At 47.5% G+C, this 141,585-nt stretch overlaps 2 protein-coding genes and 1 long non-coding RNA gene across 4 annotated transcripts; 2 read left to right on the forward strand and 1 right to left on the reverse strand.

The window, feature by feature from the left end:
* Positions 1-3,379: 3,379 nt before the first annotated feature.
* Positions 3,380-17,107, forward strand: LOC131561972 (uncharacterized). Its single transcript, XR_009275117.1, has 5 exons — positions 3,380-3,763; positions 6,350-6,422; positions 7,133-7,219; positions 11,338-11,398; positions 16,723-17,107. It is a non-coding gene; the product is annotated as an uncharacterized LOC131561972 (long non-coding RNA).
* Positions 17,108-19,421: 2,314 nt separating this feature from the next.
* CHD2 (chromodomain helicase DNA binding protein 2) lies at positions 19,422-74,231 on the forward strand. Of its 2 annotated transcripts, XM_058811575.1 has the most exons (39): positions 19,422-19,890; positions 20,222-20,355; positions 33,281-33,488; positions 36,183-36,269; positions 41,735-41,796; positions 43,094-43,216; positions 43,521-43,667; positions 44,496-44,629; positions 45,244-45,469; positions 46,182-46,282; positions 46,956-47,000; positions 47,159-47,334; positions 48,012-48,136; positions 49,167-49,383; positions 49,987-50,076; positions 50,950-51,140; positions 52,139-52,327; positions 52,821-52,983; positions 53,355-53,507; positions 53,984-54,055; positions 55,129-55,278; positions 55,865-56,013; positions 56,522-56,618; positions 57,351-57,443; positions 57,917-58,090; positions 58,961-59,136; positions 60,584-60,625; positions 61,581-61,720; positions 62,430-62,568; positions 62,703-62,853; positions 64,087-64,209; positions 64,447-64,575; positions 65,316-65,456; positions 66,559-66,693; positions 67,563-67,741; positions 68,294-68,393; positions 68,862-69,078; positions 69,815-70,064; positions 70,846-74,231. In XM_058811575.1, exons 2-39 carry the CDS (start codon positions 20,294-20,296, stop codon positions 71,177-71,179), a joined length of 5,490 nt encoding a protein of 1,829 aa, XP_058667558.1. In that variant the 5' UTR covers positions 19,422-19,890; positions 20,222-20,293; the 3' UTR covers positions 71,180-74,231. The 2 variants fall into 2 exon arrangements, with proteins under 2 accessions (XP_058667558.1, XP_058667557.1); XM_058811574.1 differs by having other exon boundaries at positions 19,422-20,355.
* Positions 74,232-76,450: 2,219 nt separating this feature from the next.
* On the reverse strand, positions 76,451-101,639 carry RGMA (repulsive guidance molecule BMP co-receptor a). Its single transcript, XM_058811576.1, has 4 exons — positions 101,557-101,639; positions 94,385-94,500; positions 81,782-82,293; positions 76,451-79,571 (listed from the first exon to the last, which is right to left on the reverse strand). The coding sequence occupies exons 1-4, from the start codon at positions 101,568-101,570 to the stop codon at positions 78,876-78,878; spliced, it is 1,338 nt and encodes a 445-aa protein (XP_058667559.1). The 5' UTR covers positions 101,571-101,639; the 3' UTR covers positions 76,451-78,875.
* Positions 101,640-141,585: the final 39,946 nt, after the last annotated feature.

Raw genomic sequence — 141,585 nt, forward strand, 5'->3', positions numbered from 1 at the left:
ATAGTCAATTACTGAGGAAGGAAACAGAATGGGGGAGGAAAAAAAAAGCAGATTGACCAACATATTACAGGTTATACACAAAATCTGAAAATAGAGCCCCTGCCTGATACAGGACAAAGTGATAACTTCAGTAAACACCCAGTTCACAGGAAGTTAAATGCCTCCCACAAACAGCTCGCTGTGCTCAAAGGGCATTCCATATCCTGTTTGCATATTCTCTGTGCAAGTAATCTAAACTATTCTGTTTGGCCTAGGGCCTAGGAAATTGGCATTGATTTCTTCTGAAAAATGAGAGGTTTGGTTGAAGAAAAGTTTGGTGACTTTTCTTCAGTTCAGACTCCTGTTTTCTACTTCAAAAGGCAGATACAACACTTAACCATTTTGTCCAATATTTGCCTTTCCAACCATTTTGTCCAATATTTGTCTTTCCATTATATTTGTGTCTCCAAAGATCTGTGGGCCATGCTGTATAACAAAGAATAAACTGCTTCACCAACCTTTTGGTGTCCTCTTGTACAGAGGGCAGGTTGGGACAGGGACACTGCCCTGTGGGATCACAGTGTGCCTTTCTATGTTGTCCCTAAGGGATAATAACATGGGGCTGGGGGAAGGAAGGAAGGTTGTAGAAGAAAATAAAGTACCAGAAAGTCAGGTTCTGTGCCTCCATCTGGAATTCCAGCCACAGACACAATCTCAGAAAATAGTTCCCAAATTAGTAATGGAAACATTGACTTGTGTCATTATTTTAGACATGTGGTTCATAAAATATGGCTGAAGTGTTTGGTCTAATGATACACAAAGGAAGAAAATGTGTTATCTGAAAAAGAAGGAATGAACTTCATAGAGGAAATGGCAGTGTAGAATTTCCTCTATGCTGAATTTAGGAGGGAAAAAATGGGGTAACTGCAGAGGCAGTAGGAATGAGAATTTTGTTCCACTGTTTCATTAGGAAGAAGAATGCAAACAGTCTGTTCCTGGTAAGGAACAGCAACACCATGGCTCTGCAGAGTGACTGCGCTTGTGTTCACCTCCATGCAACTGCTCAGGGCAAGGAATGGAGGAGCTCATGGATACATGGAAGGATTTTCAGAGCTGCTTCAGGTCTTGGTGCCCAGGAAGCAAAAGAGCAGTGCTGCACATATTTAATGAAGATATTAGACTTTGAGTAATTTTTTGGTTACACATAGCAGCAATAGAGTCACAGACTTCCAGAAACATTTATCTATAAATTTGCATAGGGTTGTTATGTTGGGTTTTTTTAAGAGGAACAGTCTATTAGACTAGACAGTCTGGTACAGCTAGAGAAAATCAGATAACAGTCTGAGCACACAGGTTAGATCTTGTTCAGGCACAATCTCAACTCTCCTGGCTGGAATCATACTACTCTTACAAGGCACTATTATGTCTAGAATCTCTGATCTCTTTTCTCCCTTTCATCTGGTTATTGCAAGCGGTCTTGCATATATTCTGCTAGAAACATTCTTGTGTTTTGGGAAGAAACTAGAGAAAGGCTGGAAATTTTACATGGAATTTCTAATCTTGGTCTTTGCTGTGAAGTTTTACCATGCAGGACTGGCTGAAAATGCTGACATAAGGAGAAGTGCTGTCGCTACACCCTGCGTTCACCTGGATCCTGCCTCATCCTTCCCTCTTTTTTCACTTCTGGTGGTTTTCCAAGGAGGAAAACCTCTGAGTTCTGTTTGTGCAGGCACCTTTAGATACAGTTATAGCTGAGCAGTTCCACTGAGAGCAAGGGGATTGGCCTTTGCAGGAATCTAAATGGGAAACAAGTATGGATAGCAGAACAGGCTTTCTGCTATCCAGTCACCGTAGACTAGAACTTCAATTAAAAAAAGGCATTCAAAAAAACTTTTAAAAAATTGGCATTTTGCCCCTTTTCAGTGAGAAGCTGCATCAGCTCTTTTGCACCACCACTGATTCCTTGACTGGAGGTTCCCATGCTGTGGCACCTTTATGTGGGACATCACCATCCCTTCTCTAAAGATGGTAACACCACTGTCTACAAGTAGTAGATATCCCCAGCTGTCTTATACACGAGGTCATCTTTGCTCTGTATTTTGAAAGGAAATACAACTCTTGGCTCAAAATCATAGGGATTCATTCTTTTCAGCTGGTCACTTCCTCGTGGTTTTTCCAGGACTCAGCTCAGGAGAGAGCTGCCAATGTCCAACTGTGTGATCTCTAGTGCCAGACTGGATCCTGAGGCCTTCCATAATAATTTGAAGTATTGTTAATTTAATCCTGTCATAATTACCCAGGTTCATTCATATGAAAAAGGAAGACGTAGACAATTTCTTTCTGCTTTTAATGGAGCCATCTGGATAAATGAAAGAAGGTGAAAGGTGTGCATGTTATTCAAAGTGACTGCTGAAGTGAAACTTTCTATCAGTAAAACTGATATAAATATCAGTTCTGTCATGTTTGCTGTGTGTGCTTCTTGCAGAGGGCACCATAACTGGGGCTGGTACAGGATTCATGACAGTGACCAGGAATGTGAGGGATGCCTTTCCATCTTGTTGATATCTGAAATGGTTTCCATGGCTCTAGTCAAAACAGGAGAGAGTGTCCTGGTGAGGCTGGCACACTATGAGTTTCTATGGTGTTGGCTGAGAAAGGCAGGATACTTAGTTTTATTTGCGCGTCTGTTTCTGAGCAGCATTAATGGGGATTGATGTGGCAGACGGGCAGGTGACTGGGTTGTGCTCGCTCTGTGCCCCAGCCGGGCTCTGGAGCTGAGGGTGCACGACATCGGGGTGTATCCCATCAGAACAGAGGGGTTCGAGGCCCCCCTTCTCCGTGGGGACCCTGCCGGGTGAGCTGTCCCTGGCTCATGTCAAGGGCAGATAACAGAGGTGGTGTTTGTGGAATGGCGGCAAACGGGGCCGTGAGATGCGGGGCGCCAGCAGCCAGCTCAGGGGGCTGAGCCCCGCTGTGTGTCAGTGCAGGCCGGCAGCGGCAGCATGAGCAGTGTCTGCAGTGGGGTCTGGCAGCGCTCGGGCCCGGCGGGGTCAGGGCTGTGCTGGCCAGTTCAGGTGGGACGGCCCGGCCAGGTGGGGCTGGGAGGGGGCGGCGGCCGCTCCTGCTCCCGCTCCCGCCTCCCCCTGAGGGGCGGCTGCTGCGGCCGGCGCGCGAGGAGGCGGCGGGAGCCAATGGGGGGCGGCCGAGGCGGGGAGCGCGGGCCAATGGGAGGCCGCGGCGCCGGAGCGCGCGGGGCCCGGGCGGGGGGAGGCCAATGGGGAGCGGCGCGCGGCGCGCGCGCAACCGAGGGCGGGGAGGGGCGGGGCGCGCGCGCGGTGCCGCCCCTTCCCCGCCGCAGTGAGGAGCGACCGGGCGGCCATGTTGTGCGGGGGGAGGGGAGCAACGAGTTGAGAGGAGACGGCGGAGGCTCCCTCACACACACGGCACAAGATGGCCGGGGAGCAGCCGCAGCTCCCGCCCGTCTCCCGGCGCTGTCCCCGCCGCTCGAGCCGGAGACGCCCGGCGGGCGCCCTCGGTGCCGCTCCCGGGCGCCAAATCGGGCCCGGCGCTCTGTGGGTTCCGGGGCTTCGGAGGGCGGCGAGCCGGGCTGCCGAGCGGGGCTGCCGACGGTCGGGCAGCAATGGCGCCGGGCTGCCGAGCGCTGCCCGCGCCGCTCCCTCGCCGGGCGGGCGCGGGGCTGCCCTTGGCCGCGAGCAGGGAGAGCCGGGAGCAGCGCCCCGTCCTCGGGGCCCCGGGTGTCTGTCAGCGGGCTGCTCTTCGCCGGGTAAGTGCCGGAGTCTCCGGGCTCCTCATTGTCCTTTGTCCTTGGGAGGAAAAACAAAATGTCCTTGGAGCCGGGAGGGGGAGGGGGCGCTGGCTCCCCCTGCCCCCTCCTTCCCCCCCCGCCGCTTGCTGAGGGGACCTGCGGGTACCCTCGGGGACCCCCGTCCGTGCCCGACACCCGGCTGGGCTGAGGGGCAGCGGCGGGACACGGGGAGCCCCGGTGACCCTCGGCGGCTGCGGGCGCTGCCTTCGCTCTCCTGCAGCGCCCGGGAGGCTCCGCACGCCCTGTCCCCGATGCAGCCCCGGGGGCAGCCCCGGCGGGTTTTGGCTCCCCTGTGCAGCACCGAGCACAGCGGGGGCTGCAGACCGGTTCCCCCCAGCGCAGCGTGCGAGGGGGGTATCTGCAAACCAGCCGGGAACTCCAATGCAGCAGTGCGGGGAGGGGGGAGAGGTGAAGGCTGTACGACAGCATCACTGAAATGTTTAGCCCCGTGTCTGTGTAAAGAGCGTTTCTTGCCCGTCGCTGGTCGGATGGGGATATGTTTTCGTAGTTTCTAAGAACAAAGACGCCATGTCCTTTTCTCTTAAAAATAAAACTTGGAGTGGTTTTTCTGTGGGGTGTTGGCTTTTAACTCTTTGTAAACCAGTAAGAGAAATGGGCTGCAGATGAGACCGATCGGTACTTTATGAAACAATAGAGAGAAATTGATTTCACTGGAGAAACAACAATTCAGGTGCAGAAGTTTAAAAGAAAACTCCTAGTAATTACGTGCAAATTTGATTTTGCAATTAAAACGGCAGTGTAGAAACTTAAAAGCTTGAGAAAAACAAAGCTCGATCATGCCAAGTCTACCGTTTCAAGTTGGCAAAATACTACAGTTGTGATTTAGGCGACACTACTAAAAGAAAAGAGTTACTTAAATACGAATTACACGATAAGGAAACGGATGAGTTTGTGTCTGACATGGAAAGCTTTTAAAAAGCATTTAATGGGTATCACGTTTGTTTTTATTATTCAGTTTGTAGGGTTTTCAGAGATCTCACAGTTACTTCTCTTTACAAAACATTTTAATCGTCCTTTCGGTGTTCTGATAATTTAGAAGTTATACAAGACCTATTGCAAGACTTTCTAAAAATGCAAGTTTAAATGTAATGGCTGACGTTTGTTTTGGGTTGGCTTGCGTTCAGCAATTACCAATTTAAGGGTAAAATTGTAATTTTAAATGTATAAAAAGTCCCTGTAGAAGAGCAAAAGGTAAATACTAAAAACTTTCGTTTTAATTGGAGGTTGTGTATAGCCATATTTGTTGGCTTTAATGGTGTATGCTTGTGCAAGGTTATAAAACTCTCGTGCAGATTTTAAATACTGCAGTTGGAGGTAAATCTACATTTTTCGGTACTTCCTCTGCAAATAAGAATCTGTCATTGCAACAATTGAATTTAGCCCTTTTTTTGGAAATAGAGATAGAAGTTTTAGCAACCACTGGACTTGTGTCACCTTTATGCCAAGTGTTCGGTGGCTTTATTTTCGATTTGGATCATGGTGGTTTTATAACCCCAGCAACAGTTCTGCAGTGTAGAACAGGTTCTGGCATACACACTTTGCCCTAAAGAAAGTTCTAGCTTTAGGTGGGTGTCTGCTGGATTTGTCTTAAGTATATTACAGGATAATTTTTAAACAGTTTTGACTGGTTTATTTTAATAAAATAAAAATAAATTAGCAGGTAATTGCCCAGAAAATAAATTACTTGCAATTCATAATGTGTTTTATTTAATACTTCTGCGGCGGGTTTTTTATGTTTAAGGTGTAGGTGTTTGAATTTATACATCTTTTAATCCAGCATAAAAATGGTTTTTAGAATTGTATATTTACAGAATGATTCTCCACTTCTAGAGTATGAAGTAATGCTGGTGATAGATATAATTGCTGCAAAATAAAATGTTATGGCTTTTCACAAAAGGCAAGAAAAGTTGGCTAGAGGTTGTGCAAATATGGTGTTCCTTGTGTTAAAAGAACGTAGTTTGAGATCTGATTAAAGGTTAAAGAAGCTGAAGGCTTTAAAACCGTATTCTAAAGGGCAAAAAAGATGTTTTTCTGGGGAGGTGAAATAACTTAGGACTTAAAATTCAGAGAAGCTGATGACAGAAGCCATTTTAAAATAACCTTGCTATCAGCAAAGGTTTTATTTAATTTTGTGTAGTGTACTGCTAAAGATTTTAATGTGGAAAAGAAAGTAAAAGGGCTGAGGGATATTGTGTGATAAATTACTCAGTAAAAAAAAATCTTAAATTGGAATTTTAGCTTTAAGTCTTTCAAAATTAAAGTAATGGGAGACAGAAGAGCTGACTGCAGTTCTTCATGAAAAACACAGATCATGCATGTTGTGTGTCAGTCACTCATCTCCAGTGGGTTTTTCTTCATCCAGGAATGTACAGCCCCTCATACTTTTATTTTTCACAGTTCAGTTCAAAAGGCATAAGTTTTTCTCAACTTAATAATTATCTAAGGATTGGTAGATTTCAGACATACGACTAACGCTGCTTTTCTAAAGCAAATACTGAAAATTTCCATACTTTTGTTTTTCAGGTAGGATTTCGTGAACAGAACCGTATTTCCTGATAAGCTTCCAGAGGATTCGTTCATGCCTTATTTTCCTTAGGTAAGAATGCTTATACCTTGGGTTAGTATATTCATTTCCTTGTTTTATTTTTTTTGAAAGTGGAAATTGCCTTTTTGCTGCTGTGCAGATGTGAAGAAGAAAGAAATCTCATTTTTATATGGAGGGGACACATTTTATAAATTGTCTTGACTTCTAAAAAGCTTTTCTTTGCAGTTACAGGTAGATTGTCTTCATATAATGTCACTCTTACGTGCTGCTTGGGTATCAATTTCAGTTTACTAAGGCTATTTAATAAGTGGACTGTTTATTTTTATAATATATAGGTGCTGTATACATTTATTGTATTTGGTGGAAAAGGACAATATTTGCATATAAACTGAAGTTTTGTGTGTCCTGTTTCACCAGTGAAAACCTGCATTAAACTTGGGAATTATTTCGGTTTTTTACTTAATGAGTTTGTAGCATTAATATTTGGGGGAAATTGTGGAATTTGTATTTGAAGGTAGTAACCCAAGACTTCAGGAGTTCATAGAAAAGGAGATTTTGGGGGCCTGTTTTGTGTTTTTGGGGACTGATATTTAACAACGATAGGATATGGGTTTTGTACTGTTGGTAAAACTTTGGTTTATTCAAAGACATTTCCTTTACGTGTTTTCAGAAAGTTTGTCAGTCAAAAATGTTAAGACTTAAAGAACTTGTGTGTACCTTGTTTTCAGACAAACCTGGTTTTGTTGTTTTTTATCTTTAAGGGTTATTACTGGATATGGTTCTTCCAAAGATTCAGATGACTGGTTGGGCAAAAGACCTTGAGCAAAAATCTGTACTGTGCATGCCAGGTATGTTACACTGTTGTGGGGTTTTGTTTATTTCATGTTTTTTGTTTTTTAATCATCCTGGAAACAGTTTTTTTGAAAATAAACATTAAGCATTTAAGTTTAAGTGTTTTACCTTGTTGAATTTATTTTCTTTTGAGCTTGGTGGATTTGGAAATCGTTAGTATGTACGTACTACAGCAATGTTAATGTCTCCTGCATCATTGAAGATTTTATGTTCACTCACAAGTACAACTTTTTAACAATCTGCTATGACCATGTTGACATGTGGTGAAGCCAGAGGATTGTCATCTCCTAAGGATATTGTCTAATCAAACTTCAGGAATGCTTTTCCTTAGTTCAAGGTATTGGTTCATTAGCAAGGGTCGCTCATAAGCTTTTCCTTTTCGAGAAATTGCTTACACAATAAACTTTAAAATTCTGGTTTTGGTGTAAATTTTATTCTAAAAGCCTAAAGTGGTACCCAGTTGTTACGAGCTGTCTTGCTCTCCTTGCAGTGTAAACAAAGCATCTTTTCAATGTTTATTTTTTGTTTTTACACTTCAGATTCTGCATTTAGGATCAGAGTAACCTTTGAGTTAGGCTTTTACCACTCTGTAATTAAAAGTGGGGGATCCTGTTTGCCTGTCTTAACTGGTTCCTTTTCACAGCTTCCCGTGCTCGTGTACTTCTGTGCATACTCAGGACCTCAAAGCGTAAGGCGTCTTCACGAGGACACATGTATCAGGATTCCCAAAAATACTTTTCATGATTTGCTTTTACAAGTTACATAATGCATCATGATAACCAAATAATACAGTTGTGAGTCCCCACCTGAGTGCAGCTGTGGTTTTTTTTTTTTTTTTTTTTTTTTTTGCTTGGCTGAAGCCTTCAGTCTGTTCACAGAAAAGAGATTGTACACAGTTTTCCATAAGCTTTACAAAAACGTCTCTTCAGGTTGTAATAAACCTTTATCTGCAGTGAGTCACTGCTGATGTTCAAGGTAGAGTTCAAATTATATTTATAGATACTGGACATGTGCCACCATCATGGATGTCCTGCAGCAAACACAGCTAACGAGCAAGGTGATATGTCAGAATGTTCCTGCAACTTCATCGTGTGACTGTGTGATGGCAAGTGTGAGAACTAGAAGTTTGTGTTAGAAATTATCTCATACCTTAAGAACAACCGGGCATATCTAAAATCCCACGTAAGTTTTCAGTTTAGAGGGTCAAAAATCACAGATACTGCACAGTCTAGTACGATAAAGGCAAGCCCAGCCTGGGTCACACAGGAGTCTGATAATGCTGATGGGATTGAACCCGTCACACTTGACTTGTATTCCTGGTGTTAAATTCTGAAATGTCTGAATCTGCAATTTCTAACTGATCTGCTCTTAACGAAAAAAGAGTAGCAAAGTAAAAATTAGAAAACCACAGTGCTCAAGAGCAGATCTTGCCTGACCTGGGTGTTTTATGATAACGATGGAATTCAGCACTTTGATCTTAACAGTCTTGCATCTTTCCAGTATTGTCCTAATGCTGAATAGACATTACAATAAAAACAGCTTTAACTTCTGTGAGCTCTTCAGAGCTGCCTTTTCTTGCAAGAACAACTTGTTTTCAGCTCACAGTGGCTTCCCCTCTAGGAAAAGTAGACCTCAGTGTGTTAGATGCACACTAGTGGGACTTGAGAGAAGTTCCAGGTTCATGGCTATGCTACAGCGTGCTCGTGAGGATTGGCGGGGCTCAAGGAAAATCTCTCAGCTTGAGCCCAAACCTCCTTGGTAGAGGAAGCTGTGCCTCTGTGGGGACACAAACCCCTGTTAAATATTCTCATAGAACAGATTCTGGTAGCAGTGACAGCATACATGGAAGAACATTGGTGGGGTGATACACGTCGTCTTTGCCAAAATACTTCGTGAATTAAATAATACAAGAGAAAGTAGAAAATGTGATACTAGCTCATAGCTTTTGGGTGTCTGACCTCACCTCTTGCTGAAAAAGGAGATGCACTGTGTGATGGTTAGTGCCAGTCTTAGGGGAAAGGAGCCATGCACCTATGATGCCGGGCATGTTTTGTGTGATAGGCTGTACTGTACTTGGAGTGTCTGTAATTTAATACAAAAATAAACCACAGCTGTTAGATAACCTAGAAAAAGTAAATTCACATTTATTTTTAAATAGGGGATGGATTTTTTGAATCATCCAGACTACAACAATTATAGTAGGTAGTCTGATTAAAAAAATTTGACATTAGGTACATGAAATAGAGCGGTTAACATGAAAAGTTGTTTTCTTTCAGCCATGACTTGTATTTCCAAGCTCTGGTTTCTGGCTTGTGACATAAACCTGTCGCTTTGCTGATTTATTCTGTAGTTTAAGAGTGAATGTGTTTCGGATGTAAAAATTAAAGACTCAGAATACAGGGGCTATATTCTACAGTCGTGAAAAAATAACTAATGTGAATGAAATTTAACATATTATCAACATCCTCATGCTGTTTTTACAAAACTCATTGTTTGGTTTATCCACTCACTTCCAAGAAGAGAAATGTCACTACTACTCATGATACCACTCTGACACACCAAAGATTCCTTTTGCACAAGTGTGCTGAGGTCAGAAGAGCAAAACTCCGGTGGAGTCTTCATAACACTGCCATTAGAGGAAGGTGCTTTGTGGTGACAGCCATGTTAAATATTACCCTTGTTAAAATTTCTGTCAAACTACCATAGCTGTGTGCCTGCTCTAGAACTAAAGAAAACAAAAGCCGACTGTGAAGCAGTGATGGATGTGTGGCTGTGCCAAGAATTATTAAAAATGGCTGAGAGCTGTAAACTGAGAGTCCTCCAGTCATTAATTTTACCTGCCTTGATATAGATTGTAGTTTCTAAGTGGCCTTTTTGGAGTGAAATGATTCAAAGGGCCCAAGTAACACTTGTTTTCCTGGTTCATTTTCCATGCCTTGGATGACTGTTGGGTGCCTCACGGCTGATCAGGGTCCAGCAGCCATGTTGTGTTCCTTCTGAAATGGTGGATGGGCACTTCCCAGAAGTTCTGTGCTTCCATTTAGTAGGAGCTGCTTGTGCACATTCAAATACATACATTTAAAAATACCATTAATACATTTTAAACCTCTAAATTTCACATGCATTAGGATGTTCTACATCTTTTTGCCAGCCTACTGCTCTTTTTTTCGTCATTTCCCTTTTTAAAAAGAGAACTTTTTCCATAATAAGAGTTTCAAGTAAATTACATCAACAAAGAAATTGCTATCTTCCTCATCCCATATTTCTTTCTCTACCTCTGAGTAGCTGTCAAGTGGAAGAGAAGAATTTAGAGGATTGCACAGTACGCTGTCACTGGATAGGTTCATTAATTTTTATGCATTTGAGGCTGTATTTCAATATAAGTAGATTCTGAAAGATGACAAGGGAAGTGGTTTGCTTGTATGTGTCAGGAGGATAAACTTGAATGCCTTGCTTCATGTAGTTGAAATTCACCCTGAAAAGGGGGTTCATGAGTTGTTTAAGAGTTTTAGGTCTTTCTACCTTTGCTTAAAGTAACTTTGATTAGGAATTTATTGATGCAGATTGCCAGTAGGCATTTTCAGGGTCAAATTCCCACATTTGAACCTTGCCCATGCATGAGTAACTTTGAGATAGTGTAGATAGTTTGTTCTACATAAATGTTACATAATTGCCCTCCATCCAGCTGATACCTCCTCTCAATAAAAAGAGCATTTTATTTTTTATTGTGAAGGGCCAGTTAGTTTGCTTAAGCATACTTCTACATGATGCCTGGTTGATCTTTTTGAAAAACTTAAAGAATATATTTTTTGTTGTTTTTTTCTCAATGAATTTGTGGATTGGGTCTGAATTTCTTGGGTTGTTTCCAGGTTCTTTAATAACAGGTTCCTTAGTGATACTTTAATTTTTTTATAAAAATAGCTCCAGTAGCACATGCTGTGAGCTAGGAATGGTTGGGTTTTTTTCTGGTTGTGGGGGCTTTTTTTGTTTGTTTTTTTATGAGGGTTTTTGTAATAAAAGCTAATGCTTGGTCTTATAGACCTCAAGGTCTAGATCTCTTTTAGTTTTTAATTTATATTAATTCAAGTGTTTTAATATCCCATTTTCCCTACAGATGTGTTGAGGAACTGATTTACTCACTGTAAGCAAAATAGCTGCTCTTGGTTGAAGCACTGGTAAGTTGTTATTCCTAATAACATTTACTTTTTAGCTTTAATAAAGGCCCAGCAAGCACACGTGGCTGTAATGTTAAAGTGGCTGAAGGCTTTGGCTGAATACATTCTGAAGGTCATTAGTGTGTGGCCATGTGTGCATGTGTGTTTCAGAAAAGCTGAAAAGGAGCCTGGGTCATTCCTGCTGGCCCTGGGGAAGTGAGCAGTGCTTGGATAGTGCTCTCTCCCTGGCTGCCTGCAGAACAGCTTTCAGAGCTGATTGTAGTTCTGGGGGCTTCCATGATTTGACTCCAGATTGCACTGAGAACTTTAATATCATAGTTGTGCTTGTTCAGAAGGGTTTTTGGTATGCAGATGTCTGTCTCTAGAGAGGTACTACACACAATTTGGATAACAAATGGTGTGGAAAGTATAGCAGGAAGAACTTGCTGTACAAGCATCTTGTGTTGTCCTTATGCTTCTGTCAGGATCAGTGGGAGCCTTTGAGCAGGCAGTGACTGTCTCCTGTTCTACGATTGTTCTGTTTCTGTTCTTCATTCATAAAACTTTGGCTTTGCACAAAATGATAAATGCCAGTACAGTTTCCTGTATTTTTTTTAAATTAAACTTCTAGCTGATAGACTTGAAATCGTTCCTCATATAGTCAAAACATAAAGTTGGCAGGCTTGAGTAGGTAAATTAATTCAGTTCTATACTGGATGAATATAGGGACAGAATTTTTTTCCATTTCCTTAAAGGGATTTGGTATTGACCTTTTGTTGTCTCTGGCACATTTGTGACTTTTTCTTAAGAGTTGCTTGTGGAAAGACCTGAGTAGTTTTGTCTTTCTCACTGCTTCAAATTCAGAGTCCTTGATTCTGCATATTTAATTAGGGCATCCATTGCATTTTGTGTACATGGGTTAACTTTTTTTTATGTGAAGCTCTATTCCTGTAGCACTGTGCTTTGGAATATATGCTTTTCTTTAAGAGACAATTTAGTTTAGTCTGACATGCTACCTGATTGAGCAAGGCCTTCCTTAGGCTTCAGATAGCTTGGGAAAATATTCCAAGATGCAGATCCACTATTTTAGTGGCTGGATGGCAGTGAATTTTAGCTGTGCCATGGCTGTGTTTGTTAGCAGAGCCCTCCAGCAGCCCCTGCCTTTGCACTGCCTCAGGTGCTGGGAGAGAAGCTGGCTTTGTGCTCCAAAGTCCTGTGCTTCTCTTCACTCCGTGGTGCGGAGCCTAACATGGAGCCCTTCTGAAAAGGAAAAGCAATTTGTGGGAGATGCTGCAAGCCTTGCCAAGCTGTCAGTCTGGCCTCCTGCTGCTTCTGGGCCCATTTTATTTTGGACCAATTTTATCATTTGGGTTTTCGGTCCTGAAGCAAAAGAAGTAGAAAAAGATGTAGCGAAAGAAATCATGGACTTTAAAGAATTAAGTTTTAATGTGTGTACACAAACTCATTTTTGATAAGTATTTAATTTCTTCTACTACTATTGTCTGTATGTTTTATTACTTTGTTCTTTCAGAAATCTTAAGCTGTTTTTCCCACTGCAGGTGTGTGTTGAGCAGTATATTTCTTGATATGTTTCTTCTCCAGCTGTTCCTCAAAACTCTTCCTATGCTATCCAGTGATGCCTTCCTAGCCCCAGTCACCTGCTAGAATCTCTAAACATGTGACTCATGTTCCATTTTAATATTAATCTTTGTGTGATTGCTACATCTTCCTGTGTGCATTTTTGTTTTTTCATTGGGTTGTAAATTAGCTATTGTCAGATCTGGCTCTTTGAGTAGAACTTGGCTTTTCAGTTACACACTGAGTAATTATTCCATCCTTTTCTGGTTTACAATCCTTACCTAAAAGGAAGAGGTGAATGTGAAACCCTTAAATGACTTTATTGAAATAGTTGTATACAAATAAGTTGTTTCAAAAAGCAGTTGTTGAAAGTATTGCAGTGTGAAAGGTCTGATGTTGCATTCTCTGGTTAACATGGTGTTTAGTTGAAGCACTGATTTTTATTTTTAGCTCTCTTTTTTAAGAGAAGAGAGGAAATACTTGAAAACAGCAGGGGCTTTATTAAAGCTGGCATACTTTGGTTCATGCAATAAAATTTATTATTTAAAAACAATACCCACAAAAGAGTGCATTTGTGAATAAAGCCACATGTTATCTGGAATTAACCTTGAAATCTGACAAACCTGGCAAATAGCCTTTCTTACCTAAAAATACCCAAACCTACATGAGTGGTGCTTTTACTGCTCTGCTTAAGGAACATCTGATGGTGGTAAAAGCAGATTTAGGGCTGTCCAGAGCACTTAGTCCTTGCTAAAGATGGTACAGAATAAAATAATGGACTTAGCTGCCAATAGAGAACACTCCTTCAGTGTAAAAGTTACCAGGGGTGTTGTTGAGAGTAAAACCTTGCTTTAATGAACTTTGAAGCGCAGAACTTGAGGTTTGGTTTGCTCAGAACCTCCTTTTGTCCATTCAGCTCCCTCTGTTGGAGTGAATTCCCTTTCCCAAGTAGGTCACCTGGGTTAAGAGTCTAAACCTCAGGTTTCATTCTGGAATAGTTTATAAATGTATCGGTGTCTTAATGCGTGGCAATTGTACCTGCTGGGCTTCAGGCTCACCCTTTAAGGAATGCAGGGTCACAGGGGACCTGAAATGGCTGAAGCCATGGGTTTGGCCATAAGCAATGTCTATTGTTGCTGTGATCTTTTAATACAGCAACAAATTATTGCAAAAAAAACTGAAGAGAAAAACTTTGTAAACTCAGATGTTTCGTAATTGTTGCCTTGAACCTTTAGGCAGGTTTGGAATGGATGGCATGGAGTGCCAACATGTTACCAGTGGTTTGAAGGAAACTTTGTCAGGATTACAGGACTACCCAGGTCCCTGATTTATCATCACCAAAATAACAGTGCTTGGAAACCAAACCAGTAACTAGTAGATAACAGAACCTTGAGAAATGGGCAGATGCCTAATTAATTTTACAGAAGGAATGGTAGACTCATGTCATCTAGAGAAAAATGGGTTTTTCAGTATCTACCTCAAGTGTAGGGTCACTGCATATGTCTTCATGGAGGAGTGTGTTTTTGTAACATTATTGACATTTCTTAGTAAAATATGCTTTAATTTATAAGTAAACAAACACTGAAATCTTTTCAAGCAAATGTAAATTTCACAAGTGTAGAGGCTGCTGTTAATATTTTGGCCATTCCTGTGGCATCTTTTTGATGTAGAATAGCTTGGAGAACAAGAATGTGTTCTTAATTATAATACCTCATCGGTTCTGTTTACTGCTAATTATTTTACAAGGTTTAGAGAAGCATTTAAGATGAAGGTCATGGGGTTACTTGTGAAGTTCTTGGTCCAAGCCAACGTAGGTGAACCGAGCAGGGAAATTTGCCCTGAGATTGCTTTTGGCAGGTCCTGTGAGTGTCTGAGGCACAGGGCTGACCCAACTGGAAAGAGCCTTTTAAAGGGTGACTAATACATAACTAAATTACCTTTTTTAGAGGTGGGGAAAGTTGATTCAGTAATTGCATTTCTATATTTTAAGCTTATTAAAAATAACTTAAAATAATTTGAATGATCTTATTTTTGGGGTTTCTACTGTATGTATGTTAGTACTTCAGAGTGTTTGATTGTGTCAACAATGGATGACTTTGTGGGGTTTTTTTTCATGTTTTGATAGTTCGGTCAAGGCATTACCGTGAAAAAACATTCAAAATTTTAATTAATCTTCAAATGCCTAAATAGATTTGAAATTAATTTGGTGAGAACTGGGAAAAAACCCCAAACCAAACCTAAAACAACCCCAAAACCAGCTTAGTGTGAGGGAAAAACACCTTTACTTAACACATTGTCTTAACTGAGGATGAGTTGAATGTTTGAAACAGAGCATTTCTTTACACTTGGAAGTTCTGTTTCTGAAAGCATGAGTGTCCTGGGCTTGAATACTCCTGCAGCTATGCATGTTTTACAATGCAAAGTGAAATTACCAGATGCCATATTGCACTTCTATGTGCAAGACTTTCCCTTTATATTTGAAACAAGGAAGTCTATAGAGGAGCATAAAACAGGACACATGGGCCCTTGTGAAAGTCAGACTGGGGCTTCTTGCACCGCTTCCAGTGCCTTTCCTTTGCTGTAACTGGTTGTTTTGAGGCGAGACTGGGCAAGCTGGGATGCTGAGGCAGAGACCACTAGATGGCCCCACTGGTTTCTGCTGGGCTGTGGGTAATTTCTGCATCCCTTGGCAGAATCTGCCCAGGATTAGCAGGGAGCAGAGTGATGGTGAAGTTGGTTTTCAGACTAAAATGAGGTTAAACCTATACGTATCCAAAACCAGAAATTGATGTTGGAGTGCAGATACTCAAAATCATGAAGGCATCCTAAAACCCTTTTTGCATGTCAGCCTACAGTCAGTATTGGTTTCAAAATGATGTTTTTAACACTTAGTAACTTCTGTACCTGTTTTGCATGTGAGGAGGAGTAAGGTTTTACTTGAAGCAAATTGAGCTTATATTTCTTGGAAGAAGATAGGAAGATGGGAACGTTGGGTTTGTATTTATCCATGTGGATGCTGTTTGTTCAGTTTGGTTTGTCACTCACCTGTGGGCTTGGTTGCAGTTCCATGATGAGTGCAGTTGGAATATGGCTCTGGAGCCTTGCTGAAGGTAGCTAGGGTGACTTGTGACCATTTTTGTCTGATTTCTGGTGTGTCCTTTCCCACCAGTAACTAAACCAGCCATTCCATTTGCCTGTGTGTGTGCTGTTGCACTGTACATCTTTCATGAGCTGGAAAACTGGGTTAAGATGGTGGAATGTCTTGTGTCCAGTCACCATCTGTCTATAAGAAACCAGATTTCATTGGTTTTGATGGATCTTTGTCTTTGAAGAAAGGAGCTTGAATAGTACTTAGTTAAAAATTTTGGTTTGTTACAAGAACCTTGTGTTCTGCTAAGCAGTGTCAGTTCCAGGGGATGGGCCAGTGCCATGAAAATGGTTGCAAGAGCAAATTTCTTTGATTTCCCACCACGGATTTCTCTAGTGGTTTAAAAATGTCAAATGGAATTCATGGATCCTGAAAGGGTTCTTGGACTTGTAATATTTTCTCCCACTTTTTTATAGTTTTGGTTAAATTTTCTTTTTTTTAATTCTTGAATTGATTATTTTATATTGTTTCTGATGAAAATAGATATTGTGGACTGTGTAACACGGAATGAAGCATCAGTTACATGTTTAAATTATCTTCAAGGTACAGTAGTTGAATGTCTTAGTTTAAAGCAATGATGTGTATTCCAACAGCATTTTTCTTCTAATTTTTCATAAAGAATCCATTGAGATGAAGAGTGTCAAAAGGAGTCTGCGAATGAGACACCAAGATGGCAGTTCCACTGGGGAATGAGAGGTTGAGGAAATGGACTAATGCATGAGTGCTGGGATGTCTGTCCAAGAAAAGGATGTTAAAACGTGGACTCTCATGTTATTAAACCAGAGAAGATCTGGGTTGTGATCATCCTATCAAAATGGACTTTGCATTTGAATTAATCAGTGATATCCAATGATGGATCTGTTTGAGAACTGGGTGGCAAAATTTTCCTTTTGGGTTGTTTTTGCATGACAGGCAAATTAATTTGGTAAAAGATCTGTTGCTATTGCTTTTGAGAAAATGTAATTTATAAAGTGACTTTAAATAAAAGGTTTTGGTTTATTTCACACTTTGTGTTTGTCCTTTCTGGCTGAATATTTTTTATTGAGTTGATACTGAAGTGGGTTACATTTTTGGTTGCTATTAAACTGAGAAATACTTTAGCTAAGTACTGGAGGCAAGGTAAAATTTTGTGCTATACTTGGTATCAAATGTGGTTTTCATTTGCAAATTATGTTCACTTTGCCATGACTTCCAATGAATTTTTATTCGCTGGCTTGTTCATTCAGGTGCTTAATATGAGGGGTTTTCAGTACTTGGCCTATTGTCAGGGCACTGCTGCTGAACTTTGTGAAGTTATTTTAAGATGGAATTGATACCAATTGAAGGCTGAGAAAATACGACAATAAAAGAGTACTTGAATGTTTTGTGTAACTTTTTTAGGTATGTTCTTGGGTTGTGTGTGGGTACAGAAACTTTTCAACAGATTTCCTGGACTACAGACTTCCTGAGCAGTCTCTTTGGTCTTAAAATTGTTCTGTGCAAGTGTCCAATGTGCTTCACTGCTCTTGCATGTAGCCTTAGTGTCACAATACTCTGCCATGTTGGTGAGAGAAAATGAGTTATTTTTGATATGGCTACAGATGACATATTTACCTTTGCAAATTAATTCTAAAATGGTTCTAATATTCAAAGTCACTATTTCTTTACAGGTGTCTGGGTGGATCTAATAATTTAACTATAGGCATTTATTTTCTGTATGTTTCACCTGAAACTCAAAGTTGTCTTTGTTTTGTGCTGGAGGGTCAAGATGGTAAACCTGGTGCTGAGAGAACCTTGAAATTGTATTTGAAAAGCCAAACAAAATCCTGTTCATTGTCTGTGTTTAACCATTTGCCTTGCTCAGACTTTTTTGGAAATACCCATTTTTGCCATGATGAGTTGCTCATACCTGTTCCATCCGGCCATTTTGGTGGTGCATGCTTGCCCCAGTTTGGTTTTGCCATGTGTTTTTATGGTGGAGTTGGATTCTGGACCACCATGAAGGGTTCTCATTCAAATGAGTGGATTTCTTTAGTCTTACCAGAAAATGTTTGGAATGGTCTTGCATTGTGGTTTTTAATTCTTGCAGTTTAGATGCAAGGAGTCTTTTGTGAATAATTGGTAAAGTGGAATTTTTTAAAATGGCTTGTGGCATTGGGGAGTTCCTAATGAAGCCCCTTGTGGAAAGAGGATGGATGGTTGTAGGAGATAAATGGCAGATCCCTGGAGGAATTAAAGGGGATGTGTTGGTTCTGCTGGTCGAAGCCAATGGTTTTGGGCTGTTGGGATGCTGAGCCATGGGTGTCCCCATAGAACCCCAAACTAGCCCATTGCCCCTTTGTCCTCCAGTGGTCCCCCAGTGGCTGGTGGCTCTTGTCTTGTTGTGATGCTTATGAATATGCAAGATGTTCTTGTGCTTTGAGGGGTTGGTTTTGGTCGTGGAAGACAACTGGTAGTCATAATCAGGTGGTCAGGGGATACTTGGATCACCTCCATTCCCATGGTGATACATCCTCTCAATTCCAGGATGTCGTGTTGGAGATGTCCATTGATTGATTTGCAGTTGTGCAGCTTGGCTATTGTGCAGCTTTAAAATTAATTTGTTGTGTTAAAATCTGTTAATGAGCATGAATGGGTTAAGAAAGTGCATTGGAAACGAGCAGTTTGGTGGTGTTGGACTGCCTTGGGTGCAGTGCCTTGGTGTAGTTGGTGGCAGTGCTGTGGCTGCTGCATTTGAGTTGTTGGGGGAACCACTAGGGAGGCGCTGTGGAGCTGCAGGGCAATCTCAGCTCTGTGGGCTTGGCTTGGGAGCTGCTGATACTGCTCTCCCCCCCTGCCAGTGCAGCACTGGGGGGCAGAGGGAAGAGCTCTTGTCTGGGGGTTCTGCCTCCAGACTGGGGTGAAGCTGCCCCTTGGGTGGGGTGACCCCCAGGGTTGGGCTGCTGCTGCCTGCATGGCTGTGAGCTCCACTTCCATGCCTTCAAAATGGCTTGTAACAGCACCACTTCCTGTCCAGGGAGGAAGTAATTTTAGCCCAGGCACTGAAATATTTAACAAATCTTTAAAACAAAAGGCACAAATTCCATTTCTTTCTGGCTTCCAAAGGGTGCCTGAGCCACATGGGGTTAAGGTGCCCCTTGAGCTGGGGTAGTTGGAAGGAGCCAGGGCTGTGGGGTAGCAGGCACCCTTTAGGTGGAGGCTCTCTCTTTTTTTGGTAGAAATGAAGGGGTGGGTCTATGGTACATCACCTGAGTTGTGGGGTAAATGTAGAGAGTGTCAATCAAAGGCAGAGCTCAGAGCTGGGAAGGAGCTCTAGATGGCGGCTGTGCCTTAGAGAGAGCGCGCTCAGCTCCGTGCCTTCCCCAACACTTTACGCAACTTTCCCTAACTTTCAGGCAGCCTCAGGGGGCCCCCACAGCCCCTTGCCTCTCCTAGGCACTAATCGGGGGCCGAGCGGACCTTTTTCGGGCAGAAAAGCAGCTTTTGAGGGCTCCCTTTTCGTGCCTTGCTGGAAAGAAGAAGCCGTGGAGAGAGCCCAGGTCGTTGTTTTTCCAGCTTAGAAGCCATGGCGTACCTCCATTTTTGTGCGCTCTCCTAATGAGCTTTTTCCCCCGGACATTTTTGTACTAATTACCGCTTCTTTTGCTTTATCGGCAGCATATTTTTGGGATTAGAATATATATTTTTTTTTTCATTTTCTGAAATTTGTATTTTATCGGTATAATTACAAATATTTTGGATCCGATGTTTTTCCACTACCCGAAACTAATATCGACTTGGTCCTGGCGGCGGTGCATGGATCAGGTAGGTGAGCAATTAATAATAATAATTTTTAGATTTCTGCCGTTTTTAATACTTTGATTTTCGACCGATTTGTGCTGTATTGGGATGACGCAATAAGATACAGAGATTATTTGCATCCAGTGTTACTTTGGGAAAGTTTGCAGGATGCTCCTCTCCTGTGTTTATTCTCGGATTTTTCTTGTGAAAATGATTATTTGTTTTAAATCTCCGGTTTGCCGTGTTGATCAGTGCTGTGTATTGTTATAACAATATCATTGCAGCGTCAGGACTTTGTTCCTGATAATGAAAGCCAGTGAAACGAACTGGGACCTTACCTTTCTTTCAACTTTTGACAGTAAATACCTGGGCACAGGACTTCAAAGCAAACAGACACCCCTGACCCCCTTTTAATATTTAAGAATAAAAAGATGATGAGAAATAAGGACAAAAGCCAAGGAGAGGAGGGTTCAGTCCACAGCAATGCATCGAGGTATGACCTATCAACTTTCTTTTTTTTTTTTTTTTTGTAAAACCTGTGAATACCCTGTTTACTTTGACAGCCTTGGGTTACTGTCAGTGCTTAATAGAAAACATTTTAGTGATTTTGCTTCCTTTTTAAGGAATGACCTTGAGATTGTTAGCATGCCACACCCTAATTTTTTTTGGTAGCAATTTCTGAAACTTGTGTTGTGACTTAAGGGCCCATGTCCTAGGCAAAAGGTACTGTACCTTTATTCAGGGCAGCCCTTGCCCCTGTATGATGTTTTTCCAGCTTTTGAATTTCAGTTTTTGGGTTTTTTGTGCTGTGAAAAATGACCTTGTCGGTTTAGCCATTGCTGCATTGCACCATTTTACATACAAGGCAAATTTTTCTTTGAAGAATCTCAGAAGTCTAAACTTTAACTGAGGGCCATACAGAAGCCTGGTGTAGTAGTAAATTATAGTAAATAGGCACAAGAAAAAGTTACATGAATGAAAAAAAGCTTATTTTAAAATATAAACTGGAAAGTGCCTGTTTGTCGGATACCTCTTACTTCAAATTTTATTTGGGCTTGTAGAACTTTGATTCTGTGGAGGTATTTTAGAATATTTTTATACAATTTAACCAGACTTTGTCCTGCTGGTGATGGCATTTTGTTTCATAAAATATACACTGGGATTGTTAACAAGAGGCACCAAATGATTTGCTTGTTTTGTTTAACGTATTTTTGCTCAGAGTATTTTTATTTACTTTTGTCAAGTAATGAGATTCTTTACAGATTTTTAGAAACTTAACCTTGATGTGGGAAAAGTATGAAATACTGAAAATGTTTGTTTGCTGGGAATGCAGAAGTACAATTACCAAATCGCTCATTTTATATTTAAAAGGTCGGCTCTTCCAAAAATTGGAAATTAAACTACATGCATTTTTGGTTTTGGTTTGTAAATATCACTGAGTTTTGCATTTTGTTAATTTCAGTTGAATCTTGGTCTGTTTCTTTTTCTCTGGTGTTGTCTTCCTGCATTTTTAACCGACATTAATAAAAAAGAACTCTGAACTGTCTGGTGTATCACATGTGCTCTATGTGATGTTCAGGTGTTTGAATAGTATTCTTGATGTCCAGTATTTAACCTTCCTTAAGCACATGAACTTGAAATAGTGTGGCTATATATATTATTAAATTATTGTAACCTTCTAATATAAACTTGGATGGTATTCTGGGTGTATTAAAAATGCAGTCAAATTTTAAATTCTAAAATAAATGTGGGTAAGATTGTTTAATTTGAAATTTTTAATAACTAAATTAGCCTCAGGGATTGTTGAAGCACTTAAACAGAGCTTTTCTAACAATGCAGTTGAAAAACACATCAGATTTTCATACTGAGCTTTCTTTACTGTAAATGCTGCACACAAAATATTATGTAAAAAGTCACCATGTATAAAAATTATTTTGCAGATTATGTATTTTTTTATGCTTTTTTGAAGTGGATATTATCAACAAGAGCAGCAATTGACATAATTTGTTGAGGAAATTGGAAGTATTTTACCAATGTTGGAAAGGAATAGGAGCTAAAATCTGAGCCATGTAGCAGGAGTCCCACAGGGGGTTTTGTCCTTAGGGGTATGAGATTTGCATAGTGTCTCGTGTGCTTTTGGGGTTTTCATTGAAAAGTTATTTATCATAATTGATGATTTACATTTAACACCTGTTGTGTCAGGTTCCCCTTCTCCCCCTTCACATCTTTTTTTTCCTCTGAATAAACCTGCTGTGTGTGACACCAGCACACCTGAAGTGTGGGAACAATTGAGCACAGGATATTTGCAAGTGAACCCTGTTGAGCTTATTTGTGAGGTGTGAGTCAGCTCAATGTCATAAAATGGGCTTTACTTCCTGAGGTTGACCTGAAGTAGGGGAAATGATTTCTAGGAAGTAAAGCCACCACTTTGCTGTGTGGTAACCCCAAAATGCACCGGTGTCTGCGCTTCTCATGCTGCTGAGACCAGCTTGGGATCCATGGAAGTACCTGGACATGGAAGCTGCACAGTCCTGGTGGGAACCCTGGGTGGTGGAGGAGGTGGATGTGGCCGGTGCCATTCACCTGGGCTGGAGAAGGGTGTTAGAGTGGAAGAAAATACAATTCTTGCACACCACTGTAGTGCCCTAACTGAGGAATTGACTCCTCCTTTTCCAGTTCTAAGGGAATACAAAGGCCTGTGTGGAATAAACAGAAATGTCTGAGAATTGTCCCAAAGCAGATGATTTATTCTTGGAGAGAGTGATGGTGTTAACTCTTTACAGTTTGTAAGCTGAGGCTTGTACTCCTGCCTCTCCAGGTGCCCAGCAACACCTGTTCTTTGTGCTTGGACAGTAAGTCCAACTTGGAGCTGAGGGATTTTATGCAACTTTGCCCAAGGTAAAAGTTGCTCTGGGTCTGCTGCAGTTCCTGCTGACCCCCACCTGTATGCCTGAGATTTGCATCAGTAATTGAACACAATCTGCTGTATTTTCTAGCATCTTCCTGTGCTGCATGTGTGAAAGGCAGGCAGTGTGAAGGTACCTCATCCATGGTCGGCCCCCATGGGAAGTGCCGAGGCCAGGGGCAGGCTGGGGCCCCCCTGAAGCCCAGAGTGAGTTTTGCAGGGATAGCAAGTAACAGGCATGGGATAGATACGTAGTTTTCCTTTCCCTTGGCCTGTATCTGTTGCAGTTGCTCTCCCACCTCAGAAATACCCCGCGTGGGAATGGTTTGAGCTGCAGACCCTGCAAGGCTGGGCCAGCCCTTGTGTCTGTATCCAGCTCTGGGCTTCTCTAGCATTAAAACATCTTTTTTGGGCGGAAAAATTGCTTGTAGTGGATTAGCTCCTGGGCCATTTTCTGTGCAGGGCTGGAGCTCCGAGGTCTGAAATGGCTGTTTTTGCTCAGCAGCCACCTCCCAGCGCAGGGCTTTGCGCAGCACAACACCCTCGCCTGACGTGGCAGCCATTTTATGGAGATGTCGGTGCACACGAACCGGCGTTTGGCCGAGGGGGGGGGAGAGGAGGGAAACGATCGCGTTAGGCACAAACTGCCCCCGGTGTGTGGCGCGGGGAGCAGGGGGCAGCCCGTTGTGGCCGGGGCAGCGGCGGGCCCGGGGCGGGCGGCTGAGGCGGGCGGCGTTGGCCGGCGCTGTCACAAAATGGCTGTTCTTTGTGCCGCACCGCTCGGGCGCCGCGGGAAGCGGCCGCGGGGTTCAAAGGCCGCCCTGCGCCGGCCGCGCCGCCATTGGCTGCGTGCGCCGCGCGGGCCCCCGGGAGCGGAGCGGGCCGGGAGCGGCGGCTGCCGCGGCCTCCCCCCGCTTCCGCTGCTCTGCCGGGCGTGGGCTCGCTCTGCTTCATTTTAACGGGCTTTCATTTTAATACTGCCGGCTATTTTCAGCAGGCACTTGAAAAGAAGCAGGGCTATTTTTTGCTGCGGATTTTTTCTTTTTTTTTTTTCTTTTTTTTTTAAACTTCAGAAGGAATTGTAGAATGCCATAGTATTCCCGGAACATCTGTCGTCTTTTTTTTTTTTTTTTTTTTTTTTTTTTTTTTTTTTTTGTCTTTTTTTTCCCTTTTATTTTTTAAAGAGATGTACAGCTTTCAATATCCTTAAATCACCAAAATTCACTGTTTGCTTTCAGTGTGTATTTTGCCACTGATTTTCTCTCAGCTGAGTAGAAACATTGAACGCATTTGTTAAAATGCCTCAAACTGTGGGTTTCAAGGTTTTATCCGGGTGACGAGTTATTTTTTAGCTGTTGTGGCCATTTGCATGTGCCGAGACTTTCAGTTTCATTTGCACCGCCGCATTCTTCAACAAGGATTTTTTTTCCTCTCTCCCTTTTTAAGCTTTAACCCTTTGTGAAACTGTCCAGAGCCTTTTTTGAAAGGGAAAAATGCTTGATCAGTGCGGGACACAAAAGGAATAATGTGCAAGGAATTCATATGAATCATGATGTAATCTGCAGCACAAAGGAGATTGTTCTTGTTTTGCTTTGTTACTTCTGTTTCACATTACCCTCGTGAAGGAAGTGTCTAATCTAATTACGCATGCACAATCCTGAGGCTTTCAACTCCTCTGTTCCCTGTTTTGTGATTGCTGCCAGAGATGGATACAGTATATACAGTGCTATAAAAAGAGCTCACCAACTGCAAGAGGCTACATTTAGCTGTAGTTCATTGTCTTCTGGATTGTTCTTTTTTTTTTTTTTTTTTTAGTTAAACATCTTAAATTGCAGAGATTCTCTAAAATGCATGACTTTTGCTGAATAAAAATTGGAAAATGGGAATGAAGAGCTCACCTGGGTAATTGTGTGACCCAGTTTGTGTGGCACAGCCTGTGCTGGGGCTGGGGCGTTGCCATGGCCGGGTGCACGTGTGTGCAGGCATGTTCCCAACTCCAGCCAAGGCAGGGTGGTTCAGATGGCACACTGGAGCCTGTTCCCCTTTCTGTCAGGGTTGATATTTCACCTGCCGCACTCTGAGGGCAGAAGTTGCCCTTATCTGCACCTTCCCCACTTCCTGCAGCGCTGGTGCCAGCTGTGGCTCGGTGGTGGCGTTTCCCAGAACGCGGATCCTGGCTGTGCCTCGGGAGCAGCGCTGGGGCTGCCATAACCACATTTCTGTGTTCAAACAAACACTGCCACTGGCAGCCTTGACAGGGCTTGGAAGGAGGGCCAGGAAGGCCCCGATGTTTCATTTCAATCTCCCTAACTCGGTATAGGGATAATCCAATTCCTGTCTTGGGGTGTTCCACCCCACAGAGAGTTGCTCATAGCACTGGCAGGTTACTGAGCTGCCAGACTTGTCTCTGAGGAGTTTTTATACTGGGACATCTCTTAATTGAGATTTATCAGTGCTGGTGTTGAGGAGCAGGTGAAGTACCTGAGACAGCAAGCAGGAGTCTTAGGGCCTGAACTGAAGCTTCCCATGCCACGGACTGGGTGCTTTTGAACTCGAGACAGCCCAAGTAAACCTGCTTTGGGTGGGTTTGGCAGCTTACATTGTTATTGCATTTCCTGATACATAACCTGGAGGTGTGTGTATCCACTTCATCTTGTTTCAGGTTGCACACGACGGTCCCAGCAGGAATTGCAATGTTAAATTAGGCTGCTAAGTTCTGGAGATGGAAAAGGCTTCTAAATCTCTCCTTGCCCCTAGCTGAAATCCAGCTCAGGAAGGAGCTGATAATGGCTGGAGAAAGCTTGTGTTCTGCTTTATCTCTCCTCTCCTTCAAGGAAAATAAATACAAACAGCACAGCACTGGGGGAGGGGAAGGCCTGGATTACCATAATTAGACAGAAGCAGCCTTCCAGCAAAGGATGTGCTGTTCTACTGACATGGTGTCTTACATCAATCTTTCTGGTGTGCTTTTATTAATAGACATGTGCTAAAATGCCACGTGAAGATGCTCTTTCAGTAGGTGCTGGTGTGTATGTAAAGCCCCTTTCACATCCTGTAGAGGAGAATTGAAATAAAAGAAAAAAAGCCCAGAGAAAAAGTTTACCCCTCGTGACTTGCAGAGAAGCTTTTGTAAGTCTGTCACACTGTTAATGCCTCATTTTCTTAGAGCAGGGAGTATCTTTTGGATATAATGAGACAAATGTTGCTGATTCTTTCCAAATGTGCAGCAGCTCATTTTACATTACAGCTTGTGTAGCACTGCTGCTAAATTACAATTTTCAGTCTTCATCTTCCTTTATATTTACCTGTGGGCTGAGATAACCTACTCTGTACTAGATGTGCTTTTCTTACCTTGACTGATAAGGGTTAAAAATTAAAAAGTTTTTAACAGTGATCTCAGATTCCTTTCTGGTATTGTGCTGGAAGTGCTGGCATGGCGTTTGATCTTGGCAGGGTTCAGTGCAGTGTGTGTGCCAAGCTCCGCAGACGGGATGGGACACTTAACACTTCATTGCTCACCAACCTTTACCCCAGCTATGAACAAGGGTGTTGCAATGTCAAGAATCCACTGACTCCAGAACACTCGACTCCTTAGGAAAAAGCTGTGTTGCAACTATTTATGTTTCTTGCAAGTGTTATTGTTAGGTATAGATGACTTAATAGAATTGTTAATACGTTAATTATAGGAGTCGTTTGCATCTCTCTCATGGGGAGGAATCTCTGTACTTCACTGCAGAGTTGTCACCAGTAGAGATTTGAACGCAATGTGCTGCCTGTAAAACTTTAGGCTTACATCTCTTGTTTAAAAACAGCTTTTAAGAGTCACTAGGAATAACCCCCTCAGGCCAGGTCAGGCTCCCTTATTCTGAATTGCAGGTCACCTGGAACCATAAAGGAATTTCTGCACCGTCATGGTCCTAAATTTCCATATACACTCCATGTCTTTGATCTGAGAGGTTGTAAAGAAGTTTACAAATGTTAAGAGAGAAAAAGTACCCACTTTTTCAGTGTGCACACTCCTGCCCTCTCACGCATCCACATGTCCTTTGCCAATGGGCTGCACCAGTGTGCAGAGTCCCCCTTTGCTGCCGCTGGGCTCAGCCTGGCTGTCCCTGGCGGCCATGGCGCAGCGGGGCTGGAACGGGAAGGGCGGAGGGCACAGGGACAGCCCTGCCCGCTGTCTGAGGAAGGGCTGCACCCCCGGCTCCTGCTCCTCTCCTTGGCTGGGCGTGAGGAGGAGCTGGGAGCTGCCAGCAGCAGCCGGGCTCCGCCCGCTGCTGTGGGATGTGGAGCCCGGAAACGCTTCGGAAATGCTTGGCTGCCTCCCGGCGAGGGAGAGATGGGCCCTTTCAAACCCTGGAAACTGCAATTGTTCTCTCCTTTCTGGGCAGGGAAAGGGAAGGATGCTGCCTTGGAGATTATCAATGGTGCTCCTTAATCAACCAGACAGGTTTTGACTCCTTTTGTCCCTCTGCTGTTTTTTTTTTTTTTTTCTTTCTTTTTTTTCTCTGTCCCCACTAGACATCCCAAGCATTTTTAGCCTCTGGCTTAAAGATCAGAGGGCGAGAGAGCCAGCTCTCCCCGTCATGAATGAATTGCTCTTTTTGCTTGCTTATGCAAACACAACATAGTGTCTTCCTAGTGGAGGAAAAAACCCCACCAGCTTTTGGAAAGTCTGTATCATTCAGGATAGCCCAATGTGCTTTGCTGAGCTGTTGCAGAGCAATGAGGGATATATTTAGCTCTGCCTTTGGCATTTGGGAGTCCTGTGCTGAGGTAAGTAGCAGTGGCCAGAATAGGCTGGAAGTTTGCAGACACAGGTGGATTCTCCATGAGAGCTTCTCACGTGCCTGTTTAAGGGGAGAAAAAAAAGTTGCTGATCATAAAAGGAGGTTAAGGAAATATTTTTATGCTGCTTTGAAGAACTTGTTGGTAATCTGGAAGGGCCAGCCCTATCACCATGGGAGTTTGTTGTGCCCATTTAAGGCTGGCCCAGATTTATACAAACCGTATTTTGAGTATTCAGAGTTTGAGACTCACTCCTAAACAGTATGAGGAGCCTGGTTGTGTTTAGAATATTCTAGTTTAAGTTCTTGCTCGAAGATCAATGGTTAAAAATACCATTCATAGGTATGGAGAGTAGAGGAGCAGGACTATTTTTCTTCCTTCCCTTCCCCCCATTTCTACTTTTCCCTGCAGGTAATAAACTGGGAAAAGCTCTTTCACCAAATGACCCATCTCAAGGCTTCTCACTCAGAAAATCTTTGCCTTGAGAGACAAGCAAGCACCAATCACTTTTTAGCAGACTTTCAGAATAAAATCAAGGGAACTGAAAAAGCTAGGAATGCATTTATTTATATTCAGTGTCACAATCTGTCCTTTGCTTGGCTCTCCTGCACACTCCATGTGCAGTGTCTGTATGGCTTTGTCTGTGATTACTGTGGTATTTGCTCAGTCCTCTGTGCTACCCGTATTATCTTCTCTTTATCTAGTGATCTGTAACTAGAACCCATCTTGTGTTCTTCTCCCTGGCTTGTTTAGCCTAAAGGTTAAATTTAGTTTAGTGCCTTTTTACAGTTACCCTGTGACTTGAGTGCACATATCAACATTGATGGTGCTTGTTTGTATTTGCAATATATGTAGCCATTTCATATATGTTTATATAGAAACATAGAATGGTTTGGGTTGGAAGGGAACTCAAAGATCATCTCATTCCAACCTCCCTGCCATAGGCAGGGACACCTTCCCCTAGACCAGGCTGCTCAACAGCCCCATCCAACCTGCCTCAAATGCTTCCAGGGAATGGGGCATTCACAGCCTGTCTGGGCAACCTACTCCAGTGCCTCAGCAAGCTTACAGCAAGGAATTTTTCCCTAATATTTAATCTAAACCTACTTCCTTTCAGCTTGAAGCCATTCCCATCTGTCCTGTCACTACATGTTCTTTTAAATAGTTTCTTTTCATAATAGGGAACATCACATTTATAGATCAGATATTAAAAGGAAATGTTTAACAGCAGCCAGTCCTCATCTCAGTCGATATGTTTGCCCTTTCTGTGGTTTGTCACCATGCTTCTGTGTCCCATAGTTTGTACAGGTCACTTTAGGAAGACAGATCTGTTTAAATAATTTTAAGTTGGTGGCTTGCACAGGCCTTGCTGCTCTATGCTTTGGAGTAAATCTCAGGTTGGTTCTGCTGGTGGATGGGAGTGGCAGCTGGCAGCCTGAGCTGAAGAGCTGTGGGGGCTCAGGAGCCCCTCTTGGGTAGAGTTGGCTCTGCCAGACATCCTTGGGCTGACCCAGCAGCTCCTCCAACCCTGGGCTGCTCACCCTCTTCTCAGGATCGATGAGATTGGAAAAGACCTCTGAGATCACTGAGTCCAAGCTATTGTTACATTGTCCATCTGCAACTCACCTGCACTGCCAAGTGCAGTTTATTTCCACTGTTCCTGTTACTGTAAAGGCCTGGTCCTGCCTGGGCTTAAGCTGGCAGTGAGCTGCTGTTTCTCTGGGCTGTCCAGGTGTGGTATCAGGAAGCCCAGCAGGTCCAGCCAGTGCTGGGAACACGGTGAGCAGGGAGGGGCTGTGTCCCAGCCACGTGCTGGGGCGTTCTGGTGCCAGTGAGCTGCTGGTGTGCACCTGGGTGTCACTTACCCACAGCACTCTGACGCTGTGGCCAGCAATGCACAGGAGTTAAATATAACGGTTCCTGCTGTCATCCAGCCCCTGATGTTATCCAGCCATGGGATAATCTGCCAAGGTCCTTCTCCAGCCTTCACAGGGTGGTTTTGCTGCTGCCGAATCCCTGCAGAGATTGCGAAGCTCAGTGGAATGTTGCTGTTGGGATTCAAACTTGTTTAGATTCAAAACATTCACAACAGTTCTTAAAGCTGGGAGGAGCTTTGCTTGTGGGAGGGTGTTGGGTTATTAATCCTCCTTTATTCCCCTGTCTGAATTCAAGTTCTGTCCCTCAAAAGCCACATTTTAAACTCTGGGGCAGAATGGTCCCAGTTAGAGCCATTCCCCAGTCAGTTCTTGGTTTCACAAATGCATACTGGGGACATTTTTTCAGCTGTCTCACACCTTCTGGAAGCAGATCTACTGTTAGTTCTTGCTGAGAACTTATAAAATGATTTGCTGTTTGCAAAGATGATCCCCTATAAAAGGAAGTCATATGTGAAATATTAAATGCAAAATCTGGAGGGTTCAAGCGTGTGGTAATTGCCTTTTAAACTCAGATACCTCACTGTAAAGGGTCTTATCGCTGCCTTTCAGCTACTTATTTCTTGGAAGGATCATGTTCTTCTTGGTAAGGAATGATTTAGTTTTGCTCCCCTTCAAGTCAGGAGCAAGCTCTTAATTAAAGCAGACTTACAGCCTGAAGTATTTCTTAGAAACCAGAGGAATGTATTTGGCTGAGTCTTTGCAGATCTCAGCTTTTTTTTCAGAGTTTCTTCAAAGAAATTACCAATGGTCCATCTGTTGCTTTCTTTTCATGTTCATGGGTGTTTTTGGAGGAGGGTGGTCTGGCTGAATTGTGATTTTTGTGATAAATAATTACAGCTTATTTCTTACTTTTAGTTCAATTGGAAGTAGGTCTTGTTTGGATGCTAACTCAGGGATATTAAACCAGGACAAATTCCAGAAATAACTTCTGAAAAGAGGACTTGGGTCTCTAGGTATATACAGTGTTAGACCAGATTTGACATCTCATGTTGCTAATATATTATATTCTGTTGGCAGGTAGAAATGCTTCCTGATTGTCCCAGTGACAGTTAGAAAGGATTCTTTTATGAAAACAGGCCTTTCAGTTATTTTTTATCTGATCAACATAGAAAAGAAGATAAACACATATTTCGCCTCAATAACAGGTTGTTCCTTAATAAAAAAAATAAATTATTTGCAACAGCCTTCAAAAGGACATAAACACTTCTCATCTGTGTTTCTTTCCTTAGTAGGGGAAGCAGGTGTGCAGGCAAATATCTGCACATACAGATGTGTATGCCATCAGAAAAGTCTCCCTCTTTTCAGATGGCACAGTTCACAGTCTGAAAAAAAGAATTAGTGTTCAGACAATGTTGTGGATAAAGCACATGAATTATGGCTCTTGATGTGCAGAGAGCCTGTCTCCCTCTGTCCTTGAAATAAAGCTTAAGGCTTTGAGGAACAAAGAGCTCCAGAGCAGGAGGAGGACAGCAATTACTGTTCTGCCTCTAAACAAACACTGTCAGAGCTGTCTGGCCTCAGTCTTGCCTGGGCTGTTAAAATTTCTATTCCAGCTGTTGCTCAGAAATCTGACTGAAGGAAAAACTGTCTTCCTCTTCCATGCGTCCCAGTGGGACACGAGACACTAAAATGCCTCGAGCAGAGCCTGATGCTGCCACTTATGTTGTGACAGCAGAGTTTGGATGCCTCCAGATCCCATTCTTTCGTAGAGGCCCGGTGGGATGGTGTCCTTCTGAGCCCTGCCCATGGACACCATCTGTCCCCAGAGCTGCTGGAGTGCCATTGCCAGGAGCAGTGTGGCATCACCATGGGTTATGGCTGTGGCAGCACCATCGATTGTGGATGTGGTCCCACAGGATATAGCCATGGCCCCATTGCAGGTCATGTGTGTAGCACCACCACTGATCATGGCTGTGGCAATGGAGGGCTATGGTGGACAAGCAGGGGAACTGTTGTAGAGCCCACACAACAAGGGGTGTAGTGGCACACTGTGCCTTTGCTTCTCGTGGATAACCTCCATCCATGGACAGGGGCTGGGTAGCCTGGGATGGCCATGGTTTAACTTGAATTTCCAGCCCTGCTTGTAGGACACAATGTGATAACCCAGCTCCCTCAAACCCAGGCTGGGACGGTGAAACAGCAGCCACGGGTGATGGCTGCCCCCGCTCCTTGTGGAAGGGGCTCTGTTTGTGCCCCCTCAGGCTCGGAGGGCTCCCCACGGTTCCCCTTCTCCGGGGCAGTGCCAGGGACCCATCCCAGGGATCCATCCCCGGGATCGGGCTCAGCCCCGCGGTCGCAAGATGGCGGCGGAGGGGCGGTCACGAAATGGCGGCGGCGGCGGCGCCTGAGGGCGCGCGGGTGCTGCCCCCTGCCCGCCTCCCGGCCCACAGCCGCCATCCCGGGATTTGCCCGGCCGGGAGCGGGACGGGCCGCGCTCCCTCCGGGCATCCCCACGTGGTAACCCCTGCGGAGCCGGATGGAAATGTACATGTGCACATGCGTGCTTTGGGTTGGCTTTTGTTTATGTTTTTTTTGTTTGTTTTTTTTTTTTTTTTTTTTTTTTTTTGTAATTTTTCTTTCTATTGTTTCTCCCTTGAATCATGAAATCTGAGCAAAGCCTTTCATGTGCTTTATCACTTTTGTACAAAAGCAGAAAAAAAATAAAAAATCTGTTTAATTCCTCTGCAAACTTTTCCTGACTCTTCTTTCATTAGTGTTATACTTAAGTGAATATTTTAGTATCACAAACACATCCGGTTGCCAGTGGAAAGCTGACTGGGAAAGGGGTGCTCCTTGTTCCAAAAGTTTGTGGCATCATCATTGTGTTTTTATTTGTGGCAGTGGGGTTTGAATGCTGCGTTGCAGCCCACATATGGTAAGGTGTCCTGAGATTTCAGTTTGGTTTTTTGGATCTTAAAATAAAAGATATATATGTTGGGGGTGATTGGGCAAAAGTATTTTAATATTTTGGCCACCTAAAATAGTTTGGCCTCTCATTGTTTTGTTGAGGAGCTTTTATTTAAGGGGATACTTTGGGTGTTAGCCCATTTTTATATAAAGATACAAAAAAAAAGAAAAAAAAAGCAGGGGAACTACACCTACTTAGTGTTCTGCTCTCCCATTATTGGCTTGAGAAATGCAGCCTGCACAGCACTGGTGTAATCCTTTAAAGAGAAGCTGCTCCAGCCACAAGCCCGTATAAGCTTCTTTCTTCTCCCCTGTTGCTGAATTAATCATTTTTGCAAAGAACATAACATTTAGCATCATTCATGGTGTTATGGGCATAGTGTTTTTGATACTGGTCTCTTCCAGAAAGTGGATATCAGTTTTATTTGGAACCACTGGCCACACAGGGATGCAGTGGAGAGCCGTGCTGGAACAACTGCTCATCTTTAATATTAGAGAGTGGTCTGTGGATGCTGCAGCCCCTGCTGTGCCTTTCTCTGCCTCGCTCCAAGACACCCAGACCCTCCCAGGAGAACCTGTGCTGCTGGTACTGCTGATGCTTCTCCTCACCTACCTCCACTGCTTTTGTTCTGGTGATGAGCAGGAGATCCTGGACAGGGATTTTTGGGGCTGCACTCTCACCCGTGTTCACTGCCAGTCTGGGAAGGAATTGCCTCTGCTGCAGAATGCCAGTGAGGGGTGTACACACAGGGTCCACACTTGCATTCAGGCTTTTCCAAACCTGTTGTTGTGGCTCAGGATGTGTCTCAAGTTTGCTCCCTGCGTATTTCACAGCTGTGTCAGTGCAGTTAAAATGTAACCTCTTCTTTCTCTACCATTAGTCACTCGGCATCCGAAGAAGCCTCTGGCTCTGACTCTGCAAGCCAGTCTGAAAGTGAGCAGGGCAGCGAGTCAAACAGCAGCTCCGAGTCCTCTGAGAGTCAGTCTGAATCCGAAAGTGAATCAACGGGTTCCAAATCCCAGCAGACCCCTCCTGAAACCAAAGAAAAACCAGCCTCTAAGAAGGAAAGGATAGCAGATGTTAAAAAGGTATTGCCCCTGCTGCTCTGCACGGACACGTTACTCACGTTATGGAAGGTCAGGCAGCAGGACCTCAGTGAAGCTGTGCCCAGATTCCTGGCCACTTTGCACATGGACCAAACAGCCTGTGACCTCCAATGTCCCCAGGGGCTGTTTGGGCTGTGTGCTGGAGCCCTGCTGCTGTCACCCTGGAGAGCAGGAGCTGCTGTGTTTGTGGAACAACCCCTGGGGCACCTGGTGCCAATGAGGGGCAGGTGCCTGTCATCGGTACATGATCCTGTCATTTCATCCTCTCCCTCTGTCTTTCCACTCCTCTATTCTGTCTCTCAGAAGCAGTAAAGCCTTCCCCATGTGATAAATACGCAGAAAGAAGGTTTGAAGTTTGTCTAGGGTTTGAAGTTTGAACCACTTTGGGTTTTTACATCACTCTTCCTCTCAAAAAAGCATAGGAAAAAAAAAAAAAGAACTTCCATTCTTTATTAAGTCCGGAACAGAACAGTGCTTCTTTGTTGTGGGTTTTTTCCCCCTGTACCTTCCCAGCTCCTCCCTAGCAATACGCCTCAGATAGTCAGGTTTTCCCTCCACTTGCTGTTCAGCAGGAAAGGGGATTGTGGATGTTACTGCTCATGGTATCCCTCTGCACACCCCAGGGCAGAAGCTGCACCTCAGGTACCTGCTTTACCTGAGGCATGGAGGCACCTGACTAACGCAGGGCAGTGTGAGGTGAGAAAGAGGAGCCCAAATACCATTTGGAGACAGTGAACTGAGTTCACTTGGAAGGAGAAAATTCTGGTTAGGTCAGCTTTGTTTGTTTGTTTTTTTGTGGTGTGTAACCATCCTGTTGTTCTTAGCCGTGGGTTGCACTGGACACAGCTTGCTCCTGAGAGTGAGTTTTATGGAGAAAGGTGCTGTGTGTGTAAAGCATAAGGAGGAAGGGCAGTGCTTCCAGCCTGTGCTCCCCACGGACCTGCCAGGAAGAAATAAGGGATTTTGTTACCACCTTCTCCCTCCCCAAAGCTCCAGGCTGCTGGCTCAGGTAGTGGTTAAATCCTCCAGTGTTTAGACTGACAAGGGAGGATGAGTTTATAAGGCAGTTGTGGTAACACCATATTAAAATCTGTGGTCTGTTGTTGATAAGTGGGCACCAAAGGAAGTCTTCTCTCCCTCTGAAGGATTCTAAGAGTATGTCCTTAACAATAAATGTTAACATTATCCTGTGAGGAAGTGCATCCATACCCAGGGTGATAATTAGCACGGGTGAAACATGAAAAGGTCAGGACACCCTTTAATAAGAAAGCCTCTCCCTTCCTTAATTTCTCTGTTAATGGGTGTCTTCCTTAGCTAGGTCTAACCTAGGCATGTTGATACATCTTCCCCTTGAATAACCAATGCAATTAATTATTATTGTTTATTTGGTATTTGCCTAGATACACCCATAAAGGCGAGGTTAATCTGTGCTATTAAGATTTGTCATGGAAGTTGCTCCCACATTCAAAACCCATGCCATTTAATAGATGAAAAAACAAGTTCTTCAAATGGTTTGGGGAGGGAGCATTAAATTTAAATTTGAGAGTTTATTCTTTCATGAGAATGTACCTCAGTGCTTGCATGCCCAACAGATACACATTGTCACAGTCTGTCCCTTATCCCATTACTCCTTTAACAGAGGCAGAAAAATTGCTGGGCTGCAGCCTTGTATCCATCATACTCTCAATCCCATCACTGCTGCACCTGGCAGTGTAGTTTGATTTCCTTTTCCTGCCAGTGGCATGCAGAGCTATTTGAGGATTGGAGAGAGAGAGAATCAGAAGGAAATTAATCAATGTAGAGAACTACGAGCTCTGCTGAGGGAGAGAGGAGTTGCTGGTGTAGGAATTTGAGGGGCATGGTGGTGGTTTGTGTCTGCCCTGTAACTCTTGTGTCCTGTGTCACCAGCACAGCTCTGCATTCATCCCCCTCAGGGCATCCTTTTTTTGTGTCTCCTTCTCCTGCCCATCCACAAGAACAATTGCATGCTCTTCTACTCAGTGTATTGAACTGGTGAGGGCCTCTTTTTACAGCAGAGAGCACAACCATTGCCAGCAGTCACCTCTGCACATCCATGTGTCCTGCACTGCCAAACCACATTCCCATCAGTGCATTCAGGAAAGGAACCAGCAGCCACTGTCTTGCCTTGCCAAATGACAGGGTATCTTGCTCCATTTGCCATCCAGGCTGGGCCACAGAATTCACCTTTGAAGCTGCAGCTGGCCATGTCTCCAGGCAGCTGGTGGGGCTTTCCACCAGGAAAGGAATTGTGCTGGAAGCTGTTAGTGACGGAGTTGCCCTGCTGAGTTGTTAGGTCTGTTCAGTCCACATCCAAGGTGTTGCCTCCATTCCTTTGGCACCAGTGCTGCAGAGAGCTGGTTACCTCAACACTCTGTCCTTCAGCCTGAGGGAGCTGGAGAGTGATTTGTGCCTCAGTGGAAAGATGGACCACTGTAAAGATAACACTGAGATAACACATGCCGCTTTAGAAAGGTGTCAAATATCCCAAAATAATAATACTAATCTTTCCAGCCAGTTTTTAAACTGTCCATCTGCTGGTTGCTAATTCCCTAATGGTTTTTTGGTTGATTTTTTTTAAGCCACCATCAAACTTCTCTAAAATGTCAAAAATAATTGGGGTGAAGCAGGCCTTCTGATGGTCTGTTTATTTTGCAGATGTGGGAAGAATATCCTGATGTTTATGGGGTTAGGAGGTCAAACCGAAGCAGACAAGAACCGTCACGATTTAATATAAAAGATGAGGTAAGGAAAAAAAAAAGGATGAGAGATTACTGAACATATAAAACCAACCAAACCCAAAGAGGAAAGGGAGGTCTCAACTGCATTGCCTTGTAAACACTGAGTCCCAGTTTGGTGCATGGATGTTGGATCTCACAGATCCTGCAGCTGGATCCTTGGCCTGAGACCTCTGGAATGAGCTGGACACTGCCTGGGCTGACATCTGCATGCACTGATCTGATTGCTGCAATGGGGCATAATGCAAGTCTGCTCTGCTGTAGGAATATCCTGGAGAGGAGTCTGTGTAATTAAAAAACCAGAATGAGACCAAAATGCAACACAAATCCAACCAGGAATAAAAGAGAGTTCCCAGAAACACCTCATAGCAACAAAACAGTCATTATTGCCCGTCCTGGAATGGATCCCACTAATAAATGCATTTGTGTGTGTGCAGCTTTATGACCCATCACTTTTCTTTGGTTGAACACTGGGGAGTCTTTTATGCTTCAGTTGAAGGTGACAGTGGTCAGAGCTTGGTCAAACCTTCTAATTGTTCCTGTTTCAGAACACTGTTGGGTTTTTTCTGAAGATGCAGAAATCAGGTTCTGCTTCATTTACATCTGACAGGTTTTCTACATGCAGCATTTCACCTGCAGGTCTGCAGGAAGGTCAGGTAGCTATAGCATAGGGGAAGGAGAACCAGAGAGAGGCATCTGTGGGGAGCTTGGGGCTGGGAATCTGGAGATAAGCAGCAGACTTTGAGCAGAGCAGGGGCCCAGTGGTGCTGTCTGACTCAGGCTGTGCTTTGCCACCAAGATGTGTTCGGATGCTCTAGGGGTGACACGTAGGTCTCCAGCTCCTTGCTCTGGTGTGTTATTGCTGAGCCTTGGTGGCACCCCAGTGCCAGCAGCTGCCCCCCAGACTCCTGTGCTGGCTGTCCCACAGAGCAGAGCTCAGGAGGGGGCTCGGGGTGCTCCATTGACGTAGCTTTTGTTTTCCTTTTCACGTTGGCAGAGGCTGGGCCCCTCTGTGCGATGCCCCAGCATGCACTGTGCCAGCAACCTCACACCCACCCCAGAGCTCCACTCACCCCCTCTTAGGGGCCCAGGTAAGTCCCTTCTTTTTTTGTTTTACAATATTAAGTGGTTTTGCAAATGTTGTTTTCTTTTTCAATACCTTTATCTCCTACTACTTAAGGTAAAATTAAAAAAAAAAAAAAACAGATCTGAGATGCAAAAACTTTGCTATACCACAAAATATTGTAAAAAACAAAAAATTTCCCAAAGGTCCTTCAAATGACCCTCATCACTGCAACTTCTGTGAAACAGTCAAAATAAAAAAAAATTGGAGCATGCCCTCTCCCCTCTCTCCCCAAAGAAACACTGACTGGTCCCCACAGGGCAGCTCCCATCTGCAGCAGAGTCTGTTGGAGGGTGTGAGCTGTCAGGAGCACAGTGCTGGGGCCTCACAGAGGGCAGGAGGAGATGGAAAGCCTTGCTTTTGGAAGACACCAAGAGAGAGGAGATAGCACAGCTCAAGCCTGTGTGGTGCTGAGAACTCCTTGTTGCTGCTGGAGGGGGCAGAAACCCAAGGCACATCTGAAGATGCTTTTTGCCTTCACAGGGTTAATCCTGTCTCCAGTGACCTGCAACTCTCTCTTGCTGCTTGGGACTTCCAGCACAGTGTGTGGGGGCTTGTAATTGCCTTCTTCTCTAATGCTTCTCAAAGAGCATGGTGCAGGCAGGGTGTGTGGCTCAGAGACCAGAGCAAGGGTGGATGAACAATCTCCTGTGCTGCCCCGTGATTCACCTGCACAGAGGTGGAGGTGATTCAGGTTTTGGGGCCCTGCTCAATCACTGTGTCCTCTGAGAGCAGCACTCTGGGTAGGGTCATTTGTGTTTTAGACATGGTTACCTTCTGAGGATTTCTGGGCTCGTTGTGTCGGTGTCTGAGGTGTGATCAGGGAGGGTGATAACTCATGGTCAATATCCAGGCATGGGCTGAGCCATTGGGGAAGCGAAAGTTCAGCTTTGCATAGGAGCACAGATCTGCTCAGAAGCCCAGAGCTGTCTCCAGGAACAAGAGAAGGTGTGAGGTTTTTAGTAAAAACACTACTTCCCCAGGCATTTTCTTTGCAGTTCATAAATCAGCTTCAGGTTGCAGCCAGGGGATGTGAGGTGTGCAGAACCAGGTGCCTTTCAGAGTATTTAAATTGAAATGGGGGAGATTTCGGTTAGATATATTTAGGAAATTCTGCCCTGTGAGGGTGGTGAGACCCTGACACTGGGTGCCCACTTCCACATTGCTGAAAGTGTCCAAGGCCAGGTTGGATGGGGCTCTGAGCAACCTGATCAAGTGGAAGGTGTCCCTGCCCATGGTGGGGGGTTGGAACTGAATGACCTTTAAGATCCCTTCCAACTCAAATCCTTTTATCATTCCATGATTCTATGATTATGGGCTGGTTGAGAAATCAATGTGCCCCAACCAGACACAGTCTTTTTACTATAAAAAGAATAGTTTCAGATTGAAATTGGTGACAAATGTCAGCGTATTTTTTTCTGTCAGAGAGAGGCCAGAAGTCACGCACCAGTGTGTTCTAAAAATACAGCTGGTTTTCTTATTGGAAAAAAATCTGCTCATTTGCATTTTGGTCAATGCTTTGCCTCATGTATTTGCTGAAAATTCAAACACTACTGGTCTCACTGGGAAAGAAGCTCAGCAGGCATAAAACTAACCTGGTTAGCTGAGATTCTCCAGCTTTTCTTCTTCCAGTTTGGCCTCTGTTAAGCCTGCAATGAGCAAATTCTCACTTTTACTTTAGTATAAAATACTTCTGGCTCTGTTTAAGCAAGTCATTATCTTTCCTAGTATGAGCTCCAGAGGCTCACCTGGACCTCCTCTCCAATGGCCTGGAATTTCCATTTCTCCCAGCCTGGGCTAGTGGCAAGGACACTCCTGGATAATTTATAGGAGCAGAACTTTGAATTGCTCTGTGTTGCTCTGCTTGGTGCTACATGCAAACAGCATTATGTTTGTTCAGTGTTGCTCCATGGCAAAATACAGTGCAATTAATCTGGTAAAAGTGTGTGCACTTTATGTGCTGGGAAAGAATTGATGGGAGGAGTCAGTGAGGCATGGAGAGGGAAGGCTGATCCCTTCAGCTGGAGATGAGGAAATTGTAAGAGGCCAGCTCCTAGTCCAGCAGGAATAAGTTGGGCACATTTTGATAAGGGGGAGCCATTTTTGTCTTTCCCCTTGGCCACAGCAGCAGCACCCAGCAGGGCAGCACTGGCACTTGGGCTCTGGAGCGAGCAGTGTGACCCCAGCATCTCATGCTGGGCTGACAAAAGCCCGACTGGGACTGGGGATGGACTTTGCCAGTCTAGCTTGTGTCATTCAGGGAGGTGACATTACAAAAATTCAAGTTGCAATGTGATTTCCCAACCAGTGTGTTCTGGTGGTGGTGGTGAGCAGACAGAACCTCAGTGGCATGCTCTGCACCTGGCATAGCCTGGCTCTCTGGCTGTCCTCTGTGCTTTTAAACAAGGAATTTACTCCATTCTGGGATGGGGAGGATGTGGGAACACAAGGCAGGCACATGACTCAAGCTGGGGACTGGCTGTGTCAGAGGAGATAGGACTGGGCTTGACACATCCAAAACAGACAATACTGTCTTTGAAATATGTAAGAGAAGGTGGCTGAGCTGCAGTCACAAGTTAGATTTTTCAAGGTGGAAGAGGGGAGGAAAAGTCATTTAGAGGTAATCATCAGCTTTGTAGAGACAAGTGACAGAGCAGCGGGAGAGTACAGACATTAGACACGAGGAACTTGGAAAATGGCATTTTGGCACAGAGGTGGAGTTAATTTCAAAGAGCTAAAGGTTGTATTTGGTTTTCTCCCAGTGTGATCTCTGACGCAGAGCAGAAGAGAAATCCACCTCTCTTTACCTCTGGCTTGCCAAAAGACAGCAAAAGTAAACGAGCACTGAGGGGCAGCTGTTAAAATCATGCCCAGTGGCCCAGTGATTTGAGTGGAAAAGCTTCAGAAAGTGGTTAAGAGATTAAAAGGGAAAGGGAAAACTGAGGGCTTTTAAATTTTGTGTGTCAAAACTGAAACCTGTGGAATGCTTGGGTTGTGTTGCAAGGGTGGGTAGGGCTCTCCATGGTGTTTGCCAGGCACTTGCTTCATGGCTGGTAAATGAGACAGGGATTTCATGCAGGGCTGTGAAACAGGTGGATGAACACGTGTTTGTAGTAAGATATTGTGCAAAAGCTGTTATTGTGCCGCATGCAACTCTGACACCACATCCAGGAAAGCTCATGGTCAGACATGGCATCCAGTATTTTAGTGAATACACTGATGCAAGTGAGGCAGAAGTTTCTGTGGGTGGAAGGAAAGCTGGAAAATGGGAATGAAGGGTGCATGTTACAGCTCACACTATTCCTCAATGTGTGCACAGCTGTGTGAGCTCTGTCCAGGAGGGCAGTGGGGATGTCAGGGGATGCAAACGATGCAAACTGTGCTACCCATAGTGATGGACAGACAGTGCCTGAGGCCAAAGCTGAATACTGTGGCAAAAAGCAGCCACAAGTGGAAGATTTCCAGTAAGTGTGTGGAGCAAGTAATCTTGGAGGCTACTTCTGTCATTTTAATACTTCTTTCGAAATCTCATGTGGGTTTCTTCAGTTTTGTCCCTGCCTATTTGTGTTTTCTGGGGGAGGCTAAGGAGAAGTCACGTTATCTGTGTGGTGATCTGTTTCATGGTTGACTAGTTTTTATGAAAATGGGGTTGTGTGCAACCAGCATAAAGAGATTATTTTAGCTATCCTGGTCTGTGGGAATTCGTGACGCCCACTTTTAGAATAGTACAGCAAGCAGTTAGAATAGCTCTAGATATATTTAGCTAAAGAGAATTCACTGGTGGAGACTGTAGAACTGGGAGGAAGGAGAGCAGCAGGACACAGCGCTGACCCAGTGAGGCCCTTGGTGACTTGCTGTGGGAGAAAAAACCCAACAGCAAGACAAGGATAATTCTGATGAGATTATTGCCTTTTTACAACATTTTTATTTCAGTCCTTGTAGGAAGTTTGTGCAATGAAGGCAGAGATCTCAATGCAATTGTTGGGGTAAATTCACCCGTGGGTTTGCAATCCCTGGGGTGTTGCACACACTGCCGGTCTGCCTGATGCCATGGTGTCTGCTGGGCACTGGGGGCTGGTGCTGAGGGGTGGATGGCTCCTGAGCTCAGGCACTTCAAGATAGGTGATGTTGTGGAGCTCTCCAGGCTTCCTGCAGGGTTTTCTTCTTCACACTGAGAGCAGAGCAGCAGGGCTGAGCAGCTGAGGTGGCTGTGCTGGGAGGCAGCTGCTCTGCACCAGTGTCCTTCAGGCTGCAGGGAAAGGACCCACCAGCACGTGTTTCACTTGCATCCTTCAGGAGCCAGCCCACACTGAAGGCTACAACTTGATTTTCTTTCTTTTCAATTAAAGGCAAGTAGCGAGTCTGAAAATGAGAGCCCAAAAAGAAGACGCCAGAAGCAGTTGAAAAGAAAGTAAGTTTCTAGGGAAAGGGTTTTGAGTGGTGATGCTTTGGTTTGTTTCTCAGAACAGTAGTGCATTGGATTGTGTGATGGGAGTTGTCAACATGGTAAGCTTGTAAAATAAATATTTTAATAATACTTTGGATTATTAAAATATGAATCTATAGGTGGATGCAATTTCCAACCCTTGTTTGTACGTTCCTACTGTGCCTGTGATGGAATCTGAATGAGTCAGGTTTACTTTCTGTTGTCAGTCTTTCACTTTTCCATCAGATTACTGATTCTCCTTCAGAGACACTTAAAACAGTTTAATGCCTTCTCCTCCCACCTTTTTGATTAACTGAGAATAAAATACCAAATTATTATCTTCTTTTATCTTTTATAACCCCCTGTTAAAACAAAAGAACTTCCATAAAGAATGCTTTGGATGTCTAAGCACCATAACTTGAGTTCACTTACAGTCATATTCTGTTACCATCTAATAGGTACCTTCTAGTTTTTCCATACACTAAAGTGGAGTAGGGAACTATGAGCTGTCTGATGGAGAAAATTTAAACAGAGCCACATCATCCTGCTTGCTTTCTCCTGCATCTTGTCTTTTAACTCTTCATTTAGTTGTTCCCATCAGTGCAGGAAGGAAGGTGATAAAGCACAGGGAGGACTGTGGTAGTATGGACCTGTCCTGGGCAAGGGCAGTGATCCTTGTGGAGCCTCCATGTATTCTTGGAGAGAGGAGAGGCTCCTCCAAAAGGCGTTTTGGAGCTGCAGCTTTGTTCCTAGTTGTCCCCAGAGAATGAGTTTCCTTCCACCGATGCACAGTGTGACTTGGCTTCACACTTGGAAACTTGAATTGGCAGGAGAATTTCCATGGCAGGAGTCTTGTTCCATTTTCTGGGCTCCAAGGAGCTCATGTAACTCTGCATGTTGTGGCTCATGCTCTGTGACAGTGAGCTCTTCAGATCCTTCCAGCCCATCTCAAAAAATGCAGAAGTAGAGGAAAAAATAATCATCAATCAAAGCCCTTGCCCACCCAGGTTTGAGCAGTACAGCTCTGCCACCAGCACGTGTGGTATGAGCTGCTCTCACTCAAGGCAATCCTGCCACTATGTGAGCAAAGCTCCAGGTGACTGAGACCCCCTCCTAAAAGCACAGAATCACAACACAACATGCCCCCTGCATTGCCCTGAACAGCCAAGGATAGAATTTTGAAGGAGGATAGAATCCTGTAATAATGGACCTGATGGTTTGTTCAGCCAAGTATTTGTGTAGAAATATTGTTGCCCTACATGACCTACATTTCTGACCACAGAATTAAATGGAAAAGAGAGGTGTCTGCTGGAGAAGAGGATGAAGATGGAGGGGACCAAGGCACCAGTGGAGAGAGTGAGCCTGAGCCGAAGAAAATTAAAGCAAGAAGACCTGTCCAGAGGAGGTAAGGAATGGTTGGTTCAGTCTCTTTCTGCCTGTGCTGTGTGGAGAGGAAATCCCTATTTGTCACTAATGAATTTTCCCTGCAATATTACCTGTGTTTGTGACCTAATAAATCTATGGCCTTGTTATTCCCTCATCTCTCCATCTCATGCTCCAGTGAGCACTGGAGTGGTTTTCATGATAGTTAGAGCAGATTAAATCCCTTAGGAGTCTAATATTTGAGATCTGTGCTTCCTTAAAGACTTATTAAAGTGGATATTTACATAAACCATGCTGTATTATGGCTTTATCAACTCTTATTTTAGAACAGTGGCCAAAACTGGTGTTAAAAAGCCCCACAAAATCCAGCGTGGGAAGAGGAAGAAACCAGACTCATCTGAAGATGACGACGATGATGAAGACGATGAGACCCCCAAGAGACAAACTCGGCGAAGAGCAGCCAAAAATGTCAGGTGTGAACAAGTGTGGGGCTGGTTTGGGATGAGAGCTGGCTGGGGAAGGGGGCTCTGACTCCTGTGGGGTCCTGCAGGGACCTGTGGCTGAGGTGTGGCTCTTTGGGCAGGTTCCTGCTGGGCACATCCAGGGTTTGTCTCATTTTGCCATCTGTGAAGGAAGGAATGTTTACCAGTCCCTCCTAAGAGAAACATGAGGATGGTTTGCATAATATTTCTAAAGCACTCTCAGATGAGATTGATAATTGCAAATAATAGATGAAAATGAGCAAAAAGGAGCAGCTGTGCTGGACTGGACCAGTTGTCTGAGAGTGGCTGGGGACAGTGTGTTGAGCCAGGGTGGAATAAAGCTTTATCCATTCCCCAGTGTAGCTTCTCACCTTTCAGGCAGTCCCAATAAGGGACTTGCAAAGAGCCATCCAAATGATGTTTGGTGGTGGTTAAACATGCACCAAAGATGAGAAGTGCAGTCCCATGCAGCCTTTTGATGCTCTGCAACCTCCATAGAATAATCTTTCCCTCAGTAGTGGAGACCTTCTCTGTTATGGCCTTGCTTCTGCTGCAGGGATTGTTCCACCTTATGAATCGCCTGATGTTGGCCATGATCAGAAAAGCCATATGGGCAAGATAGAGGATTAGTCTGGTAAAGTGCAGCTATCTGAGTGTCTTGGGGAAAAATATCGAGTGGATGACCTAAGACATGTGCTGAACATGCACTGAACCACAGCATAAATGCTGGAGAAGCTGCTCCAGTCTGAGCCATTCTGTGTGTTGGTGGGCTTGGAAGAGTCAAAGGGTTTATATCAGTTTGGTTTTGATCTTACTCAGCTACAAAGAGGATGATGATTTTGAGACGGATTCTGATGACCTGATAGAGATGACTGGGGAAGGAGCTGATGAACAGCAAGACAACAGTGAAACTATTGAGAAAGTCTTGGACATCAGGCTTGGAAAAAAGGGAGGTGCGTGGCTCTGGAAGAAGCCTTTATTTCTCTTGAACCGGTGCAGTGCTTTTGCAACTTTAAAGTGGGGTCAAGTGCTTCAGTGCTTTTTGTCTTTTCCTCTATGTCTCTTAGTTACATCTTGTAATATGTTATAGCTTCTGTAACATATAATATTTAAAATCCTAAAATCTCTATAGTTTATGTGGTCAGCGGCTTTCATTTAGCCTGCACATATTTTAAAGATGCAGCCATTGTTCTGCAATTCCTGCTTTTCTCTGCTTTGAAATATAAAACAGATCTAAGAGAGTCAGTTTTCATAGTCCCATTGGCTGAGCCATAATGAAAATAAAGCCAATGTTTTCTTCTCAAAGCCTTACAAAAATGTTTTTTGTAAAACTGAATGGTTGTGAACACTTTCAAGAGGCCTTTGAATTATACTTAAAGAAAAGCTGTTTATGACAGATTTAAAAATACTCTGTTGCACGGAGAACTTCTGTGTGCCTGCCTTACAGGTTTGCAGAATCTTTTGGGTGTTCTTTGTGCACCCACAAAAGATGTATTAGACGGGTAATGCAGCTGATGCCCAGTGGTGGGTCAGGAGGGTGCCAAATGCAGGCTGGTGTCTCTTGCAGCCATCGGAGCTTCCACCACCGTGTACGTGACCGAGGCCAACGGGAACCCCAGCGCCGACTTCGACCCCGAGAAGGACGAGGGGGAGGTTCAGTACCTCATCAAGTGGAAGGGCTGGTCATACATCCACAGCACGTGGGAGAGCGAGGAGTCCCTGCAGCAGCAGAAAGTGAAGGGCCTCAAAAAGCTGGAGAACTTCAAGAAAAAAGAGGAGGAGATCAAGCAATGGTAGGCTTAGCTTCAAGCAGTGATTCTGCCTTGGGCGCTTTGTGTTTAGCCTGAGGTTTGAGGAGTCATGACTGAAAATGTTTGATTTCTTCTTAGAAAGTGTGTTTCATGTGCACTCTGGTCTCTTTTCGCCTGCTGAGGAACATCCCCCCACACAGAAATGATATTTGTGGTGTGGATGGCTGGAAAATGGAGAGGACAAGGCATGAAATCCACACTATTGCCACTTCCTAGCCTTAAGAATTGGGGAGGCTGATAACAAATAATTGGTGCACAGACTCACCTGGCCCAGGAGGTGCCATGAGGGCTTACAGCCTTATTAACCCTTGTTAATTATGGGCTTCTCTGTGTGCAAGAATTTGCATCAGTTTATATCCAGCTTCCCCAGGAGCTATAAAGGGAGCTACAGTGCTTTCCAAAGTGCTAAAGCTGGAGTAGCAGCTTCCATCTCCATTTGGTTCCTGTTTTGAGATTGATTTCTTGCATCAGAATAAGGCAGCATTTAACAGGGAGACAATCTGAATAAGGCAGCAATAATTTACAATTTTAGGAAATTTAAGAAACATGTCATATTACAGTAATTTGCCCTTGTGACTTGTCTGAATGACAGAATCATATAGGAAAGTAGATTTTCTATATGCAACATCTATGAGCACTATGACAGAAACATTATAGTGGTTTTTTGTTTTGTTTTGAATTATTTTGCATCTAGGCTGGGCAAGGTATCACCTGAAGATGTAGAATATTTCAACTGCCAACAAGAGCTGGCTTCAGAGCTAAACAAACAGTATCAAATAGTGGAGAGGGTAATAGGTAAGTGGAGCCAAGACTTTGGTAAAGGGTTGAAGTAGGAATGGGAACTTTATTCCACATGAGAGCAGAATGAGTGTGCAGCTCTCTCTTCTTCCCTGTCCTCCAGTATATCTGAAGAAAACCCCATGGTGTTTACTGTAATTCATTGTGTGAAATTTAGGAATCTGGACAGTAGAAATGCAGGTTTACACATTTGTATTTGTGCTTGCAAACAAGCAATACAAATCAGGGACTTTCCTTGCCTGGAGTATGGGATGACACAGGTTTCCAACAGGTTGCTGAAATTGTTGCTGCTGAATTTCTTTGTCTCCAGCCCTTTGGATGCAGGATGTTTGTTTCCAAAGCAGCAGCATGGGCCTGGCTTTTGTGAAGTCCCTTTTCTGTGGTGTGGTTGAGGATGTGGTTAGGCTGCAAGGCAGCTCAGGGGCGAGATTTTCATGATTAATTAATAAAAATAAAACCAGAACTTACTGAGCACTTTAGTAATATCACAGCAATGTCAGTCAGAGGTGCCAACGCCCAGTTGCTTTGGGAATTGGCTTGGAGAGCTGTGTAAGCTATTTCCAGTACAATTCCTGTAAAACCGTGGGTGTGAGGCAGTGGTGGCCTGCCCTGCTCCCTCTGCTGGCTGCCAGCATTCCAACCCTCCCTTCCCTTCTCTCTCCAAACACAGCTGTGAAGACCAGCAAGTCTGCCACGGGACATTCCGATTTCCCAGGTAAAGGCACATTTTTTTTGGTCTCTCTACACTTTTGCTGTGAGCCAAGACCTGTTTTGTGGCTGTCTGGGCAGTTCAGCCTGTGAACCATGCTTGTGGTTCAGCTGCTCAGCTACAGGTGCTGATGTTTGGGCTTTTTGTTTTTGCATATTTTTCAGCAAACAGTCGCAAAACATCCTCGAATGACCCCGAATACCTGTGCAAGTGGATGGGGCTGCCCTATGCTGAGTGCAGCTGGGAGGATGAGGCTCTGATCAGCAAGAAATTCCAGCACTGCATCGACAGCTTCAACAGCAGGAACAACTCCAAGACCATTCCCACCCGTGACTGCAAGGTTTGCTGGCTTCTCTCCTTTGCTGGGGGAACATGCAAGCAGTGGGAACGTGAAGTTTTGTCAGGATAAATGTCAGGGAACATTTTTCCCATCCTCCCACCTGCCTTTGAAGGGTTGTTTGCTGTTCTTGTATTGCGCTTCAAGCAGAGATGTGAAGCCCTTTGAGTTTCATTTACTCTGTGCACAGTGAGAACGTTATGTCCCCCTGGGGAGTGGGAGGCTTAATTAATCCTTGCAAAGTGCTTCCTCCTCAGAAGGAGCTGCAGCAGTTTTAATATCAGTTGGATGAAAAAACAGCACACCTGGGAAATGAGGAAGCCTGCAAGATGCTGATACAGTGAAGGAGAGGGACAGAAATAATGGGAGAAAAACCAAAAGAGGACAAAGAAGGAAGTGGAGCTTGTTCTGACTCCTGGGTATTTTGTGCCGCTTATTACACTCCTGGGGGACTCAGAGCCCTGATCATAAACCAGAGGGCAGCAGGCAAATCACCAGAAATACAGACACAAGCACTAGCTAGGAAAATGTGGATGGAGGTGAAGTTCTCTTCACTCGAACCAGTGAATAGATACACACTCTTTGCTGAATTCATCAATTTCATTGCTGAATTTTCAGCCTTTCAGCCACTGAGAGTTCTGTCCTTCTCTTCAGTGGACTTCAGGCAGGTTTTCTTCCAGGTGCTGAAGCAGAGGCCGAGGTTTGTTGCCTTGAAGAAGCAGCCCTCGTACATCGGCGGGGAGAACCTGGAGCTGCGCGATTACCAGCTGGAGGGCCTCAACTGGCTGGCTCACTCCTGGTGCAAGTATGTGCACAGCCTGGCATGTTCATTCTGTGCCTTTTTGTCCCTGAAGGATTTAGCACACCTCCCTTTCAAGTGAGGTTTTTACCCACCTTCCTTCTGCAGCTTGGAGAATTTCAAATGTTGTCATACCCAGCTGCATTGCAGACACTGCAAGCAGGAACTACCTAAAGCATGAACTTAAGAAACCTTGTGTGAAAACAAAAAGCATTTTCCCTGTCTGGGCCTGTTCACATGATGGATTTGGCTGAGCCTGGTACATATAAGCTCTAGATTTCCATTGACTTAATGGGAAAAAGTGGTTTCTGGCTCAGTGTGCTTATACACTCATTGAAATCTTTGAGAGATGTCCTTCTAAAATTAGGCCACTGATTCCCCTCTGCCTGTTTTCCTCCAGTTTGGAGTAATCATAGTTAATTTTTGCACATTATTGTGCCATGTTCAGTCTGGCTGTCCCTGAGATCCACTTAGAAGTGTTCAAATTACTGTTTTTGCACTGCCCCTCTCTGTCCTTGTTGTGGATTGTTGTTCATGTGGAGCACAGTAAATTAGTAGTTATAGCTGTGCTGTGAGACCCAGCTAGGGGAGAGAGAAATGATTGCATCTGACTCCATCTTATCAGAAGGCTAATTAATTACTTTATTATACTATATTATTCTATACTTTATTACATTACATCTAAACTGAATCTGCCAAGCACTCAGCTCTGCACACACTGCTCTGAATCTCATGACTGTCAGCCCACAGTCCTGACACACACACATACACACTTGGCCCTGATAGGGCAAGGAAACAAAATACCATCATTCTAGGTAAACAATCTCCATATTGCATTCTACTTTTGCACAAACACAGGCACAGCAAATGATAAGAATTATTTTTCCTTTCTCTGAGGTTCAGAGAGCATGAATCCCAGAAATATTCTTGGGAAGAATTGTGCCTTGCTTTTCTCTGTGAAGAGAAACGTGGGGCTACAAGCAGTGGCAGAAACATGCACTCAGACAGCATTTCTGTTTGTTCTCCTCTTCCTCAGGAACAACAGCGTGATCCTGGCTGATGAAATGGGACTGGGCAAGACCATTCAGACAATATCATTCCTGTCATACCTGTTCCATCAGCACCAGCTCTATGGCCCTTTCCTGGTGGTGGTGCCCCTGTCCACCCTCACCTCCTGGCAGAGGGAGTTTGAAGTGTGGGCACCCGAGATAAACGTGGTGGTTTACATTGGAGACCTCATGAGCAGGAACATGGTGTGTAATCAGAGAGCAAAGGGTGAGGGCTCAGGGAGAAGCACTGGGTGCACAGCAGCAGCTCGTGTGTGGTGTGTGTGACACACAGTCAGCTGGAGAGGCTGGTGGATAGTGCTGGCAGCGTGCAGGCAGCTGGAGCTGGTGTGGCTGAGTGTGTGGGTGTAGCTCCCTGCTACAGGGGATTTTGTGCTTTATTTTGCCTCTTGGAGTGAGTGCAGGAGCACTGGCTTCTCTCAGAGCCAGCACTGATCTGGAGTGAAACATGCAGTGAGAAGTTCAGCAGTGTAAAATGCTTGTCTTCAATATTTGGGATTATGCAGACAATGGAGCACACAGGTGTGGGGACTCCAGTGGTGTCTGCAGTATGGTGATGTGTTCATTAATGTCACAACAGCAAGTTAACCTCATTTTGTTACCTGTGCAAGCTGAACCATGTGTGCACTAAAACAAATTTTTCCTTAGGCACTTGAGCTCATGAAATGGCACCTTAGAACGCCAGGGGTTTGGACTTGGTTGGAGTCTCTGGCTTAGTTACACTAAAATAACAACTGTTACTCTTTCCTTCTGATAAGGTGTTCAAGTTAAATTTGTTTCCCCTCACAGATACGTGAATATGAGTGGATCCATTCTCAGTCTAAAAGATTGAAATTCAATGCGCTTATCACAACCTACGAGATCCTCCTGAAGGATAAGGTGAGTCATTACTCCAAGAATGTTTTTATTTAGACTTACTCTCATTTTCAAAGGAGAAAGCCAGTTCTCAGCTAGTGGGTTTCACCTCTTCCCTCTGTGGTGCTGGATAACTACAGCCACTATTTGCTTTTCCTTCCCCATTTTCATTTCCTTCTACATTTGCAAGCGAATGTGGGAATGTGGGACACATTTTTCAGTGTCTTCACTCTTGTACTGCACAGTTGTGCTATTTTTTTTTACATGTAAGACATCTGGCAGGATCCAGCAGTACCTGGGTTTTTACCTGGTTTAATTTAGGCTTGTTAAGAGGACAAAACATTAGACTGAACTGCTGGACACAGTGTTAACAGTATTTACATTTTTACATCTACAAGAAATCTGTCTGTTTAGGAAATACGCATCAGCCCTGTCAGTGTATCACTGAGTCCTACAAAAAACTGAAAGCTTAAAAAAAAAAGAAAAATAATTTAAATCAGAATCCTTGGATTATTTGAACTTTTTAGGTTTGTTCATCTGCTCTCCTGTTCTTGCTCCAGTGGGACCAGTGCTACCCAGGGCCCCGAGGGCATGGAGAAAGGGGGGAATAAGGAGCTGGGGAAGGACTGTGCTTCCCCAGGATAGGTGTACTTGCTGCAGAGCTATTGAGATACAGCAGGAGTGTTGTACAGCATGGCTGATTTTCACCTTTTCCTTTCTTGGAAGACACCCTGGTCCCCAAATTTTGTTAGTAAGAAGATCCTGTGAGGGTGCAGCCACAGGGACACACACAGTGCAGGGTTTCCTGCCTTGGAGAGAGACACATGTGCAAGGTGGTGGGGCCTGTCTGACCCAGCATATCCTCAGCATCTGTGTTTTTTCCTTCTTTTCCTCCAGACTGTCTTGGGAAGCATTAACTGGGCCTTTCTGGGCGTGGACGAAGCCCATCGGCTGAAAAACGACGACTCCTTGCTGTACAAAACCTTGATTGATTTCAAGTCCAACCACAGGCTGCTGATCACTGGCACCCCCCTTCAGAACTCACTCAAGGAGCTCTGGTCCCTGCTGCACTTCATCATGCCAGAGAAGTGAGTCTCCTTCCAGGCCATCCAAGAAGTGTCTCTGTTCCATTCTTGTCTGTTAAGTAGGCTCAAGGGAGTGCAGGATGGCAGAAATCCCTGAATTAAACTCAGTGGTGTGACAGCAATGATAGGAGAACAGACATTAGAGGGGAAAATCAAAGGTTAAATAACTAACATGAGGAGTATTTCTGGCAGCAAACTGAATGGGGAAACCTGATACACGCCTTTCAAATCTGTCTGCTGTCTTCCAGCCTTCTCTAAAAAGCTAAAGTTGTTTGAAGCAATTGTTTCAGCCATTTCTGAGCTTTCCAGTACACTGTGGTTCAGGCACCTCTGCCAACCATTTCATGGCAGCTCTGGGGGTGCTGTCTGGCTGATTGTGTGTCCACAGTGTAACAAATGTTTTGTTTCCTTTAAAATAAAGTGAGCTATGGGCATCTCTAAGGCTAAGGCAGGCATGCCTCAAAGCTCACTGAAATTATGTTTGACTGCAAGGAGAGCTGTGCCGCAAAATCTTGTTTTTTGGATGAAATAAAGAGTGAAGGAGAGGCTTGAGGTCTCCCAAGTGGAGGAGAGCAGATCTCCACGTTTCAAAGGAGCTGTCAGAGGAAGCAACAATCCCAAAAGAGCCTTCAGAGCAGGGTAAATCAGTGCAGTTGTCAAAGCTGTGCCTGGGGGAGGCACCGTGGAAAATTCAGAAACTGCTGCCAGGTAAATGCCAGCAGAGTGAAATAGTGGGAAACTTGGGATTTTGGGTCCTGGGAATCAGTGTGGAGCTCAAATATAAGATGTTAGGAAGGTGTCTAAGCCCAGACATCTTCTAGCTTTGCCAGCAATCTGCTCAGTTAACCAGAGCAGAGTGAATCTGTTATCTTCCACTGTGTTTCCATTAAAGTGCTGCTCTCCTGTCTGTGGTGCAGCAGGAGTGCATCCAACAGCTGCTGTTTGGTGCCATAGGACAAGAGGCATTCTGACACCTCCCTTCTCCTGCTTTCTGTTGCCAGGTTTGAGTTCTGGGAGGATTTTGAGGAGGATCACGGGAAAGGAAGGGAGAATGGCTACCAGAGCCTTCACAAAGTCCTGGAGCCGTTCCTGCTGCGCAGGGTGAAGAAGGATGTGGAGAAATCCCTGCCAGCCAAAGTGGAGCAGATCCTGCGGGTGGAAATGTCTGCTCTGCAGAAGCAGTACTACAAGTGAGTCACTGAATGGGTTACTGGCAGTGCCAGTGGAAATGGGCACATCTCTCTGAGGGCATTGGACGAGTGTTCCAGTGTTCTGTGCATCCTGTGGCCTTCAGAGTGCAGTGAGACACCATCACCTGTAGTACTGGGAGCTCCCCAGCAGGAATATGAGGTAGAGGAGCTGATATCTTTCCTTCTGGAGGATGGTTTTGTAGAGTGATCCAGTTCAACTGGCCAGTTTTGCAAGACAAAATGTTATGTCTTTCCTGGGGGAGTGACAATATGCACAAAGTTGGGATTCAAAAAATATTAAACAGTGATAATATCAATAGGAAAGTCAGGTCAGGGTTTTTAGAGAGGAAAGAGGATCCTGTAAGAGAAATGAGAAGAAATGGAGACAGGCAAGTAGACTGGTGCCTGAATGAGCTGTTCCTGAAGGTTTTGTTCCTCCAAGGCTCTGCTCTGCAATGAGTAATGATGACGACTTTAATTTTCCTGCCTGCAGGTGGATTTTGACAAGAAACTACAAAGCTCTTTCAAAGGGAACAAGGGGAAGCACATCTGGTTTCCTGAATATTGTGATGGAATTGAAAAAGTGCTGCAACCATTGCTACCTTATCAAACCTCCTGAGGAAAATGAGAGAGAGAATGGCATTGAGACCCTGCAGGTGAGTGGTGTCCTTGGTCACCACCTTTTTCCTTAAATTTCATTATTTTGTCCTCCCAACAAAATTACATCTGGTGAAGCTTTATCTTCTGTGGCTTCTTCTTCAAAAATAGTTCTCTCAGCTAAGCCATTTGAACCCCCAGCCCTCCACTGCTACTGCAGGCAACATTTTATGGCCTTCTAGAGCAGGAGCTGTGGGCAGTGTACAATTTGTCTGGTGTGATTCATTGTGAGTGTGGGCTCTGCTGTGTAAATCCAGATGATTAGATTAGAGATGTACAAGAGATGAATGACCCCAAAAGGAGCAGGTCTGTGCAGGTCTCTGTGTGATGTACCTACGGGTAAGATTGGAAATGATGGTTATTTCTTCAGTCTTTGATCAGGAGCAGTGGAAAGCTGATTCTCTTGGACAAGCTGCTGACCAGGCTGCGCGAGAGAGGCAACAGAGTGCTGATCTTCTCCCAGATGGTGAGGATGCTGGACATCTTGGCAGAGTACCTGACTATCAAACACTACCCTTTTCAGGTGAGAAACATCAGCATGGAAAACAGTGGGGTCCCCTTGAAAATGTGGGAAAAAGTGGAGGGAGCTTGAGCAGTGGGATTCACTGAGTTCCCCCGAGGCTGGTGGCTGGGATTACAGGTGGCACTTACTGGAAGGAGCTGGGATGTCCCTTCCTTTCAGCGTGGCCCCATCTCTGCAGAACTCCTATGACAGGCCCTGTTTGGGCTGTGTCATGTGATAAACCCCGAGGACAGTGAGCACAGGGAGCCTGGCTGGCAGCCTGTAACGGGAGCTGCGGTGTCACCCGCCCTGTGCCTGCTCCCCGAGCATCCCCCAGCCCTTGTGACACAGCACAGATATTTTTAATTGGTGGCTATTTTTAACAATTAAACACTGCAGGCAGCACAGGGGGCTGCAGGGCTGGCAGCACTCGGCTGCAGCAGTGCCTCAGGGCTCCTTTACCTTCTCTCTTTTCTCACTGTTGTTGGTTTTTGCAGCGCTTGGACGGCTCGATCAAGGGGGAGATCCGAAAGCAGGCGCTGGATCACTTCAACGCCGACGGCTCCGAGGTACCTCAGGCTGGGCAGAGGGTTTGTGGCTGAGCCACAGCTTGGCACTGACTCCAGGGGCTTAGCTCAGAACAGTTCTTTCCACAGGAGCCCAGGTGCTTTTAAAGACACGGATATGGCAGGCTTTTCATATTTCATATTACTTGAAATATCTCACATCCAAGGAGCAGGGCAGCAAGTCACATTTCCAGAAAGTTCTGAAGAGGCTGGGAACAGCCAAAATTTAGTCATTCTCTCCCAATTGGTCTGGAGAATGAGATGGTTGCTGAGTGATTCCAGTCTGAAGCTGTTTTGAATATGAAATGACAGAGGCAAAAGAAGGATTTTAAGTGTTGGCAAGCAATGGATTCCAGTGCTGGAGGTGAAAGTCTCCAGTGTAATAGGAGAGGGCATCTGAAACCTCTCATCTGGGCTTGCTGACTCACAGTGACTGGTGCAGGACACTTGTTTTTGTGTCAGTCAGCCCAGCTGTGAGAAATACCTTTCCTCACTCCAGGAGCCTGGGCTGGAGCAGGATTCTTGGCTCACACAGGGATTCTGAGGAATTGTGGTCGTAGGAAAGTTAACAAAAGGAAGTGTGAGGGGCAAAGAGAAAGAAAGGCCACAGAACCTGCCCTTTTCCCTGTCCTGAGGACATCTATGGGGGCTCAGGCATCTTGGCACTAAGATGGAACAGTCTGTTCATTGCTGATCTCACTCCTAACAGGATTCAGGCAGCAAAAAGCAGGTGTTTGCCTGCTGCCTTTGTAGGAGCCTGGTGAGCAACAGGGTGTGACCTTCAGAAGTAACAATAAGGTGCTCCTGCCTTGAGCTGCTTGTGTTGCTCTCCCAAATTGATTCATCCCTTCAGCTGGGCCAGCACTGCCTCACCCTGGGTCTGGGCTTAAAGACTGGTGCTGCTCAGCCTGCATGAACAGGAAAGGGAAGGAAATATGAGAAGGAAATCCTTTTTCTGCTTTAAGAAGCATGAGTGCAACAGAGCCTTCCCTTTTACAGCTTTTGAGTCACCACTGCTATTTTATGCCCACAGTTACAAGCTGGTTAACTCATGTTTTTTATTTATTCCTTCTCAGGACTTCTGTTTCTTGTTGTCTACAAGAGCTGGAGGGCTGGGAATTAATTTGGCCTCTGCTGATACTGTTGTTATCTTTGACTCGGACTGGAACCCCCAGAATGATCTTCAGGCTCAGGCCCGAGCCCATCGGATCGGACAGAAGAAGCAGGTCAGGAGAGCTGCTGGGTTATTTCACTCTGGCTTCAGTGTGTGCACCTAAACACCCTCTCACCTCACCAAAGCTTCTGAAAACATGGGCTTGTTGTCCCAGTCCTTGCTCCAGGGAATCTCATTTAGAAAGTAGGAGACAAAAAGCAGCCCGGATTTGCCAGGTGCCAAGTCTTTCTCTTGGTTTTGAGCATACCCAGAACCCAACCCATGGCATTGCACTTCTCAGCCTAGTCCTAGTGGACTCTGTTCTTTCTTGCCCTGAAAAACTTAAAAAGTAGAACATCCACCTTTTCTAGGGGTTATTGGATATGTGAAAAGCTAGTTTGGTGCTAGTTTGAATTTAGAGTGATTGTTTCAGAAGATTTTTGCTCTGTGCTTAGGCACACTACAGGATCTGTGTTAACCATCCTGATTTTAACTGGATTTCCTGAGATACAGAGTGAATGTATTTTTTTTTCTTCTGAAAAAGCACATCTGTACATGAAGAGACAATGTCAGCAGCCCAGTGAAAGCAGCTGAGGGATGCATTGCTGTATCAGCAGAGCCTGTTCAGGAAATAGCTGTGGTCTCTTTTTGCCTCTCAGGTGAACATTTACCGCCTGGTCACCAAGGGGACAGTGGAGGAGGAGATCATTGAGAGAGCCAAGAAGAAAATGGTGCTGGATCATTTGGTTATCCAGCGTATGGACACCACTGGCAGGACTGTTCTGGACAACAACTCTGGGAGATCCAAGTACGTGGCTGTGTCAGGAGGCAGAAATGTCTGGAGCACGTGGCATAACCAGCCTCCCCTGCTGGCATTTCCCAGGATTTATTTGATAGGGTTCAGGGCAGAAGGCTAATAAATCATGGCAGCTTCCACTGATTTGGCTTCTGCAGCCATTTATTTGGATACATAGGATAAAGATAATCAGAAATTCAAGATAGTTTTAGGGCACCACTTGTTTTTGCTTCTTTCTCTCACCCAGAGATCATCCTGGTCTGAGGGAACCTGGCTGTGGAACGGCTGCATTTTGGCAGTGACCTCAGATTCTCTTCATTTTCCCCAGTAGATGGAGGTGGTTCCCATTGCAGACTTTGTCTGTGCTGGAGCAGGAAAGAGAATAATAACAAAGCTTTTTATAGCGCTGGGTAGAAAACTTACTCCTTGCTTCAATTGGGAAAAACTTTGGTATGGTTTTGTGCTGTAGGAGTTCTGACTGAACAGCTCAAAACACCTTTTCCTTCTTTTCCTCTTGCAGCTCAAATCCCTTCAACAAAGAGGAGCTGACAGCTATTTTGAAGTTTGGAGCTGAAGATCTTTTCAAGGAGCTTGAAGGGGAAGAGTCAGAGCCTCAGGTAGTTTGAAATTGAAATCACATAGCAGTTTGTAGTGCTCTCCAGGTCTGCAAGAAGGACTGTGTGTGGTTGCTCCTGCTTTGTTCTTGCCCTGTGCATGAGAGGAGGTTGGTGAATAGGACATGTGGGAGTCTGGAGAAGCTGGAAGCAGAGTCTGGGATTGTGGGATCAGGGTTTGAGGAGAGCCTTGTTGTTGGGAATTAAATGGTAATGGTCACCCAGGGAGTCCCTTGCCTTCTGAGGATTATTAGCTAGTGACAGCACAGCCTGCTGAAGGCTCCTCTCCCTGCCTCTTCTGAGCACTTGCTCAGCACCTTTTTTGGTGGTTCTGAGCGAGGCAGGAGTCAGCACAGTGCAGTGAACAGGTCGCTCTCTCCTGCCTCAGTGCAACATCGCTTGACAGTTTAGCATTGAGTGTTTTGACCAATTCTCTTAATGGTCCAAGCAGCAGAGCTTCTCCCCAGGGAGACGGTCTACAGTTCATACATCTCACTGCCTGGAAATTTTCCCCACTGTTCAGCCCTGATGGTCCTTTCCTTCTGTTCTGTCACCTTATTTGTACTTTGCTGTCCCACTTGAGACAGTTCATCCCTGCCCTCTGGGATGACACCCTGCAGACATTTGCACTTTATTTAGCTCATATCAGCACACCAGCCTGTTCTCAAAGCCTCTTACATCCTGCTGTGCCTGGCACCCTCTGCTTTATCCCTCCTTCTTCTCCCTGACTGGCAGGAGATGGACATCGACGAGATTCTGCGTCTGGCTGAAACCCGGGAGAATGAGGTGTCCACCAGTGCCACCGACGAGCTGCTCTCACAGTTCAAGGTATGGACACCCCCAGGCTCTGTGCTGGGTTTGGGAATGTGGCTCCCCACACCCTGAGGCCAGTAACAGGCAGGAACACCTCGCACAGATCCCAGAATCACAGAACGGTTTGGGTTGGAAGGGAACTTAGAGATCATCCAGTTCCAACCCCCCCCGAGGTAGGTATTAATTTAATTTCAGGAAAGTGGTTTTGAAGGCTGTGAATAAAATGCAGAATTTACCAAATTTGGAAACAAACCCAATAATTTACAAATACTCAGCAGTACTCCTTAAACTGCACGTACTTCCTCAAAAGCTGTTAGTCCAAAGAAGGGCAAGGAGCCAGGAATGCAGTGGCATAGGGATCAATTATGGAGTAGTTATGGAAGTGTTGGCAGAATTCCTGTGGAGAAGGAGTTGAGGCTTAGCAGACAGCTCTGGGGTGTTCCTGCCAGGGGAGGGAATTGCTAAAACTTCTCCTTTGCTGGTAAAAGGTTGCCAACTTTGCAACCATGGAGGAGGAAGAGACAGAGCTGGATGAGCGGTCCCAGAAGGACTGGGATGATATCATTCCAGAAGAGCAGAGGAAAAAGGTGGAGGAGGAAGAAAGGCAGAAAGAATTGGAGGAAATCTACATGCTGCCTCGAATCCGGAGCTCAACGAAAAAGGTACAACCCATCATGAGGCTGAAGGAGAGAGCTGCCAAAGAGAATGCTCAGGGGAGGCCTCCCTGCCATCTGAGCATCTTTCTTTCTCCAAAGTTGGTTGGGATAAAGCACAGAGGTAGCACAGTGACCTCTTGTTGGCACTGTGCATTGCACCAATGGTTTGGGATGCAGCCTGAGGGCCCAGACTGGACTTGGTGTGACTCATCTCACCTTAGCAGACAAAATCAAAAGAATCTGCAGTGACCACAAAGCAAAGCACCCAATTGTATTGGATTTTGCTGCAGATTTTGCCATTTTTTGGCTGTCTCTTTTCCTTGGGCTCTCTAGCTCCCTGGGTGGCTCTTGCCTAAATCTGGATCCTGAGGAGCAAAAGAGATGGTGTCTTCCCAAGTTCTTCTTTATGTAATGGGATCTATCCCAATCCAAAAGAAAGCTGACTGTGCAAGGATGCTCTGCTGGGATGTGAGACTTGAAGGGGTTAGAACTGTTCTGTGGGCTGAGCTGGAGAAAAACATTGATGTGAAAAACACAGAGAAGGATAATTCATGTTGGATGAATCCAGATTAATTTCTGAGGTGTCCTGGCTTTCAAAATAGTCTAAGGGATCGTGGCATAAACTCATGGAAATCAATATTTTAACATCTCTTAGTAGATCAAAATTCAATTGTGAAACTGGTGGCTGTAAAAGGAGGATGACCACCACTGTGCAGCCTCTCTGGGCTGGCCACAGGGGCTCCTGCATCTTCAGGAACGGATGCTCACGTGGTTTACAGTCCATTAAATAGTGCCAGTGCACTGGGGACAGAAAAGGTTGCTAGCTGATGAGATGAGCAGTTGATAACTGTCCTGCTGTTTCTCTGGTACCTGCAGGCTCAGACAAATGACAGTGAATCTGATGCAGAGACCAAGAGGAGGCTTCAGAGATCATCTGGGTCAGAAAGCGAGACCGACGACACCGACGACGAGAAGAGACCCAAGCGCCGGGGACGCCCTCGGAGTGTCAGGAAAGACACTGTGGAAGGATTTACTGATGCTGAAATCAGGAGGTCAGTGCTGGGCACAAGGGACGGTTCAGAAAACAAATATAGAAACCCCATGCAGGTGGGGAAAATCCCAGATTAATCCAGGATGTGTTCACCTGTAAGCACGTCAGTGGTCGGGCAGAGCTGGTTCACTGGCACAGCTTCTGCACCTTTATATAGCTCAGTTTGATCCCAGCTGATGGCCTTTGCATTCAGGTCAGTGCAGAATGGACTGGATTGTCTTTGGCCAGGCTACAGTGAAGCTGGTGCCTTCCTAAAATTAATCCATGCTGTAAGTGCCCCTTGTGGGCCAAGTGGATGGAGCTCATGCTGTATAACATGTGAAGAGGTCTTAGGTGCCATGAACTGCAGAGCTGGAGAAGCCAAGGTCTCTGGCCTTCCTGACATTTTTCTGGCAGTCATCCTGCTGATTTAAGCTCTCAGTGAAAGGCAGGCTCTGGCAAAATGACCTCATGAGAAGCACTGGTCCTGTTGATCTGAATGTGTCAGTGTCTGATGTCAGCTGGAGACTGCATTTCAGAACATTGTTTTCTTCTCCTATCTTCTGATTCTTGAGTCTTTCCCAGAGATCTTTGTCTTAACAGCTCTACCCAGATGTTCGGCCAAAGATGGAAGAGAGGGAGTTATGAGTTTTCCTTAACTCTCTATCTCTGAGCTGGTATATTTTTAAGCAGGAGATAACAGAATTTTTGGGCTGTGATAGCTGCCTCATAACTATCTTGAAACCATGGAGCAGGAAGACATGTTACAATATGCAATATAACAGCCATTTAGGTTATTGTGATGTAGCAGAAAGGGGCTGAAAGAATACAAAATGAAAATAAGAAGGCAGAAAATTAATTCATTTAAAAAATAACCTGTAGTTGTAGCCATTGTGTCTATTCCAGCTCAAGGCAATGTTTGATTGCAGCAACTCTTGCTCTAAAGATGTGTTAGCCACAGCAGGGATTTTCACAATAAAAATAAGACATGAAAATAAATAGCAAACCTCATCTGCAAACCTCTGTGATGGATGGAGCCACATTTGGCTCTTCTGTGATGAGTTGCTGCATTTACAGCCCAAGCTTTAAAATTACTAATGACATTGATTTAATGCCTCTTTTCTTCCTGGAAAAATGAAGTTAATAATTACCAACATGGTGTGAGCCAATGCTTTCTTCTATTTTTTTTTTTTTTTTTGCCCTACAGTAACCACTCTCCTTTTCTTTTTTACCCCTCATCTGTCAAACTCTCAACATTCATAACAATGTTGTGTTCTTCTCCAGCCAAGGTCACAAAACTCTCTGTGGGGGCTAATGGATGAGGCTTCCCAGTGCTGAGCTGCTCAGTGGGGAATGCAAGGGTGATAATGTGACAGGCTGTAATTAATATATTCAAGCACATTTGTGATATAGGACCTACTTTTTATGGCAGCTAGTTTAGTTTGTTATTTTTTTTTTTTTCTCCTTAGGTTTATCAAGGCTTACAAGAAGTTTGGATTGCCTCTTGAAAGGTGAGTCCCGACCTGGCCCTGCTCCAGAGGTGACCATGGAGGCACATTGTGCTCCTGGGCACTGCAGGCACTCATTGCTCTGGGTGTGTGACACAGCCTGCACAGACAGCACAAGCCTTGCTGCCCTGCCACAGACCCCAGGCACTGCTGGGCACTCCCTGGTGCCTCTGTTGATGGGCACTGATGAATGCTGGCTGAAAACCAGCTGGAGCAGTGGTGGTGCCAGGCTGTGACACAGCAGGGTCCTGCTGGCACAGTCCTGCCCTTGGGGCATTCCCACTCTGCCCAGAGAGGAGAGGGAGCAGCTGTCAGGACAACAAATGCTGCCCAAAACACTTGCCAAGCTCCTCTGTGCACGTTAGCCTCAGGATTGAATTTGGAGTGTCTTTCCATGCTCTGTCCCTCCTGAAGGGAAACAAAGAGAGGCACCATCCTCAAACATGGATCTGCAGGGCCCTGGCTTTAGAAAGGTCTCAGGGCTGAGGCAGAGTTCCCTGAATGTATTATAGGAGAAATTCAGTGCATTTTTAGCTGGTTCTGCTCTCCTGGTATGAAACACAAGGCTTGCATGTGAGTCTTGATGTTACTGACTTCAGGCAGGCAAAAGGGACAGCAGATGGCAGCTTTGGACCATCAAATTGAGTTAATGTGGAACTGGGAAAGCCTGAGGGAATACTGGACAGTCATAGAGGGTCCCTGTTGTCCCCAAGAGAGACAGTTCTCACCTTTGCTTTGGTACTAAAAAATCCACATGATTGGATCAGTTTTACTACATCTGCACTGCAGCTGTTAGACCCAAAAAAAAGACAAAACCTGGATTGTTTCCTGCACAAACCCAACTCGTGCATGTTTTATACATTCACATGTGTACAGCACTGAGCTGTGAAACAATGGAATAGGAAATGATTGAGAGAGGAACTGCTGTATCTCACACAAAGCTGTCCCTGTTCCCCAGGCTGGAGTGCATTGCCCGGGATGCTGAGCTGGTGGACAAGTCTGTGGCTGACCTGAAGCGTTTGGGGGAGCTCATCCACAACAGCTGTGTGTCAGCAATGCAGGAATATGAGGAGCAGCTGAAGGAAAATCCAGCAGAAGGTAGGCAAGGGTGTTGTTAGGGTGGTTTTGGGAGTGTTCCATGGAGCTTGTGCGGAAACCATTCCAGTGCTGGACAGGGAGGCCACATTGTGACTTGGAAGCAAAGAACAAGAACACACTTAAACCACCCCAGCTCTGCCAGGCAGCTCTCACCCTCAGAGAGGAGCCCCTGAGCTTTCTGCTCAGACTGGACAGTGCCTCTTGGGTCTGTTGGCTTCTGCTGGACATGAGTTTTTGTGGGGAGAGGCTGAAGTGACCAACTCATGGAATGCTGGGCCACAAAGCAAGGCAGATCTTATTTTTAACTGGAAATCAAACTGGTGCTGTGTACTCCACAGTAAAGCTGGGTGCACAGCAATTCCCAGAGCTGGAATCACCACCCACTCTCTGTCTGGCTGCTCTTTGCTGTTTGTTTGGACATACAGAGTCAGGGATGGATTTCCTGCTGGGTCTCTGCCTGCTGCAGCTGACCAAGACTGCAGAATCAACAGCTCCAGTGTACTTAGAAGTATTTTTAAGAAAATGGTACTGGGAGGTGTTTAAATTGCAGATCTAAGCGAGTTAGTGGAAGAAAACTTATATTTTGGGCCTTATGTTTAAATAAGAGGTTGCAGGCAAGGTCTTGATCACTGTCTGTGGAGCCATTTTACAGAGACACTTCCTTCTGTAAGAGTTCCCTTAATTAATGCTGTGTTTTATTGCTGAGCAGGGAAAGGACCTGGAAAGAGACGAGGTCCTACCATCAAGATTTCTGGTGTCCAAGTCAATGTGAAATCCATCATCCAGCACGAGGAGGAGTTTGAAATGCTGCACAAATCCATTCCCTCGGACCCAGAGGAAAGGAAGAAGTGAGTTTGGCTAAGTAGGCAACGCAGAAAGAGGCTGAGGGAGTTTGGGTTTTGTAGTGGGAAGAGAACAGCCTGGATGTGTGGATTTGCTTTGTCCTCCACAGCACTAAAAGCAGTGTTTGCAATGCCTTTAGGTACCGCCTGACGTGCCGTGTCAAAGCTGCTCATTTTGATGTAGACTGGGGAGTGGAGGAGGATTCTCGCTTGTTGGTGGGAATTTACGAGCATGGCTATGGAAACTGGGAGCTGATTAAAACAGACCCAGAGCTGAAGCTGTCTGATAAGGTAGGTGGCTTTGCTTGCTGCTTCCACTGGGTCCATTGCTCATAGCAAACACACCTCATGTACTCCAAAACCAGATGTTTATGTTTGTAACTACTCCAAAAACCATGATCAATGATAATGAGGAAGACAGTGGCCTTCATGGAATGTTGCATGTTGGATGGAAGGCAGAGTTGTGTTGTTTGGTGGGCAGTACCAGGTGAACCACACTCAATTGATGCAGTGCTGACATGTGTGCTTCCATGCACAGGATGGAAGAGGCTGTGACTTGATGTTTCCTTGAGCATCTCACAAGAAGCTGAGTGTGAATTTCTGAGTGGAAATAATTTCTCACAGATTTGACACTGCTTATGTTAAGGCTGGTCTGTGTTAGCTTCGAGGGTATGGTTACACGACTGGGACTGGGAATGGCAGCACAGCCAGCTGGAAAGCCTCCATCTAGTTCCTCTGTTCCTCAGTCATCCCCACAAGAACAGTTTACAGGCACCATGTTGAAATGATCTGGGTTAAAAATAATCCACCATCCGTTGTGTCAGTGTGGTGCAAAGAGTGTGGAAACTGCAGCACAGGGCTGAGGAGCACTGGGAGTCTGCACACCAGCTTTGCTGCCAGCCTGCAGCATTCCCCTGACATCCCTGCTGGTGCTTTTAGCTGAGATCAGGCTCTGCCTGAGAGCCCTCCATGTGTGGAGCTCAGAAAGGCATTTTGCAATGGAAACAGCTGCCTGAAACACGCCACCCATTTTCCAGTGAAGTATGAAGCAAACCTAGCTGGCAAGCTGAGCTATTTCCTCCACAAAGTGTCACCTTTCAGCCTTGTTTTCCACTAAAAATTGTGCATCTGTGCCCCTGCTGTAGCAGTGTCTCAGGTTACCAGAGTGACTGGGCTGCTGTGACCAAGCTGCCACAAACAAATCCGAGGTGTCAAGGCCAGTGGACTCAGTTTTGCAACTCAAAGTCCCAAATATAGCTTGTAAAGGATTTTTTCCTTCAAGAGACCTTAGCAAGCTTGCAAGGCTTAGCAAGCCTTGGGATCCTTTAACTTGTGCAGGATTCCAAGGGGAGGGATGCTTGCTGGGTAGGAGCTTTGCCTTGAGCCTTCTTGTTCCCCCAGAAGGTGCAGCATCTTCTGCTCTTTGCTGGGCCTGGAAGGGCTGCTGCTAATGTGTAAATCTTTTGTCAAGCTTTGTGCATATGGGTGTATATATATATTTTTTTTTTTTTTTCTTTATCAAAGATCCTACCAGTTGAGACAGATAAGAAACCTCAGGGAAAACAGCTCCAGACCCGAGTTGATTATCTACTGAAACTGCTGAAAAAAGATCTGGACAAGAAAGAAAACATGAAAGATGGGGAAGAGGTGAGATGTGGCCTCTTGATTCTGGGGGTTTCAGCGGGAGTGGTTGGCTGATGGCAGGAGACACTAATAATAATAAGGGGCAGGTTATTTCTGCTCTTACTGAAGGATTTGGGCTCATGAGGCTTCCTGCCAGCCTGCAGGACCTGCAGCTGTTTGCAAAATGTTCAGGAGATGGGAAATGTCCCCAGGAAGCAGCTACAGCTATTTGCTTTCCCTGACTTGTTCTGTTTTTACCAGGGCAAGCTAAAGAAGAGGAAACCCCGAGTGAAGAAGGAGAACAAGGCTCCCAAAGTCAAAGATGAGCATGGGAATGAGCTCTCCTCTCCTCGGCACTCAGACAACCAGTCAGAAGAGGGTGAAGTGAAGGTGAGTCAGCCTTGGTGGCTTTTCCAGGTTTCCTTGGGCTCTGCTGTGACTGCCCAACCTCACCTTGGAAAGCATTCCCAGCAAAGCCCCCAGGAATCAGAGGCACTAAAAGTGAATTCTCACAGGATTGGCAAACTCACAAAACCACCCATACAGCTGTTGGTGTGAAAGAAGGACCTTTTCCACCTATTCTTTCAGCTCAGTGCTTTAAGGGATTTGGGGCATCCCAGAATGGCCACAAACATCCACACATTGACTTGGGGGAAAGGTTGTCTCAGGACAAAGCCTGTTGCCCTTATAAAGGAGAGAAAGAAGAATTGTTTCCCTCTCCTTTTGGGCACGTCAGCCCGTGGTGAAGCTGGAGTTTACCAAGGTCATGCTGTTGCTTAGAAAATGTTCAGACTTTGAGTGGTTTGGCTTGCAGTCTGAGGCTTTTTGTTCGTGTGCTGATCAGTATCTACCTCAGGGGCTGATCGTTCTGGAGTGCAGCTGGCACAGGAGAGCAGGGCTGCTCTGCAGCTTGCCAGCTTGTCACAGAGTGGGGCTGCTCTGCTTTTCATACCCTTTTGTCACCTCTGGGGGGATGGCAGCTGCGTGAGCAGGGCTCGATGTCTGCCCAAAGAGGTGTGAGGGTAAATCTGGATGGACCTCAAAAGTTGCCTGTGTTTTAAGGATGTTTTATGGAAGAAAATGTACATGAGGTGAGGGACTCCAGCTTTGTGCTGTGACTGATATTCTAGGAGGATGGCTTGGACAAGAGCCCAGTGAAAAAGAAACAGAAGAAGAAAGAGAACAAAGAGAACAAGGAAAAACAGACATCCTCTAAGAAAGAAAAGGAAAGCGATAAGGAGAAAAAGAAGACAAAAGACAAGAAGGAGAAGGTATGTGATACTTTCAGGAGCAGCATGATAGGGAAGGCCCTGAGCTGGACAAACTGTGAGACTTAGGATTAAAGGCCTTGTGGGATGAGGGGTATCCCTATTTCAGCCCTTCTGAATCGCCATAAAAAGTAGAAAAGGCACTATGTCCTAAAGCTTCATGGAATGTGACCAAAACGGAAGAGATTTTGTCAGGCTGCCTTTAAAGTACAGCTGTCCCCGTGACATGGATGTGGCCACAGAGCTGATGCTAAGGAAAGAGCCTGGAGCACTCAGATCAAAGTTCTGTCCAGCTGTGATTTATCACAGGGCTGGCAGGTCCTCGTCTGTATTCCCCTTTAATTTAAACTCACCCAAATGACCCAAGTGTCCACACCATCAAGACTGTAAGTTGTCATTGTCACTGTTCAGGACTCAACAGAATGAGTGTTTCAACATCACTGGTATGCTGGAGACTCAAATATCTCCTGAATTTTGGGTACAACTGCCCTGAGGCTGGGTGCAAATTGGAAGGGGGGTAAAAGCTTCCATAATAATGACCTGAAGTACCTGTCCAAGGAACAGGTATGTACTACATGCCCAGTGTGTTTTGACACTGAGGTCATAAGTGCAAACTAAGAAGTTTTGTTGCCTATGTAGGGGAAAGTTTGCTTTCCAGAGATTTTGGGTGTGGCTTTGATTGCAAGTAAGTCATAGAAGTAAAAATATACATGAACAGGCCATGATTTGAGAACTAGTGATATCACATAAAGTTGCAGATGCTGGTAGAGATGAGACTACCCTGAGCTCTGTCCTTTGCAAGGGAGAGATACTTTTTATTTTAACCTCTCTTCCAAGTCTTCAACTTTGGTTTCTTCCCATGAGTGTGAATATCGTGTTCATGTCCAAACTGTTGGCTCTGACTTCTCCCTTTTCCCTCATGGATGACATAAAGTTAAACAGAGCCATTGCAGCTCAACAGTTGGAGATTTTGGGAGGAAAGTTGTAGGAACAGTGCCCAGGTTTAGTAGCTGCCAGTAACAATAGTGTGGAGGTTGTTAGCTGGGTCACTGGGGATCCTCCATCCTGGCTCATTGTGTGATGTTTGTAATTTGTCCTTGTAAAGCCTAAAGGTGCAGAGGCCAAATCTGGAAGTAAAGGGAAGAGATCACAGGGTCCTGTCCACATCACTGCAGGGAGCGAGCCAATCCCCATTGGAGAAGATGAGGATGATGATCTGGACCAAGAAACATTCAGCATAGTGAGTATTTTGTATTTTCCTTGGGAAATGGGAGGGCAGTGCTGAGAGCCCAGTGAAGTTACAGAACACCCTGCAGCCTTACATTCCCTCTCTTGTAGAAGCCAAGGAGCCACAGAAGTTCTTTCAGGCAAGGAAATGCAGGGGAGTTTTGAGGGTGACCTTGTTGGAGGTGCAGAGCTGTGTAAATGCTCTCACAGCAAACATGCCCACAAGGCTCATTGTAAAAATTGCCTTTTAGTAAAATTATCATGGCAGATTCTCCTTGGCTGAAATACCACTTCTTAAAAGCAGTTCTCTCAATGCAAATCTCTGTATTGTTGAAAGTCCTGTGGGGTTTTTGTCTTTTTCTTTAACTTTCCTTCTGTGATGTACAAAAGATCCAGGCAGGCAGTCAAAAAACCTGTCTGATTCCTTATCTGTGCATAGCGTTGATGAGCCCAGTCCGAAAAATGCAGTGCTTTCATCTCATGTCTGCTAGTTTTGGTAAAAGCAAGCATTAAAGTGACCAAAGATGGGATTGGACAGGATTGAATTGAGCAGTTTTTCAGCTGGGGTGGCTGGTTCAGTGTGTGGAGGCTTGGATACACTTCCCTGCGTGCCATGGGATCCATGCAGGGGCAGACCATGTGTGGTTACTGCTTGCAAAGCAAATTGTTCCCTCCTAAAAGGCAGGGGCAGTGGAGGTGGGGAAAATCTTGTCTTTTATTGATGATTGTCTGCAGCTTGTCTAACAATTTGCTATTTTATAGCTGATTTCTCCTTGCCTAATGGCCAGATAAAGCTAAACGAGGTTCTTTTCGATTAGCAGGGCAATGATGTAGAGCCCTCTGCCAAATTAATCACTGTCTCCTCTCTGTTGTTCTTTCAAGTGCAAGGAAAGGATGAGACCAGTCAAAAAAGCACTGAAGCAACTTGATAAGCCTGATAAGGGATTGACAGTCCAAGAACAGCTGGAGCACACACGAAACTGCCTCCTGAAAATCGGTGATCGCATCTCTGAGTGCCTTAAAGCCTACACTGACCAGGATCACATCAAGCTGTGGAGAAGGTGAGGGATCATTTTGTTTTCCTTAGCTGATCTAGGATATTTTGAAATAATAGTCAGAGGCTGCTGGGGTTTTTTTGTGGATGGATGTGCCATTTGCCTCTTACTTAACCTGTGAAGTGTTGTGTTTTCTGGTCCACTCAGTCTACAGAATCACAGAGTCATGGAATGGTTTATGTTGGGAGGGACCTTAAAAATCACCCAGTTCCAACCCTGTGCCATGGGCAGGGACACAGTTCACTAGACCAGGTTGTTCAGAGCTCCATTTAGCCTGAACCTTGAACAGGGATGGTCTTCCATCACCAGTCCCGGGCAAATGTTTTGTCTTCAAGTTGTCCTGGTTTCATTAAAACTGATTTCAAAGCTAAATCATACAAACCACTCCAAACCTCTTTATTTTACTTTGAAGAATACGGTTCCAGCCCTCCTGATCATCCTGTTCTGAGATGAGACTGTTTTCCAGAAAGGGTAGAAGGAATTTGATGTTGGTTTGGAAGTCATTGGCAGTTAAACTGCTGCTGTAGCACTTAACAGAAAATGTTTGTGTCCTTCTAGGAACCTATGGATATTTGTGTCAAAATTCACAGAATTTGATGCCAGAAAACTACACAAACTCTACAAGATGGCTCATAAGAAAAGATCACAGGAAGAGGAGGTGAGACCTGAAGTGCTTTTCCTTTAATTTCTGTCCTTAAAAGTTGCTGCACTGGAAGTGCCAATTCTTTCTGCCTCTTACCGTGGGTGTTCTTTGTTATTGGCCCTGTGATTTTCTCAACATCTGAACAGTCTGATTGCATTTGCCTTCTTTTCTATGTGGTATTTCTGGTCACTTTGTCCTGGCTGTCCTGACCAAGCAAAAGCATTGTTTGGTGTGGCATGTGATGTTCAGTTGCTCTGTGGAGTGAAAAGCCGGGGCATGCTGCCCTGTAGAGATCAGGTGTAGAAGCAGAGCTGCGAAATTCTGCCTGTCCTCCACCACGTTTGTGCCGTTCTTGAGTACAGATTTGGCTCACCTCAAAGAGGCAGGAAAATCCAAAGCCTGGCAGACAAGCTTGGCTCACAGTCCTGCTCTTCTGGTGGGAGAGCAGCTGAGCTGTATCCATCCCTCTGTTCCCCCTTGCAGGAGCAGAAGAAGAAGGAGGACATGTCCAGCATGAAGAAGCCGTTCCGCCCAGAGCCGTCAGGCTCCAGCCGCGATTCCGTGATGTCCCAGTCCCACGTGCCTCACAATCCCCACTCCCAGAAGATCCACATGCCCCCTTCCCACACCCAGCAGCAGATGCACGGCCACCCCCGGGACAACTACAGCCACCCAAACAAGAGACATTTCAGCAACACAGGTGAGCCAGGCTGGCAGGCCGGGAGAAACCTTCCCTTCTGACCTAATGCTCCTGGACACAAATCCTTCTGGGACTTGTGGCTGCTCAGGTTTAAAGGGGATGGGATAGAACATCTGTACTTACTGCTGGGCTAGAAAACATGGTGATGTAGTGAGGAAAAGAATGTGAGTAAGATTTGTGAGGATGATAAAAAAATAGTGATAAAGAAATTTGTGACCGTGTTCACTGGGGTCTTAGGATGAGGGAAGAGACAAGAATCTGACTTCATGTTTCAGAAGGCTTGATTTATTATTTTATGATATATTAAAACTATACTAAAAGAATAGAAGAAAAGATTTCATCAGAAGGCTAGCTAAGAATAGAAAAAGAAGGAATCATAACAAAGGCTTGTGGTTCGGACTCTGTCTGAGCCAGCTGACTGTGATTGGCCATTAATTAGAAATAACCAACATTGGCCAATCACAGATCCACCTGTAGCATTCCACAGCAGCAGATAACCATTGTTTACATTTTGTTCCTGAGGCCTCTCAGCTTCTCAGGAGGAAAAATCTGAAGGAAAGGATTTTTCATAAAAGATGTCTGTGACAGAAATTCAAAGAATAAAATGGGCCCACGTTGTTTAGGGAGGAGAAAGTTAGAGTGTCAATAGCTATTATTTCTTGGAGAATTCAGGGAAGCAAATGGGCTTAAAACCAAATCACAACAGAGACTCAGAGGTGCTTTTTGCCCACGGCAGACCGAGGAGACTGGCAGAGGGATCGAAAGTTCAACTACGGCGGCAACAGCAACCAGATGTGGGGCGGGGAGCGGCACCACCAGTACGAGCAGCACTGGTACAAGGACCACCACTACGGGGAGCGGCGCTCGCGGGGGGACCCCCACCGCAGCTCCGGCAACTACCGACCAAACAACCTGTCCCGCAAGAGGCCCTACGAGCAGTACAACAGCGACCGCGACCACCGCGGCCACCGCGACTACTACGACAGGTGAGCGATGGTCTGACTGCGTCTGGACACACAGGGGTCTGCTGAGCAAGGCAGAGCCTCCCCTGAAGTGGAAAATGTAAACACCCTCCCTCTGAATTGGTGTAATTTTGGAATTACGGCAAAGATACGGGAGCAGGAACTAACAGTTTTTTGTTAGGGAAGAAAATATAAAATAAATAAACAGTGCAGTAATACAAAATAACACTGACAGAGTCAGAATAGAGCTGACACACTGTGGATGTCAGCAGTCCCATTAAATGGTGGCTGCAGCCCTCCTGCAGTGCCAGGTGTGGTTCTGTTGGAGAAGTGGTCCTGTAGAACAGTGTAGTCTTCCTCTGAAGGAAGGTAGTAGTACCTCCAGTGTAGTGTAAATGAGCCTGATCTTCCTCTGGGAATCCAGTGGAAAAGGCTGCTCCTCTGGGAATCCAGTGGAAAAGGCTGCTCCTCTGGGAATCCAGTGGGAAAAGGCTGCCTGTGGTCTTCCAAACCTCTGATTAGATCCAGGTAGGAATGCTTGGCTCCTCCCTCTGGGCGGAGCTTCTCCCAATGGGATTATGTAATTTTATCAGTCATACAGTGACACTTATTGGCCATTAACAGAAGGGTATTTCCCAGAGGGAGGATTGGTTGTGGAAGAGATAAAGGAAAAGTAAGAAGGTAACTAAGAAGGTAACTGCTTCACAGATAGGAATAGAATACACACACCCATTTCCAACCTAAGACATTGCCCTCACCTCAGTGGGCTTGGGGAGCTGATCTCCATCCATTTCTCTCTGCACAGGCACCACCATGATTCCAAACGCCGGCGGTCCGAGGACTTCAGGCCTCAGAACTACCACCAGCAGGATTTCAGGAGGATGTCTGACCACAGGCCACCCATGGGCTACCACGGGCAAGGACCCTCGGACCACTACCGGTCCTTCCACACAGACAAACTGGGCGATTACAAACAGCCCCTCCCTCCATCCCACCCTCCGGTGTCGGACCCTCGCTCGCCCCCCTCGCAGAAATCCCCCCACGATTCCAAGTCACCTCTCGATCACAGGTCACCTCTGGATAGGTCATTGGAACAGAAAAACAATCCAGATTATAACTGGAACATTCGGAAAGCGTAGAGCGACGGAGAGGGCGAAGGGCACGTCCGAGATCCTGGGATTGGTGCGACGGTGGCTGCTTTCTCCAAGCCAGCAACCAGAAACTCTGAACATGCTGCTATCATCTGGCTGGGTCAAGGAGGAATTTGGGGGAGTGGGTGGAGGAAGATTTTCCCTAGTTCTTGATTCTGGTTTAGATTCCCATTTCCTTTCCCCTTTTTTACCATTGAACTGTTCTGTCATGGAACCAGCCTTGCTGCCTCGTTTGTTGTTTTGTTTTTGTTTTCCTCAGTCCAATGGACCCAAGGGAGTTTTTCCCCAGCCAGTGTTTCCTCAGAAGGAGAAGGCAGATTGATGCTGCTTAGGATGGTGCAGAAGGCTGTGTGCCTGCTCTGAACTTGATGTTACGTGACAGATGCTGCTTTGGGGTTGGGGATAAACTGGTTGGGCTGGGATTTGTGTGTCACCAGCATGGGGCAATATATTCAAGGAAGGACAGGGAAGTCCCTCAGCAGCCAAACTTGGTTGAAAGAGGGCCTTGATGTCCCTGCAGAATGACTCCAAACGAGCTGGAGCCATGCTGGTGACAATTCATCACTTTCCTGGCCATGTTATCATTTTCATGTCTTTATCCATTTCAAGAAACTGGCTCTGCTTTGATTGCTGTTGTGTCACCTGCAACAGAAGAGGTGGGGGGGATCTTCCTCCCTTCTCCAGAGCTGGAACTGGCAAATCTTGACTCTGGGGGTAAGTGTGAGCTGGGAAAAAAAGGCCAACAAAAGGCTTAGTTCACTTCTAACCATCAGGAAAGAAATTGGGGTGAGAACAGTATTTCCCAGTGGACAGGGCTCAGGAGTTCATAACAAAACTCTTCTCTTCTGGCATGGGCAGCTTGGGTGGTCCAGGAACTAACAGATGCTGGCTGGGAGGTGCAAGATCAAAAGATGGCTCTGGGGATACTGGAGCTCCTAATCTTCCTGCCTCTGGTCTTTGGGCAAATCATTTCTCTCTGTGCTTCACAAAGCAGTGATCACAAACCTTTACTGTGACTGAAGGATAGGGGATGGTAGAGCAAAGTGAAATAGGAATCCAGTGGAGTGATCACTGCTCAGGGAATGGTCACCTTCCAGCAGTCAGCAGTGACTCTGAATTGCTAAAAGTACCTGCACTTCTAGACCTTTTGTTTGTCTAAATTGGAAATGAACCTGAGGACTTGGCACCTCAGTGAGCAGGGACAGAATGAGGAATTCCTTGGAGCAAATGTCTTAGAGCCCAGCGTGGCAGAGGGAAAAGAGGAATGTGCAGCCCAGCTCAGTGAACTTCAGGGCAAACACTCCAAGTATTCAAACCACAGTATTTGATGCAGACCAGCATCCATCCTGGACACTGGTGTGGTGAGGGGTTGGTTGTGCACATCCTGCTGGCCAGAAGCACCTTGGGTGATCATTTTTCAGGTTGGAGTTCCCTGGAGACCACAAAGGCTGCCCTGAGCGTGGTGTCTGGGGCTGCATCACCATCACCACCCAGAGCTCAGTATTAAAGACCAGGCTGTTCCAGACTCCTGTTTGGCAGGGCACAGAAGCTGGGCCTCCTATTAAGATGCCAGTATTTGACTCTAATAAGCTGTGATGTCCCTTCCCCAAAGGACTGAGGGCAGATGAGTGTTCAGGGCTGGCTTCCTGACTCCAGGCAGTGCCTTGGAAGGTGCATGCAAACTGACACTAAAACTCCTCCATGCAGTGTATCCCTGGAAATCTGCTGCCATCACTCCTCCCCATCCCGCTGCTCCACGGGGACACACGGGAAGTGTTTTGTTCCCCTTTTGTTTTTATGTTGCAAGATTTCCACCGAATTCAGGGCAGTTTTGTTTCCTTAGGGGCACCTGCTGCCCTGATAAAGTGTTACACTTGTGTTTACCTGTGCAGCGTGAGGTGAAGGCAAGTCTTCCACAGTCCCCCTCGAGGGGTGGGAGGTGTGGAGAGAGCACCTTTCCGTGGTGTTTCCCACTAAGCTGTGATTGCAGGCTGTGGTATTCAACAAAGAGGTCCTTTCTTTTCAGAGGTATTAGCTTTTAATGTGAAAATGGAGGTGGCCTCAGAGGGGCAAAGAGAATTGCTGTTTTTGTCACGGTGGGAAGTTTGTGCCATACTCGTGTAGCAAAGGCAGTACTGGCAACCAGTGTGAGGGCTGGTGCAGGAGAGCTTTGGATCCCAGCAAGAGGCATTTTCTGTGTTGAGATGTGGGGGTTTCTGCTTATCTGAGGTTGGTTGGGATTTCCTTCTTGTGCAACAGCAAAAGCTTTACCCATATCCACTGGAGAGCTGTCCCCACTGTCACTTTAGCCTGACGTTGGAGTCACATCATGTCCACTCATGATGGGTGAATGTTTGCTGGGTTTGGCTTTAGTGAAGCTGGAGAAGGAGATTTGGGAGAAAGTCTTCCCTGAGCACACACACACACTTATGCATTTTATGTCCCCTCAGCATAGGGACCACAACCAAACACAGTCACGGGGACAGGAGTGGGATCAGAGGGGACACATCCACAGCCATAAACTTCCCTGTGGTGTTTGTGACAGCTTTGGTACAGCTCTTCCTTCCTAACCAGCTGTGGGATTCCCTCCAGCCTCTTTGCAGAAAATAGCAGTAACTTGCTGGGGTTCAATTTAAATTAAAAAAAAAAATAAGAGTTTTTCAGCCTGCCCTCTTTGGAAATGGTGTAAAGTTACGAGTTCACATGGTGGAAATCCTGCAGACCAAAACTTGCTGTGGGGACAGGCGATGTGGTCCCAACCAAAATGGACACGGAACCGAGTGCTGAAGTCCTTGTGTGAATGGTTTGTGATCCACACAAAGATATTTTTCTGCTTTCACCCGTTTCCTCCCCACCTCTGCCTCCCTTCTGGGGAGAGAAGGACTCTTACTGTAAAAATACGGACTTTTAAACCTGTTGACTAAAAACAGTAATTAATATTAATTTATATTTGTGAAAGAAATGCCACTGTCCTAGTGATTTCTGATGTAAATATGTTGTTTATATAGTATGTATGAAATTTTCCTACATTGTAAAACTGCTGTACTTTTGATTCTTGTATATTAAAAAGTGTTACTGAGATTTTCAGAAGGGCCCCAGTGTGGTGTCTCTGGGGGCTGGTTTGGGATCACAGGGCCCTTTCCTGCCAGCCACAGCCAAGCCACCATGGATATTTTCACTGTGCAGGAATAAGCATGTTCTGCTTGGCTGTTTTTACATAGTTTCACAGTCTGTGCTGATAGAGACTTGGAAGCTTCTTCAGATGGGAATTTCCACCTCATCAGAAGGAGCTGTACATTCTCTAACCCAGATCCACCAGGATTTCACTGGGATGATACTGGTGATTATGTTTATCCCACCTCCAGGTTTTATGGATTTCTGAAGATGTGTAACTTTTCTTTTTTGCCTTTTCTGGGGAGAATTCCTCTTTCTCTAGAAGAAGTGTTACTGCTGCTGTATCAGTGAGTTCTCCTGTCTGTCCCCAGCCCCTCCTGGGCAGGACGTGCCTCTCCAGGTGGGATGTGATGGCATCAGTGGCTGCTGTGGTTTGGTCTTCACCCTGCACTGCTCACACTGAGGCCCACACAGAGCAGGGATTTTGGAGCCGTTCCTCCCAAGTTATAAAAGCTCATTGTAAAAAGCACTTTTCACACCTGTAGCCACTGGGTCCAGCCCTTCCCAGTCTCTCTGCTGCTGAGCCAAGTTTCAGCCAAGAGTGAAATTTCACAGCTGAGTTATATGCTCCTGAAAAATGGATTTCCTAATGGAAAGAGTGACTGGCTGTTGGCCATGGGGCTCAGCTGCAGGGAGGCACAGGGGCTCAGGGAGCTGGGCTGGCTGTACGTGCCTGGGTCAATCTACCTGAAGTCTACCAGTGACTTTTTAAACGTTTTTATTTTTATTTAAGCAGGCAGGTAAGGTTGTGAGCACCCTGATGCTGCCAGGTGTCTCCCCCAGCCCTACCTTGCACCCACCCCAGGGAGGGGACAGGGCTGTGCTTTACAGAGGGGCAGACCCTCTAGAGGGAGCTGGTTCCTAGCAAAAAGCTCATTTTTGGTGAGCAACATCACTCTGCAGTTGTGGCTGCTCCTGCACAGCTGGTCCTGCCTCACCCCAAGCACTCAGAGCCCAGGACAGTGGCCAAAGGCCAGGGCATGGGCAGGCACAGCCAAAGTGGGGCTCAGGCCCCAGGTGGTGGCACTTGAGCTGCTGCCCATCACAGAGTGATGATATGGGACCCTGGATCCCGCAGGGGCTGCCCCCTCACCAGCCCTCAACATGGTCTGGAGAGCAATCTGAACCTCTCCCAGGTGCCACCAGGCCACCACTGCCACCACCAATGTCCCTGCACATCCCCACTTAGCTCCTGGGGATGCTCTGATGCCTTGTGTGGTTAATGGGGACAGAGTATTGGTGTGCATCAGGGGTCACATCAGCACTTGGTCCCACTGGAACATGCAGGGGCTGCCTGCTCACTGTCCCAGGCTGGACAGCAGGGCACAATTGGTGACCTCCTAGCAGAACAGTAAGGGAGACACCTGGCCCCTGCACTCTGGGCACTTTGTAGATGAATTTTCAGATTTAGCCATTTCTCCCATGCAAGGATGGGCAGAGAGAGCAGATTTGGCTCTTCCCAAACACTGCCAGTTCTCTGGGCTTTGAAGGAGGGGAAAGCCAGATGTCAGTCACATCTCTGGTGCTGGGTATCACTGCATGGATACATCCATATCCATGTGTTCTCAGCTGGTGTGGGTGTCCCACCTGCCCTCAGCATCTCCCTGTCCCCAGCTGCTGGGACAATGAGTCCCTTCAGATTTCAAAACCGAAAAATTTAACAGGAGAAAAAAAATGCAATTTTGTTTTTCCTCATTAGAGGGCAGCAACAAACCCAGCTGGGACAGGAGAGCTGCCCAACAAAGGGAAGAATTACCATTACTGGGATGCACACCCCAATCTGCTGTGGTGAGCAGGGGAGGCGTGGTGATACCCACTGGGACCCCATTGCTGCACATTTCCCTTCCCAGAGAGGCGGGGCTCTAATGGTTTATTACCTATATTTTCACCTCCATCCCCTTTTTAATTTTCTCATAAATTGAACTCCAGAGTGAAATTCTCAGTAGGATTCAGGACAGAAATGAGCTGTCAGAGGGTCCTTCTGGTGGAAGAGATCTGCTTTCTGAGTACAGAAATGGGGCAACTGAGTGGGGAACAGCACCAGGCAACACACACGGGGAACAAAGCGAGACCCACGCGTTTATTGTCAAAAAAACCTCAAACTTTACTTGTGTTTCTCTCAATAAATAATTTACAGTATTTACAGGCGGTGACACTCCCGTGGGTCTCAGCACAGGGAGGAGCTGGGGGGGCATTTTCAGCATGTCCCCCCTTTGCCTATGTATTTTTTTTTTTTGTTTTATTTGTTTCCAAGTATCGGGTCCTTCTTGGCCACACTTCACCTTTAACCAGAACTGGGTCAAACACAACCAAAATAAAGTGCTTCACTGTTTGCTTCTAAAACAGGGATACCCCAACAACCACCTCACACCACCAGCCACCACTGGAGCACCCACCTGGACAGAGGGAATGAGCCAAGCCATAACCAGACTTTCCCTGCATGGAAAATGTCCCTAAACCACAGCGTGCCATGCTGTGGGGTGATTGCTTTATAGGAAGGGGAGCTCTTAAGGGAATAATTGACCTGTTGGCACGCTGTGGCTGGGCCAGCTCAGGCAGCTTTCATGCAGCACTGTGTGCTCAGAGGGAGGCTGTGCACAGCTGCATTGAGCTGTGGGGTAAACCTTTGCCCAGAGAGAGATTTTGTATTTTAAAAGGTGAGTTTTAAACTTCTAGGGAATATAAAAATTTGTTTTCTCCAGAACAAAGGGAACAGAAAGTCCAAATCAGCCTGGCTGAGCATTAGTGCATTGGGAAATGAAACTGTCCAGTGCTGTGGTCCAGTGGCTGCTCCCCTCAGCACCCCCAACTGTGATATCCTTATTTCAAAATCTCCCTAAACAGAGTATCTGGGGCATCAGCAAACAAAGCAAGGAGCAAAGTAGTAAACACATCTTTTTGTTTCTTTTCTTTCCTTAAACATTTAAAAACCAATTACATCTTTTCATCTGTACAGTCACACGAAATCAATGCCAGGGCTCTATATATTAAAGAGACAATATAAATTACATCAATTGACACAAGTTTGCATTTCTCTGCTGCTTTACAAATGGAGCTCTAGAGCTGTAAGGACACAATGAATAGTCATGTTCAGTATTTACACCAGGCTGCCTCTTGGCACCAGTTCAGACTGCCAAACCAAGCCTGTTCCCACCTCTTTTGGTGCTAGCTTGTCTCATCACACCCAGAGATCTCCCTTCTGAGAGCAGGAGGTGCCCCCAAGTGTGATGTGTGTTTTGGGGCTTGTTTCTGGGAACTTCCCCCTGAGGAAAGGTGGGGGAAACCCACCAGGAGGTCTTGAAGGCGCAGACCAAAGGTGGTCCTGATGTTTGTTCAGTGAGCCATGGGGTGAACCACAGAGGAACACGGAGTGGAGGAGATGGGCAGCACTACGTGGTGGGGGAAGGAGATTATGGATGGTTTTGAGGCAGGGAACAGACATCAGGAGGCAGCTGGGGGGGTCCTCTGCTGCATCCCATCTCCTGGCTGAATTCTGACATTGCCCCATTTCTGATTCAAGCCCTCAAGGGCTTAAGGTGCAACTGGTCTGCAATGGGGTTGCAAGTCGCGGCCCCAGGATGGGGAGCAGAGCAGAGACCTAGCAGCAAAAATAAAGAGCACCACGCTCCTGCTCCATCCCAGGGCTGAGCCACAGGCAGGGAGGGGCTGGAGGGAGGTGCAGTTGGGTCTCCCACTGAGCAGCCACCGTGCTGCCAGTGTCAGGGGACCAGGGAGTGACCAGGGTGTGAGGAACTCATCCAATGCTGGGCAGAAGTTGCAGAAACCCCTTGAATACTGGCCAGGTTTCTCCTGTTCCCATCAAGAGTCCACGGTGGGTCCAGGCAGAGACAAGGGAGACAGGAGTCAAACTACTGAGTGAAATCAGCCAGGTGAACTGGCTAAAACAGGGGAGGCCTTTGAACCACAAAAAATGCAGGCCAAGGCTTGAGGAACGTGTCCTCCTTCCACCCAGAAGGTGCCTGGCACCAGCAGCCAAGCAAGCGTGGGATCACTGCCCACCATTCGGGCCCCTTGCAGCAGGGCTGTGGGCAAAGCAGGAAAAGCAGAGCCCAGCCCCGGTGAGCAGGACATCCTGCCCTGCTGTGCTGGTCCTGTCTCACTGCTCCGTGCCCTCCTCGTGGGCTCTGCTCTCTGCAGACAAAGCCACGTTCACACATGCCAGTGTCACAGTCACCATGTGCATGGCTGGGACCAGGGGAGTGCTACAAGGCTCCCCAGCACCCCCTCGAATGGCAGCAGGAGGAGCGGGAAGTGAGCAAGGTCCAGACAAGGTACAGTCCAGCAAAAACTCCTGTCTGGTCCCACTGGCAGCACATTCCTCCCAGGCAAGAGCTGGGAAGGTGGAGGACTTGCACCAAGAGAGAGACTGAGTTGAGGACAACCCACGTGGCTCTGATGTCCAACCTCTCGTTTTCCAACACCTGCATCTCATCTCTGGCTGCCTCCTGCTCCCCTTTCCCTTCTCTCCAAGGTGTGAAGGAGCAAACCTCTATAACAAGCACAGCCAACACAAACACAGCAGTGCTACCCAGAGGGCGGGATGCGTTCCCGTGGGCGCCGTGTTGCCCGGGCTCAGCACCCGTGTCCTTTCATAGAGGTGCAGCTTGTCCTTGTTGGAGTGAAGCATCTTCACGTCCTCAAAGGCATAGTAAGCAGCCAGCATGAAGTTGACATCCCCCGTGGTGAGGAGGTCAAAGACACAGGACTGGAAGTAGAGGTCCTCCACGGGCAGCTTCTCCCTGCACTTGGCCGTGGCCGTCTCGTAGGTGAAGGCCTCGGGCGGGGCGGGCAGGCTGGGCCCCTTCCTGCGGGCCCGGCCCTCCGTGGCCTGGGCCGAGCGCACGGCCTGGAAGTCAATCTGCTGGTTGGCTGGGCAGCCACGGAGGCACAGGTAGAGGCCCTGGCTGTCCCTGTCCTCCACGGCGTTGACCACCTCCTCTGGCATGCGCACGGCGAAGGTGAGGTAGCGGCCCACCTGCCTCACCACGATGGTGGTGCCGATGTACTTGGCCTGGATCTCGATGTGCTGGCCCGACACCTTCTCCGTGATCTTCAGGCTGTTGGCCCCGTGCTTGTCCCCTCCGTTCTTGGAGCCGTCGACAAAGGCGGCGGGGAGCTCGTCCATCTCTGCCTGGTACACTTTCTGCTCCACACACTCCTGGAAGCTCTTGAAGATGATGGTGAGCTGTGGGGGAGGAAAATGAGCATGGTTACAGCCAGTGATGACCACCTGAGAGCAGCCAGCAGTGGGGTGGGAGCTGGAAGGGCTGGATGCAGTCCAGACAGAAACATGACCGTCTTTCTCACAGTCCTTCACCCTAAGAAGTGGCCCTGACTTTCAGCCCCCCAGACATGGTGATCCTGCTCCAGCCAAAGGGTGAGAACACTGTGTAGAGATCCAAGACCCAGAGGCTTGACTGAATGCACCACCTGGATCTGCCTGTTATCTCTAGGCCCAGCAGAGGAGCTTCCTTGCAGCTGGAGCTGGGTGGAGTATCCCAGCTCACAGGCCTGTGGCAGCATGCCCGTGCACGCAGCACTGCCTTGCCTCCGGGCTGGCAGATGGCAGCAGGGATGAGCCCTGACTCCCTTGGAGGTGGTGGAGCTTCTCTTCTGACTCCCATGGCATTTACATCCCAAGGGCTGGACCAATTTGTTTCCCTAACCAAGTGCAGACCAACAGGATTTCTCCCATGGGCCCTCAAACACGTCCTGCTCCATCTCAGCCCCACAGGCACACATGTGCTCAGCCTGCTCCTGTGGGGTGGCCCTTCTAGGGGTGACTTCAGGGTGGCCTTGGCACTGCTGGGTTAATGGTTGGACTCGATCTTAAGAGGTTTTTCCCAGCCTTAATGAATCTGTGATTCTATGACACAAACATAGCCCAACATGCCTCCTCACCCCTGGCTGGGCTCAAACACAGGCCACTTCCAGAGAAGGACCTCACAGTGCTTGCTCTTCCCTTGCTGGCCTGGCTTTTGGAGGGAAGACCTGGGGAGGAAAATGAGCAGAATTTGCATGTACAAACAGTACAAACTACGTTTCCTCTTCCAGCTCTTGCAGATTTGCTCTAGCACCTTTCTGCCTGTGAGGGAGAAGAGGCAAAGGGGATCTCCTGCCATGTGGGCCCTGTGAATGGGGAGACTGAGACCTCGCCAGAGTGGGGTGGGGCTGGAGAAGAGAGCAGAGAACACACAGAGCCCCAAGGACTGAGTGCTCCCATGGTTTCCAGCAGCACAGTGCCCACAGCAGTGCTTCCCACACTCACACTGCAGATCTCATGACTGATCCCTCCTCACCACAAGCCTCTGAGGCAGATAAGAAGAGAAAAGCTCAATTAAGATGGTGATCCTGCAATCCCAGCAGGTCCTAGGATCCTTAAGACCACTTTCCTCAAGGCAGACTTCCTTGCAACCTTCAGCAGGTTTTGATGTGTTTTAGCAGGTAAGGACATCAGATAAGTATCTTTTAGGGGGTTTATCTGGGACAGGTCAGAACCTCACTGCCAGTTCCAGCTCAGCATAAAGGGGTGACATGAGAGCAGAGAAGCAGCCCTTGTCCTACACGTGCTTCTCTCCTCTCCCCACACACAGGGAGAAGCAGAATTCCCAGACATGGTGGGACAGGACATTTTCCAAAAGCAAGAGCATGCCTCCTGCTGAGCCTCCCTCCTTCTTTAGCACAAAAAGTGCCCTGTTAGCTTTAGAGCTTTAGCATGACAGGCAGCACACCAGCTCCTCAGCTCCAGGTCCCTCCTGAAGCTGAGCCTGTGACACACAAGTCCTGCTGTATCACAGCAGCACACTTTCCCTTGGGCTCTCTGTGTTTGCCTTGTACCTTCAGGATGTTTATTTAGTCTGTCAAAGCACCTCCAGTACAGACTGTTCCCCACAATATGTCTTGAGTTGGCTGCAAACCACAGAGACAATTACAAGCCTGACTAGAGGGGAAGGCAGTGTGAGGAGCTCAGCTCCCTCCAGGCTTTTCCTGCAAGCTGGAGCCTCCCTGGAGGGCAGTCCAGGGTCTGCTTGGGCCTTGGGGGTCCCCCAAGAGATGCCAGCATCATTCCTGATGTGGCTGTTCACAGCAATCCCAAGGTGGGAGTCCTCTTAATTTGCAATACCTGGCTTGGCCACGGAGGCCCCCTGAGGTGCAACACCTCAGCCTGCTTGCTGTGACAGGGCTGGATGTGCTCAACAAGAACCACATTTCAATGAATGCTGGGGACAAAAAAAGGATGGATATTGAGGGACAGACATTCAAATTCAGAGGAGCTCATGCTCTGTCTTCCCCTTCCCAAGGAGATGTGGAAACGGAGGAAGACACAAAGGAAAGAAAGGCTGCTCTGAAGCCTCTCTGCCCTCGCCCACCTCTGCCCAGGGGGACAAGGCTCACCTTGCTGGTGGCGGTGGCCGAGGAGCCAGGCAGCACAGGCGTGTTGGTGACCTGCACATTCAGGTAGTTATTGTCTATGAGTGGCCAAGCCCCCTGCACCTTGCAGGTCTGGAAAGTGTCCGTGAAAGTCCTGAGGTGGGGGTCCCCAAAGAGCCCGCAGTGGGTGTAGTTGGGGGCGGCCGAGTGCTTGTGGAAGCTCTTCTCGTAGTGGCAGATCTCGGGGCTGTCGGAGCGCTCCTGGCTGTCCCCGGGAGGCAATGTCCGGAGGCGGGGCTGGGACGTGGGGCCATCCTTGGAGCAGTTGTGCTGCACCATGAGATCGTCTATGCCATGCACGGCCGAGTGGTAGGCCAGGTCTCCCCTGCAGGTGCGGGCGGTGCGGCGCGTGCAGTGCGCGTAGGCCCGCAGCGCCGTGCAGAACTCGGGCGCCTCCTCCACGCCCAGGTGGTGCGACCCCGACGTGGCCGCCCAGAACTCAGAGTTGCACTTGAGGATCTTGCATGGAGATGTCACTGTGGGAGGGCAACAGAAACAAGGGGATCAGTGCTGGTTTGCCAAACTCTAGCCCATCCTGAGGCTGCGTCCTCCTCCCGCTGCCCAAACTCATGACACCGGCCCGGCCGCGTGACGGGGTCTCGCTCACCAGATGTGACCCTCTCACATGACCCAACTCTCATGCATCAAAGCCGAAGAAACCAACAGGATCTGCCCCAATTGAAGCCAAAAAGGGAAAGAACATGCAGCCTTTAGATGAATGATAATGGGGGGAAACCATGGTGTGGAAGAATGGGATATATTCATAGCAGTGATAAGGGAACATCATTAATGCAATGGGGTTTTTAATGCCCTTTTAGGGTTTGACATTCTAAGCTCTGTGCTGCTTGAGTTACTGTGGCACTGTGTTCCAGACTGATCTCTACCAGCACAAAGTTCTCTCCCTTTTCCTCCTTTATGAGCTTGGGAAAACAGAGCAGCACCACAAGCACTGTGCCCAGGTTAGAGCAGGACCAGTGCCACAACCCACCCTGCAGCACAGCCAGAAGCCATCCATCATCACCAGAGCGGTGACGCTGCAGCGCTCATCCCTGTGCCTCTGTAAAGAAACAGGAGCCAAAAACCCTCTTTCCTGACATCCGTGCGGCTCTGCCCAGCCCTGGGAGCCCGTTCCCCACCACGGCCCGCTGAGAGAGAACAAGAGGTGGAGGAGAAAAACCGGCACAGCAGGTGCAGGGATGCCAGCGAGCCCCCGCCTTGCCTTCCCTTCCCACCCGCCGTGCGCTGCCCAGGCGGAGCAAAGCCAGAGGCTGCAGGGCCTTTGCCGGGCTCAGCCGCAGCCCTGGTGCTTCCTGGCAAGGCAGAGGAAGGCAAAGAAAATTCAGATCCTGCTTCTTCCCCCCCAAACACAATGTCTGTTCCCTGGGGCAGTGTGGCTTCCCCAGAGCAGACTTGAAAGCAGCTGTGCAAAAAGCACATGGCCATCGCTGAATGTCGCAGACGCTGCTCTGGCCCTGCCAATTTGGACTCTTGCTGGGTGAACCCAGGCTCACACTACTTAAAATTCATGGCATTTTCCTTCCTCTCCTCTTAATCGACTCCCTCGGAGCGCTTGGGAACAGGATGGGTTCAGGCAGAAAAGGCAGCAGGAGGAGGAGTAGACAAGCCCCACCATTTCCAGATGCTTTCATGGTGCCTTTTGCAGGCGTACCCATATATTCCTGTCTTGGGGCTTGTTTAGAAGGAGCTTGGCAGGGCATCCGTGCCAAAAGTATCTCAGATTTGTTTAGAAAGAAAGTTACAAAACCCAGTATTGTTTCAGAGAAAACAGTATGTTTGAGTTTTAAACATCACAGTGCTGGAAACCTAAACAGAGTTGGTGCTGGAAAATCAGAAAGGGAGACTTAAGACTATAAAACACTGAGCAGTTCGGCTGTGAGAAACAAGCCAGTCTCCTCTCTGTTTTGAAGAAGACTGAAGTGCAAATAGGAAATGGTGACAGGTTCCTCACAGTTTTAAAATTCATGTTTAATAAACTCAGATGCTAGCAACAGCACCGAGAACCCGGGAGCTGTTTGGTCTTGGCAGCATCCCACTTAAACCTGCAAGCAGCTCTGTGGAAAGCCTTTAACTCATCATTGACCAGAGGTGACTCAACAACAAGGTTCTGACCTGGGACATGGGCTCATATTTCTGCATGTCGGGGTCAAATTTAAAGATATTTATTATTTCGCATCCCTCTCTTGTTCATGCCAGGAGTGTGGTTTTCCAGGACTGTCATAATGGAAGGCAGGAGTCAAAACAGCACGGCAGGAGTGTGACCAGTGCCACCACTGCTGGTTATCCCAAGCCCTTGTGGCATCAGGCAATTAAAGTCATTGCTCTCCTAGTTGTTATGTTAATGTGCAGCTTGAGGATGCCTTGGGGTTCCGTGTGGCAGAAGGTGCTGTCACTGCAGCCCGACCTGCCCGCACAGCCCCAAGAGAAGCTGGAGGACACATCCCTGGACACGCAGGAGCCACACACCCCACAGCCCAGCAAGGCACCACGATGCACTACACAAAGCATCCCGTCATCCCGGGAGCAGCTTGCAGAGCACTTTGCCTGCTCCAGCCCTTCAGCTGCTGTGGATTTTTTTAGTACGAACAAACCCACAGCCTCTCATTCTTTAAGGGCTTACTTCACTTGCTTGGATGAGGAGATGCAGACCGGACAGAGAGGACCCTACTGAACAGCCCCCCACATCCAGCTGAGCATCCCCCACTGCTGCCCTGCCCGGGGTCACACATGACTTTATAAGGTCCTGAATTAAAAAGCCCCAAGCGAAGGGAGGGCAGGGAAGCCCATCTCCTTCCTCCCTGAGCCTGCAGGGGGAGCGTTCTGCCCTGCGATGTTATCGCCGCACTTTTGGCACCGAGCCCCTTCTGGCTGTTTCGCTCAGGGCCCCATATAAGGCCAGATCTCCCAATCCAGGTGCCCCGGCGCTGTGTGAGCGGGGCCTGTGTGTGCCTGGCCTTTCCATGGACACCTCCCCAGCCACCCTCATGATGTGCAAACCCCTCACGCTGCTGGGGAGGGAGCACAGCTGACAAAGGCTGTGGAGGAAAGCGAACACGACCCTCACCCCTCCCAAGCAGCCTTGCCTCGTCCCCTCTGGCAGCAGCTTTGGCACAGTGGTGCAGGCTCATTTGTACCCTGGCCAAGAAACGATGTTTATTCAATTTCGCATAATCTATTTTCCATCGACTCACAATGGTTCTGTTTTTCAACCACAGATGACTTAGCATGGAAACAAATCCCTCTCAAGCAGGAACCTAGCAAGGCTCTCCTGGGGTCTGTGAGACACCCCCAGGTCTGGGTGATTTCTTGTCCATGGCAGAGCAGCCTTCACCTCACACACAGGTGATTTCAACCCCTCCAAGCCACCTCCCAACCCTCCCCATGATCTTCTTTTAAGGCTTTGAAAGGTGCCACTCAAACCAGAGAACAAAATTTCCTTTGTTGTCTGTAAACCGACGGTTTCAGAAAGCTAAAGCCAGAAAAAAAAATCAGAAAACCACCTGGACTAGGACAGCCCTCTCCCATTTCCCCCATCTGTTCAGGGACATTTCCCGTAAGGTCTGTGCCCAGTGAAAAGCCACCCCGTTCCCGGGCAGGCTGTTTCAGGAGTTTATCACCTCCACAAAACACGGGTCTTGGTTCTAAGTGGATTTTATCTGACTTCATTGTAAGGACATAAAAAGAACCAGCGATTTTCTCCAAAGCAGTAAAAGGTCCGTTAGTGACTAGTGTGTTTCCCACAAAGATATTTACACACTGCAATCAAGTCCCTTGTCAATCCCCAAGATAAGCTAAACGGTTTGCACTTTTAAGTTCTCGCTGGAAGGTGTTTGCCCAGCCCCACCATCAGATCTCCCTCCAGCAGCCTTGTTTCCTGCACAACCTGTCACCCCGACAGGACACGGGGATAAAAACATGCTCACAACTCTGCCGAGGTCAGCCCTTTAACCAGGACATCCCACTGAGCAGGCAATGAATGAATTGTGACCTTTTCCTGAGCTCCTGGTTTGGAAAGCCCTGGTCCTCCATTCAAAAACATGCCATGGACCACCAAACACACACTCAGGGCTCTGGGGTATCAGATGCCCTCATCATCAGTACATTGCATTACCTGATGTCAAATTAAGTGTTTCAACATATGCACACATCTAACTTTAACAGCATTTAATTATCAGTGTCCCCCTATTCTCCTTTCAGTGGGTGTCAAGTAACCTGGGTTTCATTTACCCAAATCAAGCTCTTATAGAAAACTAGCACAAAACCAACATTTCATCTATTCTCCTGTAATTCCTGTAACAAAGAGAATTACTGGAAATTAATTTCTGTAAGGAAAAGCCAATTCTTTTAAGACTCCTGAATGCACATTCACCAGACCTGTTAATTTTAAAGTGTTCACTGCTAAGCAATGTTTTTTAATATCCTCTTGGTTCCTAACGGGCTGGAAAGTATTTCATCACCCACATGTGATGCAAATACATCATCCCGCGTTTTTCCAAATACATGGATTGAAGTGTAGATGTGCAAGCCTCACACAGGCAGTAAAGGGCCTTTTTGGAGAACACAGTAAAACGTAATTACCTTTGGCCTCAGATCTGAGCACCCTGACTTAGGCTCCTAAACACATATTTATTTAAGTAATCTAAATAAACATATTTATGCTGACACCTCAATAGGAAAGGCACGATTCTCCAAGGTGCTAAATACCAGCAACATCTGCCAGCTTCAAGGAGATGTGGGCTGCTCTGCTCACAGGCAGAGAGCAGTCACCACCAGCATGAAAACGACCCCAAAAGTGTTAAAAAAAAATATAAATCACAGTGCTCCTTAAAAACACGGCACAAGAGACTGCTTCCAGAAAGGTATCAGGAGTCCCCAGCAAAAACTGAGGGAATGAACATTGTGCTTTGTATGCAGCCCCTCGTGCTGCTCCTGTCCCAGGGGTTGTCCCCATGAGCCACTCCTCATGGTGGCCATGCTGGACCCACATTTGATGCCCATGAGGGTTGTGAGATTAGATACAAAGAAGGAATTTTTTTACAATTAGGGTGCTGAGACACTGGCAGCTTGCGCAGAGAGGTGGTGGGTGTCCTATGCCTGGAGATGGAAGACGTCCTTGCCCATGGAAGGGGGGTTGGACGGGGTGACCTTTAAAGGCCCCTTCCAACTCAAATCATTGTGCGATTCTATTTTATGACACGGATCAGCCGGCGCCTTGTCACACCAGGGAGAGAAAGGAGCGATTCGGGGCAGCCCTGATGGATGGGATGTCACGGGCAGGGACAGCTCTGCCGCACCCCACGGGGCACCGCGGGGCGAGCGAGACCCAAGGGCCACCTGACCCAGCCTCGGTGAAAGGATTTGTGCGGGAAGGCAGCGCCGGGCTCTTCCAGCGACCTCCTTTGAACTGTTAATCAAGCACAATCTTGCAGAATAATAGCCTGGTTATTATTGCCTTGTTTGCATAACAAAGAGGCCCAATAAAACTGATTTGACTGTGCTCAGAGGGGGTGTGAAAGATCAGCCCTGAGAAAAGAGCTGCAGGAATGCAGCAAACTGCTCCAAAGCCTCAACCCAGGAAGAAAGACAATGCAATTTGCCATCAAGAAAAGCCCAATAGACCAATAAATTACCCATGTGCAAAGGGATTAGATCAGGTTTCAGTTGCACTGAAATGGGGGGAGGACCAGGAGGAGGGGACTGGAGGAGAAAAATAAACCTGAGCTCTTAAAGAGCTGGGGCTCCTATTTTGCAAGGCTGTGCGTTGGGAGGTTGGGGTGGAGGGGCCACTTTCCACGCTGGGGCCGGGGATATGTGCTCATTTCCACTGGCAAAAGCAGCAAATGCACTAAATCCAGGCAAAGGCCCTACTTTGTGTACGATAAAGTAATTTTAGAAGTACCCCAGAGCACACTTCAAACCATGCAGCTTCCTTAAACCCAGTCCTTTTCTTGCTCAAGAGGATGCTGGAGGAAGGAGAAACCAGCTCCTTTAAGTTAGAAGAGGGACACAGAAGGATTTTTCTCGTTTCAGCCCGTGTCAATCACTCAATCATCCAGAGGACCCGCCATGGCCACCTCCTTTCTGTCCTCAGCACTGCGTTCACGGCCCCCCATCTCTCCTCTGCAGGCATCACAGAGACACGGGGCAAGTACAGGCAGGAAACCAGCAGAGTCAGTGTCTTCAGCAGCTCCAGCACAAACTGCTGCACGCCGCTGAAGGAGCCCTTGATCGCTGCTGTCACTTAGTCAGCTCTTTTGGCTCCAGACTCGGCTTTCGGCTGACCCGGCATGCTCCGCGCCAGCCAGGGCAGCTCTCCCAGCCCCCAGCCAGCAATGCTCCTCCAGGCTCACCTCAGCATCCATGAGAAGGGAGAAGGGTGAGCAGACACCCATGGAGCTGCCAGCCAGGGCCGTGCTGCTCTGAGAACTACCAGCAAACCTTGGGCAGTTCAGTGGGCACGATGGGCTGAGAGGCGGAACTAGCACAGCCACAGAATCACAGACTTTGTTCTTGAATCTTCCTCCTGGGATTTGGGCCTTAGTGCTGCCTTTGCGTCAGCTGTTGAGCTTTTGCCTGCTCAGAGGAAGCTGTGCCATAAGGTGGTTCAGGAGATGCAGGTTTTACTCTTCCGTGAACGGTGGATGGAGGATGAGCAGGGAGGGAAGGATAAGGCAGTGATCTCCGACTCCTCCTCTGCAGAAGGGCACTAACAAAGCTGGCTCTCAGCAGCACAGGGTGCTGCAGGCTAGGAAGCCTTTCTGGAGCTGCACACCTGACTTTCCTCATTGGGAGCACACCCGGGCACTTTCACCAACAGTTCCCAAGAGCTGGTAAATTTCCTCAGGCAAATGGTCCAGTTTAGAGATGAGGACACTGAAGGATGTTAAGGCTTTCACCCAAGATGAGCATCGTGGGAAGAGAGGTCAATTTGCACTCTCATGCCCTGCATGAAGCATCACCCTCACCTTCCTCCTCAGCCATTCATGTCCCCATCCCTCTGGAGCAGCGGTCCCTGGATAAGGTCACCTCTGCCAGCCACCCCCACTGCCGAGTGTTTCAGGTTTCCAGCAGACATCTCTCCCCACGCCAAAGCTGTTTTCCCAGGGAGTCTTTGAAGGCAGCGCTGCCACCCACCAGTGCCCGGGGGCCCCCCAGGTGTGGCAGCGGGTCCTTCACCCTCCTCCCCCTCGCCTGGGCCGTGGTGGGGCTGGCAGGGAAACGCTTTCTGCTCACAGGTGTGGATTCCCTCTAGGAATAATCATCCCCGCTGTGCTCTTGTGAAATTTCAACCCTTCAAACGCAGAGGTAAATGAGATACAAAACGAGGAGATGGAGAAAAGCCCGGAGCACATAAATCTGGATGAGGCAAATTTATACAATTAGATGTCTGCCAAAAAATTGCGGCATCTCAATCGGAGGCGTTGGCTTGCGCAGGGCGTGGGGTGGCAGCTGCCCGGCTGGAAGGCAGCAGCCCCACCAGCCCATCAAGACACCTGACTGATGCTGGAGCCCCACCTGGGGATGCAGGGGACCCTGTGGATCCATTCCTGCAGACTGGGCTCCCACCCAGCACCAGATTCCGTCCCCATCACTCATACCCCATGGAAGCCACAAGAGCCTGTTCATCTTTCACAGCCACAGACCTTCAGAGGTTTATTTGCTTTTTAAATGCTGCCTCTCCTGGATTCAGGTTTTAAATTTAAGAAGAAAAACTAACTTTCCAACTGGAACCCACTCCACCAGTCCCACTGCTCCCCCACTTGTATCCCAGCACAGCGATGCTTTCTCATCACTGTGGGCTGGCAAAGTTTGGAGTCATGTCCTGCCACATGCCCTTGTCATCTCAGAAAGGGCCAGCTGGAGTGTGTCACACAGCAGGAGAAAAAGGTAGCTTGTCCAAAACCCAGAATGCCATAGATCATTCCTAAGGCTTTGGGGACCAAAGTCAACAGCTGTCCAGGAAGGAAAGGAAACCAAGGGAGGAGAAAATTCTTTGGCCTCAAGTGAAGCTTGCTCTCTGCCTGACCCATAAAACCTGTACCTCAGGGACAGCTCTGCTTGCTGGGAACTGAATGGCAAAACACTTCTGGATGCTCATGCAGTACAAAGTGGGACTCGACACCCTTCTGAAGGACCTGCTGTCCCAGCAGCTGTGGGGACATGAGACCCTGGCCACCCCACACACCACGGCAGAGTCAGACAGGGCGGCTCAGTCTGTGTCTACCAGGGCTGTGTGTGTGTGTCGGAGCCAGCTTCTTCTCTGCAGTGAGAGCCCGATGACTTCATCAAGGGGATGGCATCTGGTTTTGCAGTTGGCTATAATTCAATTCTCCCCCTTGCTGCAGGAATTTCAGCTGGTGGAGCAGTGATTTACTCAGCCGGGCTGCACTTGAGTGCAAAGCAATCTTGAGGCTACAATCGAACGCACTGTTATTTTGAGAGCTCACAGACAAGGGAATAAATATCCTCCTCTTTTCATCCCAGTAGCTGCCAAGTGCAGGCTACAGAGCTTTTTAAAGGCATTTAGGAGCTCTCCTCTAACAAGTGCACTCTGGACGCTGTGCACGGTCAGGCAGGACTTTGCCTGCACAGCTCACTCCTGATCTGTGGCATCAGGATGGGATTTGCAAGGACAGCCAGACACAGGTCAGGGCACCCCTCATCTGCCCACCACAGCTGCATCTCCATGCAACCCCCATTTTCCCCAAAACCCTTTCTCCATCACCCCAGCACACATCACTCCTGGATTCCAGCAGCCCTGAGCTCACCTCAGCCCTCTTCCAACCACCTGAGACCCTGAGGCTCTTTTGGTCCTGGCTTCCTACACTCCCCCTTACTCCAAGTCTGGTGTCTGCTCCAACAGGAAAAGCAAATCAGACCAAATCGAACTCATCCAGATGGATCAAAAGCCTTCATCTTTGACTTCTTTCACTGTCTCACCAACACTTATCCCTTGGGAGCAGTAGGACTTGGCTGTGGGATCCCCTGAAGGACTGACGGGCTGAGGAGGGGCTTGCTTGCGCCACACACTGCCGCGCCAGAGCCTTCAGATGCTTTATGGGCTGTGCCCATCAGGGAGCCAGAAGAGAGACCACAAAGCTCATTGTCACTGGGGCCGCAGCCTGGCTCTCCAGGGACAGCAGGTCAGGGCACAGCCCAAGAAGAGCCCCCAGGTCAGGAAGTTTTTATGGTTGCCCAGCCCTGTGAGCACTTTCATGTGCACATCCGACTCAGCACAGCTGTCCATGCCACAGAGAAAGAAACCTCCACTGTTCCCATGATAAACCCAAAGTCACTCTTACACTGCCTTGTGCCCAGCAACCAAGGGCCAGGAATTCCACGATTTTCTGTGGAAAAAAGCAACATATCCACCCCATCTACAACAAAAACAAGGCACCTCCTTCCAGCCCCACAACGTGCCTTGCTGGCAATGGCAGAGAACTCCCTGTTCCAAGTACGAGACCAGCTCCAAGCTTGCAACAAAACAGGGAAGCCAAAATATTTCCAGGTTTACGTTTGAATCCCTCCCTTCTTCTCTGCCCTGACAACATCCCGCACAGGCGCATTCCTCCCCTGCCTCCACCTTCCCCAGGATGGGCTCCATGTTCACAGCACTCTGGGGGCTATTTTAGCCTCTAAACCATTTCAATTTTGGCTTAATGCTGCCATCAGCTCCCTGCTGCTGAGACAAAAGCCATTTATTGACAACCCTTCAATAAGGTTGGATCCTTATCTGGAAACCACTGCACTGTCTGGATGGACCAACAGCAGAAAACTCCAAATTTTTATGGAGGCAGAAGTGTATTACAGCCAAAACAGCCAAGCTGGAAACAAACAGGGAAAGCCAAAGCAAACCTGAGCCTGCCACACCTGGGGCAAAAACACCCAGGGCCAGATTCTGGAAGTACAAAAGGATTTGCAAGAAAACGAAGCACAGCCTGTACTGGGAGGCACAGGTTTGGTTCACCCAGGAGGATCAGGGTCTCAGCTGGGAGAGCACCCATGAGCATCCAACACTGGGACATGGCACAAGCTCCAAGGAGAATTTCTGCCAAGGAAACAATGAGCCAGTGGCGTGCTCTGCCCAGACCTCCTTCCCCAGCTGCCTCACGGTCACCCTGACCTACGGCCAGAGCACCCAGCCCAAGGGCACGGGATGCTGGGGCTGCCCAGGAGGCAGCAGGGCGAAGCCACCAGTGTGAGAGCAGCACAAGTGGGAATCCAGCCCGGGCTGCGAACGTAGGGGGGGTTAAGCAAATAAATAAATAGGGCAGGACTCGGCGAGGCACTGATCTGACACGCCAAGCGCCCGCTTGGGCAGCCTCCAGCGGCCCTGCTCACCTGGGGCTCCCAGGAGGGCTGCGAGGCCTCCTTGGTGCTGCTGGGAACCCACAAATTCCCAGGAACCACAGGGAAAAAGGAAAAGGCAGGGAATAAATCCCCCTTTTCCCCTAAAAGCTTTTAAAAAAGCCCCCAGCCTCCTTGCTGCTGCGAACCTGCTGGGAACCCACAAATTCCCAGGAAACATAGGGAAAAAGGATATGGCAGGGAATAAACGCCCCTTTTCCCCTACCTTCCCACCCATTAAGCAGCTCCTTGGTGCTGGGAACCCACAAATTCCCAGGAAGCATAGGGAAAAAGGGGCAACAAGGATATGGCAGGGAATAAATCCCCCTTTTTCCCTACCTTCCCACCCCACAAAGGTTTTTTAAAAGCTCCCAGCCTCCTTGGTGCTGCGAACCTGCTGGGAACCCACAAATTCCCAGGAAGCATAGGGAAAAAGGGGCAAAAAGGACATGGCAGGGAATAAATCTCCCTTTTTCCCTACCTTCCCACCAACAAAGGTTTTTAAAAAGCCCCCAGCCTGCTCGCAGCCCACGGCACGGGGAGCCCCGACTCCGCCTGCGCCCCGCTCCCGCGGGCTCTGGATCGCCTCGTTCTGCCAGTTCTTTGCACCTTATTTGACTGCTGAAGGGAGAATCAAACAAAGCAGCCAGCCAGATCTCCTATCAAGTTCTTTCTTGCACCGTAAATCTCACAGCCTCGACGCTCTGCAACTCAACCGCTCCAAAAAGGGCGTTAAGCAACACATAAGGGAGCAGCTCCAGAATTTCCAGAAAAAAAAAAAAAAACAAAAAACCAGGGGGTTCAGCTTCCAGCCTGCTGGGAAGGTTCATGGGAAGAGTGGGGTCCAGAGAGACACCTCAGTGCTAAGGGCAGCGTTGAAAAGGTCTTCCTGGAAGAGGGCGAAGAGGGCAAAGATGGGAGGAAGGGCGTAAAGCAGTTATTTATTTCCTACATGTGTGTGCAAGACTACTTCACCTACGGTTATGCAAAAGAAAGGCAGAGGAGATTTTAAAATTAATAAATTAGATTTTTTTTTTTTTTTTACAAATGAAAGTTTTAGAAAAACAAAAAGGGAGATAGGGAGATTTAAGCCTTCGAGTTTTTCTTTCGCCCTCCTGCTTTCTCTCAATTTTTATCCCCCTTGCAAGTGAAAAAAAAAAAAAAAAAAGAGGTAAAGAAACTGGAGAGTTTTGGAAGGAACAAATCCGCCTCTGTGGACTGGGTTTCCCCTCCCCCAACAAAAACAAGCACTCAGGGCTTGAAGGAATTTGCAGGCAGAGATCTGCCAAAAACATTGTGAAAAACTATGGGGGATTCATTGGAAACAGATGGCGTTTTCAGCTGTAATTCTGAAATTCTCCCCTTTTCTGACACAATACAAACATCGGGGCCGGGGGCGGCGGGGGGGCCGAGCCCCGCGGCGGGTGCGAGCGGCCGGCCCGGGGGTGCCGATGCTCGCGGGACCATTTGGTTGCCATCCCGCCCTCGGACAGCACAACAGCTCCCGGCCCAGGCAGGGACAAGTTTTCCGAGCAAACGAGGCTGCCGAACCCCCGGAGCCGTGCGGCGGTGAGCGAGAAGGGGCGGCCGCCCCGAGCGCCCGCGCATCCTCCGCCCGCCCAGGTGCGCCCCGCGGCCGCGCTCCCCCCGCGCTCTGTGGGGTGCGACCCCCGGACCCCCATCGATCCCAAACCACACCGCAAACACCCCCCGAGCCCCTCCGACACCGCTCCCCGCCTCTGCCCGCCGCGGGGGCTCGCAGCGTGGAGCACACACCGCTCCCACGGTAGAAATTTCCAGTGGGGGTGCTCATACGTGGGTCACCCCACCGGTGTCCCCCCTTCCCTTCGCGGCAGCCGGGAAGGGCAGAACGAGGTAACCTGGCGCTGTCAGGAACACCTCCCTCCTCCCGGCTGCCTTCGTCGCTTTGATTTCCACCATCTCCTTCCTTGTGGGATGAGGAGCGGGGAGACAAAGAAGATGAGGTCAAGGAGAAACACCCACCGCGACTGCTTGGGGAGCGGGGAATTGGGGGTGCACGCACCAAAACCGAGCCCCGCTTGCTTATTTTAAACATGTGGCAAACTGCTGCGAGGAGAGGGAGAGGGAAAGAGGCCCAGGGACAGGGGAACGGGGGCGGCGATCCAAGGGCTGCCAGAAACACAAGGAAAAAGTCTGCAAAATAAAGAGGCTGTTCCTTACCTGAAGGGAAGATGCAGAGAAAGACAGGGAGGATTTGGAAAAGTCCCAGGGCTGTGGATCCTGCCCCTCTCCCCATACCCATCCATCCAGCTCGAGCTTTAACCACTATCCTCTCCCTGGAAGAAGAGTTTAAAAAGGAAAAAAAAAACAAAAGACAAGGGGAGAGAGGAAAGGGGAGAAAAAAAGGGAAAAATAAATCAATCGAAAGAACTTGGGGGAAAAAAATGAAATCAAAAGCCCCGCATGGCTCCGCGGAGCGCGACAGGCACGGGCGGCCCCAGCTCCGGGCTCTGCACTGAAAGATTACACAGACTTTTTCTCCTCCTTCTTCTCCTCCTCCTCCTCCTCCTCTCCGTCCCCTCCCATTCCAACCCAGCCCCAGCCATCAATCATCCCGCTGCCTCCCAATGCCTGCATCCTGCGCTGCGCCTCCTCCTCCGAGCGCGCCCGCCTCCCCGGCCATGCTGCGGGAAGGGGCGGGAGCGGCCGCGGCCATGGGAGCCCGGCTGGGAGGAGCGGCCAGAAAGAGCCGGGGAGGGACCCCAACAGGGGCTGGAGATGGGGATGGGGCCACCGAGATCTGCTGTGTGTGCCCCCAGGGAAGGGGGTGGCGGTGGTCTCACACAGGATGGGTAACGGGATGTGTGCCAGCATCGCAGCTCGGTGGCACTCTGGGAGAGGGGCTTCCTCCCACCCCATCGGGTCTCAACACACACTGTGCCTTCCCTGCCCCTCTCTCATGGTCTTTCCAAGAGTCCTTTGATCTAAGTAAGGTAACCTGGCCCTGGGATCCTGCGCCCAAAAATTAAGCAGTTTGGAGTAAAGGGGCTGTGGTACAGCACAGGAGGGAAAACTGAGGCAGGGAGGCTTTAGGCAGCTGGTGCAGGGTAGGGGTTGTGACAGCATCACTGAGGTCTCCAGCCTGCTGGAGGGATGGTGTTCCCCCAGCACATGGAGCTCCTCCATATCTTCCCAGCCCTGGCACCACGGTAGGTGAGAGTTTCACAACAGTTCCAGGTCATTCACCCGCACCTGCACTGGCAGCGGTGAAGTAACCCCAGGTGACTCAGAAACAGCAACTCTCATAGATCCTTATCACTAGACTGGCACTCCTTACATAGGGGCATGGCTGTCAGGTGCCCAAATCCAGCTGCGAGCCCACCAAGGACTGATGGAGATGAGTAACAATACCTAAACTCACTAAGGGCCACCACCACTGCCTCCTCTGCACTTACAGACTTGGATGTTCACTGGGGGAAAGTCTCACTCATTATCTTGGTAGGGTTGTCCCAGGGTCTCACTTTTAAGCCTCCCTTAGAGACCCTCTGGGCGGTCCCAGGCAGGCACCAACCCTGGGATTGCCCTGCCTGCTCACAGGCCATCAGATGGAACAGCAGCTTGGAGCACACAGGCGTTTGCCTGCTGGGTTTCAAGATCCTGCTCTTTTCTCCCTCCTGCAATGCCACATTGTGTGGAGGTGAGCAGACTGGATCTGCATCCCCACCATCCCAGGGGTCTGTGCCACCCATGAGAGGGCTAGGCTGGGAGGAAGGCATCCACTTAGCTTGGATCTCTTAACAATTCCCCTTGAGGGATGTTTTAGGCACAGTGAACTAAGACCACTTCTGAATGAGGGTGCCCACGGGTGTAGGCTTTAATGACTTCCCTGTTTTGGATCATTAGCTCCCCTTTGATGGCGTGTCCCCTTGCCATCCGGATGTTTCATCTCCTTTCTTTTGGGGTTCTTATGCAAAGAATAAAAGGATGCTGGTTGTTTCACACCACCCTTCTCCCAGCTCTGTAAGACCATGCTTCTTTCCTCCTGCGGGTTGGGATAGGTTGGGATACTCCTTGACATTTCTTCTAATTATTCTTGGAAACCTCCTCTTCTAGCTCATAAACATCCTTAAGGATGCTTTTTTGAGTGACTGTGGCTTAAAATTTTTAATAGCAGTTTGTGATCTCCTTCCTATCATGGATTGAATCTGCAATCCAATACAACAAATATCCCATAGAAAGAGGAAGAGGAGATGGGAATAAATATCCAAGAAGCAAAGATATCTTTTAACACCTATCTATTTCTCCATAGAAAGAGGAAGAGGAGATGGGAATAAATATCCAAGAAGCAAAGATATCTTTTAACACCTATCTATTTCTCCATAGAAAGAGGAAGAGGAGATGGGAATAAATATCCAAGAAGCAAAGATATCTTTTAACACCTATCTATTTCTCCATGAGGGGAGTGAGCCCCGATGCCTCCAGAGAACGAGGAGCTTCTCTGGGGCTTTATCCAAGCTGCAACAGGAATTAAAACACTGCAGCTTTTCCATCTGGGACCCAGATGGGATCCAAAAATCCTGTGGCCCTGCCTGCCTAACGGAATATCTGCTTTGGTCCTGCTGGTCCTAGATCTGTGCTCAGATGGTGTCCACTAAAGGCAGAGGGAGCTCTGTGTGCAGAGGAGCTGCCAGAGTGGGCAGAGCTGGGCAGGAGATGAAAGCTGGCAGGCCGGATCCAGACCTGTAGCAGAGGCAGTGTGGGAGGAACGCCGACTCGAAGCACCTCTTTGTGGGGGATGTCAAACAGGGGCAAGTATGTCCAAACCCTGCCAGCTGCTCCTACCACCCAAGAAGAAATGCCTGCTGATGGGATGTGTAGGCAGCTGGAGCTGGAAGGGGCCTAGGGGAGGAGAGAGAGGGTCTGTGAGCTGGGGAGAGCCCAGGGAAGGGGGGGAGATCCAGGGGATGGCGTTCCAGACCTCAAACCCCTTCCTCTTGCTCCCACCCTCTCCTCTTGCAATGCGACTTTTGCTTTCATTTCAAAATAAAAAGCATAATTTCTGCTGTTATCCTGGCTGATGACATCTAACACGATCTGTTTAACTAAAAAAAACACATCTGAATTACGAACTTTTAAAACCCAGCTGTTAAATAGCTGCTGTGAGGCTGCTTTGATGGTTTGACCTAAAGCACCACTTTGGTATTGCCGTTTTGGGGCAGGCTGACACATTGCAGTGATAGCCTGGAATCCAGTCTGAGGCATTACAGTTAAAATAAGACCCTTGATGGAAATCCTGCCTTTGGTGTAGGGAAAACGGTGCTGCCATAAAGCAACGGTCGGATGCCCCTGGCTCCAGTTTGTAAAAATTTCTCCTTGATTTTGCTCCGTTGCATCATGCATTGCAAATGGGATTGCTGTTCTTGGCACTGATCAAAGCAGCGGATTTTGCTGGAGAAAACAACAGATGTGTCCAAACCGTAACTTCGGGGAGGAAAAGGCCCCAAATAAGGTGTGTTTCTGAAATCCTGCTCCCCCTTACACGGTTTTGAAATAAACTTCACCTTTCTGTTTAGCTGAATCAAATCTTTGGACTTTAAATCACTTCTGAATCAGACGCTGTGTGAAATTCAAATCTGTGCCCTGCTTTATGGGGATGGCTAGGCTTGGAAATGTGGAGTTACTGCCTTTCCCCCAACTTCTTTCCTTCTCAAAGCCCATGCAGGACTCCCTGTTCAGGCAGGGTTGAGCCTGATGCTCCTTGCAAACAGAATGTGGGAAACCACCCACCGCTGACATGCAGCCACGGCAGCGGCTCAGCTCCGGGGCGCAGGCACCTCCGTGGTCATCTGCACCTTGTTGTCGTGTTTGCTGTCACTGTGGAGGGCTGACATGCAAATCACAGCCTTCTCCGAGGCATTTGCAGGATGCTGGAGGAGTCTCAGATCCCATGGGGCACCCAGCTGGGCTGAACTTTCCTTTTCTCTGCCCTGCGTGGCTGTGGGCTTCAGTGGGGCTGAGTGAATGTGGCTGATTTGAAGCCAGAGGTTTGCAGATGAGGGCTGCCCTCACAGCCTTCCTAATGGAATCATTCACTACCTGTAATTATATGGCTAAAATAGTAAACATGGGTATTTCTGAGGGCTGCAACTGGTAGTTAGAGGAGTGGATGTCGGGGCTCCTGGTCTGCTCCTGACTCTCCCGTGAACTTTCTGTGCGGCCACTTTTCACACCACTATCTCCACACTCCTGCTCTGCCTCAGGACACCGTGTTCAACTTGTGGCTTGTCTGGGATAAGCCATAATCACTCCTGCAGGAAGCTAATCCTGAAATGCTCTGCAGGGATATGTGTGTGTTTGGGGTGAGCAGCAAAAAAGCAAGCTGCTCCTTAAAGGAGGAAGAAAGGAAGTCTGGAACGGAAACCCCCAAGTTGTTGCCTGGAGAGGTTTGATGACTGATCCCAAAATGTTTGTGAAAATAAAAGCAAACACTTATGCACTGAACAATTCTCTTACTAAAGAAAAACACCCCCTGAATAAGAAGACCAAAAAATCCCCCAACATCTTTCTGCAGTAACAGCCACATCTAATATCTGCAATTAAATTTAAATACCTTCCTTTTATTAATCTTTCCAAACTGCCAATTGCGCCTCTAAACTTCTTCCCTACCAATATTTCCTTGCAGGTAGAGCAGGAAAATGTCCCCCTGAGATCTCCTTAGTGCCCTGCATTGAACTTTGGCATCAGCAGGATGGGGCAGGCAGAGGGGATGGCACAGAGCTGGGCTTTGAAGGGTGACCCACTCCTGCATAGCAAAGTGCAGAGAGGAGTTTGTTGGTTTATCTAAATCCTCCTTTCCATCAGCCTCACCAACCTGGCTGTGTAAAAAGAGGCCGGTTGTGAAAGGTGGAAAAAAAATTACATCTTTGTGCCACCAGTAAATGAAATGTAAGAACTCTTTGTTGACCTGCATCCTCGCATCTGCAGATTAACTGATTATCAGCAACCCCCACTGAAGTCACAGTGGGTAACCTTCTCTCCTCAAATTGCCTGCTCCAAGCCCACAGCCATAAAAATCACCTCTAAATGCTGAGAAACAGCCAGGCTGTATAAGGGGAAGGGAAGATGGGCTGGTGGAAAACTTCCAGTCTTACCCATGACAGAAAACAAAACAAGCAGGGTTATTTTAAGGCAAATAGAGTTCATCACATTGACTTTTTTTTTTTTTTTTTGAACTTGTTAACACTCATTTGTGTCTCTCCCTTTCCCTCACTGGCAAAGCCCTGGGGGGGCAAGGCCTAATTCCTACACATGGGAACATGTAACTATCCCTTGTTCGGCAGTGTTTGGAGGGCTGGCTGGAATTCACCAGCTGTGTATTTCATTTTCTGCAGGGAGCTGGTCTGCCTGGCCCAGTCTCCTCTTTGGGGTAGATATCAAGCAGTATCTCTGTAGTGTATCTTCTTCACATCTGGGCTCCCTTCGAAGCAAAAATAGAAGATGGGCTGGGAGGTTCCCTAGAGCAAGTTCAAATGGCCAAATGTCAGCTCAGCAGAAAAGATGGGTAAGTCTGAACTGCCAGAAAATGATCAGAATCACAGAATCACAGAATGGTTGGAGTTGGAAGGGCCCTTAAAGAACATCTAGTTCTGACTCCCCTGCCATGGGCAGGGACACCAGGAGAATTGCAGAGAACAGGGTGCTTATCAGCAGAGACAGAAGCCAGTCTGTGTGATGGGACAGTCTTTCTTTTAAAAGCTCCTGACATGTCGAGAAAGTGCAAACATAGTTCACCAATTCCCCTCCTCTGACTGACAGGTCAGCTAAGGACATCTCCTCCATCCTATTTAAAGGTGGGAGATGGCATTGAATGTTTGCAAGCCGACATCTGCAGCCCTTTGAGCAAGGGCTGTTTGAAGGATCCTCTGGAAAAAGCTCTGTGAAACCCAATCAGCCTTGCCAGGTCTCCTTCTGTCAATTTGCAGCAGCAGTGGCCAGAAATACAACCCAACACAGGATGCCTTTCCTGCATTCTCAGTTGTGAGGCACTGAGTGACAGTGACCTCAGCTGATTTAAAACTTTGTCCTGAATATCTGAGAAAGAGACATTCCTTCTTATGGGGGGAAAACCTCCAAACCCAAACAACTTTAATCCAGCACTTCTGTGGGTATTTTGGCAAACAAAAATGGGAGTTTTTGTGAAGAGGGAGCATCGTGGAGTTGGCACCAGGAGTCCTCCCGGGCGTGCCTGGCTCGGGGCTGGGCTGGGTTAGGGTTGGGCTGGGATTAAGGCCGGGGTTTGAGCTGGGACTAAGGCAGGGCTAGAGCTGAGCTGGGACTGGGATAAACTGGGCTGGTACTGGCCTGTACTGGGATTGGGCTGGGCCGGGGCTGCGGCCCCACTGGGTGGTGCTGTTATCCCTGCGCCGCCTGCAAAAGTATCCAGTTTATAAAATAAACGCAATCCAACGCCGCCTTAAACCACATGACATAACAGCAGTTTGCGAGCTCCCATTAAAATCTCAATTTGGGGAAATTGATTCTACCTCTGAGCAATTGCGATGCAATTACTGCAACAGGCAGCAATCAAGAATCACATCAAAACAACACCAAACTTTCATCTCCTGCCTCACAACCACCACCACAACAAAAAGCACCTGTCTTGCAAACGCAGCCCGGTTTCCATAAATATATGGAATTTTTAGGAAGCGCAACGTGCATGTCCCAGAGGGGAAGCTCGGACAGGGGCTGCTCTGCCTGGTGCATTTGACCTGTCCTGTCTGGGGGCTTTATTCTGACCCCTCCGTCTGCGGGAAGAGATTTTTGGGCGATTTACGGGCTCAGGACATCAGGAACGGAGTCGCTCCCGCTGCCCTGGCGCACTCCAGCTGCCCATCCTCTCCCTGCGCACAGATGTGCCCGTCCCAGCCGTGTCCCACATCTGTCCAGCTGTCGCCCCCCGCCCTCCTCCCCTCGGGGCTCCTAAAACCCCCCAGGCACTTCGGAACCAGGGGAGAGCTTTGTGTCCCCGCTCCGGTCTCGATAACCGCGATCAGCCCCGGGATGAGCAATCCGAGGGAAAGGGGGAAATATTGGGGAGGATGTTTACAGTTCTCATCAGTGGTCTGCAAGGAATTACTCGACTGACTTAGCGCAGCAGGGAGCAGCTTAAGTGGCAACCATCAGAAGGGAGGATAAATGAATAACCTCATGCATGCCAGCTAGCGCCGAGCCGGGCAGGGGGAAGCGGGAATAATCCAGGTTCTTCATAAAAACGGCCAGGAAAGGGGGAGCCAGGAGGGGACCGGGAGCCTCAACAGGTCCGGAGGAGGAAGGGCCATGCAGGGAACCGGGGGACATGCGGCCGGGGGGTCCCCAGCCCCCTCCCCGCTTACCTTGGCGGCCGCATCAGCCTCTCCAGCCCCGCGGGGGTCGGTGCAGGCAGCGGCGGTTTTTTTTTTTTTTTTTAATATTCTTTTTTCCAAGAGGGGTAAATAAAACAAAAATAAAAACCGAAATAAAATAAAACCCAAATGAAATAAAAGAGTAAAAGCCCCCACGGGTGTCAGCGGGGGTGGCGGGGCGCTGGAGGCCGAGGGGCGCGGGCAGCCCCCCGCCCTGCGGGCAGCCCCGGCGGGGTGCAGGCGGCCTCGCTCAGCGGGACGCGGGGAGCCGCATCGCCCTCCCGGAGCATGTGAGAGGCAGCCGAGGAGATAGAGCCAGATAGGGAGGTCCCCTCCCTCCTCCCTCCTTCCCTTCTCCCTCCTCCCTCCTTCCCTCCGCGCACGCTGGGCAGCGTCGTTCGCGAGGAGCGGCGGAGGGAGGGAGCGAGCGAGGGAGGCGCAGCCCCGCGAAAGGTGGGGGCCGGGGGTCTCCGCTGTTACACCCCCGACCCCCAGCACCCCCTCTCCGTGTGCAGGCAGACAGGGCTGGGCGACGTGGAGGAGGATTTCAGGGTTTTCCCGGAGTGGTGGGGATGCTCCACCTGCAGCAGGAGGGGATGAAGGGGAAGTGGGGTTTGGGGAGCACCCCCCTCTTCAGCCCCTGAGAGCATCTTTACATTGACGGGGGATGGTGACAAAGACTGGCACTGGGGGCGGGAGGAGGACCCCAGCAGGACTGTGTGATGGGGAAGGGATGGAGACCCTAGGCTGCTCTCAGAGCCCCTCAGTGTCGCTGCCCACCCCAGCTGCCCCACACCCAGCATTGCCGAGAGCTGGGCAGTGTGGCAGCTCGCCCTCCAGTGCCCCCAGCACTCCTGGGGAGAGGCCTGTGGGGGCTGGTTTTGGCAGGCACGGGTGCCAGGGCGATGGGAAAGCTCTGGGTGCCGGGCTGTGCCAACCCAAGTGTCAGACACACAATTAATTACTGCAGCCCTAGAGCCACAAACACTAAATATGCCGTCGCCGTAGCGCGTGGATAATAGCAGCTCTTTGCAAAGTGTTTCTTTCTCCCCTTTCTCCTCTGTGTGCAAGAGACAGCGACTGCAGAGAGCACACAGCAGCTCTCCACTGCTTGATTAAGTCAGCAGTGAAGACAAAATGTGCCTGTACAGCTCGGGCTTAAGGAGGGATTTGAGTGTGTGTAAGGTACAAATTAGAAAATGGATGTGATTTAATCACAACAAATCTAAACAGCCCTGCTACAGAAACCTTGCCATCAAAGAGGGCTTTCTCTTAAATGTGGGCACAGTGAGTATATAGTCCTGACAAAGGAACAACGTGTTTGGGGATGAGTTATTAAAGCAGGAACAGAGAGAAGACTGGGGAAAGCCTGATGTATACCAGATAAGTTATCAGTTATAGAAGGAACGGCTTCCTTCCGTAATAATTATTTGCAAATCAGTCCTCAGCTCTGGACACTGTGGTGTCTGGACACCACAGCAGAGACAGAGCAGCTTCTGTCAGGCTTGGGATGCTGCACAGACAGGAAACCAGGCACAGCCCCTGCCTGGGAGAAGGTAAACTGCTTGTTCAGAGGAGCCCAAGTGAATGCAGCAGACAAAGAGGAGGGGGGAGAAGCGATGGCAAGGCCAGGCCTTCCTGCAGGTGTGCACAGTGGGTCGGGCGCGAGTCCCAGGCTGTAAAATACTGTACACTGGAGCGTTACTAATCCCAGCTCTGGAGGACTGTGCCCCTGCTGGCTGGGGGGCACCGCCACCACCACCACAGCGGCCCTGGCTGGGCTGGGGAAGGGCTTCCCTGAGAAGACAAAGCACAAGACAGAAGAATGCTAATGCACGGGGCGCTGAGGTGCCTTGGTAACAGCAGCAGAGCATTGCGGCGGCAGCAAATTGGTGCTGGGCCCGGATCCTGTTGGGAACCAGGAGCCCCAGAGTGGGGAGGCTCCACCAAGGCACAGCTGCATTCGTGGGAACTCTCAGAAGTCTCCGCTGGCCTCTTCCCCCGGCTCTTATCGGCGCGCCCGTTAATGTTTGGCATCACAACAGGAGTTGGCACCTCCAGTTCCAGGTGCAAGGTGCGTGTCTTTGACCTTGCCATTTCCTCCATAAACTCCCTGCGAGGTGTAAGAGCAGCAACGGCCCTGCATGGGCACCTTGTGGGGAGCTCAGCCCCGGTGGTGACAGCAGCACCCAGCTGGCAGGGCAGTGGTGAGGATCACTGCGGGTCCTGGGGCAAGAGAAGGCCTTCATTGTCCTTGCAGGGAAACTCCAGGAGTACTGATGTAAAATTTGGTCCCCAAGGTTTAAATCAGGTTAAAATTAGATCCAGCATATTCAGATTTCCCATTTCTTTGCTTGTCTGGTGAATCCCCAGTTTAGGGCCTGTGAGCAGCTTATTAGCCCTGGAGATGAATTTGCCGCTCTGCCTGTGCAGGGACCTTCCTGGTCACAAACCAAACAAAGCAAACAGCACCAGTAGAGTTTGTCCTTCCAAGTATGATTAAGACAATGTGAGTGAACAGGCAGTTAAAGGAGGAGCTTGGCCATGGGAGGAGAGGAGCATGAGACCCATTATCAGGAGGCAGGTGGCTGTCCTGAGAAGCAGGAGGACTCAGGTGACCCAGGGAATATTGATGGGTTGGGATATGTCGTAGAATCATAGAATGGTTTGGGCTGGAAGGGACCTTAAAGATCATCCAGTTCCAGCCCCCGTGCCATGAAATATGTGGCAGAGATCACAGCTCACTGACACTGATGGAAATCATCTTCAGTAGTTTTTGGGCATTACCAGGCTGACATGCAGGTGCAACTGAGGCCATGAGACACACGAGCTTTTCGTCTGCCGTTTCCATCCATGCATGAGGATTGCCTAAACCTATTATTTTGAAGACATTTTCCATGCTGCAGCTATCTTCCTTGACCTCTAAAAGATCTGGCTGATCCTGATCTCGAGATGAAAGATTGCCACCTCACGGGCTGTGAACACCCGTCTGTGAGATTAGGCCCTGAATTATTAATACAATCAATGACTACCTCTTTTCATCCTGGAAGAGGCACAAAGGAAAGCTACGGGGGCCCTGAAAGGGAGGGAGGATTCTCGAGCAAGGGGGGAAGAAGTCACCAGTGGAAACTGGTTTTCTTTGGGTGGAAACGCCTCCTGTGTCTGTTTTATTTTGGAGGCAGGAACAATGGCACCATTCAGGAGGTGACAACCCAGCTGTGTTGGTAGGGCTGAGGGTGGCACTGGGAAACCTGTGTCCCCAAGGGAGGGCATTCTTCCTTCCAGCCCCTCTCCTGCATTCAGTGCACTAAAATGGGGGCCCAAAGAGCCTGAGCTGCAGAGCTAAAGCTGGAGCTGCTGAGGAGAGGAGGAGCTGGGGAGCAGGGGATGTGTTCATCCTTCCAGTGCACAAAGCTACCAACACCTACACTCACAGGTCACACCTGTGGGGTGTCTGGTGGGGTTTCTTCACCATGGGAAGGATGTGGACATCACCAGACTGGAGTGAGGGATGGACTGTCAGGCCAAGCTTTTGCTTCCTGGAGCACAGTAACCTTTCCTTTCCCCTTTTCCCTGTGGAAGTTTCAGTGTGGGGGTGTTGTGACCATGTGCTGCTGGGTCTCTGTCCTGATCTTTACACTTTTCCTTCGCTTGAGCCTGACTGACCTATTTTGGACATTTTGGTGATACTGATTCCTTTCTCCTTTCCCTGTTGCATTTAGGAGGAAGGTACCACGGCCCCATCCTCATCCAGAACCAGAGAAAATTCCCCAGTTCTGAGCCCCACATAGAAAATTAAGCTAGTTGGAAGCCAAAAATAAAATACTATCTTTGCTCCGTTTTTCAAGAGGTTAAAAAAAATTTATTGTGCTAGTGAAGCTATTCTTTCTGGGTAGATAATGTAAAGCATTGCTTCAGTGCTGGCCAAAATGTCTGAGAAACATTTTTTCCCCCTCTTTTTAATTAAAGTTCATATTAACATTGCAAATAAGATAAGAAAAGAAGTGTTCAGTTACAATTATGTAGCACTTTGTGATCACAAACAGATTCTGTAATCCCTACTCAGGGGGTTTCAGAGCTGAATTTAGCTTATTTCAGAGTACTAAGTTGAGCTCAGCCAAGACTGCTCTCCTACCCTGTATGATCCTCATCTGTGCTCTGGTCACACAAGGGACCCATGGCAAGCCAGGCTGCACAGCCAACAACATCCCACAGATGCATCAGCTGCCCGGGCTGGGGACCAAACCTCCTTTTTGCCTAGGCAGCTATTTATTAATATTCTTCTACCTATTACTTTTAAACTGATGCTTGCTTCGAGCATCAAAACCTGGTATTGGTTCAGTTGCAGCTGCTGATTGTCTCATTCCTAGAGATGTGAAGCTCTTCACTGTGGCTAAAAGTGAGCATTTATGGGCTCTGACCTGGGCAGTGTTGTCCTCTCCTAAGCAGGGCCATGGCCCATGGGCAAAGGCAGGATCCTGAGCAGGTGGAAATATTTCTCCTCCCTCACCTGTGCTTCTAAACTGTCTGACCTTAAAGAATTTGCAGCAGGCATGGGAGTAGTCCCCTGGGTTCAGCATGGCCATGCTGTGTTTAAATTTAGGCACGAGTTGAAATACCTGACTGAGAGCCTTGGGGTGACATTTACAGTAGAGCAACCCCTGGCACTTAATGGACTTAACAGAGCAACGCAATCCACAGCAAATGTGAGACTCAGTGCCAGGCTGTGCACGGATAAAGCTGCAGAGACAGGGAGATGGACAGGAGTCAAGTGCATCTGGGCTTCTGGAGAGCAGCCCCAGCTGCTCACGGCTTCTGCTGTCACTCCTTGACTCCATGTCACGAGATGGAAAGAGCAGAGGATGGAAGGTCAGTGGCAAGAGGATGCCCTCTCCACAAAAATAGTCCTTTGCTGTGCTGCAGAGCTCCACCTCCGTTTCCAGGCAGCTGTTAGAGAAACATTTTGACATCGTTATGTCTCCTTGAGCGATCCACCAAGAAGAGCTTAGGGAGGCATTAGGGTTTTATGTGAGTTTAGGTTGCAGTTTGCACAAGTGCTTTGTTCCTAAAGTGCTGATTAGGTTTGCTGCAGACACTGGTGCGTTAGAGGCAAGTCTGGCTACAAGGTGAGGAAAAAGTCACCTGCCAAGCAATCTGGAGAGCTTAGGCCTCCCCAGATAATTCAGTTCCATCAGGTGACTCATGCAGGACACCACCACAAGAGTCTCCAGTTTGGAAGGCCACATCTGGAGAGTGAGTGGTGAGGTAAAATTAAATTAAATTGAAAAGTTCAGCCAAGGATTTCGGGATTGTTCTGGAAAGATAGTGTTCAACATCAATCACTAGAAATAAAGATTAATGAAGATCTGAGCTCCAAAAGCAAAGGAGCAGTGTGGAGGGTCTCAATACCACCAAAATGGCGTGAGGACTCCGAAGGAACATTAAATAATAAATACAAATATCTGGAGGCACCTTAGACCTTTCTCCCCGTTTCAGGCCAAGTTTGAAATTACACAAACCCTTCTGCCCCACAGTGCAGGGCTGATGTCCCCCCATCCCTGGGACATCACCCTCCCCTGTGCCACTGCCACTGACCCCCTCTCACTCCCTGCTCTGCTCCAGTGCCTCCTCACCGAGGGAATACAACGGGGAATACAAATTGGGCAGCACTGGAGCATATGGAGGGGAAGAATGCTCAGCTGTGAGTTTCAGGGATGGGTATTATACAAACCCAGCCACCAGCACGTCACCTTTTCAAAGGCTTCAAATCCGCTACAAATTGCTTCTGAATGACAATGGGAATTTCTCGCCCTTCACAAAGCCCCCGGTATTAGCATCTTTATTGGAATAAACTAGCTAATTTCTGCAGTGCAAGGGCTGGTCTGGAGAATCCCTAATTCTAATTAGATGGATATTCATCAGCACCCTGATGCTTGCAGGGTGTCTAGTCCAGCCAGGGGCTGCCACCTGCCCAAGTTTGGATCAGACAAAGGCAAGGGGAGCCTTCAGTCCCCAGGGCCAGCAGCAGAGCAGGGACTGAGGGGTCCTTGTAATCCTCAATTTGTTCTTTGTGCCATGTGTTAATTCCCAGGCACAGGGTGGGGAGCCTGTGCTTGCAGGAATAATGATCAATCTGTGCCCTTCACCATCCCTGTATGGCAAATAAACCTACAGCTAAGCCAGGCTGGCTGACTGTGGCCTGGCTGAAACACTTTAGGAGTAGAAGGAGATTCAGTCTGTCTGTCTGTCCATCCTGAAGAACTGCGTGACAGCTTGTCATTAAAATCAGCATTTATCTTGGAGAGTGGTTGTGGGGTTTCTCCAAACCAAGGGCTGATGCCCTGCAGTTGGCAGTGGTGCACAGATGAAATTTCTTCTTTGTTGCTACCAATAGATTCCATAAAGAGAAAGGGAAAAGAGAAGAGAAGCAAAAATCGATAAACATAAATACCCCAAAACTAAACCTCAATGATTTTGCAGGGAAGCAGAGCTTATTTCTCACTATGCACTGAAAATTTGAAGACTTGGGAGGGCTTTTCCTGGACATGTGATCCCTGGAACATTAATAAATCGGGCATTCACTGGTCTGGCTCATAGCCAGGATGGCCCAGGACTGTCCCAGGACTGTCCCCACAAAAAATCCTGATCTATAACCCAGGTACCAGCCATGCTGTGGTAACTGCAGTGTTATCAAGAGGGAGAGTGAGTGATGTGCCTTCCTCCCTGTAGCAGCTAACTTTAATCTCGGATCTGTTTGGCCAGAAGTGGCTCAGATCAGTTGCATTCAGTGGCTCTCAGTGTCAGCACGGCAATATTTTCCCTTTGTTTTTCTGTTAAATTCTTGGATTTAACCCATGGGGCATGGCTGCTCAGGAGCATTGAAGTCTCCACGGTGTCATTTGCGAGGGACAGATCCTTCAGATTTTATTCTCTTACAAGGTCAGGCTTGGTGGAGGAATGCTGGAAATGTCTCATCTCTGTGCTGAATAAACACAGCCTGAGGGCAAAGCAGGGCTGGTTTTGACACTGTCTGTCTAATTGTCAGAAGAGTGAAGCCCCCCAGATGTGCAGCATCACAGGCAGAGCTGGTGGCTCCAGAGCCCTCAGAACTGCTGTGCCTCTCCCAGCGTGCTGTGGACCAGGCAAAGCAGCAATCCCATGCCAGGCTGCTGTCCCTGTGCTTCCCCCATGGATAAATCTGTGCCTGTGTTGTGTCCTGAGGGCAGCTCACTGCCCTTCACACTGAGCACCAACCACCCCATGTGCAAACCCATTCCTTTCTGTGCCTCCCACCTCTCCGAGGGTTAATGGAAACAGGAGATGGGCTGCTGAAATGCCAGTAAACAAGGCTCAGCTGCTGAGGGGAGAAGGTCAAAGGACAAAAATGAGAACAAGTCTGTGCTCAGCCCGGCTGCTGCTGCTGCCACCTGCCCCGGCCCCGGGATGGAAATTGCTGCTTGACTCTCCCTTCCTCCTGTTGAAGGTCTCACCCTTCATCCAGGCTCTCTTTGTATTTCAATGGATTTGCCAGAGGCTTTCTTCTCCCCCAGACCAGTGGCTGAGAGTCCCACGGATGCAAATTGTCTTGTTCTGGATTTTTCTGAGATGGACACACAAGGGTTCCTGCTGAGGAGGGGATTTGACCCAAAATAGAGCAGAGCAGTGAGGTTTGCCTCCCCTCACCCAAAAAACCCAGTGAGGTTTGCTTCCCATCACCCAAAAACTGCCAGGCCATCCCTTGCCTGATGCAACACCTTACACAGGCAGATTGCAGAGCCTGCTGCCTGCTTTGTGAGCCTTGCTGCAGACTTATTTATGCTGAAAAAAATTATATTTGAGAATATTTTCCCCATCCACTGATAGGCAGCCACTGCTGGGGTGGGATGTGGGAGCCTTGATATAGGCTTTCCTATCCCTTGCTCCTGTCCCAAGTATCAGTCATCTTTCAGCAGTGCTCTGGTGATGGGATTAACGTGCATTAGGAGGTTTTGTTCTCATCCCTCCCTGGGAGGATCAGATGCAGTGAAATATCTCATTTTGCTGGTTGCTTTTTGAAAAATGTGTGGTATGTGTTAATGTTAGAAAGGCAAGGTCAAAGGAACAGGACCGCAGGACACAGGGCTGGAAAAACCCTTTTAGGGCAAGGATTTTGGCCCATGTTTGCACTGTTTTAGAAGCAGTGCAGTTGTTTACCCCCAGCACATGTGCTGCAAGGCTGTTCCTGGAGCCCAACTGTTTCCTGTGAAGAAATGTGGAAGAAAAGCTGCAGATCTGGTGTCACTTGTCCTTCAACAAGAGAGCAAGCCCTGTGCCAGCTCAGCACAAGCTCCATCTGCTGCACCCACAGGCATGTAGGTTATCCTGCCTTGGGAGGTTTCTGCTCTACCCAAGAAATACAAGTTGCTACTGATATTTATCCCAAAGTTTTTCATTGGCCATTTTGGCTAGAAGAATGTGAATTTGAGTTTGAGCAGTTTTGGCAGAAATAAGCCCTGAAAGGAGACTGTTTCTTCAGTTTGTAGAGAGCACTGATGACATGGTTTAGGAAGGATGTTGAGAGTAACAAATCCAGCTGAAAGAAGCATCCATCAAAAGCCCAAAAGCCATTTAGGCAGCATTGTTACATTGCTGCTGGCAGCAGGTACAGATGTTAACTGAGCCCTTTGATGGACAAAGTGTCAGTGACATCCCCACCTCAAACCTCCTGCATGTTTGATCTGTGACCCATTTCCCTTGTGGGGCCAGTGCCCCCAGCTTGACCTGCTCGAGTCAGTCATCTCAGCCTGAAACTGTTCCTCATGTGGGAGCAGAAGTGCTTTTAGATCAGCTGCTTGGGGACAATTTATACCTCTAGTACACCAGAAGTGTGAAGCACACATCTATATTTCTAGGCACTTCAAGTTTTGTGGGTATGGTACCAAGAGCTCTGGAGAGTTCCCTAATAATGATGCCTCACATTTTGCTTTTCTTGGCTTCTCCATCCTGAAGGTCATCCTCCTTCCCGCTCACAGTAATGGAGAGGTGTCCAAAGAGGGTTGCACCTTCCTCCAAGCAGACGTGACACAGCCACAACCAGAGGTGACCACTTAGTGCACCTGGGCCACACACCTGGAGTGAGTCCCACACTGAATGGTACAAATGGGAGGCTTATGAACCCTTTCAGGAAACAGATTTACAAAGACAGGAGTGTTTTCCCAGAGCTGGAGTGAAATTAGTGGTAGCAGTGGCAGGAACATTGTTTTTGTGGTGAAGAAAACATTGTGTGGCCAATGCCAATAGAGCGTGATCCAGCTTCCTGGAAGAGCCTTTGAGCAATTTGTTTCCCTTTGGCTGTTGGCACCCTTCTCCATTCTGTTCCCTAGGGATTTCAGCTGAGCTTTTTTCAAAAGCCAGGTCTCCAAACCCAGTGTAGCTGTTGAATCAGAGGTGCATTTGCCAGAAATGCCTGGACCCAAACCTGGCTGGGAGCTCTGTCCAAGCCATCCTGGACCAGAGCTGTTGGCCCATCAAAGCAGCAGCCTTGGATGGAGTGGGTGAGGTGCTGAAGTGGTTCTGGCTGATATTTTGGCTGCCAGGATGGGGTGGGAAGGCACAGGTTATGTTTTAGGGGCGATGAGTCTTCTCTCCCCAAGGCATGAGTGTTGCTGGCTCCAGCTCCCCCATGCTGGCAGTTTTGAAGGTTTGAGTGCACATAGAATATTAGAATGTCCTGAGCTGGAAAGGACCCACAAGGATCATTTAGTCTATGGGATACTTGAACAGGCACTCCTGGACATGAATATTGAACAGACCCTTCTCCAACATTTCTTATAAAAGGAACATATTTGTGTGGTTTTTATGATCTTCATCCCTGCAAATCCCCAGCTACACCATGGGACCAGAATTACCTGGGGTAAACAGTCCTTGAGGGGATGTGACTGGATCTGGAGCAACCCAGCAAACCACACAGTGCTTTAGGGGATGAAAAGGAGCTGGTGTTCTTGTGGGGATGGAGTACAGTCCCTCCCAAAACCCTATGGGGCACTAAAGGGCATTTATCACCATGCCGTGACTCTGCTCCTGGGAGATTTCCATTTACAAAGTTAATAATGCACTGGTAGGAGGCAGAAGGCAACCAAGGGCTGATACTTTCAACTGTTAATTAGCAAGGTCACACACATTTATGTTGGATTTTCCTGCTGTTGTGTTTTAATTTCATTACAGTTATGTTTGTTAGGATAGAATCACAGAATGATTTGAGTTGGAAGGGACCTTAAAGACCATCCACTTCCAGCCCCACCACCATGGGCAGGGCCACCTTCCATGAGATCAGGTTGCTCAGAATATAGCTGGGATGGGCATGGATGAGCATTGAGAGAATTCCTCATGCAGAACAGGAATTTTTTTTCCTTCCCCCCAACAGGCAGTTCATGCACTGCTTGTTCATAGCAGCATATTTCTGGAAGACAAGTCATTTTCTACCCTTTAAAAGGACTTGGGGAAAAAGGACCATCATTTCCAGGCAGAAATTCTTCTGAGGAGGATATTTTTGTGCCTGGCTAAGGAGAGACGTAAAAAGGTCATAGAAAATTAAAATCACACGCTCAGAACATTTTGGGGCAGGTGTTTTTCCTAAGCCAGAACTCAATATTTGAAGGGTGTATCCCGGGATTTACATTCCTCCTGATATTTCACCTGTTGCAGCAGTACAACTGAAAGGCTAATGATTTCATCCCCCAAGCAGCCTGGTTCCTCTGGACCCAGCTCCACAGCAGTGCTCTAAACCACTGCAATTTCTACAGCTCTCCCAACCCTCAGACGAGCACTCCGTGGCTGCATTTCACTTGGCATGTAGGCTCTGGATGAGGAATGCACAGAATTTCCTTTTCCACCCCGTCAGATCCTCTGTCTCAAGCCTGGCCCAGCCCCAAGAGCACAACGGATGCAGCTGGAGAAGGGCAGGTCCCATCTTGCTGCTGACTCTTCCCCTCCTGTGCCGAGCCAGCCGCCCGCAGCTGGAGGTGCCTGGGTCCGTGCTGAGCATCAGCTGCTGCCTGGGGAAAAGCTCCTTTGTGAGCCAACAGGGGCTTGTTCCCAGCCTGGAGGGGGTGATGGAGCCTGTGGGAGAAGAAGGAGGTGGCCTTGAATCTGGTTGAAGGTGTTTTCCTGATTTTGCACCTTGATTTCTCTGTTGGTGTATGGCCGTGTGAGCTGGAGGTGCCTGGGTCTGTGCTGAGCATCAGCTGCTGCCTGGGGAAAAGCTCCTTTGTGAGCCAACAGGGGTTTGTTCCCAGCCTGGAGCCCAGGGCTGCTGTGGGAGAAGAAGGAGGTGGCCTTGAATCTGGTTGAAGGTGTTTTCCTGATTTGGCATCTTGATTTCTCTGTTGGTGTCAGGCTGTGTGAGCTGGAGGTGCCTGAGTCCGTGCTGAGCATCAGCTGCTGCCTCTGGAAACAGCTCCTTTGTGAGCCAACAGGGGTTTGTTCCCAGCCTGAAGCCCAGGGCTCCTATGGGAGAAAACAGAGATGGCCTTGAATCTGGTTGAAGGTGTTTTCCTGATTTTGCACCTTGATTTCTCTGTTGGTGTCGGGCTGTGTGAGCAGGTGATGGGAGCGCAGCTCTGCCTGCAGCTTTGTCCCAGCAGGAAAACTGACCACAGTTAATTGTGATTCCTTAGTGTCAGCAGTAGTTGGGAATCAATAGGGAGCTTTGAGCTATCAAATAATGAGACTGGTTAATCCCTTGTGCTGCTCCAGAAAGGTGTTTGGGAGGATCATTGCTCTGGGGCAAACATTTCTTGGTGCCACTGATGCTCTGTGAGACTGAGAGGCTTTCCCACAGGTCTGCTGCCTGGGCCTTTGTTGCAATGGGGGCTGTAAATACAGGATCAAATTCTGTCTTATCTCATCCTTAAAAATTATTTTTCTTGGCCTGGGATGGAACATTAACTGGCTTTTTTCCTAAAGCAGCTGTACAGCAAAGATGGGATTCAATGAACCTCTTTCCCTTGAGCTTAGGAACAACTCAAGATGGGTAGAAAGCTGCTATTGCATCACTGCTACAGAAATAACTATAATTCACACCATGTACACAGATACCAGAGTCTGATTACTACCAGCAATGGCTGTATTGGGCACAACTCTCTTTATTGCATCAGGAAAGCAAGTTATATCCCAAGGATGTTGCTGAGAAATGAAAAAGAGGTTTTAGTTTTGTTTGGTTTTTCCTTTTCATTTTTTTTTTCAGTGGAATTGTCCCAGCAAACAGTGTACAAATTGCTGGAAGAAAGTCAGACTTCAAAAGACATTAGAAAGTATTCCTCTTCCTCCCCAGACTATAGATTTCCTTTATTGGAAGAACAGTGCCTTGAAAATAGCCTGTAATAAAATTTGCTGTTTAATTAGACTTCATTTAATTTATGTATTTAATTTTGCTGGGATGGTTAAAGACTACTGATGTTGAGGGAATTTCCTTTTTGTTTTTCCTGTGTATTTCCTTATCTTAGAATTTCTAGGACTGTTAAATCTTCTCTTCTGGTTTTGCTAGGAGGTCTTCCTTAGCTGTGTAGAGGCAAGTTTGCCTAATAATGTTTATTAACTTAATCAAAATATTAACAAAGACCTCTTTTAAACAAAGTGCTGGCCAGACACTGGAATGAAATAACTGTTAACAAAACCTATGAGTTTAAACTAGAAAGGAACTTTCTGCATTCAGCTTTGTGTTCCTAATGGTGTCATTATTTTGCTATTTAGTAACCGTATAAAGCGCAACTCTCACTTGAATTTTTCACATCAAAAATTGAAGAGAAATGAAAGGTAATTTCTACAGAGAAGTTTTCCAGGCTTCTCTCACCAGCAAAAAGAAATCTAAGCTTAATCCTACATATTGATGTCTGTGGCCTCTTAGCCAATTGGGTTGGATTTAGTTTAACCCAAAGCAATCATCGGGTCATGGTGACTCTGGAAACAATTTTTTTTTTTTTTTAAACCGAACTACTTTGTTCTTGTCTCTTCCTTCCAGTTGCTATGAAGCAAAAGGCTTCAGTTGTGTGTTCTCCAGAGATTGCAGCAGCAGCAGAACAAGTGCCGTGCTAATGAAATCCTGCCTTGCTTCAATCTAAGCAGGGATTTGGGATAAACTCTGTTTGCTCAGTGATCCCCCAGCACAGAGGTGCCCTGGGCATGGCTCAGGCTGTGGCACAGACCTTTGGAGAGCCAGGCTGGGGGCTGAACGCAGGCAGGGCAGTGTTATCCCCAGCTCCTGGTGCTCTGCTGGCCATCCCAGGGATAGAGAACACGGGGAAAGGTAACTCTGGTCTCCTCTGCATCACTGGGGATTTCTTTGTAAGGTGGTCAGTGCCTTGTCACCCTTCTCACTGTGCTGGGGATGCCGAGCACTGATGGTGAGAGGGAAGAATGCTCCCATCCTGCTGCTTGGCAGAGCCCCCCAGGCTGCACATGATGTACCAAACTGTCTGCAGCAGGCAGGTAAGGGCACCTGAGCAGTGTGGGGTGTGGAAAACTCCCTGCCAGCCTCTGAAGCACGTTGCAGTGATGCAGGATGTAGAAAATGGAGAGCATTTGAAGTGTTTCCTTATAGGATAATCAGAGGAAGTCATTGTATTAAATATCCATTTGTGTCATTAGCCTTTTATTTGGTGCTTTGTCCAGACATCCTGTTTGCTTCCCCTTGGAAGTAATGAATATATTTCCCCTGTGCTGGGTCCGATGGAGAAGTGAAGGGAGCTGAGTCCAGTGGTGTCCTCAGTGTGGAAGGACACCTCCAGAGTCACCTCGTGTGAGCAGTTTTGGATAAACACACAGCAGTGTTTATTGGTTGTCCTTAAACCACACCCCAGCCCTGCCCAGAGGTCACACTTACCTGCTCCCTGTGCTACAGGGAGGGAGTTTCTGGCATTTGGGACCTCGTGCTGCTGTGGTGGGACATTGCAGCAACATCTCTGGGTCACCTTGGCTGGCCCAGGGATCTGCTCCAGCTCCCAGGGTGCACAGAGCAAAGGCTGAACCATAATTCTGTGCATTAGGAGGTGCCAGGTGCAAAGAGTTTTGACCTGTCAGTTTGTAAACTCGGAAAGTCACAAAACTACTCTACATTCTAGCTGAGGGAGCTCCCACCACCTTTCAGGCAGGCAGCATCAGTGTCCAGCTACCTGTCTGCAGTAATTGCTTCATACCTGCTGCCTTAGCCATCCTCAGGGCTTCAACCTGGGATCTCAATTGCTAGAATTGAATTCTAGCTAGAATTCTAGCAATTCAACTAGAAATTGCTAGAAACAACTTAGCCACTGTTTCTAAATTGGTGTCTGGGCAAAGATATTGAGGTTTTGTATGTGGGGGCTCAAGGAGGGGCATGATCTATGCTGATGAGTGGAGTACAGTCACATTTAAGGTGCACCTTAAATACCATGAGGAATGTTGTGCCAGCACCTGGGATCCTGCCTAAAAAACAGCTGGAGCAGCTGCAGAACCCCTGAACGGAGTGGGGAGAGCAAGAGGGAGGGAAGCAGCTCTTTGTGTCTGTCTTTTGTGCCAGGTTGGGAAGGGTTAACAGGCAGGCACAGCCCCTGAGGACCGGGGCTGCTGTTCCATGCAGATTGGCTCGCTCTTGTTTCTTCTATTGATCGCAATCACTCAGAGCTGTGCCTGTAACAAACTGCCTTAAATCACTGCAATCATAATAAGCACCCCTCGGTAAATAATGCATGAGATGTCCCTAAGCCTGGATTCATTAGAAGGAAGGTGCATATGGACCTTGGTAACAGTCAGGGCTTGGGATGGGGCTGGGCTGCTTGGATTGAGATGTAGTGGCTGCCAAGGATGAGCCCTGAACTGAGCTGGGCTTCAGGAAGGCTCCCCAGCCCCTCAAGATGTTGGAAGCATCGACAGGCTCCTTTTCACATTCATGAATTTTGCAGGAGATGTTTAAAATGCCTCCAAGGTTCACAGCATAATACAGGTTGGGCGGAAGAGGGCTCGTGGCAAGTCTCCAAACAGCATAATAGCAAGGCAGCACAATTAATAGTGTTTAATACACCTTAGTGACAACAAAGCACACACTGGGTAACAAGTTTTGCAGTGAAAGCCTCACTGCCAAGTTAATGGTCTGGATATTAGCAGCCTTTGTTTTAAAATGCAAATTAAAAATGCTTAGTATTCCATTTGTCTTGAGGAGAGTGGAGCTTCTTTAGGGCAATTTTGCTTGGGCTGGGGGTCAGTGTAATGCTTTGGCCAGACCCTAGGGCAGGGCAGGCTCGAGTGCTGCAGCCTTCATTAGAAGGTTCACAGGGCAATCTGCAGGAAAAATTGGTTGTGCAGCAATTTCCACCTCCTTTTCATTCTAGGGAGATGACTTTTTTGTTTGTGCTTAGTGGCAATAAGATAAGTTTGGCTTTTGTGTGGTTGGAGGAGGCTGAGGAGGAGGCAGAAACATTCCTGGCTGTATCAGACAGCTGTGGATGGTGATGGGTCATTTCACTCCATTATGGTTTCTGGCAAGTGAGTATTGAAGGGGGTGTGAGGGCATCGTGTCTCAGCGATGACTTCATTTGGCTGTCTAAACAAACAGCCCTTCCTCGCCAGGTGCAAAAGGTCTTGTATTTGTTTTTTTCCTTCCATGGAGGGAAAAGAAATACCTAAAGTTAAAATAGCACCAGTGGGTCGTGTCTGCTGGACAGCCATGGTGGTCCCTGCTTTCTGCAGAGCAGGAAAATCTCACTGAGCCCCTGTGGGGTGCCTGCATGGACAGATGGGTGGGTTCAAAAGCCCAGAGCCCCAAATTCAGATCTGTGTTCACACTGGATGGCTCCAGGCTGTCTGTATCCATCGTGCAGGTCTGCTGGGAGCACCCACAGTGGGATGTGTAAGGTCTGAGCTGGCACAGGACGTCAAGGCAGGGTCACCAAGCCCATGGAGGTTTGTGCTGGTGGAGGGATGAGCCTCTGGTGTGTTTGGTCTACCTGAGATTAACTGTCTTCTCCTGGAACACAAATGTGGGGACTGATTTTGTGCATGGTCAATGAGTCTGGCCTTGAAAATGGATGAATTTCTCTGGTAGCTCTCCTGAGAATCACTTGTGTATGGAGCAAACCTGAAAGCGTGGGGGTCCTTCACCCACTGCTGGGATCCAACGTTCACCAAGTGCAAGAGTAAAAGAGATCATTTCTATATGACCAAATGTGACTTTCTGTCTAGCTCTGCTGAAATGACAGATTTGTTCTCTGTCTGAGCATTGTCCTGGCTCCTGGGACTGCTCACCCTCTCACAGAACCACATCCCTTGGACGGCTCATCCACCTGCTGGATCAGGATTCAAATTCTGATGGACATTCAAAATGTTCTGATCCCACTCTGGATCTTACGTTTCTTTCTTTATGCTGTTTGACTGCTAAATTACTTCACTTTACTTCCAAATAGCTTTATTTCTAAGCAGCTGTTACTTTCTGGAGCTCAAATTCTCTGCTGATCTCAGACTCCCCTTCAGTTTTGCCCACAGTCTTGCTGTGCTTTGCAATGAGGCAGTGAGTCAAGTCAGGTATCAAAGGCATGGAGAGGTTCAGATGTTGGGATGGATATTTTTTCCTTGCTGGCCATGCTTTTCTTGCAGGACCAGGTTGCAAACAGTGAGAGATAAATAAGACAAAGAGTTCCTTCCTTCCAATGCAAGCATTGGAGCTGGGAGTGACCAGCACTCTTGTTAAAATGATTTTGAATGTTTCTCCCTGACTCTTTGAGATATTTGGGTTTACCCCAGTCAGTGGAAATAAGCAGTCAGATCCCAGCTGAGACTTGACGTGAGCTGAGGCATTAAAAACAAATCAAACTGGATGAACATTTGGCTTACATGGAGCATTTTTACATACTGGCTCCTCATCTTCACTGGATTCAGACAAGTTAATTCAGTGTGTGAATGATTAAGGGCTCTTGCCTGTCATAAACTGAGAGTCCTGAGTCCAGGAAAACCTCGAATGGCAAAGAGGGGAATCCAGGGGGGTTAAATGCACCAGTGCTGCTTTGTGCACAGGGACAATTTAAATCTGGGTACATGTTTTATAGAGAAAGTAAAGAGTCAGCTGATCACAACTGTCATACAAGGATGTCTTGGGCTGCAAAGGACACAGGTACTTTTCCTGTGAGCAGGCAGGGATGCTGGCAGGGACCAACAGAGATCCTTTACCCTTGTGCTTGAATTTAGCAGCAGTGACTGTGTCCTTCCCCCCATGTGGAGAAAGGTGAGCTGCTGGTGGGTGTGGGTAGATTAGGGGGCAGAGATGGCATCTGCCTGCTTCCAGAGGGCCAAGCCAAGGCAGGATGGCCGGGTATGGCTGCAATGGAATCTGGTGATAAGTGCATTAAAATGCTCTCCTGCAGATGCAGAGGTCAGGTGTGACTACAAAGGCTGAGAGAATTCTCAGCATCTCAGGATTAATTAACACATTCTGCCAGTCCCTGCAAACACAAGCTGCTCTCGTGTTTGCAGAGTAGAAGGAGCTGTAAATGAAACAACAAACGAAGAGATTGTTGTCTTAATCAAAGTCTCAAAAAGATTGTCTTGAGAATGAGTTCCAGGCCAACCTGAAGAATGAGTTCCAGACCAATGCCAGTCCCGTGTGGTGGCACAGGTGCTGGGCAATCCCACCAGCTGCTCTCACCTTTCCAAGATGCCCTGTGCTGTGTCCTTGTGGGCATAATTTCCTAGCTCACATGATAGTTTGAAGCCCACAGGAGCTGTTGATGTCTGCTCAGGTGTTCAGCAGAGGCTGACGTGTGTGGGGAGAGGAGGACTGTGTGTTCCGTGCATCCCTCCCGCCCAAAAGCCATTGTTTTTATCCTCAGATCTATTTTATTCTCCCCACTAGACACTTGGGGAGGACAGATATAAATTAAAAGCAAATTTGCAGCCTGATACCATCAGTCAACAGACACCTATCTCTGCCCACACACCCCAAATAAATGAAACAACCATCATATCTGACTGCAGACTGTGGAAAAGCTGAGGGAGAGGTTTGAAGGTCAAAACACTCAGGCACTGTATCCATCATGTGTTTGGGCATATTTTGAACAGTGCTGCATCAAGCAAGTGTCTCTCTCTTTGTGGCTGTGCTTGGCATCACTGGCTGTTTCAGGTGACAGCCACTGGATCAAAAAGCAGGAGTGGTGGCATGAAATTCCCTTCAGAGGGAAGATGGATGGTATGCATTTCTGTTCAATGCATGGAGCAGCTGAGGCACTCCAGGAGCTGCTCCTGCTGTGGGGAATTGTCTCTGCAGGTGCACAGAGCTGTGGAGAGTGCTGGCAGCCAGGTGAGGGGCGCAGTCTCGGGTTTTGGTTGATAATTGCTGCCCTGAGATGTGCAGCGTGTCTCTGCTTTGGCCCGCGCAACTGAAGAACGAGTCTGGACTCTTCACTTTTCGGTCTTGAGGTTGTTTATTCATTCTTATCTATAAAATTTTCTTTCTGCCCAGCCGAGGTCTGCTCAGCAGGGCAGCCACAGGCACTCTGTGTTGTCCTTTTATACTACAAACTACATATAACATATTTACCCTTAATTCCCAATACCTATCACCTATGTTAGACAGTGCACTTCTACTCTAAACCAATCCCCAAGTGCCAACATCACTGCAGAAAATGGAGAACAAGAAGAAGAAGAAAGGCTGGACATGCCCAGATTCCTCCATCTTGTCCCCATAACCCCTATACCAAGAATCCTAAAATCTACATTTTCACCCTGTGATCATTTTATTATTACACTATTCAAACGTCTGTGACTTTCATGTCCTCATACAAAGCTGGCAACTTGCTCCAGGGGTCAAAATCAAATCCCCGGGTGTTCTGGGCTGCCTGCCAGGGTCTCCAAGCTCCCCAGTGGGGTCCTGGGCAACTCTGGATATCCGGAGGGATGCACTGAGTTCCAACAGTGCAGGACACCCAGCACCCCTTTATTGTGGGGAAGGGATACAGGATGCCACTTTTCTTTGCACTGTAGCCCTCCTGCTCCCCAGGAGCTCAATTCCAGCTGAGATAGAAATTAGGGTTAGCAGCATTTTGATCATGAGAGATCCAGTGTCCCTGCATCCATCCCACTCTGTCCATCCAGCCATCCACCACTTCCTCCCACCTGCAGCTCAACTTCACCTGTGCAAATGTGTTTCCCCATTAAATCCCTGCTTGCAAAGCTTGCAGAGACTCCAGACATGGAAACCCAAGTGCTCTGGGCTGTGCTGCAACCAGCTGGGTGCTGTTTATGGCCCCCAAAGCTCTCTGTAATTGCAGGAGCAGGGCGGGGCTGGGCTGCAGGCTCCGGTTTCAGTTTTGCTCTCACGCTTTCTTCCACACGAGGGTTTTGTGTCCCTGCATGAGATGCAGGTCTGGCTGCTCAGTGTGAGCTCACAGAGCTTAGCAAAAGCCCCTGTCCCCTCTTCATCTCTGCCCAGCCTTTCCTCATGGGTAGTGAAGGGGTAACCCCTGCGTTGGAGGGAGGCTCCAGCTGGTGTCCACAAAAGAGATCCCACATTTTGTATTCCTGTCCTGCTCTCTGCAGAGCTGAAGAGGTAAATTTTCCTCTGCATATCCACTGTTCTGCTGGAGAAGGGTAAGGCCAGGCTTGTCCTGATGAACTCTGCTCTCCCATGGTGGAAAAGGCATAAAATGAGGCATTTGGAAGGGGCTGATGGAAGATGGGGGTGACCCCAGAGGTGCAGCTTGAGGGGCCCACGGAGCAAAGACCTTGAAAACTGCATCCTTGGCACTGAGGACAGCCTTCTCCATGGTCTGCTCTCCATTGGTACCTTCCAAACTTCTCCATTCCTGATTTAGCTGGTTACAAGGAGCTGTCATTGTCACAGTTTCTGGAGATGGCATTTTCTCCCTCACATTTGCTCCTGGGGCTGTGCAGTGGGAGCACGAGGGTATTTCTTCTGCTTGGTTGAGAAAAGCATCCAAGCTGTTTCCTTGCTATTTCTGCATTTCCCAGGAGCATCCAGCTTGTGAAATGCCATTTTCCCCTGGCGTTGGGAGCTCTGGAAGATGCAGGCAGCCAGAAGATCAGTATCTTAATATCATGAGGACTTCTTTTGGGAAAAGGCAACTGCATAAGGAATTGTTGTGGATGCATGAATGAAGTGTTGAAAATCAGATGAGGGGCAGAGCTTACGGGGAAAGGTGTGTCTCTGGGCGTGCTGAAAGGAAATGTTATCTCCAAATTGCTCATTAAAAACCTCATTTAAATGTCCTGATTCAGATCCTGTTTATTCCAGGGCAATCAGGAGGAGCACAGCTCGTGCCAGGGATGTGGCAGTACCCAGGTGGTGCAGCAGGAGGAATTTGGGAGCAGAGGCAATCCCTGCCCCGGGACTCCTCACTGTGCTGGAGCACACAGCAGCTACAACCCACCCCAAAATCTGCCCCATTTGGGGGAATTTTGCTGTCAGAATTGAACAGAACCCCCAGCTGCTGAATCTTTGGTCTGCCTGGCTCTGTCCATCAGTGAGTCAGTCCTTGGTGTGCTGCTCTGCAGATCCTGTGATGCTGTGTTAGCAGATTCTCCAGGCAGTTCATGGGTAGTCATTCAGACCCTGTTCAAAGCCTCATGTAATAAGTTAGTAGCAAGGCAGCTTCCAGAGCTCTGCTCTATTCCAGCCAGCTAGAAATTACACTATTTTCCAACTTCATTATTACCTCTGTTTTTTATTATAGCATCATTATGGTGAGAAAGCTGGAAAGGAAGTGGGGATTGTATAATGCAGGAAATAGTGAATTAATACCTCTACCATATGATGGAACGGTGCAGAGCTGTGACTGTGTCAGGAAAATATAAAGCAAATAAAGATCATGTTGGCTGGGTGAGGATGGGACTTTTCCACTTGCTCAGAGGAGTATTAAGTTCCAAAAAGAATTATTTCTCAGAAATGCAAGATCTGCATTTTCTCTCCTCATGCACGTGCTCTTGCCTTTGATTAAAGCCATCGTCGGGATATTGAATGTGGAGGGGAAAAAGAAGCTTTTATGAGATGTAGATGGGCTTTAGCACATCAGCAGAAGAAAGCTGATTTATTACCTGAGAAATCGTGTCAGGGCATTTTAAGGAGGGGGCTACGTATGGGAATAACAAAGAATTGTCTATTCCTTATCATAGGGCTTCTCCAGGGCTAAACCCTGAGCAGTGTTTATTGGCTCTTGAGCATTTATAACTACTGGCTTTGGTGGGCTGGGATCTGAATAGGAAAGTGCAGCTTGTGACAGCCAGGAATGTAGAGGCGTTTGTCTTTTTTATTCTGAAAGAACAGGGAACGCTAAACAGTGCAAAACATCTTTTTATTCTTTTCCCTGACACTTTTTGAATCACATTTGTATTTTCAGGCTCAGTGACCTTACAGTGACACACACAAATCAGACAAACAACCTGCTATTTGCTGTTTCCCCCTGAAATTTCTGTTGGAACATGGAAATTCCACTGCTATAATACATGGAAATGGCTTTGCCCGCACTTTCTGGGGATGCTCAGCTAAAAGCCTTTGTAAAATGTATCCCTTAAAAAACCCATTTTGTTTATAGCAACATCAGCAGGTAATTAAATCTGCACGTGCATCATTTTTATTTTGACACTGTCTTTGGAGAAATGCAGGGATTACTTGGGGTGAACCAGCCCTGCACACAAACCATGTGTATTCTGTGGTGCAGTTGTCAGACCTCAGCAAATGTGCTTTTATAAAATGTGCTTGTTACTCCCCTCACCGGGCTGCAAAGAGATGCAGCTTTTAGAAACAATTTCTTATTTATGTGTCTTATAATCATTCCAAAAACCTGACAGCAACAGGATGAAGATGCCACTCAGCTGAGCAAACACCTCGGGAAGAGCTGCAGGCAAGGAGGGGAGAGCACAAATATCGGTCGGGAAGCATCAGTGGGCGAGGAACTATGAATTTTAAAGGACAAAATCCGGATTACACGTTTCTAGAGGCTCTTGAAGGTTTAAAACTCTTTACAGCCTGTTGAGAGCAGAATGATCTCTGACTTCCTGCGGGGAGGCCAGCGCAGGGGTGGAGGGATGCAGCTGTGTTACCGGCCTGCAGCAGCAGCTGGACAGGGATGGGAGGGATGCAAGGAGGGATTTTACATCACCTGAACACCAGGGAGGAGTGGGAAGGAGTCACCCAACCTGCAGGGAGGCCCTGGAAATGCAGCACCTGGAAATGCAGCAGCTCTTGGTCTCATTCCTGATGCCAGCAGGACCAGCGTGGAGAGCTGGGGCAACCCCGGCGATGGTTTCAAAGTCATAGAGTTATATAGGAAAATTATGGGATGTGAAATAAAATACTAGGTGATCGATGAAAAACATACGTTTATTGAGATGTAACAGTCAATTGCATGGCTGTTAAAACAGCTATAACTGGGTACTAAATAATCAGTTCAGCTGGTATTTATTTAATATAATCACAGCCTATTAAACCTGAATTAAGTACAGAGTTAAGTGTCTCTGGGACACACGGCTGAAAATGGTGCCAGGAACATTTTATGTTGCCTGAAACCCTTTGTGGAAAAGTCCCACAAACACAGACTCTGATGAACTATCCTTTGCTTGATGGGGAAAATAAAAGATGAGATTTTAAATTTTGACCTGGGCTGCAGGAGAAATATCTGCAGCTGTCACCTAGACTGAGACTTAATGTAGATACTTAATTTCTTCAGATCAAAAATATTTGAGTGACTTTTTGGAACTGTTCCTTTCCAGATTTTTGTACGGTTTATTTTGATTACGTGCACATCTTTGCTCCCCTGATTGCCTGACACTTATGCAGTTATTCACACCAGCACAACGTGAGTCCAAAGTAAATGTAAAATGCTGCTAAATCAACACGGGATTTGCTCTGACCTGGCTGGGCTTACAGATGGGAGGTGTGGATAAGGAGCAGCTCACACCCTGGAAATGAGGTCGGAGGACCCGAGGGGATGTGGAGTCCTCAACTCCCAACAAGTTCCCTTTTTGTTTCCAGCAGCTCCCGGGGGTTTGTGCCCCTCTCCTGGGCTCGGGCCATCGCTGGGTTTGTGCCATGAGTGTTCCAGGGCTGCTCTGGAGGCAGCTGGTGCCAAACAGCTCGCAGCAAGCACACAGCCATACCTGGGATGAAACTTATATCTGCTGCTTTGTGGAATTGCTGCTAAACCTCTCCTGGGTTTGGGTCAACGTTTTCCCATTTTTGCTTGTTTTACGCCTCTTCTTTCTCTTTTTAGTGACAAGTGAAACCAAGTAAAGACTCTTGTCTTTCAAAATAAATATCCAGACCGAATGCTACGTAAACTGCATATGGTGTGCATTATAGATTTATTTTCACGAGAGCTTGCAAAGAAAAACTGCAAGCAGAGAGTCAGGGCAGACCCTCACTCATTAACCCTTGATGCCAGCACTGTCTGTGGTGTTTTATGTGCAGGTTGTGTTTCTTTTACAGGACTTTCCTGAGCCAATATGTCCTTTCACCATTCCCAGGGTATGGAAGAGCTGATGGCAATTTATCATTCCCACCAGAGATGTGGCAAACACAAGCGGAGAGGAGGTGATGGAACCACGCTGGGTGTGATGCTGCCTCTGAAAACCCCTCCTGTTTTACAACAGGGGCAGAAATCAGCCCGGATGGGGCAGATCCTGGATCCTGCAGAACCTGAACAGGACTTTGCTGAGCCAATATGTCATTTCACCTTTCCCAGGGTGTGGAAGTGCTGTGGAGAGCTGATGGCAATTTACCCTTCCCACCAGAGATGTGTTCCACAACTGTGGCAAGCACAAGCGGAGAGGAGGCGATGGAACCACACCGGGTGTGATGCTGCCTCCCAAAACCTCTCCTGTTTTACAACAGGGGCAGAAATCATCCAGGATGGGGCAGATCCCAGATCCTGCAGAACCTGAACAGGATTTTCCTGAGCCAATATGTCATTTCACCATTCCTGGAGTGTGGAAGAGCTGATGGCAATTTACCCTTCCCACCAGAGATATGTTCTCCAATTGTGGCAAACATATGCAGAGAGGAGGTGATGGAACCCATGCCAGGCATGATGCTGCCTCTGAAAACCTCTCCTGTTTTACAACAAGGGCAGAAATCAGCCAGAACGGGGCAGATCCCAGATCCTGCAGAACCTGAACAGGACTTTGCTGAGCCAATATGTCATTTCACCTTTCCCAGGGTGTGGAAGTGCTGTGGAGAGCTGATGGCAATTTACCCTTCCCACCAGAGATGTGTTCCACAACTGTGGCAAGCACAAGCGGAGAGGAGGCGATGGAACCACACCGGGTGTGATGCTGCCTCCCAAAACCTCTCCTGTTTTACAACAGAGGCAGAAATCAGCCAGGATGGGGCAGATCCCAGATCCTGCAGAACCTGAACAGGATTTTCCTGAGCCAATATGTCATTTCACCATTCCTGGAGTGTGGAAGAGCTGATGGCAATTTACCCTTCCCACCAGAGATATGTTCTCCAATTGTGGCAAACATATGCAGAGAGGAGGTGATGGAACCCATGCCAGGCGTGATGCTGCCTCTGAAAACCTCTCCTGTTTTACAACAAGGGCAGAAATCAGCCAGAACGGGGCAGATCCTGGATCCTGCAGAACCTGAACAGGACTTTGCTGAGCCAATATGTCATTTCACCATTCCCAGGGTGTGGAAGTGCTGTGGAGAGCTGATGGCAATTTACCCTTCCCACCAGAGATATGTTCTCCAATTGTGGCAAACATATGCAGAGAGGAGGTGATGGAACCCATGCCGGCCGTGGTGCTGCCTCCCAAAACCTCTCCTGTTTTACAACAGGGGCAGAAATCAGCCAGGATGGGGCAGATCCCGGATCCTGCAGAACCTGAATGTCTCAGTGTAATGAATGGCACCGCTGCAATGCCCCTTCCCCTCCCTCTGGCTAATTATCCCGTGTTTAACAGCCGGACAAAACCCCCTGCACCTGCACAGCCCCGGCCAGCACAATGCCAACAAAGCGGCCAGGCAGGGACCCCAGGGCTCTGAAAGAACACTTAGAAAAAGGATAAGAGAAAAGGGAGGGGAAAAAAAAAAAAAAAAAAAAAAGAAAAAGGAAAAAAAAAAGAGGAGGAGGAGATTCGCTCGCTTGGACTTTTTCACTATTGGAGAGAATGGGTGAAAGCCCCACAAAAGCGGCTTAATAAAGAGGAGAGGGAGAACAAGGCGAGAGGGGAAGTGCAGGGCAGGCTGAAAGGAAGGAGGGCTTTCCAGGTTGTATTGTTCCCTCCGGAGATCCTTGCTCAGCCTCTCAAAAGCCGTGGATGACATCAAGTTGATTGGTTTTGCCGCAGCCTTAAAAGTGGGCTGGAGAATCAGAGTGAGCCTCTTCCACACGGGACCCACTTGTGAGGAGCACAAAATTGGTCTCATTCATGGCACTACAAAGGGGGGAGCTCTGCTTTGATGTGGTGCTGGATGGCCCCTTCACCTGTTCCTTCCCTTGGGAAGAGACGTTCCTTCCCTGAATGAGATATTTTTGCCTGCCTTTTTGGCCAAGTTCTTCCTAAAAATCGCTGAAGTTCAGCAATAGGTGAAGCTATTACTTTTTTTTTTTTTTAATACAAAAAATTATTTAATGAGAAGAATAGAAATATTTTTTTAAAATACAAAAGTTATCTAATGAGTAGAATATAAACATTTTTTTACTTTCCATCCAAAAGTGTCGACTTGTTCCTCCCCGGTCCATACTCATACAAAAGGAAACCTTATGTAGAACCTGTGTTTTTATGGATGGGTCAGATGACTTTTTGGCTCAATTTTAGGGCACAACTCTTAGAAAATGCTGCTGCCTTGCCATAAATTGTGGTTTATGTGCCCTGTGGGGAGATTCAGGCTCCCAGGCTGATGTAGGGCAGCTCAGAGGGAGCAAAGTGAGGTGTATTGCTCGCAGCCACCCGAGGCACAACCTGAACTGCCACAATTTTTTTGTGTGATAGATGAGCTGTGCTGCAGGAGGGAAACCAGAGAGGGCATGGTTAAATATCTTTCCTGAGATTGCTGAAAGAGTGAGTGTTGAGGATGGCCATAGATCTCCAGAGATTCTTACTTCCAGGCCAGTGCAGCTGGGATGGTGTTCACAGGGGTCTTAAGATGAAGGAAGAGAAGAGAATGTTCACTCCACGTTTCAGAAGGCTTGATTTATTATTTTATGATAGATATTATATTAAAACTATACCAAAAGAATAGAAGAAAGGATTTCACCAGAAGGCTGACTAAGAATAGAAAAAGAATGAATAACAAAGGTTTGTGTCTGACTGAGACAGTCTGGAGAGCTGGACTGTAGTTGGCCATTAATTAGAAACAGCCAACATGAGCCAATCAAAAATCCACCTGTTGCATTCCACAGCAGCAGATAATGTTTACATTTTGTTCCTGAGGCTGCTCAGCTTCTCAGGAGAAAAAATCCTAAGAAAGGATTTTTCAGAAAATATCATGGCTACTTTAGCCATCTCTTTAGTCATCCTTTCTTGCTATTATCTGTATGGGGTGGAAATAATGGAACCCACACAGCCCAGATGAGGTCCCACATCTGTTGTGCATTTCTCCTCAGCTGAGTTAGCACTCCCTGACCCACAGTTTGGTGCAGAATTCCTCAGAGAGCTCTTACAGGGGAGGGTCTGTTCCCTGTGAAGGAGCTCACTGATGTAAGGACTGACTGCTGTGTGTGCTGGGGAGGTCTGGGACACCCTGAGCTCACCCACGTCCCCTTCCCAGCACCCCCAGCAATGCCAGGCATGGTGCCCACAGGAGGATTGTGTGGCTGAGCGGTCCTGGGTGGTGCTGTCAGTGGGCTCTGGCATTGGGACTGCAGGGCAGCCAATTAGGAGATTGCTCACAAGAGCAGCAGCACGGTCATTAAGGGCTTCAGGCATCACATGGCTGGCCTCAAAACACGAGCAGAATACAGTCAGGCTTAAATAGCAGAGTGATCAGCAGGTCAGTCCCAACAAGAATCCCTAGGAGTCTAATATGCTGGACATAAATTAGTATCATTAGCTCAAACACCTCAAAATGGGAAGTAAATTACTTCAGACACTCCAGACAGATGGTATCCACACACCAGGCAGAGAGCCCATCTCCCAGAGCAGTGCCAGTCCCTCCCTCTCCCGTGGGCTGGACAGCAGCAGGGAGATGGGACTATTGCTCGATGTGAAACAGCAGAGAAGGGAAGGGGCAAAGAAAAACGATTTTTGCCTGGGAACAGATAATTTTTCTGCAAGTACTGCTTCAATTCATCCAGAACATGAGCAGCAGAGACAAAAACTCATACACTAACCCAGTCCCCTGCTGCGTTCTCCTACAGTGATAAAAATATGGCTGGGAAATGTCTGTGCTGTTTATTGCTTTGAAGTCAAATGTGCGCCGGTTATTTTCAGAAACAAGGGAGCAGAAATGCGTTCTGGCTGCCTCTGAGCTGCAAGGCCATGTGACAAATTTCCCTTTCCCTGTCCCCCTGCTTTTGTACACACATGGATATTTTCACTGTATGTATTCAAAGTAGACCAGACCTTGGTGTGCTGTTTGGAGATGTGTGGCACGGGAATAAATCACAGAGGAGAGCAAGGGTTTTCTCAAGACAAGGCTCTGGAAGAGACAGGTGGATGCAAACAGATGTAATTAAACATTTTTACAAGCATTTGCATCTCTAGGCATTCTTTAAGAAGCTAAACCAGACAATAGACTAGCTTATGCTTCTAACAAACTACAAGAGTTTTTTAAAACCTAAAGTATCAAACACACTGCACGTATTCTACATTCCTCTACAAGTCAATCTATTGTAGAAAGAGCACACAAAATCACTAAAAATAATTCTTGAAAGGCAAAATATAGTTTTGTAACTCCTTCAACAAAAAGCACATTCCTACAGCAGATCAAGCTATGTGAGCCCGTGGGTTTGAGAGGAGATTTAAAGGGTGTTCAGGGAGAAGCTGGGGGGTTCAGCACAATGCTGACAGCTTCAAGTGAGGTTTCATGGCAAGGAGAGGGGAGAAGAAAGCAGTTTTCTCTGGTTTTCATGGCTATAAGGTTTAAGAGAGGCTGCAGCCTTGGGGACTCTATGGGAGTGGTGGACAGAGGACACAGAAAACACCTGGGCCAGCCCTCTGCCTCCTACAAACCACTTGAAAGTGTCCCAGGACATCAGCTCCAAACAGCCAAGCAAAGCAAATCCAGACTTTAAAGAAAGCACAAGGTTAAAGAAAATTATGGAGCTCTTTTGTTTCCTGTAGCTGCTATTTGCTTTCTGACTCTTGTGATTAGATAAAAGGAAGAAAGCCCTTGAAAAGGTGACTTAGGTGTGCTCAGGGCACGGAAATTAGAGCTGCTGTTCTGACAAGCATCAGATACTGGACCTGGAGCTTAGCAGAGGGCAGCAGGGACTGATCCCCCACCTGATGCCACCAAGAGCAAGTCAGCCCTGCCTTGGGCACCCCACAATTCCCAGATCTCCACCTTCCCCTCGAAAAGCCGGTGCTGTCCTGCGTGTGACACGGGGGCAAGGCTAATTGCATGGCCCTGGTGCTGAGAACAGAGGAGCACAGCTCTGCCTGCTCATCACACTCATTATCATCATCCTGCCCTTCCAGAGGGATGGAGGGATGGATGGATGGACAGCCCCAGTGCCTCGAGAGGGCTTTGTGCACAGAGCTGGGCGCTGACAGAGGGGAGCAGGGCCTGGGCTGGCCTTGATTGAGTGTTAATGGGTCCCAGCTGGGAGATAGGCTCAGCTGGGTGCCAATTACCCTAATTGATAAGAAGCTCTGATGGGAGCCTTGGAGGAAGCTGCCTCCTCACCGAACTTACTAAAGGGAGGCTGGAAGAGGAAATAGCTGCTGTTGGAAAGGTTTTAGTTATTGATTTTTTTTTTCTGTTGTTGTTTGTTTTGGGTTTTTTGATCATGGTTTGGAAATGTGCTATTAGGCAAGTGGAAGAATTGGAAAACAGAACCAAGAGAGCTGTGTTGTGGGTTGAGGTTGCACTGAAACAAGCAAAAATACCCAGAAGAAGGTTTCCCAAGAGCAGGTAAGAGAAGGGAGCCTTGGCAGGGCTTCCTGATGGGTATTTGCTTGTTCAACTACTTGTAAGGAAAAACCAGAGCTGCATCTTTCTTCTTCTGCTCTGGTTCTTTCCTATTGCCAGCCGGGGATCTGTGCACAAATCACAAACGGGACGGGACTGCTGAGGAACGTGCCTTGAGCTGGTTTGTTTTCCAGCATCAGTCTCATTACATGGTTATGACAATGGGAAGATGCCACCAGCTCACATCTCAGGCAGCAGACAAAGAACTTAAGGTTATAACTTACTTTATAAGTTTTTTGACTAATCACACAAAGCAAAAGCACATTGACAGTAGTTCTATCTAATCACTATAAGCAGAGGTGCCTTTGGTTAAAGCAATGCTTGCTTATTTTGAATACAATACCTGCTTGTAAGCCTTAAAACACAATGCACAGAGCTCCATTATTAAGCTTCAAACATCCTAATATCTTGCTAGATAAACTTTCCTGTAGCTTAGAGAGTTGTTCTAGACAAGCGTTAATACACAGACCATTGTTCTATTTGTCCTTGCTTTTCTACAGTTTAAATAATTTTTCTGCTGACCTATCTCATGGCTGCTGCTTGGCTCTAATCACAGTTCTGCTGCCTCTGAGGCCTGCCTTTTGCAGCTTTCCCAAAACCCTCTGATTTTGTGGATTCCCAACAAGTGAGTGGGGCTGGGAGAGGGGTGTGTGGAAGCTCAGGAGATGGTTCTGTGTTCTCCCCCATTGCTGTGGCAGCTGTGAGATGCAGAGCTGTGTGCAGGGGCTGAGGGGCTTCTCTGATGGAAGGTGGGGGCCTGCAGGAGGATCTGGTTCATCCCTGTGCTGGGTTAGGGTGCCTCTTGGAGCCTGGGATGGCTCTGTACTCGCTGCTGTATCAGATTCTGTGTCAGTGCAGTGTGGGGAGAAGGGGTCAGGGAGAGCAGCTTTTTGTGCTGTGTCTGCTGGCAATGCTGATGTGAGTGATGGCTTTTGCCTGATGGTTTCCTTCCTCCTGGGACCTGCTTATTACCGTTGGAATAGATGGAAACAGGAGGAAATAGGAACTTCTGGCTGTCTTGGAGTCAGAGTTAACCCTTTGTAAATGAGGAGGAAACTGAGGCACGGAGAGGCTCTGCACCAAATGCAACCCAACAAGCCTAAATTAGCTCTAGGTAAATTCAGACTGTAAACACACAAGCACATCTGGTGCTGAAGACTCTTTGCTGTTTATTTTGCTACTGGTTTGCTGAGAATACCCAAAACTTTTCCTTTGCCTGCCAAACTGCTCCATGGCCCTCTCTTCTGAGAGGAGGAACCTTTGGTGTCTCAGTCAGAGCCCTTTAAATCCTTCCCACAAAGGGTTTTCCTTTCCTGTAGGAGGAAGGAGTGCAGCAGGCATTGCACAGCCCTGCTGCAGTGCCAGACACTGGTAATAACCTCATTAGAGGATCCCCTCTTCATCTTTCTTCCTCTCTAGGACCATAAAGCAGATGTGAAGGCAGCTTCCAAGCATGGCTCACCTGCCTTTTGCAGTGCTTGGGCTCAATGCAGCTCCAGGGAGCTCTTTAGAAAGCCCTGTAAAAGTATGAAAGGGATGACTGCATGTTTAAAAACCCTTTGGATAGGGTTTTCTGGCGCAGGCTTTGTGAAAGTTCTGTTTTTCTGCGATCAGCCAAGGTACCTGGGCAGACCAAAGGTGTGTGTCTGCCTCTGAGGCTGAGTTTTGTACTAATTAGTGCTGGCTTTGTGCATTGCACTGGCCAGTGGGGCACCTGAGCTGCATCACCTTTGCCACATGCAGGACTTGCGCTGGTTTCACCCTTGTGTGCTGGGGAGGCAGGCGCAGAGGGAGCTGGATGCTATTTAACACAGCATAGACATCTAAACTCTCAAAATTAACCTGCCAAATGAATATTTTTGGAGCAGAATTAACTTGCCAAATGAATATTTTTTGAGCTGGAAAAATGCATTTGTGTTGAAATAGTGTCTGACACTATTTTTTTAAATTGTGTTTTTGAGCTATACCTGCACAACAAATTTTGGACTTAAGGCGGCTTTTTTGAATCCCAGCTTTAGATGATCAATAACAGCGGCTTTTGGAAAGAGGGTGAGAAGTGAGCAAGCAAGGAGTGATTCTCCTCATTTTATTCTCTCAGGTGCTGTCAAGCAAACAATGCTGGCCATAACCATGTGAATTTTATCTGTCTCTGCTGGTGAAAAAGGAAAAGCACAACAGACACCAAGGAAAGCAGCACAGCCTCATCCCCCAGTGCCTGCTGCTGACTTATCAGCTTTTAAATTGCTGACAAATGACAAGCTCCTGTAATGATCCAGTTCAGAGGGTACCTTCTTGGAGAAACACAGGGATGCTCCTGGCAGGGTCATTACTGGGAGTCGTTAATCACTGATTTGATATTCAAAGCTGATGGCGAAGTCAAAGCGGGTCAGCATGCTAATGGCCATCAGCGGTGGCAATGACCAATTTCCACGGAGTTATTGTCAGAGCAGGCAGCAATAAGCAGCTCAGAAAAGGCAATCTTTTATTTTTAAATGGGAGCCCGTATGGGCTGCAGGGGCAGGATGGGCTGCTGCTGACAGGAGGCAGATTTGCTCCTAATTGGGAGAGGCAGCGGCCAGGAGAGGAACAGCTGGAGCTCCAGGGGCAGGGAACATTTCCCAGCTGAGACCTCTGCCGTCATTTTGGACAGAGGAATTAGGGATGGTGATGGTTCTGGGTAGCATGAGGGAGCTGGACTGTGTCATGGGGGAGCTTCAGCTGGGGGTGACTCTGAACTGGGGACTGAGGGCAGCCCTGTCCTGGTGTGGGAGGTGATCAGAGGTGTGAGTTTAAAGGTGGAGAACAAATGCTGGGAGTGCTTGAAGTCATTGCTCAGAAATTGAAAACAAAAATGTAATTTTTTTTAATGTTCAACTGCTTTTGGCAACCCTAAAGACACTCCAGAAACAGCCAAGGCAGGTTTTGGTGTGTTTCCCCCCAGTCCCAAGTGGAGGAACCATCTAGAACACAATTGCTGTGATCTGCTGGTTTTGCCAAACATGGAGAATTTGTTTTCATTTGTGTCTGATAGTTTCCTGCTCTGTCAAAACAGCTGAGTCATTTTTTCCATGAATGTGATTTTTTTTTTTCAAGTATTTTGATATTTCACTTTCTGTTTTAAACATCTTGGTGAGTGGCTCTCCCTCAGAAGTTTTAGTGTGCTTTCTTTGAAGGAGAGCACTGGCTTTCACTGGGAGCACAGAGGTGCTGCCTGGCCATGCTTCAGAGCAGTGATGGGTTCTTAGTCCTGTGCTCATTGGAAGGGAATTTTGTGCCAATGGCAGTGAAAAATTGGAGCAAAAAGTCTGTCCCTGCCCTATAAATCTCCATGTCTAACTCCATCCTGTTATCTCAGGCATTTTTCCTCGTAAAAGAAAGATTGCAGCATCATGATGGGCATGCTCATGGCTCTGAATTATTGACTTGATGTGTGTGAATCTGAGAAATCTCAGAGTTATTTCTCTGCCAAAGCACGTGAGGTGTGAGAACAATGGCTCTGGAGTGCAGAGAGCAGGACAGGCCCTGTTTGATCGCCCTGACCTTCACCAAAGGGGGGTTCCCACCTGGGAGTGAGGCAGGAGCTCCCCACCCTCACTCCTCTGCCCTTGTGCTCCTTCAGCTGGTGCAAGTGGACACACAAGTACTAGGAACTGAATGTGAGAGCAGCAATTAATTTCACATCATACCTTTGCTGTCCCTGCTGTGGGCCAGATTTGAATTACTGACCTGGAGCTGAAAGCCACCACAGTCCCCCAACAGCCCCCCAGTTTTCTGTCTGGCTGTGCTAAAACCCCATGCTGCTCCCTGCCTCCCTCAGGTTTAACCCTCTCCCAGCCCTCTTCCTTCTCCTCCATCCCTCTGCCTGCTGGCCATGACCAGGATAAAAGGAGGAGCAATGAGAGCCATATGTGGAGCCTTTTCACCCCTCTGCTGTGGTGAGCCTGGCTGGGGGTGAGTTGTGCAAATCCTGGGTTGTTTGAGCCTCCAGACATGGCTTTCAGGGCACAGCATCAAGTGGAAATGCGTTTGCTGGGGGAGAAATGGGAGCGTTCAGGAGTATGAGATCTGTAACTGGCATCCAGTTGAAGGGCCCAAGGCTGCATCTGATTCCTTTTATCTCCATGTGATGCTCATGCATCTTTACCCTGTATTTCCCCATGTGGTGACAATGACTGGTGGGATGTACTGCAAAGCAAATTCCCAGCATCTCTGGTGCTGCAGACAAATGGAATTACCCTTTCCCATAACACCATCTCCAATCCTCTTCCTGATGCAGACTGGGAAAACCCCTCTGACCTTGGGTCTTCCAGCTAAGATGCAAGATCATCCATTTTCCTGTCCTTTGTGCTGCTGAGCCACAAACCTGAAACTCCAGGAGCCAGTCCAAGGCTGACATGCCCTCGGGTGGGGAGGTAAATTGAGCGTGGTTAAGTTTCACTCTGTAGCCAGAGGTTGAGGGCTGGAGCTGTCTTGCCTCAAGGACCTTCAGAAACAGAGCTTGAGATGTTATTTCTAAAAGGGGATTAGCCAAACCTGAGAGTATTCCTGAACAGCTCCTCCTTAGCAGAGCAGCCAGGGAGTGCCTGTCTCTCGTGTCTCTCACCTTGTCTCTGGCCAGGCTCCTTTTGGTGTCCTTTTGGCCTGGGATGGGATCCAGGCTGGGTGAGGAGCAGAACAGAAAGCAGTTCCCGTTTATGGACAAGCACTGTGAATTATCAGCAGCTTCCATCCATTCCCAGTGATCTCCAGCAGCCCCTGGGATGAGCAGGAGTCCCTCAGCACTGGGGACTGCTCTTGTTCCCAACAACAGCAGAGGTGCCACAATTTGGGCTGGATCTGCACAGTGCCAAGTCTTGTTGCTGTGGTAGCATGGAGGGGAGAGGGGCTTCTCTGAGGTGTTTTATGAGGCCTAAAAGCCATGTGAGAGGAAGGAAAAGTGAAATATCCTGATTTGGTGCTACGCTGAAGTGCTGTGGTCTGGTGAGCACCAAGGAGTGACAGGCGTGCTCTGGCAGCAGTGAGATCTGTGCTGCAGAGAGCTCCCACCCTGGAATGCGAGAGCTTTTATGGGCACTAATAAATTAAACCTCATGTGTTGACTCTAAAAATGTGGTGGTAATGAACCAGCCTGGATTTACAGATAAGGGGAGCAAGGCACAGAGCACTGTGCTCATTTCCCTGTGCTTGCAGGGCCTTCCAGCAGCGTGGGTGGGATGACACCCAGGAGTCCATCTCTCCTGCACAATGGGCTTTCCTTCAGGCTCTTGCTCCTTCCCAAATATTCTCTTCCAAAATCCTCCCTCTGATTTTCACCTAGCAGCACGTGGGGTACTTGTGACTAGCCTTGGATAGCCTCCTCAGAAAAACAGGCTTGTTGTTAACCTGGAGTTCTCTGTCCAGGAATTCCTCTCTGTCCAGTGGAGGAAAAAAAAGAGTTCTGGAAATCAGAAAAATGCTGATGACTCCATAGGTCCCACTGTGTCTGTTTTCCAGAGCTGTGGCTGCTTGGCCATCCCCCTTCTGAGGGCTGGCTGCCAGATCAGTGACAGTTCCTGAGGAGGGGAACACGTTCCTGCAGGTCCCACGCTGAGCAGGAGCTCTGAGCCTTCCTCACCATCTGACACAGAAACACAAGAGGCACCCTTTCCCCAGATAATATTTCTTTTTTGCCCTCTGTCCTCTCCCTCTTTCACAGATGTCTTAAGGACCTTGCAAAGTCTCACATTCAGGCTCTTGGCCCCGATGAAGCAGAAGCTGCCTGCAGGCAGCTTTTGGACAGCTGGATGAAGATATCACTCGTCAAGCAGCGTCAGCCCTCTCCAGGTAACAAATCTTTTGCTGCTGCTCTGCAGGAATGTCTCAGTCACAGGCTCACACCTGAGGCTGTCAGCCTTCAAAGCCCCTCTCCTGGGACAGGGGGGTGAGTGGTGCACACACCTGCTGCTGCTCTGGGGCTTGGGCCCTCCAGTCCCAGCCAAGCAGCTCCCAGTTCACCCAAGGGCATTGGGGAATCTCAGTGCAGGCCAGAAGGAATCTCATCCCTTAGGAAGGGAAAAAGCTGCTGCTTCCACGTTGGAAAAACTCATTGGGATCCAGCACTGTCCCGCTCTGCAATCTCCCTGCAGACCCCTAATCCCCCCTGCCACCTCCCATCCACCCAGCTGGGATGTCCCACTCAGCCCCCACTGCTGCCTCAGTCTTCTCCTCTCCCCTGCTGTACAGTAAGTATATTAATAATAAACACTTTAAACCAACCTTTGTGTTCCTCAGGGTCAGGGACTGAAGTGGGAGAGCACAAGGAAGGATTTATGTGAATGCGAAGGACGTTGGTTCAGGAGGTTGGCCCTGCTCAGTGAATTAGTGCCCCTTGGTGTCCTGCTACAGCGAGGTGATGAGATGACAACTCGGTCATCCTGCTGTCATATGGGAGAAAAATTAGTGTATTTGGGGCAGGAGTGAAGGCTGGCAGTCCTGGGAGGGTCCATGCCTTCCCTAAACTGCTTGGCAGCCAGCTATGGACGCTGTGACTGAACTTCTCTTCAGGTACAAGTGTGGGCTTTAGGTCCATGCCCAGTGAATTTTGGCTACTGTGCTCCCTGAGAAATCAGGAAGGTCATATTCCTCTTTTGTAGCAGCATGGATGTGGCAACAAGGGGAGTATTTTGCCTTGGAAATTGTGTTGCAGAGGATATGGTGACCTTGTTCTGCTTTCTGGGTCTCCACAGGGCTTTTGGTTTGTGTAGTTTGTCAAAAGCAAGCTCTGAGTGCTGCATGTGCTGTGGGGAATGGGCTCTTTGAAGCACTGCAATGTGTTTGTGGTAGGGAAGCCTCTCCCAGGACCAACAGGAAATATTTCTGCAGTCTTTGCCATGTGTCCCAAAGCATGAATTGCCTCCAGCACATGGGGAGCGTGCTGAAAATAGCAGCATCCAGACTTTCTTTGGGGAAAAAAAGTAATTTTATGTATATAAAGAAATGGACACATGGTAGGCAGCAGGAGAAAGACAGTGATGGAGTCCTTCCAGGGAAAACAACTCTGTTATGGGTCGTGGAGTAAACACAGATGTCTGGAATTGCAAGGAGCAGAGGAGCAGAACCATCCTGGTGTGCTGGGGAGGGTTTGCCTGGGGGATGCTGCAGGGTGAGACAGCAAATCCCTGCAGTGATGAGCTCTGGACAGGCATGGCAGCCCTGCCTGGGTCTCTCCAGCTGTCCTGGCCATGTGGGCTTGAGTTTGGGTTAGGGGCAGGGAATTTATGGAATGGGGAAAAAAGCCGCCAACTTGACCAGAGTCATTGTTGGGTGTTTTTATCAGAGTGAAGAGTCAAGGTTTGATCCCCCATGTGTCACTGGGCAATCTCACTTTTGCTCACAGCTTTAAACAAGAAAGAGGACCCTGAAAATCAAATGCATTGTGGGTGAGAACTGGCAATGTGCCCTGAGAAGGGAACAGAGAGGAATATCCTTCCCAGACAGATCTGGGTGCTGCCACTGAGCTAACCTCTGCTGGAGGAAAAATTATTTATATTTCAGTTACCTAGATATGGGAAACAAAAGGAAGGAAAAAACAGCAATTGTTTAAAAAGAAAAATAACAAAGCTGTGACAAATAGCTGATCTACTTGTTCCTGTCTGGGAGGAGCACCATAATGGGCTGTAAGGACATGGCATAGTTCTGCTTCCTCTGCTCTGTGAGCTCCCAGCTCTTTGGCCAGCAGAATTCTGTCTATCACTTTTTTGCCATTATGATTTTTTGCCATTATGATTTTTTGCCATTATGATTTTTTGCCTTTTTTTTGCCTTTTCTTTCTTGCATTCATTGTAGTGGCTGGAAAGAAAGGGAAACTAAGTCTTGAAAAATGCAGATGGGAAATGTTAAAAATTATGTCCTTGTAACATTTCTCATCTGTATTTTTGGTTAGGTGTGTACTTTGGTCAGGTGTGTATTCATCTGTATTTTTGGTTAGGTTTTTTTTTTGTTAGGTGTGTACTTGGAGATATTTTAGCAAGGATTCCTTTTGAAACTGGATTTGATTGCATTTCTCAGGGAAGGGAAGCCAGAGCTGTGCAAGGAGACCTGGAGCAGCCCAGCTCCCTGCAGTGCAAATGGACCTGGATTCTGACCTCACCCGGGCTGCAGGCAGTTGCAGGAGGAATAAAAAAAGTAAATCTGGGCTTGTTGCCATGAATAATATGATGTCTTTACATCCTGACCTAATTGTATTAATTCTTCATGGCAAATATCATATGGAAGTGGCTGATTAGTAGCTAGCAATGAGAGGGGTATTGGCCATCTGGTGTGGTGGGCTTGGAAGGGGAAAAAAAAAAGATCAGGATGAAACAAAACTGAAACACATGAGTCTTTCAGATAATGAATTAGCCAGATTCATTAAATTTCAGTTCAGATTTGTCTCTGCTGACACTTGTGTATGGGCAGGGCAGGAGGCAGTGGTGTCTGGGAGGAAAGTGATCCCTTCAAGCTGATGGTGTGCAGTGAATTGTGGTTATTTTTCAATAAGAGCCCATAAGAAAAAATGGTGTCAGCTCTGTTGTACTTGAGCTACTCACAAGCTTGCTTCTGTTAACCTTATGATAAGTTTCTATGAGCTTTACCCAGGGAGTGCAGCTCATTCATGAACAAAAATAATTAAAATCAATTAAAATCAACTGATTTTTCTTCCATGAGTAAAAACAGAGCAGAAAAGCTGATCTCTTTCTTATGTCTTACCTTGGCAAAAGTATCTCAGCTTTGTCTGGCAAGGCAGTCATAGAAATCCTTCTCTTTAAACTCTGCTCACCTCTGGCAGCTCAGAGACACAAGACCTGTCTGAGATTTTGCTCTTGTTGATTTTTAAATTATTTTTTCCTTTCCCTGCAGCCCTGGGAGAAGGTGTTATGATGGAAAGGCACTCTGCACTGCCCTGAGGAATGCTGCAGCTCCTCCTGGGCTTGGGCAGTAAAGATCTCTCTGAGGTGTGCACATGCACTGAGTGAGATTTGGCTTCACACACCACGATATTGGGACTTGTGCTGAAGAATTCTGCTGCTGTTGTTTTGGAATTAGCCAGGAGGATCCCATCTCAGTGCGGAGAACAGGGTGGGAAGCCTGAAATGAGGGCTCCAGGGGGATGACAGAGTGGCTGGGCTGGGGAGAGCAGCCAGGGAACCTGGGGCTGAGTCAGAGGCTCCCATCTGTGCAGGGGTTGTCCAGAGGTGAGCTTGAACTCATCTTTGGCCAAATGTCCTTGCTGGACTGGTCACTGAAAGGCCCTGGGCGTGCCAGAAGTCCGCTGTGCTCTGCAGTGCTTCCTCCTGGGAGGCTTTGGGGGGAAAAAAAAGTTTAATTTGTTTTTGTTACCAGGGGATTTCCTGCATTGCACCTGTGCAGGCTGGGAACAAGTGAGTGGTGGCAGGCTTGTTTGGATGAGAGGGTGGAGGAAAGGGGATGAGACCTCTTGGCTTAGGTTCCAGAGACCATGCCAAGCCCAGAACTCTGCTAATCCCATGCTAAATCTCTGGAATCAAGGAGATCTTGAAGGCAACATTAAGGATGGTAAAAAGGGGTGGGTGAATTTCTCAAGCAACTGAATTTTGAATACTATTCCAAGACAGCAGCACTGTGAATTGGCAGGGGAGCCCTGATCCCTTGGTGCCAGGTATGGTTACAGGGAGGAGCTGTGTGCTGTTGTCTTTATTCCGTGTTTATTCTGTACCTAATGAGCTCTGGTTCTGCTTTTAATTTAAGCCAGCCCTTCTTCCCCCCTCTCCTCCCCAATAATTAATGATCAACACCATAATCCAACCTGATTGCCTGACAGACAAGGAGTGCTCTGTGACTGTGGCCTTTCTAACAGGCTCCTTATTAAATGTTCCTGCTGGATAAACAAGCTGGGGGGAGGCTGCTGGGGGTGATTCCCAAACACTCCAGAGTTGCCAAAGCCCTGGAGCAGAGTGTGTGTGCTGAGGGCTGTGAGAGTCATTTTTTACTGACAGATGCTCCTAATTGTGTGTGTGTCTTTCTCTGAGGGATGAGTCATGGGCTGCTGGGAGCAGCAAGAGGTTCCAGAGTGGCTTTGATGGACATGATTATTGCAAGAAACCCTAAATTTAGGATGCTCTTGGATGAGCCAGGTTCCTGGGACATGGCTATTACCTTACCTCCCTTTTTAAAGATTGGACTTAATGATGTTAAAGGTCTTTTCCAGCTGCAGTGATTCATTTAGGCAGGTGCTGGAGGAGCTGACCTGGGGATGTGCAGGATAAAGGCTGATGTGCTGTGGGCTGGGAGTGTGCAAACATCCCATTCCCACCAGGAAGGATCTTCCCAGTGCTGCTCCAGCTTGACTAAATGGGGTCTTTCCCAGGATTTATTTCAATTATGATTTTAATGGTGGATTTCAGACTTGTGTAGATACCAGGGTTGGTTCCAGGGAAGTATTTCATGGCTGTGGCTCCTGGCAGAGAGCTGGGTATGGTGACCCCAGTATGTCTCACTTGGACTGCAGGATCTGTTCTTCTGCAAGGTGCAGGGCTGCTGCTGGAGATCCTGCAGCTGAGCACTGAGGGGTGGCTGTTGTCAGCTAAGAGTGTAATTTCCTATTTATTTTACTTAAAGACACAGATGGGAATCACTCTGGATCATTCGCAAAACCTGTCTGGGTTTGGAGGCAGCGACCTGCAGGTCAAAGGCTTTGTGTCCTGTGCAGTCCCTGGGGATTTGGGGACACTGAGCTGCAGCCTCACCAATTTTACAGTCACTGCTTTGGGAGCCAAATGTGCAGCTCCTCTGTGTGCCCTCCTTGTCACACTTCAGCTTTTCACACTGTGGTTTTGAGGCTGACAAAGTGGCATCTGTGGTTCTTTCCTCCCTCACCCTCTTCCCAATTTGTTGTGGCTTGTGTGAAGCTCTACCCAGTGGTGGATCAGCCCATGA

Source organism: Ammospiza caudacuta, chromosome 10 (assembly GCF_027887145.1).
Source record: "Ammospiza caudacuta isolate bAmmCau1 chromosome 10, bAmmCau1.pri, whole genome shotgun sequence".
Taxonomy (NCBI): Eukaryota; Metazoa; Chordata; class Aves; order Passeriformes; family Passerellidae; genus Ammospiza; species Ammospiza caudacuta.

What these genes read in the sequence shown, in the direction of transcription:
- CHD2 (XM_058811574.1), top strand. Translation starts at nt 20,294, where the DNA reads ATGATGAGAAATAAGGACAAAAGCCAAGGAGAGGAGGGTTCAGTCCAC. An exon ending in GGATAGCAGATGTTAAAAAG is followed by an intron (nt 33,489 to 36,182) that starts GTATTGCCCCTG and finishes TTTATTTTGCAG; the next exon opens with ATGTGGGAAGAATATCCTGA. An exon ending in CAAAAGACAAGAAGGAGAAG is followed by an intron (nt 65,457 to 66,558) that starts GTATGTGATACT and finishes GTCCTTGTAAAG; the next exon opens with CCTAAAGGTGCAGAGGCCAA.
- RGMA (XM_058811576.1), bottom strand. An exon ending in TCTCTGCATCTTCCCTTCAG is followed by an intron (nt 82,294 to 94,384) that starts GTAAGGAACAGC and finishes GCCCTCCCACAG; the next exon opens with TGACATCTCCATGCAAGATC. An exon ending in CGGCCACCGCCACCAGCAAG is followed by an intron (nt 79,572 to 81,781) that starts GTGAGCCTTGTC and finishes CCTCCCCCACAG; the next exon opens with CTCACCATCATCTTCAAGAG.